The sequence below is a fragment of the Carcharhinus amblyrhynchos genome, chromosome 4 (genome assembly GCF_965287045.1).
Source record: "Carcharhinus amblyrhynchos chromosome 4, sCarAmb.v2.hapA, whole genome shotgun sequence".
In the NCBI taxonomy this organism is placed as follows: domain Eukaryota; kingdom Metazoa; phylum Chordata; class Chondrichthyes; order Carcharhiniformes; family Carcharhinidae; genus Carcharhinus; species Carcharhinus amblyrhynchos.
Genome location: NC_137327.1, coordinates 23,186,477 through 23,330,655, shown reverse-complemented (window position 1 = coordinate 23,330,655; position 144,179 = coordinate 23,186,477). Strand labels below are relative to the sequence as shown.

The following is a 144,179-nucleotide window of genomic DNA, read 5'->3' as shown; positions in this document are numbered from 1 at the left end:
CAGGAGATTTTCCGCACAGGCAGACATGGGATTTTCCAGTCCCGCCTGTAATGGGAAACATAGTTGGGGGGGGGGGGGGGAGGAGCTGGGGGGGAGTGAGTGGACACCATGCAAAGGTCCATTGACCTCAGGTGGGGTTTTCCAGTCTCGGGGTGAGCGCAGCTGGAAAATGCCACCCATGATCTCACGGGTGGCACATGCCAGGGTTATGTGCTGAGATGCTTTGGCGTGTTTACTTTGTGGTTGCAATTGCTCATTTCATCAGATGTCTGCTGGAAACTTTACATATGTCAAAATCAAAAATAACTTCCAGTGCATTTCACAACTCCTTAAGTATTGTTCTGCTGGAGCAAAACACTTGAAATATTTCTGAGCTGATACAGATGCACTCTATGTCAGTGCAAAGTACATCAGTCACGGATGCAAAACAGCTCACTGAATCAACATCTGCCAAAACTATATTCCAGTTTCACGTATAGTTCTAAAATATATATTAAGTCAAGTCCATAACTTGCATATTTCCGAAAGAAGTGTTTAACATTAACATCCGTTCAGTGGTTTAACTGAGAGAAATGGTTCTGTCAGATAATTTAGACTGGGAAGGAAAGATGGGTCCCATGGCATAATTTTCTATCACTTTTGTAAAGTCCTTGAAAGAAAAGTAATTATTTTATTACTCATATTTCAATTCCATGAAGCTTTCAGGGAAAATCATTAACAAATGAAGGGTGGCACGGTGACACTGATGTCTCACAGTATCAGGGACCCAGGTTCAACTCCGGCCTCAGGTTACAGGGAGTTTGCACATTCTCCCTGTGTCTGCATGGGTTTCCTCCGGGTACTCTGGTTTTCTCCCACAGTCCAAAGATGTGTGAGTTACGTTGATCGGCCATGGTAACTCGACTCCAGTGTTTGGGGGGGGGGGGGGGGGGGGGAGGGCGGGGGGGGGGGGGGTGCTTAGCAGTGTAAACATGCGGAGTTATAGGAATAGGGCATGGGTGGGATTGTGATTGGTGCAGACTCAATGGGCCAAATGGCCTCTTGCTGCACCGTAGAGATTCTATCATTCTAACTTGCATTGGAGTGCTCTGATTGCAGCTTATTGAACCATGGAAACCATGCATTTGATGTATCATCAACAATATGGTGTTGCATCATCATTTCAGCTTATTACACATTTTTGGCTGCCTCTTAAGCTCCTTATTCCCTAAACTATTCAGTGAAAATCAACCCCACTCACATCCTGGATGCCTCTTTTCCACTTTAGTGTTTAAACCATTCTGTGAAAATCATCCTATTACCTACAAATGATAGCAACAGTTTCAGAAGGTATAATTATGTTGGGAAATGCACAGAGCATAATCGAAAACCACTAAGTAAGGAAGAAGTGCAATAAATTAGGGAGATTGTGCATCTGTAGGCATGTAAAGGTGAGCAAATTCACTGTGACACTGAACTCCATCTGTAATGCACAATGCATCTGATTCACTCTCAGTAGTTTCCCAAGATAAATGTTATTGATTTTGAAGCAACATAATCTGTGCAGAATAGTTCAAAGTCAACGAACAAATAAAGTCAGCAAAGTAATAGTTTGCTTCACGCTGAAGGTGGTGAAATGTTCCTTGAACAGAGGACAGAAAATTTGATGGATACAATTAAAAATTTTGGCTATTAAAATTGATTGTGTCAAATTAGACGTTCAGTGCTCTAATAGTCTGTTGTGAAACTAAAATACAGTGGGCATTGGACATTCTGTGCATACATAGTTTGCGGTTTTCACATCGTCAGGCTGGGAGTAGGGGCACCTACACAGAAGGAAAGAGGTGAAATGACGCAAAACTGGATGTCAGGTGACCTGGACCAGACTGCCATTGTGCCAAATGTTTCCCAGGGAGAAAAACATGAAGAGGAGAAAAGGAGAAGGACCTAACCCAGGGAGAAGCCCCAAAAGAAAGTCTCAGGCATGGACAAAGACAGAGATTAGAAAGAGATCCCAGGAGTCAAATTGAAAGAAAGCAGGGGAGCAATGAGATCCCAGTTAAAGAGAGAGCCATATGGAATAGACTTGAAGTGAAGCAGGCTTGGGAAAAGGCATGAAGATCTGAGGAGGCAGCTGAAGGTTGGTGACTCCTTACTTTGGGCTTTTTGGAGAAGCAGTGTTCTGCTTAGCATAGCTGAAGATCTGAAATTGTACTTAGAAGGTGAAGCTTGAGTGGAATTGGAGGTCCAAGAGAATGGAATCTCAGAAGGTAAGATTGAAACCATGGAGGTGGATTCTTGTTGAAGCTGTCCAATTGGCAATGTGTCAATGCATGCATTGTTGAGAAATCCATGGAATCTATTTTGGTCATATTTGTCGTTTACTTTGGAGTGTGGTGCATCTGACCACACTTTACCTGTTGATTTACATGTACCTTATATTACCCTGAATATTAGAGTATAAGATAGATATTGTAAATTATTTTATCTTTCTGCATTTGTATGCATCTACAAAGTTGCTGCTGTGGTAAAGGGATTAGTGGTATGTTTGAATCATTTTTTTGTGTTTGTATTCAAATTTTTCCAACCTTTTTGTCCAGTGTAATAAGTTCATTTTTTCTTGATCATTAAATGTCTTATTCTTTGTGTTAAAAGTTCATCAGTGGACTCCTGAGAATTTGTTCAGTAATTTTCCTCCATGGCTTAAAACAAAATGTTAGGATTTATCAAGCTAGGTTTCACTCTGGGAACTGAAGTGCCCAGTATTAACATCAGTTGGGACTGTAACAGAACTAGAAATTCACTTTGCAACCATCTAAATTAAAATTGAAAAGTAATATTCATAAATATTTTGCATATCATATTAAGATTTCTGTTAAACTTTGCATATTTGATCACTTTTATGCATGATATTTAAAAACGCAATCTTTTTTTTATTCGTAGGACGTGGGTATTACTGGCAGCCAACATCTATTGCCCTTGCAGGGCAATTCAGAGTCAGCCACATTGCTGTGGATTTGGAGTCGCATGTGGCCAGACCTGATAAGGACAGCAGATTTCCTTCCCTAAAGGACATTAGTGAAGCAGTTGGATTTTTCTGACAATTGACAATGGTTTCATGGTCATCAGTAGATTCTTAATTCCACTTTTTTTTATTGAATTCAAATTCCACCATCTGCCGAGGCGGGATTTGAACGCAAGTCCCCAGAACACTAGCTGAGTTTCTGGATTAATAGTTGAGTGATAATACCACTGAGCCATCGTCTCCTTTAACCATCTGTTCATTTATGATAGGGTAATTTTTTTGCCATTAACTCTCCTGATGTACAGCTTCAAGTGCTGGGAAAATGATTAACAATCGAAATGTAGGCCCCTATATTCTTCTATTCAAGTTAATGTGTAGAAAATCACAGTGCTTCTGCAAACAACTTTAAAATGAGCTGTAAAATGAGTTAACAAAATATTGCAATGAGACCAACAAAGATTAAGGGTAATACAGAAAATTGTAAGGTGCTGTAAAAGCATGAGAATAAGCAGCATAAGTGCTCCATGAATTATGTGACAGTGAGAATGAATTTAAAAGACATTGCAGGAATTAAGTAGATTCACTGCTCAGAATCACTCAGCACTCCAGGATGGCAACAGCGCAAATAGAATATTAAACAAAATTGCCAAAGTAGTAGCACATTACTGTCAAGTGAAATTGTGATCAGGCTGTAGTCTGCTTTCCTTACAGCACACTGTGGACTGAATATTACCAGGGGCGTGCTCCAGTCAGCATGGAACTGGCCAGTGGCATGTCAAGCTACCCTGCAGCTGTAATGTGCTGCGGGCAGGTTAAACAGAGCCGGTGTAGGACTTTTGAGAGTGCATTGATGGAAGCTGCCAGAACTGCAACGAAGAGGCAGAAGACCCAATGGATCAAGGCAGAAAGCAGGTAGGGGGGGCCACCCCAGGATCTGCAAAGAGAAATCCCCCCTTTGGAGAATTTAAATTTTGATTTTCCCACTCCTGCCAACTGCCCATGCCAACTGCTTTATGGCATGGGTAGAGTTTTTACTGGGGGCCAATTGGCTTGATAACAAGTCTAATTGACCCGCGTGTATCTATGTAAATATGGCAAGCAGATTGCTTATTTTGGCACCAGCTGCTCAGGGGTGGATGGGAAGCTGGTGAGGTGAACATGTGACCTGTTTTACACACCCCTCCCTCCCCCCACCTACTGAAAACCCTCCTGGCAGGAGGCGCATAGAATGCAGCCGTATGAGTACTGTAATCAAGCAAGCCATTGACCAACAGCGTAAACAGCTAGAAGAGAGACTAAGACCTCAAACTGTGTGTTTTCATAAAACGTGTATGGATATGCTCATTGCTATTTCTAAAATGTTTGAACTGAGCAAAGGCCTTCAAAATGGCTGAACATATATTTGATAGTGACCTCCTAACAAAACAAGCTACTTGGCAGTTTTGGAAAACATGCATCTTGTTATCTATGAGGAGCCATTAACAACCATTGTGGACTGTACAAAGACCATCTGCATCCAGTTACCCACACTGGCCAGAAGGAGAAGAATTGTCTGCTGAGACAAATGCCCCACAATTTTCCTTTCAATTCTTAATGGCTGATGCATTTAACACTTTGGAATCTAGATGAGGGTTACATGCACTTTGCCATAGACCTGGTGGAGAGGTGAGAGTCATGTGACATGGGCCTCTAATATTGCCTTAGAACAAAGAATAAAGAACAGTACAGCACAGGAGCAGGCTCTTTGGCCCTCCAAGCATGTGCTGATCATGTTGTAGACCAATATATATCATGTTATAGACTAATCACTTATATCCTTCTATTTCCCCACCAGTTCATGTGTCTATCCAGATAAGTCTTAAATGTCACTAACATAAGTGCCTCAACCACCTCACTTGCCAGTGCATTCCAGGCCTCCCATCACCCTCGTGTAAAAAACTTCCCTCGCACATTTCCACTAGACCTTTCCCCTTTATCTTCTTACTGTGTTTACCCGGGTCCAGTGCTGACATCCCCACATCTTGGATGGAGACTGACAAAGAAGTTAATTTGGAAATTTGTTAATTTATAAGACAGACTGCAGAAGAAACTATTTCATACTGATTCTAGTTTTTGGCTTGATTTACCCATGACAGAGCACTATAATTGATTTTTGTTCATATTTTTAGCTTGTTAAGCATGTGTCTTTGTCTGTTAAGCAACACAGATAACTTCATAAAGTAATATTTCCTAATTTTAACAGAAATGTCATTATTATTGACCAGATACTTGTACTTCTTACACAAAATATAATTATATATTTATGATAAATGATTAGAATCTCTTATGAATTGATGAAAAATTCTGTGGATAATCTGTTCTTAGTGTAATCAATGTTTCATTTGAAAAATGCCATTGCACCTTTGTACTATAACAATTGCCAGGATGGTTATTGCATTTCAAAGCTATGGAATCACACTTGTCATAATTACAAAGAGAAAGATCAATATATACACACACAAGGCCCTGCCCTTTATAGACAGAAGAAGCGGGCATATACATTGCATCTTTTTCAACTAAGCGATGATGGACAGCCATTCTCTGGTTCATTCCCTGTGACAATGCCTTGACCAAAGTTGACCTGCCTGCTTTTGAATTTTAAAAGAAACTGGGCAGCTAGTGGTTCTCTGGTACATTCTCCATGGCAACACCTCTGCCAATCAGAGTCCACTTGCCAAACAATCGGCACTCTCATCTCACGCAGGATAAATTGTTGTTCCCTTTACAATTGGTATCCTTGCAAATTGTCCTGATGAGCACGGGCTGAAAAGCTTTGACAGCACGCCTCTTTTCTCAGGAATGCTAAAGACCATTTCATACAGAATGGCACCAACCTACATTGAATCATTGTGCCCTGTGCTTAAGGATGAAACAGTTTCCTGAACAGAATTTAAATTTTTGTTTTCATTGAAATTGTTCTGATCACAAAATCATGTTTATTATGAATACCAGATTCCCTACTTTGTGAAATACCTAAATTGTTCTCACAAGGTTCAATAAGATCGTGAACAAGCAGCTCAGTGACAAATACTGCACTCTTAATGTAAATGTCAGTAGGGGACAAGACATTGTATTGTAGCTAGAGAATCATTGACAATGGCAGCATGGAAATCCACAATGTTTCAGGGTAGGTGGCAGTGAAGAAAGAGGATTTTTAAAATGCATTGATACATTACAAATGAAAACTGAAATGTAGAACTGAGGAAAAAGCTCATTGGAGGTTCGCATCAGAAGTTTAAAAAATCTAATGAAATGAATTGGAATAGTGCAGGAGGAATGAAAGCCAGAAATTACATCTGAGGCTTCCTGAATTCTAAACTGGTCCTATACATTGCTGTGTTACCCTGAAATGTTCCCATCCTTCCCTTCACTTTCAAATCAGAAATCAATCTATTAAATCATTGTCATAGTTTATCACATTCTGTAATATTCAAATCCATAAATGTTAAAGGAAAGAAGAAAGATTTGCATTTATTTGGGCTTGCAGGAATAGGGCCTTGGTCGGTGCAGACTCGATGGGCCAAATGGCCTCCTTCTGCACTACAGGGATTTTATAATTCTAAGACGATTATACAGCGCTTTTCATGGCTACCTGATGTCTCAAAGCACTTTACAGTCAATGAAACACTTGTTTTGAAATGTAGTTTCTATTATGATGTGTGAAATGTGGCAGCCAATTTGCACTTAACAAGCCCTCCAAAACGGCTGTATGATAATGACCAGATAAGCTGCTTTTTGCAATATTGTTTGAAGGATTAGTATTGGCCAAGACACTGAGGAGATCTCCTTAACTCTTCCCTGAAGTGCCATGGTATATTTTGCATTAAGCTGAGCCGGCAAATGGGAGTTTAGGTTAATGTCAGGGTTGAAAGAAGGCACCTCCAGCAGGGCAGCACTCTCTCAGTACTACACCAACATGTCAGCCATGAGTTTTGTGCTCAAGCCCTGGAAAAAGATATTGGGTGCTACAAGCTGAGATAGAATTCTGGAGAAATTGAAGCTAACAACATTACCATCAGTTATATGAAGGTCTGTGACAGGGTTTGCTGAATAATCACCTGCGAGATGCCCAAGTGAACCTCTACCCACCCCACCTGGAGACTATGTTCACTGTTATGTACAGAGGTGATCTCACTCTCCCTCCTTGTGAGCCTTACATAACCCTGCTTATCTCCACCTTATTATGTCTTCCCTATTTAGAGGATACAGATGCCCCATTGACTATCACAGTTCCCTTTGCAGCTCCGTGTGGATCCTGCTACTCCCAGGGACTTCGACTGTAGTACATCACAGCATACCCAGCTGTGTGTTTTCCTGTGGAATGCACATCCTTTGCCCTTCCCTGCAGCTGGGATACATCATGCTTCCATTGATTGCTCCTGCTGCATGTCCTCTGGCTGTCTACACTGTTTCCTATCTCTGACTTCTGACTGAGGTCCACATAGCCCCTGGACTGTCTGTCATCTGTGACTGCTTTCCATTTCACAGCAGGAATATCTGACTCCTATCTGAAAGCCCTGAACTAAAAGGGAATGTTGCTATTGTTCCTCTTTCTGAAGAGGTCTATGGACAACGGTGATCCTCTCAAACCACACCACCTCTAACTTCTGATTGTTGGTGTGAACCATCCCAATTATCCATACTAGCAAGTCCCCCTCCCTTATTCTAGACTTTGTATGCTTTCCCTAACAGTGAAAAATGTGGCATGTCTTTGACTCCCTTGTTTGTCAGTGTTTCAGATACTCTTGTTGGGATCCAATTTCCTTGCCTCCTTTCATTCTTCATTCTCTTCCTCCTTGCCCATCTGCCTGCCATCCTGTCCCCTTTCCGTTCCCCCTGCCCTTACACAGCCCTTCTTCTACATTGTCCCCTTTGTGTTTGCCCTTCCCTCTGCCTATGGAAAGCCCTCCTTCCACTTTTCCCACTGCCCCTCACTTCGCACCCATCCCCAGTTCAGTACTGATCCCTCGAAGTGAAGGCTGGTGAGTCCCGCAGAGCACCGTGTTGTCCAGAGAAACAATTCTGTCAGATACCAGGTGCAGAAGACCCCAACCCGGGCGCCATAGTGATTTGAGTCAGTGAAATGGAAGAGTACATGAATCCTGCACCACAGTGCTGCCCATAAGACCAGCTTGGCAGGGATCTGGAGGGCATGAACCAGCCTGTCCCACGAGAGAGGTGTTCAGCTCAACAGGAGCACTGCAGCACTATGGCAGGTAGGTTATACATGTATCACTCACCTTGAGTAAACTGCATGCCATTCTTTTTCAGACAGGTTTGAGGTTGGGTTATTTCCTGTTGAAAGACTGGATGGCCTGACAAGATTACAGCAATCAGCTGTTTTAATGAGAATTCATGAAATGGAAATGAAAGCAAATGGCATTCACGGCACCAAGCAGTCAGAAACTGACTCCCATTAACCCTCTGGATTCTCCAGTCCTGCCCATCACCAAACACCATGGGAGAATTCCACTCTATTTCTCTAGGTTTACAATTCACCAAAGGGAAGCTGGTGAGAACAGTTATCCAACACTTATGTGTGAATGACCACCATCTACCTCTTAGCGTATATCCATGGCCTTAGCGTATATCCACAGCCATTCTGCTATAGACAGTGCCATTGAGCGTGTGACCAAAACAGGCTTTTCATACTGAGATCCTTTATTATCCCAAGACTCAGAAGAGCCCTGGGAAAACTGCAGAATACTGACACAACTTGACAACAGCAATGGAGAAAAGCTGTGCCACTTTTGCCCTTTAAGAATAATCAGTCACCATCCAGTCTGAGAACCAGACTCAGAAACTAACTACAAGTTATCAAGTAGCCAAAGTACTTAATCTGTTCCAGGTTTAAAGTTATCTGGGAACCAGCCTCCTAATTATTTGACTACAAGAAACCCCAGAAACTGCTTTACAAGATCCTCATTTCAACTTTCAATCATCAAATTCATTCAAGAAATCACAGGCCTGCTACATGGGACACCAGAAACAGTAAATCAGAGACTGATTTAACTGTAACCTGTAAAGGTGTACTATCTCTATCTGTATCCAATGTTCATGTGTGCATGTCTAAGTATATGTGTGCTTGCATGACTGTAAGTGATGTTGCATTAATTCTGGTGAATTTGTGAGAATAAATTACTTCTATTTAAATTCTTGAAAGCTTGCTGCTGAATTACTTAATTGGAAGTTACATCCTGGAAGAGTAAGAAAAGACACCCTGATTACAAGCAGCCAGTCTTGTCACGGTCGATCCAATGATCACCATTTAAGATGTGTTCTTCCAAACGGGATGTACTTAACTGCTGTTGAGAGGTGGTGTACTCAGAGTAGATACAGCAACAATCAGGGAAATGGACTGGGACTAGGAATTCTAAGGTCTGTGTCCAGTAGATGCAGACTCTCGCAATTCTTCCACTTGTCCCCTCAACTATTGACACCTTTAGGGACAATGGGTGGGGAGCTGCCCATTATGGTAACGCCGGGGGCGCGCTGTTTCCGTATATCTAGAGTTATCCTACCCAGTGAGAAGAATGTCTAATTCATGGACAAAAAGGCTGCGCGTAATGATGCTGACTTGCGTCAGGCGGAATCTCACTGGAAGAGAGCCCACTATTCCGTTGGAAAGACCGAGCAATGCAATCATTTGAAGCTACCGTCGAATAACACCGAGACATAGGTGTTCAGAGTTTTACTCTTGAACCAGGCTGCCGCGGACACCCCACCGCACCGACTACACACACAGGTAGGTGCCTAGAACCGCCCGCTTGTAGACATTGCTCACCAAGAGTCCAATATCTTTACTGATTTAGAGTCAGAAGAAGAAAATCTCCAGAATCTTTAAGAAAACGAAATAGTAAGCCAGTTAAAGGAGACTGGGGCTTAAACAAAAAAAAACCTACAAGCTTACAGCGCAGAAAGAAGTTATCGGAGCCGGTGTGTCTGTGCGGGTTCTTTTCAAAGAAGCGTCGATTTATTCTCACTCCCCTGCTCCGTCCCCTTTACGCCGTGCACATCTCACCCTGTCCAGTGCATGTAACAAAACTGAAAACAGCTTCACTCATTCTGACATTTCGATTAGAATAACAGCAGCCGGCCTATCACCTGTTTCGGCGGGCGGGGGGGCGGGGGCTGGTGGGGGCGCCGGAGAGGGGGAACTGCACTGTGAACTAGTGGAGATTGCATTGTGTATTGGGGGAGACTGCATTGGGGGAGACTGCTGTGTACTGTACAGTAAAAGCTGAGATCACCAAACAACGGCATTAGAAACTGACCATTTAATTCATTCTTTTCCATTCTGTTAGCTGTTGATCGCACACCACTGACAGTAACATGTGGTACATTCATTGAAATCATTCGTTTTAGAAGCGCTTGATAAAATAGATCCCCTCTAAATGAACAAAACACGTATCTTTTGCATGGCTCTAACAGGAAATACCTGTCACAATTGATAATTTTATTTTTTAAAAAAATATTCTCTATTTCCTACTCCAGTGTTGAGTTATCTTGTGTGTGTGTGTATATGTATGAAGCTATATAGATATGTGAGTCTGTGTGTACAGAATCACACAATCCCCACATACAGAAGGAGGCCATTCAGCCTATCGAGTCTGTACCAACTACAATCCCATCCAGTCCTGTTCCCATAACCCCATTTACCCTGCTAATCCCCCGACACTAGGTCAATTTAGCATGGCCAATCAACCTAACCTGCACACCTTTGGACTGTGGGAAGAAACCAGAGCACCTGGAAGAAACCCATGCAGACACCGGGCAACATGCAAACTCCACACAGACAGTAACCCAATGCCAGAATTGAACACAGATCCCTGGTACTGAGGCAGCAGTACTAACCACTATGCCACTGTGTGTGAGACTGTGTATGTGTGAGGCCATATGTGTATATGTGTGACTATATATGTGTAAAACTATGTATGTGTGTGACTGTATGTGTGAGACTGTGTATATGTGTGTGACTGTATACATGTGACTGTGTATGTGTGAAACTGTGTATGTGTGAGACTATATATGTGAGACTGTGTGTATGTTTGAGACTGTGTAGATGTGTGAGACTATATGTGTGAGACTGTGTGTATATATGTGTGAGACTGCAGATGTGTGAGACTGTATATGTGTAAGATTTTGTATATATATGAGATTGTGCGTATACGGGTGAGAATGTATGTGTTATTGTGTGAGACTGAGTTATATGTGTGTAACTGTATGTGATGTGAGACTATGTATATGTGTGAGTGTATGTGTGTGTGATATGTGAGCAAGTGTGTATATGTGTGAGCGAGTATGTGTATGTGAGTAAGTGTGTATGTGAGTGTGTGTACGTATATATATATATAAATGGTATGCCTGGCTTTTTAGTTGAAGTGTAATGTTAAGGTCACTAGGGCACACACTGCCTGAGTTGCTGTTATTTTGTTGGGAATCTTTAATATGGATGTAGGTGCTAACATGACCCTCTCTTATTCCTCCTCAGGTACATATGCTTCGTTCAGCAGGAGGATAGCCAGCGGGCTGCTCATCTTTGGTCTGGGAGCTCAGCTTGAAGCGAATGTGATGCCAGACTATCTGAACAACCTGACAGCGGGAGATGCGGGCTCTCCCAGCCAGGGCTGTCCCCCCGGGGCTGGGGCTGGCCTTTCGGGCTGTGTGTGTGGCTGGTGTTGCTGCAGTTTGCTGGGCCGGCTGCTGGTCATCGCCTTCATGGTGATCCTGGCCTGCGGGGTGCTGGGGGGCAACATCGTCACCGTGACAGTGTTCCTGGGCTCCCGGCAGTTCCGGACGCCGCAGGGCTACCTGAAAGTCTCCCTGGCCCTGGCGGACCTGCTGGTGGGCTTGCTGGTGGTCCCTTTCTCCGTCCACACCGAGATGGCCTTGCTGAGGAGCGGCGCGGCGCCGGCCTGGTGGCAGGGCTATTCGGCTGCGGGGGGCGGCCGCTCCTGGCAGCCCTGCAGCCTGGTGGGGGTGCTGTTCGCCGGCTGCACCTTCGTGTCCATCAGCAGCATCTTCCTGCTGTCGGTGGAGCGCAGCGTGGCCATCCTGAGGCCCCTGCACAGGGAGTCGGTGATCACCCGGAGGAGGACCCTGGGCCTGATCTCCCTGTGCTGGCTGGCCGCCTTCCTGCTGGCCGCCGCCCCGCTCCTCTTCAGCCGCAGCTTCGCCCTGCGCTACAACCACTGCAGCCGCATGTGTAACTACGCCTTCGTGCCGCAGGCCTCCCCCCGCTCCCGCTGGAACATCCTGCTGCTCTTCCCGGCTTTCGACTTCACCGTCCTGGGGGCCACCCTGGTGGTCAACGCCCTGTCCTTCCGCAGCATCCGCCGCTACTCCCGCAGGCGCAGGGCCCTGGCCGAGCCCGCCTCCCCGCGCCCCTCCTGCTCAGACATCAAAGCGGCCAAGACCATCGGCATCCTCACCCTCATCTTCACCGCCTCCTTCAGCCCCGTGGCCGCCTTCGTGCTGGGCAATGTCCTGGGCTATCGCTGGTGTAACTTCTCCTTCTTCGCCTTCTGGATCCTGGCCTCCAACAGCTGCTGCAATGTCATCATCTACAGTGTCCGGGACCACAGGTTCCGCAAGGGACTCTACCAGCTATTCCACAAGAGCCTGCACCTATTCCCAGACAAGAACTGAGCTACAGGGAACACTGCTTCCCTACAGGGAACACATTACCATTCCCAGACAGGAACTGAGCTACAGGGAGCACGGCTTCCCTACAGGGGACACATTACCATTCCCAGACAGGAACTGAGCTACAGGGAACACTGCTTCCCTACAGGGAACATATTACCATTCCCAGACAAGAACTGAGCTACAGGGAACACTGCTTCCCTACAGGGAACACATTACCATTCCCAGGCAAGAACTGAGCTACAGGGAACACTGCTTCCCTACAGGGAACACATTACCATTCCCAGGCAAGAACTGAGCTACAGGGAACACTGCTTCCCTACAGGGAACACATTACCATTCCCAGGCAAGAACTGAGCTACAGGGAACACTGCTTCCCTACAGGGAACACATTACCATTCCCAGACAGGAACTGAGCTACAGGGAACACTGCTTCCCTACAGAGGACACATCACCATTCCCAGACAGGAACTGAGCTACAGGGAACACTGCTTCCCTACAGAGGACACATCACCATTCCCAGACAAGAACTGAGCTACAGGGAACACTGCTTCCCTACAGGGGACACATCACCATTCCCAGACAGGAACTGAGCCATAGGGAACACTGCTTCCCTACAGAGGACACATCACCATTCCCAGACAGGAACTGAGCTACAGGGAACACTGCTTCCCTACAGGGAACACATTACCATTCCCAGACAGGAACTGAGCTACAGGGAACACTGCTTCCCTACAGGGGACACATCACCATTCCCAGACAAGAACTCAGCTATAGGGAACACTGCTTCCGTACAGAGGACACAGCACCATTCCCAGACAAGAACTGAGCTATAGGGAACACTGCTTCCCTACAGAGGACACATCACCATTCCCAGGCAAGAACTGAGCTATAGGGAACACTGCTTCCCTACAGAGGACACATCACCATTCCCAGACAAGAACTGAGCTATAGGGAACACTGCTTCCCTACAGAGGACACATCACCATTCCCAGACAGGAACTGAGCTATAGGGAGCACGGCTTCCCTACAGAGGACACAGCACCATTCCCAGGCAAGAACTGAGCTATAGGGAACACTGCTTCCCTACAGGGAACACATCACCATTCCCAGACAGGAACTGAGTTATAGGGAACACTGCTTCCCTACAGAGGACACAGCACCATTCCCAGACAGGAACTGAGCTATAGGGAACGCTGCTTCCCTACAGAGGACACATCACCATTCCCAGGCAAGAACTGAGCTATAGGGAACACTGCTTCCCTACAGAGGACACATCACCATTCCCAGACAAGAACTGAGTTATAGGGAACACTGCTTCCCTACAGAGGACACATCACCATTCCTAGACAAGAACTGAGCCATAGGGAACACCGATTCCCTACAGAGGACACATCACCATTCCCAGACGGGAACTGAGCTATAGGGAACACTGCTTCCCTACAGAGGACACAGCACCATTCCCAGACAAGAACTGAGCCATAGGGAACACTGCTTCCCTACAGAGGACACATCACCATTCCCAGGCAAGAACTGAGCTATAGGGAACACTGCTTCCCTACAGAGGACACATCACCATTCCCAGACAAGAACTGAGCTATAGGGAACACTGCTTCCCTACAGGGAACACATCACCATTCCCAGACAAGAACTGAGCTATAGGGAACACTGCTTCCCTACAGGGGACACAGCACCGTCCCCAGACAGGAACTGAGCTATAGGGAACACTGCTTCCCTACAGGGGACACAGCACCATTCCCAGACAAGAACTAAGCTATATGGGAACACTGCTTCCCTACAGGGAACACAGCACCATTCCCAGACAGGAACTGAGTTGTAGGGAACACTGCTTCCCTACAGGGGACACATTGTCATTCCCGGACAAGAACTGAGCCAAAGGGAACACTGCTTCCCTACAGGGGACACATCACCATTCCTGGACAAGAACTGAACTATAGGAAACTCTACTTCCCTACATCACCTTTCCCAGGCAAGAACTTCAGAGAGTTTTGCATCCCTAAAGAGAGCACATCACCACTCCCAGGCAAGAATTATGCTATAGAGAACTCTGCTTCCCTACACATTCCCATTCACAGAGAACAGAGCTTTCAACAACTGTTTCCTAGTGGGAATGCATCGCTATACTGATTGGCAGTCAGGACTATCACTTTGATCCAAAAAGTTCAGAAGTCTGACCTAGCTTGCAGCATCTTTCAAACTGATAAAATGGGCATGTTGGTTAAAGAGGGATTGCAGGACATTTACCAACTTACAGACAATTTCTTATTGTGCATTGTTTGATTTGTATGCATTTTCTACTTTGACACAGGTATCCAGTTGCTTTTTTAAAAACGCTTAGCAATCAACTTTGTTCACCCAGTATAATTATTTTGAATTTTTCAATATGATTTTGTACATCCTTCTTGGATGGAGGGTGATTTGTCTCCGATCTGGTTGGATGGGTTCTGAGGTGCTGAGAAGTCCACCGCACCATCTAGAGTCTCACATGTGGGGCAGGTGGTGTTTGAAGAGTTAGCCAGCTGACTCTCTCAAAGTGTTTGGTGTCTTCCCGGATAAACTTTCTCCGTGTTGGTTGGTCACAAGCCAGAGAGCCGACCAGGATGTTTGACAATATCCATAGAATGTTATTCATTCATTTTTATTTATTTATGGATGTTGCTGGCTGGGCCATCATTTATTGCCCATCCCTAACTGCCCTCCATTTCACAGGGCATTTCAGAGTCAACCACATTGCTGTGGATTTGGAGTCACATGTAAACAAGGATGGCCAATTTCGTTCCCTGAAGGGCATTAGTGAACCAATGGATTTTGATGACAATCGTGGTCATTAGTAGACTTTTAATTCCAGATTTTTAATGGATTCAGATTTCACCATCTGCCATGGCAGGATTTGAACCCAGGTCCTCAGACCTTGCTCTGGGTCTGTGAATTACTAGTCCACTGCACCATCACCTCCCCCCACTTGCCACAGTCCTTCTGGGAGTCTCCTGTCATGATTCAGTACTGAATAAAGAAGTTGCTTTGGGAGTCTGGTGTCAGGCATACAAACCACTGTGTTAAGCACATGAGTTCAATCCCATTACACTAAACTCATGGTCTCAGTTTATGCTACAAAGAGGGGGAGCTGAGTGCTCGGATAATTCCAGAGAAAGTCTGTGAGCTAATGCTATAAACTCGTTCATTTATTTCAGAACCACAGTGACAAATTTGAAACATGTCCAGGATTCTCCCCAAAAAGATTCTAAGTGTTGACTTTAAGTGAAAACTGGAATAAATCATGCTGGTTTTTTCAGCGGGGTTTCCAAAACGAGCCTCCCACACTCTGTGCACTGCATAGGTCACTAATGTGAATCATTCCAGAAGTCCGGGGGTGGAGCCTATTCCCACTGCAGAAGCTGAAATCAGCACACTGAGCAGGTTCCTGCACATGCGCACATCTCTAGGCGATCGCTAAATCCCAACATTGAAATTGCTGGCCTCAGCCCCCCCCCACACACATCGCTTGCCTCATTGCTGGCCTCTCACCCTTCCGTGGACATGGCTGGCCTCATTGCTGGTTTCTCACCCCACCACGTGGACACTGCTGACATGATTGCTGGCATCTCACACCCCCCTCCCCTTCCTCACACGGACATCGCTGGATTGATTGCTGGCCTCTCACACCATCCCCACCCCCCCCTCCCCAAACAGACATCACTGGTCTCCCCATCCCCCAATGACTCCCAAACATCACTGGCCTCCCTCCCTCACCCACCAATCCCTACTGCAGAGTGGCAGTGGGACCCCACCCCCCCACCCTCACTGATTGGCCTCATAAGGTCCTTCCCCCATTAGGCCCTGTCCCATTAGGCCCCACCCCCTTGGCACTGTCCGATGCCCGATTGGCAGTGCCGAGGTGCCCCCTGAGCATTGGCACTTTGCTCCTTGGGCAGTACCAGGGGACCCAGATTGGCACTTCCTAGATGCCAATTCCCAGGGGGCCACTAAGTTTAGATTTTGTTCAACCTTCATACAGTACTGACAAATCAATGATTATTTATTTTCAGTTAATTAATGAGGAATTTCATTAAGATCTACTTTGAATTCAATTTCTCATTATAAAACTTGTATGCACTTTATTAAGTCTCGCTTTCTGAATAAATGAGTGCAGTAAATAATTTGCATAATCTAGGAATTAAAATATGGGCAATGTTATGTCTTTGATGGATTAATGTATTTCAAATGCTTTGAACATCACAAGGGTGTAAGTGGTAGATGATTTTGAACAGACAGCTAAATCAACTGCAACAACTTTTATTTATGTAGCATTTTTAATGTAATAGACATCCCAAGATGCTTCACAAAATAAAGTATGAAATCAAGCCATATATTAGGTTAGTTGACCAAAATCTTTGGGCAAAAAGGTAGGTCTTAACAAATGTGTTAAAGAAGGAAAGTGAGGTAGAGAGGTGGAGATGTGTGGAGCTTAAGGAACTGTAATCATGGCTGCCAACACTGAAGTGATTAAAATTGGGGATGCACAAGAGGCCAGAACTGGATGAACACAAGGACCTTGGAAGGTTGTGGGGCTGGAGTAGATATTAGAAATAGGGAGCCATTTGAAAACAGGGATGAAAATTTTAAAATCAGGACATTGCTTGTCTGGGATTTCAATGTCAGTCAGTAGGCATATGGGAGATAGGGGAATGGGACTTGATGTCAGTTAAAATATGGGCAACAGAGTTTTGGATGACCTCAGATTTGGGAGTTGGGGATAGAATGTGGATGACCAGCTAGGAGTGCATTGAAAGAGTCAAGTCTAGAGGCAACAGGTATTGGAATGAAGGTTTCAGTAGCAGGTGAGTTGAGACAGGGTGAAGTCAGGCAATCTTGCAGAGGTGGAAATAGATGGTCTTGGGGGCGGCATGAATATGAGGTAGGAAGATCATCTTTGGATCAAACGCGACACTAAGGTTGCAAACAGAAGAAAGAACAAAGAAAATTACAACACAGGTACAAGCCCTTTGGCCCGACTGAACTAAAACCCCCTACCCTTCCAGGCACCATATCCCTCTATTCCCATCCGATTCATATATTTGTCAAGACACTCCTTAAAAGTCACTATCGTATCTGCTTCCACTATCTCCCCTGGCAGTGAGTTCCAGGTACTCACCACCCTGTGTGTAAAAAACTTGCACAGACTGGCAAACAGATTGGCATATCTTTATTCGCCAGCACTCTGGTCCCAGCACGGTTCAGACCAACCCCATCCCACCCGAACAGGTCCCACCTACCCCAATACTGATGCCAATGCCCCATAAATTCAAACCCATTCCTCCCACACCAATCCCTGAGCCACCCATTCACTTCCTTAATCCTATCTACCCTACGCCCGTCTGCACTCGGTTCAGGCAGTAGCCCAGAGATAACTACCTTGTCGGTTCTACTCTTTAATTCCATTCCCAGCTTCTCATACTCCCTCCCCAGATCCTCAGTTCGCATTTTGCCTATGTCGTTGGCACCCACATGTACTACAACGACCGGATTCTCACCCTCCCACTCCAGGTTCCTCTGCAGCCCAGATGCGACATCCTGGACCCGAGCACCAGGCAGACAACACACCCTTCTGTGCACTTTGTCATTGTGACAAAGGACAGTGTCAATACCCTTCACCCCACTATCCCCAATCACTGCTATGTTCCTTTTCTCCTTCTCCTTGCCTATGTCCTGCTGCATCACTGTACCGTGTGCAGTTTGCTCACCAACCTCACCTCCCTCGTCCTCGTCCACACTGGAAGCAAGAGCCTCAAACCTGTTATGCAGATTGAGAGGCTGAGGCCTCCTCTCCCCACCCTCTCTCTCTCCACCCTCCTTCCTCCTCTCCCCACCCTCCTTCCTCCTCTCCCCACCCTCCTTCCTCCTCTCAGCAGCCCCCTCCCTGACCCTTAGAGTTAGCCAGTCTAGGGGGGGTGGATGTCACTTGCACCCCATTGACAATGGCACCCTCTCTCCCCCTGATGAGCCTCAGTGTCTGTAGCTCAGAGGCCAGCTCATCTACCTTGAGCTGGAGCTCCTCCAGCAACCTGCACTTACTGCAGACATGGTCACTGGGAAGGACCCTGGGGTCCACCAGCTCCCACATCATACAGAAACAACACATCACATGCCCCTCCATTATTCACTGTAGTAGTATTGAAAATTTCAACACTAACTTACCTGGCCCTCTTTCTCCCCAGCCCTTTGCTCCTAAGCCCTAATAACTCACTCTGCTTCCCCCTCACTCCGCTGCCCGCTGTCTACACCAGGCCTCTTTTTAAACCTGGCGCTGATTTAAAGCTTGCTCCCCCACAACTCCCTTTTAACCACTCCCTCAGAATTCTTAAAGAGGTAAATACAAAAAGCCCGCAAAAATGCTTTTAAATGATTTAAACAGTTCTACAAGGAACAAAGTGCTTTAAACTTAAATTTAAACAGGTTTTTAACAAGTAAATTCTTATCTCTCTCTCTCTGCTCCTTCACTCCTCTGCTGCAGCAAGCAATGGTTCTGAAAGAAATGGCGGAGGTGATAGTGGATGCCTTGGTGGTTATTTTCCAGATGTCGCTGGATTCCGGGGAAGTGCCGGATGATTGGAAAGCGGCTAATGTTACGCCGTTGTTTAAGAAGGGTGGCAGGCAAAAGGCAGGGAATTATAGGCCGGTTAGTTTAACGTCTGTTGTAGGTAAAATGTTAGAATCCGTCATCAAGGAGGAAACAGCGAGGCATCTTGAGAGGAATTGCTTGATAGAGCAGACGCAGCACGGTTTCATTAAGGGGAAGTCGTGTCTAACAAATTTACTGGAGTCCTATGAGGATGTGTCTAGGGCGGTGGATAGAGGAGAGCCGGTGGATGTGGTCTTTCTGGATTTTCAGAAGGCGTTTGACAAGGTACCTCACAAGAGGTTATTGCAGAAGGTCGAGGGACATGGAGTTGGGGGAAGGGTGTTAGCGTGGATAGAGGATTGGTTGTCAAATAGGAGGCAGAGAGTGGGGGTCAATGGGTGCTATTCGGATTGGCGGATGGTGACTAGTGGAGTGCCTCAGGGGTCGGTGCTGGGGCCTCAGCTATTTACCATTTATATAGATGATCTGGAGGAGGGAACCGAGTGCAGGGTGTCGAAATTTGCTGATGACACCAAGATTGGAGGAAAGGCAAATTGTGCGGAGGGTGTGGAGAGTCTGCAGAAGGATCTAGATAGGCTGGGCGAATGGGCCAGGAAATGGCAAATGGAATTTAATGTTGGCAAGTGTGAGGTGGTCCACTTTGGTAGGAATAATGGTAGGAAGGATTATCACTTTTGTGGCGAAAAACTGCAGCAGGCGACGGTGCAGAGGGACCTCGGGGTCCTTGTGCATGAGTCGCAAAAACCCAGCTTGCAGGTGCAGCAGGTGGTCAGGAAGGCGAATGGGATGCTGGCCTTCATAGCGAGGGGGATTGAATATAAAAGTAGGGAGGTCTTGCTGCGGCTGTATAGGGCATTGGTGAGGCCGCAGCTGGAGTACTGTGTGCAGTTTTGGGCGCCGTACTTACGCAAGGATATTTTGGCCTTGGAGGGAGTGCAGAGGAGGTTTAATAGGCTGATGCCGGAGTTGAGGGGGTTGAGCTATGAGGAGAGGCTGAATAAACTAGGCTTGTACTCGTTAGAGTTTAGAAGAATGAGGGGAGATCGCATTGAGACGTATAAAATGATGAATGGGATGGATAGGATAGAGGTGGAGAGACTCTTCCCACTCAGAAAGGATAACAGGACTAGGGGACACAGCCTCAAGATAAAGGGGGGGCGGTTTAGAACGGAGTTGAGGAGGAACTTCTTCACTCAAAGGGTGGTGAATCTCTGGAATTCTCTGCCTGTTGAAGTGGTGGAGGCTACCTCGCTAAATATTTTTAAGACACGGGTTGATGGGTTTTTGATAAGAGAGGGGATTAAGGGTTATGGGGAGAGGGCGGGAAAGTGGAACTGAGCCACGACAGATCAGCCATGATCTTATTGAATGGTGGGGCAGGCTCCTGCTCCTATTTCTTATGTTCTTATGTTCTTATAATCGCAGGCCATTGGCAGGAACATGAATGGAGTCAGTAACAAAGGAACAGAGTTTGGAGTGAAGACTTAAAACAGTGGCTGCATCTTTCCACTATTTAATTGGAGAAAATGTCTACCCATCCAGTACAGGACATCGATTAAACAGTTGGTTAATAATGGAGGGGGCGAGAAAGATGCTGACAGGGTTAGAGCTGAGTGAAATGAATGTAAAACTATGCCTTTAGATGCTGAGGGGAAAATGTTGCCGAGAAGTAGGGCAGGGCTGAGGGGAGATCTTTGGGGGATATTGGAGGGAGTGGTGTGGTTGCAGAAAGAGAACCATTTCAAGTGATGCTCTGACCACGACTCAATAGATAGAAATAGAAGCAGGTGAGAGCAGTCCGAGCCAGCTGGAAGACATTGGAGAGGCACTGGAGGAGGATGATGTGGTCATCTACATCAATGTCTTCAGTCAGGCCAAGAGGGAAGAGGAGGGAAACTTTGTAACAGTCATATAGGATTTCACTTGTGATTTTGATAAGAGCTGTTTCAATATGGAGATGGGATGGAAACTTGATTGGAAGCATTCCAATTGCGTTCTGGGAAAGATGGAAATAGATTTGTGAGGTGGCAACATATTCAAGAACTTTGGAGAGGAACAGGAAGTTGGAGATGACATGGTCATTTGCAAGGGCGGTGGGGCTAAGGGTTTTTTATTTTAGGCACAATACCTGAAGAGAGAGAATAATTTACATTACTGGCTAACGTGGGGACCAGTGAGGGATGTTGGGCGGTCATCAGATTGGTGGGAATAGGATTAAGGGAACATGAGGTGGGACTCATGGACATGATAAGCTCAGAGGAAAGCTCATGGCAAAAGGTAAGAAAGAAACTAGAGAAAAATGTCAGTTTAGGGCTACGGCAGGGGGAGCATTGGAAGAGGTTTGGCCCAATGGGCTAGTGGAAGGGAGAGTTTGGCAGAGGCACCTGATCAAATGGTCTCAATTTTAGTGATAAGGAAGTCCATGAGCTCCTCATATTGATTGTTGGAAATAAAGGTAGAGGGGACAGGAGGAGGAGTTTAAGAAAATGGTTTGAAATAGATAAAAGAAGAAAGCAGTTTCCTCTGCAGCCCTGGATGACCCTGGAAGAGTAAGCAGTCATAGCAGATGAAAGTAACACCTTATAATGTTTTCAGAGGTTGGGCCAGATCTGATGACAAAAGGCTAAACTAGTTGTCCGCAATAACCTTTCAAGTCTGTGCCTCTTGGACCTAAGGGAGAGGAAATGAGGACCATACAGAAGGAATGGACTGTGGGAGGAAACTGGATCACCCAGAGGAACCCATGCAGACACAGGGAGAATATGGAAACTCAGAGAGTGAACCGAGACTGGAATTGAACCTGGGTCCCTGGCGCTGTGAGGCAGCAGTGCTAACCATTGTGCCACCCAAGGGTCTTGAGCTTGCACTCTTCCTCTGTGAGATCTCTGATGGAAAACCAGGAGGGCGACGAGGTGCTAAAACCTTGAAATCATGAATCGTGCCAGTGAGATTGCAATCTTTATTTTCACCACCCCTTGCCTCTGACATAATCAGATTCATGGCCATGGAGAAACACAGAGAAAAACCATACTTCCCCAGCAGCGTGGGAGGCTGCAGGAATAACTGGAGGCACAGAGCAGCAGACGAGGTTTCGTAGCCATTAGATCAGCTGTGGGACCTGAAACTAATGGTAAATTTTGAACAATTGCCCGAGTGAAGGCATTGGTTGATCGTGCAATTTCGATCAGATTGAATCCAGGGCACTGGTCCAAGGCTATTATAGAACAGCTTTCACTTGAAAAAGTAAAAGACACAATAAGATGATGTATCGAGTGTTTCAGTTATGCAGCTAATACAGAATAGGATTCAGAGAAGTAAATGTCAAATTCAGCCAGTTCTGCAGGGATAAATAAGCAACATCATTTGAATCACATTGCTTGCATCAACCACATTGTTACAGACAATTAATTTAAGTAGTCCTGGTTTCTTTTCTCTCCACCCATCTGTAAATGGAAAGGTGTTTTGATTTGATTCCCCCTTGCTTCCAATTTTCTACTAACGATCCCAAGACAAACTCGAGATAGGATAAATTCAAAGGGTTAGTTATTTGCATACACTCAAATGCATTAGGAGGGTAGCAATGTTGTCTCCTTTGCACTCATATAGGATAGAGAGTAAAAATGTTTATAGGACAAAGACCATAGAGAAAATAATTATTGTTTCATATAAGTCCAGAGTCCACAATCAAAATCCTGTGAGGTATTTCTTCACAGAAATCAGCAGGCTGAAAACCGATGCTGCATAATTCACTTTTCCAGTGGAGCTGACTTCACAAAAGGAGGTAGGCACACAGAGATGATCAGTCTTGTAGGCGATGGTACAAAAGTTCCAGTGATGTTTAAGTTTAAGTTTAGTTATTAGTGTCACAAGTAGGCTTACATTAACACTGCAATGAAGTTACTGTGAAAATCCCCTAGTCATCATACTCTGGCACTTGTTCAGGCACACTGACGGAGAATTTAGCATGGTCAATGCATCTAACAAGCTCGTCATTTGGACTGTGGGAGGAAACCGGAGCACCTGGAGAAAACCCATGCAGACACAAGGAGAATGTGCAGACTCAGCACAGACAGTGACCCAAACCGGGAATCAAACCCGGGTCCCTGGCGCTGTGAGACAGCAGTGCTAACCATTGTGCCAATGTGCCACCCTAAGACAGTGTAGTGGGATTAGTTATTCAATCTGGGCAGAACACCTTTTCTGTGCTGCTGTTTGTGATGACAAAATGAAAGACTAAGACAGTACAGCAAGGCAATTTTACAGGTTACACAAGCTAGAGGATTCCATGTTACATGACTCCCACCTCTTCACAGTGTCTTTGACAAACAGTGTGTATCCTCCACCTGGGTTCCAAAGATAGTTAAATGTTCCAACCATTAAGACTTGAAAAGGGAAATTATGGGGTCTTTTGTCCTAGCAGTTAAATACGCTCCAGTCAGCCAGGCCTGGCTTATAGAATGTAAATGGTCTTTGTATGGTTCTCCATGAATTTGGTCTCAGCAGCCTACAGGGGATTGTTAGCACCTCTTCAGAGGTAGCAAGATGCACATTTCTGTGATACTGTCTTGTTAGTTCATTTTGTTAAGAATCACAGACAGGCATTTTACAATGTCTTTGTCCAGTTTTTAAAAAAATTATAAATAACCATGAGGATTTTTAATGTAAAAATACCTAGTGTAAGTTCTTAATCCCTTGAAAAAAAATATTACTACAGTTCCTTTCCAAGTGGGATTTAATCAAATCACAATGAAAGAATGTAAACACAAATGACAATACTCTGTAACTTTTGTACAGGAAGAGTAATGTTTCCATTCGGTTGTGTAATTGCTCCTAATAATTTAACCTGTGACATAGATTTGAAGTAATTGGTAGATGGATTAGAGCGAAATCAAAGAGAAATATTTTCCCCCAGAACGTGGTTTGTGGACCAAAATTCACTGACTGCAGTATGGTAGAGATAGAAGCCCTCATTGTGTTTGGGAAAAAAACACTTGAATTTACATTTGAACAGTTGTGACCTTCAAGATTATGGACCAAGAGCTGGAAAGTGGAATTAGGCTGGATACTCCATTTACTGCTGGCAAAGGCATGATGGATGGAAGGATCTCTTCCTGTGCTGCAAATGATTCTAGGTATCACTTTGGTGCACTTTCTTGAAGGTCAATATATTCTTCCTAATGTGGGCTGCCCTGAATGGAACACAGTGCTCCAGGTGTGGCCTAACCAGGATTTTGCACAGTTGAAGCATGGCCATACCCTCTTGCATTATCAATGTAATGGCTAGCATTCCGGTAATCTTTTTAATTATTTTTACATTTGTTCACCATGGTTTATTGATCTATGTTCCTGTACATCCCATATATTTTTTGAATCTCCATTCAGTGTAGCTTTTCACCATTTAGGGAGTAGCCTGTTCTATTCTTTTAGGCCCAGTGTTTCACATTGTCTACAGTGAAATCCATTTGATTTGGCTATGCCCATTCAATTCATCTATAGACATCCAGCTACATTCCTCACAACATTGCCCGTGACTGTGCCACCAGCCAACTTGGATATGTGGCTTTCAATTCCATCATCTAAGGCATTATTAAATACAGTAAATAGTTGAGACCCAACAAAGATCTGTGGGATGTCACTAGTCACATCCTACCAATTTTTCCATTCCTGGTGGAATAATTTTACATTCAGAAGCATTGGGGTCCAAGAAGGTGAAGTCTCATCAAAAGCAAATTACTCAAACAACTTTACTTGGAAGAAAAAGTAAGAGGATTTCAAGGGATTGCTGCCCATTCTGGCTCCACATTCTGGTAAATAATTTAAAACTAATGTTCTGGTGGGGGCCTGCAATCAATTCCATTTTAGTCCTTGGGCATGAAGCCATCCTGATGAAAATGACAAAGGCTCTTTCTGCATTTCTTCCCAGAATTGTAACTATCTTACATAAAAAGCCTTTTGCATGTCTGTGTGTATGATAACCAGTGCTGGAATGAGAATGTGAGATTGAGCAGTCGCAACAAGGACTGAATTCAGTACAAACTCAAGTGGGCAAGAAATGAAAGAAATGAGTTCGATTTGCTTTTGAAAACATACTACAAGTACAATATTGAATCAGGCCAACTAAAAACTCCTTTATCAAGCAATGGCTACGTCTGCCAGACAGTTTTGCTGTTTGAATAGACAGCAATCTGTTAGAAATATGGTTAAAATTGGGGATGTCAAATTAGAAAAACCGCAACCCCAGCTTTTCTCTCCTCTGTATCCCAAGAAGTTCCACAATATCCTTTCCCTTTTATCTATGCAGAAATTGTCTGGGGAGCACTGTGTTGCGGGCTAGGAGTGGAATGGCAGTGATATTACAGTCTGAAGAGATGCAACCATCCAAATGAGAAAGAAGGTCCTTCTGGGACCTCCCACCTCATTTTGATGCCAATATGTTGGGAAGTTGACCATTTGAAGGAGCTCCAGTCAAATTTGAAGTCAGTGGGAATTAGAGAGCAAAGGAAGATGGTTGTGACTGTTGAGGCCCAACACACTACCCTAAAGAGCTCCTGCAGCAGAGTCTTTGACCCAACTGTAGAAGAAAGGGGTTGGGGAGTTGATGATGGAGCCTCTTTGGACACTAAACTTTCCAGATTATTGTCTATAGAACAACACCCCATGGAGATAGCACCAGCTGAGATGCTCAGGGGCACACAGGCGACTCCGCACCAGGATGAGCCTGACCTTCCCGAACCTGAGAAGAAGGATGGAAAGGCATCAAGAAGCCCAAGGCCAAGCCCACAACAACACCAGTCATGAAAGACACCTCAGCATGGCTAATAAACTATTACTAAAGAATCATGGGAAAGGCCATGTGTGATTGCAAAGCACAGTGGACTCGAGGATATGATCTCTTTCAAACAAAGCCTATGTAGGGGATGTCATCCTGAGAAAACATTTAGATCATTTGAAAGCTTTATTTCTCAGGCTGTTCAGAACAATCAATGCCCAGCACATTGGGAGCCTTGGAAAATCTTCTGGGACCTGCCAGCTTCTGCTCGCTGTCTCCAGTTGTTGGAACCTCCCAGTCCAAAATGGACATGGCACATGTAGTTGAGTTGACTCCCTTACCACCCAAAGAAGGGAGTTAACCCGTGCCTCGGCACTCTAGATGAAAGAAATGAGCACCAGTTCACTATATCCCATCCACATCGGATGCATAGCTTGAGGAACCAGACCCTGCATTTAAATACCTCTAGAGGCATTTGAGGCAAATGAAGCACTAAGGCTCCTTTGACCTAGAAGGGTCGGATACAATGACTTTAACCAGGTCCACAAAGTGAATCTCTTAGAATATGAGCTCCCAGATTAAAACAGAAAGAAATCCCACAACACCAGTTGAAATTCCAAACAGGTTTATTTGTAGCAAAAGCAGCTGTCCAGAAAGCTTGTGGCTTTTACCTCAGTCCAATGCCAACATCTCCACATCATGACTCCCGGATTAAGGCAGTAATCGCTTGTCCAATCAAGGAGCCCTGCATGACAATGTAGAGGGTCAGTGTTACTGGAACTCTGAGTTTATACTCTGAATGAGGAAGTATCTGCCCGAGTGTTGCTTCCTATGTAAATAAATTTAACTTCAGTGAAGAGACACCAACCTTGGAGGAATTATTTCAGTCTTAGAAGACTGCTAATTAGTAATATGCAGAGCTAGATTTTAAGTTTATATTTATATCATAGTGGAACTGACACAAGTCCATTGATTAATGTCTGTAAGTTGTATCAATTGTCAGCCAGATAATAATAAGAGATTAATCTTTGTGTGATGGGTGTAATAAGAACTCAACTACAGAAAAACTTTAATCCTATCAATATGACCCAGGTAAGCCCATCTCTTGTGTTGGTTAAGGAACAGTTCCCCCAATTCACCCAGGTGATGGCTGATAATGTATTTTTCAAGATTACTTATGTGCAGTTTAGTCTAGGCTTTATTAGGATATAATTACACATTTTGCTGAATAAATCACATTTTGATTCCTGAGGGGTTACTTTGAACAGGAATCAGCAGTGGAAAGAACAAGAGCATAGTGAAGGCTGAAATGAGTTTACACAATTAATTGCATTTTCCTTAGATACAGTTAGTGACCTTTAATTTTTGCTTCACAATAAAGAAATGTTTGCAATATGCTGAACACCCACATTTTACCATCATTGCAAATTGCTGACGAGTTGGCTGTGCATATTGTTTGATTTTTCAGATTGGTCTTTGATGTAATTAATCAACTCTTGTGTCATTAAAATGAGACGTTTTTTCCTGGATCCTCCCCCAACGCACACAGCTATATCTTACATCCTCGAGCCTATATTTTGGGTTTGAGGAAAATATAATCCTGTTAATTCACTGATAAATTACCACTTTGGTCCTTCAATTAAAAAAAAAAATTTCTTGAGCATGGTGAGTGACCTGTCACTAATTCGATGAAAAGATCTGCTGAGCCGATTAGCATCTTAATTAACTACATTTAAGATAGGCAAACCACCGCAGTTTATAAGCTGACCCTGCACACTGCTACACTGATGCTATGTTCTTCTGCATTGTCCTGCACTGGTGTTACACACTCCTGCAAGTGTGGCTGCATTTTCCTGCACTAATGCCATACATTCCAGCACTGCATGAGAAACATTTCTGATTTGGGTGATCTATATTCCCGCATTGATGCAACATGTCCTGCACTGGATGATATAGTTGTTGCCTGGGAAATGGGTTTTGTTCTTCACAAGGTTATATTACTGGTCCTTAAAGATCTTTGAGGATCATGTGCAATATGGTGCAGGTGTCTTAATGATCATATTGGTGCTTTGGAAAATACTCCTGCCCATTTGGGGAATATAATTACATATTTTTGAGGAAAACGTTGAACTCTTTTGCCCTGGAAAACAATTCATCAGCGATCTGCTTGATCCAATTGCACGTTGCAGATTGATTGGCGTAGCGGATCGTTTAGAATGAGTCAGGTTGACAGTTACTACCAGTAAGGCCATCCTTATTGTGGAGATTGTCCATAATTGAGTTTTGAACAGAGAATGCAATTCACAGCCTCCTTTCTGAAGTCAAGCCTACAAAGAGTTTTCAATGAAGATTCCTTGACATGCGTATATGATCTGCAGATCATATGAAGGGAGGAAAGTAGATATGGGTGTTTGGTGCAGTCAAATCCACCTCATTTTCCTCCTTTTGCTTCCCCTTCTCTCAGATTGGGTATTTTGGCTCTGACCAATGGTTTATGGTGGCACAATGGTTGGCACTGCTGTCGCACAGTGCCAGGGACCCAGGTTCAATTTCCGCTTGGGTCACTGTCAGTGCGGAGTCTGCATGTTCTCCCCATGTCTGTCTGTGTTTCCCTAAGGTGCTCCGGTTTACTTCCACAGTCTGAAAGATATGCTTTTAAGGAGCATTGGCCATGGTAAATTCTCCCTCAGTGTACCCAAACAGGCACAGGATTGTGGCGACTAGGGGATTTTCACAGTAACTTTGTTGCAGTGTGAATGTAAATCTACTTGTGACTAATAAATAAATAAACTTTTCTTGATGGAGGACAGATCTCCAAAAGCAAACCAACAAGACAAATAAAAACAGAACAATTCACCTGTCACAAATCCAGAGTTAAAGCCCACTTTCATACATATTCCTAACAAGCTGTTCCTCTTTTTAAATTCTCCTTTTTAAACGTAGGTTTGCTATCAGTCCAATACACATCCAATCCTAATTTTCATTTTGTATGATGAACTAATTTGTCTGGTGATAAAGTGGTTAAAATTGCAGATTTCCTTCTCAATACCATTGACTTCCGTTTTACAGTGAAGCTCTTACCAATCTTCTATAAGAGTATTTCAAGCAGGGATTGAATATCGCCTAAAAAATCACATACAGTTCAATGGGCAGAAACCCAGTGAAAATACAATCTTGTGGGATGAGACGGTGGCACTGTGGTTAGCACTGCTGTCTCACAGTGCCAGGGACATGGGTTCCATTCCAACCTTGAGTGTCTATCTGTGTGGAGTTTGCACATTCTCCCCGTGTCTGTGTGGGTTTGCTCTCACAGTCCAAAGATTTGCAGGGTAGGTGGATTAGCCATGCTAAATTGCCCCTTAGTGTCCCAGGATGTGTAGGTTAAGCGGATTAGCGAGGACATGCATGGAGTTATGGGGATGGGGTAGGCCTGGGTAAGATGCTGTGTCAGAGAGACAGTGCAGATGGGCCCAATGACCTCCTTCTGCACTGTAAGAATTCTATGATTCTATCATTGTGCCCTTGCATTTATCACTTGAGCCAGTCCACAACTCTGCATGGCAAGCAGAAAACAACCCAGAAGGAAGGGAAACCTGAAGATGAATTAACCAATCTTACTTTCCTTCCTATTATAAAGATCATGGCAGCTTTGAAATTTTATGCCTCAAAGAGTGACTTCTGAGTTCATCTTTTCATCCAGTGAATCTGCAATGTGCCAGTGTACAAGGCACAGGTGATGCATTCTATCAGGTGCCCCACAGAAAGCTGGCAACAGAATGGGAACATTTATTCTATGAGACAGGATTTCCCAAAGTAGTAATGCTGATGGCATTAGTAAATCTTGGGGGTCCCCATTAGATAAAGTGCAAGTCATGGTCATTTGTAGAAAGTTAGTGTTTGTTCTCTGGCAAGATTCACAACTCATTGATTTTATAATGATCCACTGTCCCTGAGGTTTGTTTTTGCAGGGGAATGCAGTTGAAACTTTGGCTACTGGGAAGCCAAGTTTAGCTTCTCCAACCCAAACCCTTAACCCTGTTTGACAGCCGCAAATACCAGATAAATGCTGATGTGATAAAACAGATGCAGTCTGCAGGATCATTATTCAATTTGGTCAGGAAGGTGTGTTTTATGCCAAATAATGATTTTTAACCCACAAGCTAGAAACCCCAATTGCACTTTTAAAACAGAAATTTCTTAAAAATGTAATGGCGGGATTTTATGGCCTCACTCATCACAAACTGTAAAATCCCACCCAAGGTCAACAGACTGTTCCATTCAAGCAGCATAAACAGTCATTTAAACCTAAGCCATCGTGACACTCGTTTTTAGTTTCTGTTTTTATATGGTGTTCAGCATTGTACATCCAAAGCAATTTGAACAATAGGACAAACAATTTCAATTAGTGATTGAACACCAGTGTCATAAAGAATAATTAAAGTATGCCTTCGATGTATTTTATAACATGTTTCTAATTTGTGGGCAAAATTGAAATATGCAAAGTTAAGAAGGATCAATTTTTATTTTCTTATTGGATGAGATTGTGCTGTTCTCTCTCGATTGAATCCTCTTTGTCCACAATATTATGAGGGGCATAGACAGGGTGAATAGTCAGAGGCTTTTTCCCATGGTGGAAGTGTCAATTACAAGGGGGCACAGGTTCAAGGTCAGAGGGGGAAAGCTTAAGGGAGATGTGTGGGGACAGTTTTTCATGCAGAGAGTGATGGGTGCCTGGAATGCACTGCCAGAGGAAGTGGTGGAAGCAGGCACATTAGCAGCATTTAAGAGACATCTGGATGGGTAGATGAATAGGGAGGGAATAAGGGGTTATGGGCTGAGTAAGGGCAGATGGTTTTTTTTTTGGTTTAGTTAGGGCATCATGTTCAGCATGGGCATGGAGGGCCGAAAGGCCTGTTCCGGTGCTGTATTTTTCTTTGTTTTGTGTTCTCTGCATCACTGCATTCTCACTGCATTGAAATTGTTCACTGCTTTGCCTCCGACCTACCTCACTCGTAACACCATAATATTTCAGCACTATATAAGGTAAGTATAAAAAATTAATTGTAGAACGTTGTTCTGAGTCAAACCACTCGCAGTGATAACGTGCTTATTATGAGGTTGACAGAAAAAGAAGCATACATTTAACATTCTGGTCACATTGCTTTGTCCTACCTGAGGAACTAAATCAAATGAGGTGCTTCAGAAGGGGAAAAAAAGGGGGGTCACTAAACTTCCTCCTGTGTTGGAGGAGATAAACATGTTTTGCTTGTTCTGAAAGACATTTCAATTACTGGGTGCAGATGGATTCTGCATCAGAGCAACAAGAGCTAGCAACAGAAAAACTCCAATATTATTCCATTGTCATTCTGTGAAGAGGCCACATTCTTTTGTGGTAATGACATGTTAACTCGCACAATTCTTATGAATAAATTGGCTAACTTGTAACTGTGAGTCATCTGTGATTTTAAAAACATAACCTTTGCTATTTTCAGATTAATTCTGGAAGACTGTTTTTTTAATTTTAATAAAACTGTGTTTTTCTGACGAGGAGATGCAATTTATTTATCATTCATAATTGCTCCAAGAAGGACCTTTTCCTTCAACCGCTGCAATCATTGTACTGAATGCACTTCTACAATATTTAATTCTTCCCTTTGCCTCTCGAATCAATATTTACTTCTGTGTATCTTTGTGTGCAGGAAGGAGTGAGTGTGGTCCATTGCGTATATTTTAACGTGGTATGAATTAATATCCTGGCGATTCTTTCATCCTGCTATGCTGATTTTTCAGCAGGGTTAGATTAGCGTGATCCACACTGGGCATCTGGCTCTGAGTGTATCTCCCAGCACTGGATTTAAGTGCGGAGCTGTATTAGGCATGCAAATAGTGATTTTAATATAATTTAAGTATAATTAGCGGTGCCGGGACTAAAGTCTTTGGACCTGCTAGCCTCTCCCACCCCTGCCAGGAGTATTTCAATTGAGCTGGCCAGCAATTGGGAGGCCAGCAGACAGGAGCCACTGCGCATGCACCGAATCTTGATCTGACAGATTAGCACATGCGCAATGGCCCACTCAGCACTGTGCTGCCGGCCTCTCCATCGGGAATAGGCGCTGCCCACAGCTTTTCAGCATGATTCCACCAGTGCACTCTGCACTGCACAGAGGGTGGGAGATTCACTTTCAAACCTCTGCTGAAGAAAACAGCAGGATTTACTTCAGTTTTCATGCAAATTCAACACTTAGAATTTTTTGGAAGAAACCCTTTCTTTTGATTTCAACTTACCTGAGAATCTGCTTCATGTTTGTTGCTGAGATCACAGCACTGAAAAGGTTTAAAACATGCCCTCTGAAACTCATGTTTCAGGAAGGGGAAAAACTATCTCACCACCTTTCCCCATCGCCAACAGTGATCCATTAGAGGTCTTCTGGATGATGAGAGGCTTTGAATGAGTAGAAACGAAAAGGAGCCTTGTTTCCTTTCACTAGCGCATTTTGGTCTGGAGGAGAAACCCACATTGCTTCCTCCTCAGGCTACAAAAGCAGGTTGGGCCTTGATCTCATCATCGGAACCCAATCTGCCTATATAAAGAGGACACTGTCAACATCAGATGTGTGTCCTTACCATCTGTGTTTTAAAATTTCAGATGGCTAGACTAGGGCAGGAGAGGAGCAGATGTATCCAATACTCCATTTTAACTCTCCTCAAAGTCCCTGTTTTTCACTTGGAGTTAAAACCAACACCTTTGCCTCTATTTAATGCGTTGGCTGGGCTCAGGAAACCTTGACTGTCACTTCTTATCACCAGTTATTTGTAAGAATGTAAAGAAATCATTCCACCACGATCACATCAGCAGTCATTCTGGATATCAGTGATGTCTTAAACTGTGCATTCTTCATGACATAGGCTTGAATTCTAGTGTGAGAATACAGAAAACTGCATCTCTGAACATTTCATGTCATCTTCTTCTTTACTTCAGTAATTCTTCAGCACAAAGTGCTGTGACACCTGACCAAATGAAGAATAACCATTCACATGCAATGAATATATTGCATACATTACTGGTACTCGCGTTAATGAGGAACTCTGAAGGGGACATTACCTCACCTTATCAGTAAAGATGGGTGTTATTATTTAAAAAAATACTGCTTTCCAGGAAAAAAATGGGAACGTTTTTCTCATTTGTTTCGAAATGTGAAACATGATGGCAAAAATCTTGCTGAACCATGTTGTTACTATGACTGCATACATGGTGGCATACAATTATTCTTACCCCAAAAACACAATAATTCAGCCAGTATCCTTTTCAAAAGTAAAAGTAGAACTGTTTGAAAAAAAGCAAAGCTCTATGTGTCCACAAATCTCCTTGACAGATTTGCTGGAAGTCTGGAAGAGCTGTTTGATAAAGAGCTAGGATCTGTATTCGCTTGACTCCACATACAGTGACTAACCAGCATGGCAATACTGCGATTGAGTAATTAATCTGTCACTGATGCCTGGACACCACATTTCTGTAAGGGACTGGGATTGATTTATGTACCTACTTGGTGCGTAACTATCTTCCTCTCAGTCAGTGCTGGAGAAATCAGCATGCTCTGATCCAAAGACAATCACTTTGTTTTAGCTACCAGTTCCATTTTCTGGAGTTGAAACTCTTTTAAAGTGACTCTGTGCTGAAGTGCGCTGTTTCAATTGATTGCAGCTGTATAGGGCATTGGTGAGGCCGCAGCTGGAGTACTGTGTGCAGTTTTGGGCGCCGCACCTGCGCAAAGATATTTTGGCCTTGGAGGGAGTGCAGAGGAGGTTTACTAGGCTGATACCGGAGTTGAGGGGGTTGAGCTATGAGGAGAGGCTGAATAAACTAGGCTTGTACTCGTTGGGGTTTAGAAGAATGAGGGGAGATCTCATTGAGACGTATAAGATGATGAATGGGATGGATAGGATAGAGGTGGAAAGACTCTTCCCGCTCAAAAAAGACAGTAGGACTAGGGGGCACAGCCTCAAGATAAAGGGGGGGCATTTTAGAACGGAGTTGAGGAGGAACTTCTTCACTCAAAGGGTGGTGAATCTCTGGAATTCTCTGCCCGTTGAAGTGGTGGAGGCTGCCTCGCTAAATATTTTTAAGACGCGGGTTGATGGGTTTTTGATAAGAGAGGGGATTAAGGGTTATGGGGAGAGGGCGGGAAAGTGGAACTGAGCCACGACAGATCAGCCATGATCTTATTGAATGGCGGGGCAGGCTCGAAGGGCTAGATGGCCTACTCCTGCTCCTATTTCTTATGTTCTTATGTTAATTGACCATGCTAGATTTCCTGTGAGTTTGGCCATGAATCCCACTCTGCCTGCAACTCATGCACTGACTCTGTTGTTGCAATAGGAGAAAATGGATTCCCCACCCCCGACGTCCTGGTAATAACTAATCATTCGACTAACATCATTAAAAAATCTATGCAAAAACTGAAAATGCGAGAAATATTCAGCAGGTCAGGCAGCATCCATGAAGAGAAATAACATCAATGTTTCAGGTCTACAACCTTTCATCAGAACTGATTAAAAGCTGATTATTAGGTTGATTGCGGCCCCTTGCTGTTAGTTGTTGCTTTTTTCTATGACAATTGCCATCCTGTATAAGTACCGAAGTGATTGGGAAGTTCTATGGAACATCCCGAGGTTGTGCTCTAATAAATACAGATTTTCCTTCCCTTCTTCCTCTGCCAAAATGTATCAATATAAAGGCTGGAATTTCCACCCAACCCTTACTATGATAACTCCAGGAGTTAGCCGTAAAAGAACAGTGCTTTATTGCACAAAATAAAGTAAAACCTCAAGCCTGTGGTGAACAAAAACAGGTTCCAACCAGGACAATATATCAATGGACCCACTCAGGGGCCTGCTTTATAAAGGGCTCAGTATACAAACTCCACCTGGTAAGGTAATTACCAATCACCAGGGAGCTTGTATTCTATGAGTCCTACAGGGAGGTCAATCAGCGATTCCCCATGCAAGTGCTAGGTATCACTCTTAAAATGTCAGTGATGTCAATGCAGAGGGGCTGGATGATGCTGTGAATCCTTATTTTCCTGGCCCATCAAATACCAGTGTATAATTTGTGTTCTGTGGGGGTTGGAGGAGGTGGGGCAGGACCACTCCATTTCACAAAGAATTAAGAAAATTACAGCACAGGAATAGGCCCTTCAGTCCTCCAAGCCTGCAACAACCATGCTGCCTGTGTGAAGTAAAACCCCTTACCCATCCAGGGACCCTATCCCTCTATTTCCATCCTATTCATGTATTCGTCCAGATTCCCCTTAAAAGTCACTATCATATCTGCTTCCACTACCTCCCCGACAGGGAGGTCCAGGCACCCACTATCCTCTGTGTAAAAAACTTGCCTCATACATTTCCTTTAAACTTTGCCCCAGCACTTTAAACCTATGTCCCCTAGCAACTGACTCTTCCACCCTGGGAAAAAGCTTCTATCCACTTTGTCCATGGATAAATGTACAATAATTAATATTGTTTATCTTATACATCGTATCTCTGGTGATACAAGCAGACAAGTAAGTTTCTCTCCCCCATTGACTGCTCAATCTCCAATGGGATAAAAGCTGGTAAACCTCAATAGTGGCACAGTGGTTAGCACTGAGGCCTTACAACGCTTAGGGACCCAGGTTCGATTCCAGCCTCGGGTCACTGTCTGTGTGGAGTTTGCACATTTTCCTTGTGTCTGCGTTGTTTCTTCCACAGACCAAAGATGTGTGGGTTGGCTTGATTGGCCATGCTAAATTGACCTTTAGTACCAGTGGAATTAGCACGGTAAATACATGTGGTAACAGGGATAGGGCCTGGGTGGGATTGTTGTCAATGTAGGCTCAATGGGCCAAATGACCTCCTTCTGTAATATAGGGATTCTATGATTCTAACAGACATAATCCCAGGTAACTGCTGGGATTGCAGTCCATGAATTTTCAAGGAGCTTATATAATATTTCACTTGTTCACTTTGAGAGACATGATCTGACAGTTTGTAAATTAAATATAATTGTATTTAAATTTATAATGACGTCAATTATTTACACTTATTCTATTAGAGTTACTTAAAAAGAAATTTGCATGGGACTTTCTAAATTTAAAATAGAAGTGTTTTTTATAATACTGATTGTAAGTTGTTACTTGTCATATAGCTGTAGCTTTGTATGATTTGATTTATTGTCACATGTATTGGTATATTGGTATAGGAAAGTATTGTTTCTTGTGCACTATACAGTCAAAGCACACTGTTCGTAGGGAAGAAAAGGAGAGAGTGCAGAATGTATTGTTACAGTCATAGCTAGGTATAAAGATCAACTTAATGCGAGATAGATCCATTCAAAAGTCTAATAGCAGCAAAGAAACTGTTCTTGATTGGTGGTACGTGACCTCAGACTGTTGTATCTTTTTCCCAAAGGAAGAAGGTGGAAGAGAGAATGTCCAGGGTACGTGGCATCCTTGATTATGCTTGCTGCCTTTCTGGGGCAGCAGGAAGTGTAGACAGAGTCAATGGATGGGAGGCTAGTTTGAGTGATGCACTGTGGTTCATTCATGACCCTTTGTAGTTTCTTGTGGTCTTGGACAGAGCAAGAGCCGTACCAAGCTGTGATACAATCAGAAAGAATGCTTTCCCTGGTGCATCTGTAGAAATTGTTGAGAGTTGTAGCTTACGTCAAATTTCCTTAGCTACCTGAGAAAGTAGAGGCGTTGATGGGCTTTCTTAAATATAGTGTTGGCATGGGGGGACCAGGACAGGTTGTTGGTGTTTTGGACACCTAAAAACTTGAAGCTGTTGACCATTTCTACTTCATCCTCATTGATGTAGACAGGGGCACGTTCTCCTTTACGCTTCCTGAAGTCGATGACAATCTCCTTCACTTTGTTGACATTGAGGGAGAGATTATTGTCGTCACACCAGCTTCATCAGATTCTTTATCTCTTTCCCATACTCCATCTCATCATTGTTTGAGATCCTAGGTGCTCGGTATTACTAGGTAGATCATTTGGTCACTGGTTTTTACCAGTGACCAAGTGTGCTCTGGATTTTAATCCTGGCACAGTTCACACAGCTTCTCATCCTCCCAAGGTGCCTCATATCAGCTTGAAGGTTTAGTACTTCTGGAGGCTAGGAGACTGCAGTCACTGTGAGCAGTTAGCATGCTGGTTTCAGGGCATTTAAAAATCACAATTGCTGTTAGGCCAATTATCATAGAATCCCTACAGTGCAGAAGAGGCCACTCAGCCCATCAAATCTGCACCAACTCTCTGACAGAATATCATACCCAGGCCCTCTCCCAATAACCACGCCCATTTCCCATGGTTTATCCATCTAACCTGCACATCTTTTGAACACTAAGGGACAATTTAGCATGGCCAGTCAACTTGACCTGCACATCTTTGGACTGTGGGAGGAAACCAGAGCACCTGGAGGAAACCCACGCAGGCACGGGGAGAACATGCAAACTCCACACAGACAATGACCCGAGGCCAGAATTGAACCCGGGTCCTTGGGACTGCGAGGCAGCAGTGCTAACCAATGTGCCACCTTTCTCCACCCCAGAAGTAAAATTGGTGTGGAGATGACCCAATCCACAGTGGCCCACCCTGTAGCCAGAACATTGTGCTGTTATGCTTACAAAAAGGCATCGATCGTAAGAGATTGGGTAAACATATCGCAGAGTCACTTATTGAGACTAGATATGTGAGAATATTTATACAAAGATAGAAAGTTCAAAGATATTAGCAGCAGCTCTGTGTGTCTGTGCTCTGCTCAAAAGCAAAAGTGAAACTGAAACTGGATGACATAGCACACTTCCCTTCCAGTGATGGCAAGCTGCTATCTGTGAAAGACATATTACAACATCCCCCTTGCTTCTTCAAGGTACTTTCTCCCTTTCAAAGATGTTGAACTATTTACAATACATGTTCATGGTTAGATACCATTACACAAGTGAATAGGACTGGTGAAGCTATGAGTCTCTAAAGTGTTGAGGTAATCTGTTGCTACGCTCAGATTTTGTAATGATAACCTTGTCTGGAGGTTTCTTTAATTCCTTACAGTGACCTGTGGGGTTGTCATTCTTGGATACTGTTCCTGGTTTGGGATCTAGCCCTGATGCAATAGGGCTGCGTGGTAATTGAGGAACTGGAATGGATTGATTTGTCCTCCATTATGCCATGACTTCATAGGACCTTGGTTCTGAAAATATCCTTGTCACCTCACCTGGTCATCAAGTACCTTCTGTGGAATCCTGGATGTGAACTTATTGTCCTGACTTTAAACTTGGCAATTCTGTACCCACATTTTTATTCTGCACATTGGTCTTCTTTGCTTAAAAATTGTGCTCTCATTTCTGAGAGAGTAGAATGAGGAAGAGTAGGTAAATTGGCATGGACAGATCTGCCGAACATGAGCTCTGCCAGTGATGGAATAATTGCACTTGTAAGTGTTGCACAGATTTAATATTGCAACCGATAGATTTTGCTTGTTCTGTCTACATTTAATAACTAGGGATTTCACCGTGTGAATCATTCCTTCAGCTAGGCTGATGGATCGAAGTAATGAGCTGAAGAAGTAGACTGATCAATATTCCACTTTTCACGCATCCTGAAATGGACTGTGAATAAGTTGCAGACCTTTATCCATAGTGGTCTCTTTAGGCACAACAGATAAACTGAAAATAACACGTGGAGTATGTGTGACAGTTCTATTTGATGTGCCGTACAGTTGTCAAATAATGGGTACTTGGTAAAGTAGTTGATGATTAAATGAAATCAGTGCCAGGGACATGAAATAGGTCAGATGTGATTCTGAACCAAGAATGGATACAAATCTCATGAGTAGTCCTTTGTACTGACTTGGCATTCACTCTTGGCATGCTTAGCACTTCTTGACAAGGACCCATATGTATATGTGTTTTTGTTGAGTCAGGCAATCTGCTAAGTGTATCCAATGTGACAATCAAGTTACCTGGCTTGTACCTAATCTCATAGTTGCAACCTTGAATCTTTCTCAAGAGATATTGCAATCTTGGTGATGCACTGGCCAATGGTTTTCACCAAATCATCTCCAGTGGCTTGTGGTCAGCCTTTACCACAAATCTTTCACCAAATTTTAGGTACGATAACGCATGATTGCAAACACTGAAGCTAATGTTTCCTGCTCAGTGTGGGAGTAGTTGGTTACAAACAGAGAATTTGAGGCAAATGCAATTGGTATGCTTTTTTTGCAGTATGCAAGTTCCCAGACCTTTCTGAGGTGCATCTCTCTCCAGCTAGTTACTTCCCTACGATTGTAAAATTGCAATTTTGACGCTTCTAATAAAAACTGTTTCAGTGCTTTGAAGAGATATTGGTGGTCTTCATGTAGCAGGGAAAAAAAATCTTCCATGCAGGGAAAGGAAGGGGATTTTTTTAAAAGTTGTTCATTGGATGTGGGCCAACATTTGTTAACCATCCCCAAACATTTAAGAGTCAACATTGCTGTGGGCCTGGAGTCACATGTAGCTCAGATTGAGTAAGGACAACAGATTTTCTTTCCCAAAGTACCAGATGGGCTCTTATAACAATGGTTTCATGGGCATCATTAGAAATTCTTTTCAATTCCAGGTTTTAAAAAATTGAATTCAAACTTCACTATCTGCCATAAACGCTGGTGAGAGTCACTGGAAGTTGATGTTCGTATTAAGCCTGGCACTGATGCTCAATCAAGGACTTCAGTGTCGAGAACACAACCCACAGACTATACGCAGCCTCCGAAATGCCCCGCAGCCTGACACAAACCCAAAAATCTATCCAACTTCCTCTGACTTTCCCTGCCTCAACTATTCCCTGTAACAAGGAATTAACAATGAAAGTTCCGTGGAGAGGGTAGCTTTGACCGTCAATTTAAAAGTGAATTACAGGATGTAGAGCTGGCACTGAGAGATGGATGGGACTCAGGAGGGTTGCTGTGGTAAGAATTTCAATCGCAATCTTTTGCTGTATTTCTCCTGACATTGATGGGCTTTTTGTCTCAGTTTCCTCTCTCTAGAATTGGATCCACATGTCTTTGATTTTTTTTTCTCATGAGTGACCCTTGCGTAATTTGATCTAAAACTCCATTTCTTCTGGCTCGGCCTGACATCAACTGTGTACCTGTGACAGAAAAAGAAATTAGATACAGAAAATACTGGATTGCAACAAGTACAGCTATGTGCATTTTATAACTCCCCTCATGCTGTCAAATCATTTCATTCAGAAATCCTGACAGCAAATTCTGGGGGTCAAACTCACTGGTTTATTTCCAATCTTTTCTTACTGCTGCCAACTTTGTATTAAAAGCGGAAGTTTCAGTCGCTCAGCAAAACATATAAAAACTTGGACTGAAAGAGTCCCGGGGGCAAATTTTCCCATTCTGCCCACCACGGGAATCAGAGCAGGTAAGGAGCAGACCATGGAAAGGCCTGTTGACCCGGGTGGAACTTTCCAGGTTTGGGGCGAGTGTGGCCGGAAAATCCTGCCTCAAGTTAAGAAGCTGGTGATGCAAGGATGTTGATCTAAGTCAGAGTTACTTAATTCTTACCAGCAGAGGAGAATGAGGGAGGACAGTGTGTTGTTGCGGGGGGTGGGGGGGCGTGTCTCATGTTACTGTACCACCCCAGGGCAGACAACTTTTATTACAGGAATTGCATGACTCATGCACAGGACAAAGCAGGATGAAAGCACTAGCCTGAAGTTACATTTGGTGGCCAGGCATTGATAAAGAAATGATCACTAGTGCCTGAGTTGTGAAATCCAACAGGCATTGGCACCACAGGTGAATATGCACCTTTGGGAGTGGCCAGGTAGGCTATGGTCAAGATGACACATAGACTTTGCAGGACCATTCATGGGAAATATATTTCTCATCTTAGTTGATGTGCATTCTAAATGGTTGGATGTCTAAGAGGTGAAGTCTACGATGGCTACAGACACAATTGACAAGGTGAGGCAGATTTTTGCCATCCAAGGCAACCCAGAGATCTTAGCGTCATCATTTACAGCAGAGGAGCTTCAGAAATCTGTTAAATCAAATGGTATTCGCAATATTAGGTCAGCATCTTCCCACCCAGCTCCGTTGGGTTAGCAGAGCAAGCTGTACATTCATTCAAATCATTGATGAAAAACAAGTTAATGGGCCATTACCTTTACATACAGCAAGTTTCTTGTTGTCATACAATACCGTGCCAAATACATCCATGGGTGTATTACTAATGGGACATTGTTTACGGATATGGTTGGATATATTCCTAGATTTGGTGAGGCCAAATAAGCCTCCCAGAAAGAATACAATAATTCTAGAAAAAGCAAAAGTTTTCCAAGTTGATGATTATTTTTCTGTTGTACACAATACAGCTTCCTAAAGGTGGCAACTCAGGTGGAGAAGGTGGTCAAGAAGGTGTATGGCATGCTGGCCTTCATCGGTCGGGGCGTTGAGTATAGGAATTGGAAAATCATGTTGCAATTGTATAAGACTTTGGTTAGGCCACATTTGGAGTATTGTGTACAATTCTGGTCACCACACTACCGGAAGGATGTTAATCCATTGGAAAGGATGCAGAAAAGATTTACCAGGATGTTGTATTGTTGTGAGGATATGGACCATGAAGGAAGGTTGAACAAACTTGGATTGTTTCCATTGGTGCATCAGAGGATTAGGAGGAACCTGATCGAGATTTACAAGATTATGACAGGCTTGGATAGAGCGGATAGTCAGTCTTTTTCCCAGGATCGAAGGGTCAATTACTTGGGGCATACATTGGAAGTGAGAGGGGGAAAGTTTAAAAGAGATGTAAGGAGCAAGTTTTTTACACAAAGGGTGGTGAATGCCTGGAACCTGCTGCCGGAAGTAGTGATGGAAGCAGATTCTACAGCAATGTTCGAAAGGTATCCGAACAGATATATGAATATGCAGGTAATAGAGAGATATGGACCATGTAGAGGCAAGAAAATATTAGAGAAGCATCTATGTCGGCACAGACTTGGTGGGCCGAAGGGCCTGTTTCCTTGCTGTACTGTTCTTTGTTTGGAACTGGACCAACATGGGTGGCTGGGTAAAATGTGGAAAGAATGGATCAGTCTCATACATTATAGGAATACCAGGTCATTGTGTAAAAAAAAATGTGGATTATTTAAGGAAAAGAGCTGGGTGTGATACAAGGGATCAACTGGTGTCTCCTGCAGTACACTCAAGTTCATCAGTGGCTGATACAGGGATCCCGGTTGCAAATGTGGAACCAAAGCAACCAGTGGTTCCTCTCGCCAAGGAGGCAGCAGCTACTGAGAAGGATCTTGACCCCCCAGATTGATGAGTTAATCTTTTGCGACGGTCCTTCCAGATTCATCACTTCCGGAAGAGCACAGAATTGAGATATTTGTCCAGAGTCTGGAAATCTCCTGACCAACTGAACTTGTGATGAGATTTTCCTGATGTCTTGTACTTTACGTGCCTATGTTTAATAATATTCCTTTTGTTTCATTCATTGGTGAACACAGGAGTTAGGGGAGAAGGTGTGTGGTAGCGTGGCCCCTTTAAGGAAGCGATCCCTGAGGGCCAAGTGATCAGGCCGGATCCTACAGAGAAGCCACATGGAAATCTGAGGCAATCGGGAGCAAGGACACACGTCCTGGGTTGGGGAAGAACCTCAGTTGGAGCCAGGGGTGGGAAGGGAGTGAACTTATGTATTGCAGTTCTGTCAAATGCTTGTTTGTGCATATATAAATATCTATAACTTGAAGGCACAATGAGTTGCCTTTGAAGCTATGACACATTCGATCCCAAAACTATACTTAACACTAATTATTGGTCTTAACACAATGTGAGTAGAGAGGAAATCAGCGTGAACCTGCAGGAGAGAGTTAAGTGCTTTATAAATAAAGCCCAGCGGTTGCAATGCAGCCTAAGTTAGCATGAGCCTATTGGAGTGTTGGGAGCTGAGGAGCGTTGCCCGAAGATTGCAGAGAGGCCTGCAGGAGAGAATTGGGATCTGAAATTTCACCATTTCAGTGCCGAGAAGCAGCAGTGAAGGAAATAGCAATATAATGTCACTGGAAACTAGTAAGTTGTTGGCTCAGTGTAAAGCACAGTATGTCTGCAAGAAGAGTATTTAGGGCCAATAGAATAAATAAGTAATCTAACAAAGGAGTTAGCTGTTTGGTGAGAATCTGGTAGGAGTGTAAGTTTTACACTTTCCCTAGGGTGCACAACTTGATGATTATTTAATAATATAAAATTATTATTGATGATGATTAATTATATAAAAAGCATCACAAATAAGTAATTTAATTATTATTTAGAACACATTAAGAATGGCAGGACAGGTGATGTATCAAGGTTACAGCATACTGGGACGCCTGGATAATGTTGTGACCCAAGGCAAACATGTCTTCAGAATGTGTCTGCAGCTTGAGGAGGTTCAGCTTTAGGAGAAATGTTAAGGGACCGTTTGGTCTGTGACATAAACAGTCTAATTATACAAAAGAAGATATTGGCCAAGACCAAAATCTCTCCAGGAAAAGCTGTAGAGCTGACTCAAGTGACTGAATGTGCAGAACAGGGTGTAAGTGAGTCACAAGACGTGCCAAGTGAGATAAGTCACTTATGGCAGCAAACAACTGTTCTGAAGGACAACCCGAATGTGGGAAGTGAAGAGTCCAATAAAAGGAATACAGCTTCGAGGGTAGAAGTTTGTTTTCAATGTGGGGGAGAAAACTCCCCAAGAAGCTTGCCGATGTAGGAATGATGTGTTTGAGGTGCAATAAAAAGGGTCATTTACAAGTGTGATGCAGAGTGAAGCTGTCAAAACAGAATGTGCAGAAAAACCACAACGGCTGGTTTAACGCCTTGACGAAACTATATAAGGAATGTGACAAAGGAGCCAAATCATTTACCATTAACCAGGTCCGACTGAATAAATACCCCCTATAGAAATAGCCTTGGTGGTAAATGGCAGGCCTCTTAAAATAGGTCGTCACAGGGGTTGGAGCTACAGGCATAGGGGGGCAGGCATTTTGTTACTTCCAGAAAAGGCCTCTAAGCATTGAGACTGAACAAGCCTGGAGCTATATTGTTTACGTATACCAGAGACTTGAGGGCAGCAACAGTCAGTGTCCTACAAGGATCAGATGGCACAGTTATCCATTTCGGTAAGGGGCATCAGCCTTGTTTACTGGAATGTGATTGGTTTAAGCAGATTATACTGATTTGTTTAGCGATATTCAATCTGCGAGATGAAGTTGTCAGGAATGGCAATGTAAATATTCCAAGGTTTTCCAAAATGAATTCAGATGTATAAGGGGAGCTAACGCTAAAATATGTCTGAATTTGGAGACAACATCAACATTATTCTGGGCTCATCATAAAGCCTGTTCAATTTTCAGAATGGGCAGCACCCATAGTCCCGATCCGAAAACTGGATTGGACTGTAAGAATTTGTGGGAGTTATAAATTAACAGTCAATAGAAGAGCTCAAATAGACTGATCTCCGATTTTAAGAATTGGGTACCTCTACACTACACTAGTTGGAGATTTAAAATACACCAAGTTAGACCTCGGTCATGCTTGGAATTGGACGAAAATTCACAGACGTTGGTAACCATTGACACTCACGAGGGTTTACACCAGTGCACACGCTTGCGTTTAGGTGTCTCATTAGCCTGTGCCATTTTCTAACGTCTAATGCAATGTGGTGGTTTATCTCAATGATGTTTTCATCACAGGACCACACCTGGAGAATGCAGGGCAAATCCGGAGGAAGTTCTAAAGAAGGAGGTGTTAGGCTGAAGTGGGAGAAATGTACTTTCCAAGCAGACAAAGTTACTTATTTAGATTTAGGGTCATATCCCTTGGAAGACAAAGTAAAAGAGGCCCCACAGCCAAGAAACATTTCCGAATTAAAATCATTGCTTGGAATGGTGAACTACTATTGTTCACTAATTGTTAAAGAAACTGCAAAGATGGAGACGACCAGGGAGAGGATTTATAAATATCACACATGGCCTGTATTTGTCAGCATTACTGGTGCACGAGGATCCAACCAAGTCATTGGTGGTAACTTGCGATGCATCACTGCATGGAGTGGGAGCAGTTCTGTCCTTCAGAATGGCTGATGGAGCAGAAAGGCCAATTGTCTTAAGAATGTTGTCAGATACGGAAAACAAATATTCCCAAATCATTAATGAAAGCTTGGTCATTGTATCTGCAGTCAGAAAGTTTCATCAGAACATTTATAGTTGGCATTTTATAATGGTTTTGGATCACAAGCCATTACTGGGCTTAGTCACAGAAATCAACACCACCAATAGTTTTGCGAGTTGCCATTTTCAGAGGTCGGCTCTCTTATTGGCTGCGTACAATCATACATTTCAGCATCAGTTAGGAGCACAGATACTAAATGCGAATGCGCTCAGCAGGTTGCCATTGCTGCAGATAGTGGCACCACTGCCAGTTCCCCAAGAGATAGTGTTGGCACTACATATGAGAGAATCCTTGTCAATCTCAGTGAAGCAAAAAGATGTGGACCCAGTATTATCGAAGGTGAAGAAAACATAAAACATGTAACATAGAACCCTACAGTGCAGAAACAGGCCCATCGAGTCTGCACCAACCACAATCCCACCCAAGCCCCATCCCCATATATTTACCCACTAATCCCTCTAACCTACACATCCCAGGACACGGAGGGACAATTTTAGCACAGCCAATCAACCTAACCCACACATCTTTGGACTGTGGCAGGAAACCAGAGCACCCGGAGGAAACCCACGAGAATGTGCAAACTCCACACAGACAGTGACCCAAGCCAGGAATCGAACCCAGGTCCCTGGAGCTGTGAAGCAGCAGTGCTAACCACTGTGCTACCATGCCGCCCCGGTTATGCAAAGAGTGCAATACGAGAAGTCAGAGCTTCTTAATCTCGATGAATAAAGAAGAATGGAAATAACATGCGAAGCTGGGGCGTTGTTGTGGGGTCTAGGGTTATAGTCCCTCCCCAAGAAAGACTCTGAATAGCAGAATGAAATCATTAACCATAAGTTGTGTGGTGGCAGGTGGACCTGGATAGAGAAATAGAGAGGATGGTTAGTCAATGTCCCAGTTGCCCAGTTCAATAGGCTTTGCCACTGTTGGTTAATGTGCATCCTTGGGAATGGCCAGGCAGACCCTGGACAAGAATACATACCGATTTTATGGGCCACATGTTTCTAACATTATTGGATGCATTCTCAAAGTGGCTGGATGTCCAGTTGATGAAATCCACGATAACTGCTAGCATTGATAAACTGAGAAAAATCTTTGCCATTCACATTCAATGCTATATAGGGCATTGGTGAGGCCGCAGCTGGAGTACTGTGTGCAGTTTTGGGCGCCGTACTTACGCAAGGATATTTTGGCCTTGGAGGGTGTGCAGAGGAGGTTTACTAGGCTGATGCCGGAGTTGAGGGGGTTGAGCTATGAGAAGAGGCTGAATAAACTAGGCTTGTACTCGTTAGAGTTTAGAAGAATGAGGGGAGATCTCATTGGGACATATAAGATGATGAATGGGATGGATAGGATAGAGGTGGAGAGACTCTTCCCGCTCAGAAAGGACAGCAGGACTAGGGGGCACAGCCTCAAGATAAAGGGGGGGCGATTTAGAACGGAGTTGAGGAAGAACTTCTTCACTCGAAGGGTGGTGAATCTCTGGAATTCTCTGCCCGTTGAAGTGGTGGAGGCTGCCTCGCTAAATATTTTTAAGACGCGGGTTGATGGGTTTTTGATAAGAGAGGGGATTAAGGGTTATGGGGAGAGGGTGGGAATGTGGAACTGAGCCACGACAGATCAGCCATGATCTTATTGAATGGCGGGGCAGGCTCGAAGGGCCAGATGGCCTACTCCTGCTCCTATTTCTTATGTTCACAGTATCCCAGAGGTCAATAGAGGAAGGTGAGGAATGGTCTGTGATACTCCTCAACTATTGATTAGTGTGCATCTGCTGTCGGTACATTGACTCCCCGGCTCCTGTTTGAGTGAGGTTCAGCCCTATGTTCTTTTGTCCCATTGCTCTGGGTGACATTAGGATCAAAGGTTTAGGGTCCCGAGTCCTATCACTGTGATTGAAACATTCACACTGAGGGGGCAGACACTGGGGCCAGTGAGAACTGCTGTGTACTAATGAGGAATGTCACGTGTGTTTATTTAGAATGGGTTCCAATGCGAGCCAAGGAAACATTACTTCACAGCTTATTGCTCCAGATGGTGGTGGGGGAGGAATGCATAATATAATGTGATTGATAGGTATACTAATTGCTTCACCTGTACAAAATGTTCACTTCCATCATCAAGGTCCCCATTTTAAGTAGACCTGTCTATTATTTTGAGTAGGGCTAATATTATCACATTCAATTACCAGAATTAATGCAGAATTCTGTTCCACACAAAATGTCACTTTTAAGTTTTAAAGTTTATTTATAAGTCAGGTAGGCTTACATTAACGCTGCAATGAAGTTACTGTGAAAATCCCCTAGTTGCCACACTCTGGCACCTGTTTGGGCACACAGAGGGAGAATTTAGCCAATTCACCTAACCACCATGTCTTTCAGACTGTGGGAGGAAACCGGAGCACCCGGAGGAAACCCACACAGACACGGGGAGAACGTGCCAAATCCACACAGTGACCCAAGCCGGGAATCAAACCCGGGTCCCTGGCACTGTGAGGCAGCAGTGCTAACCACTGTGCCACTTTTAGCAAGTCAGTCACAGGAGATTTACAAAGAATGTAGGCTTTATTACCTATTGATAAATTGCTGATGCACTATAACCTTCTTCCTGAAGAAGTGCAGATCTTTACAGTTACATGTAAAAGCTGGAAAATACTATGCATATCATTTTACCACAGCCATGTCTAATCAAAGAGGTACAGTTATTAATTGTATTGGACAAGCAACCCAGAGGCTGCAAATTTGAATCCCACTATATCACCTTGAAAAAGATTTTAATGAATTTATCAGTCCCAGAAAATGATGATGAAATTTTCTCAATGTTTATTTCCTTCTCCACTTCTGTAAGCGTGCGAGCAGTCCCAGTGGGTATAGCTCCAGGTACCTACTTACCTGTCCCCAATCCCATTCAGTCAACTGTACCATCACATAGAGAGGCCTTCCGAACAAGTCCAGCCCATAATGCAATCTGTGGGAGTCCTCCAATAAAAAAATTCCCAGGAGCCACCGTTCCGTGATTGGAATGTCAGTGCCACCTGGATTCAGCTGCTTGATAAATGAGACCAATGAATAATCATTGTGGGATGTGGTTGTGAAAGCTGGGGGAAAATCAGTGCTGACATGCATATGCACTATACAGCATATAGAACATAGAACAGTACAGTACAGGCCCTTCGGCCCTCGTTGTTGTGCCGAGCTATGTCCAAACCCAAGATCAAGCTATCCCACTCCCTATCATTCTGGTGTGCTCCACGTGCCGATCCAATAACCGCCTGAAAGTTCCGAAAGTGTCTGACTCCACTATCACAGCAGGCAGTGCATTCCACACCCCAACCACTCTCGGACATCCCCCTTACATCTCCCACCATGAACCTTATAATTATGCCCCCAGTAACAGCTCCATCCAATCAAGGAATATACATAACATTTTTACCAGATATACTCCATGCTTCTGATACTCATCATTCTATTAATAAAACAAGCATCAAAAGTGGATGAGATGGAATTTTAAATCTCTATGTTACTCAGTTAGTACAGTGTATGTTTTGAGGCAATACTATTGCAACTGTACCAGGCTCTGATCAGACTAGAACTTATAAACTAGTCAGTTCGGAACAGCAAGACACAAGACCACAATCTAGTTCCTGGGGTTGTGCAAAGAGATGCCTTGAAGTCAATCCCTGTCAGAAGACTGAGTTAACTGGATCGGCTAGAAATTGTCAGCTTTGAAAGAGGGCAGGAGGAAGTTTAGAGTCCCTAAACTCTAAACTTAACGTCCACAAGACATCACCTTGGCATAAACCTCAGGCTGTGTTTGCCAGCACCTCATAGCATTGACCCCACTGGGAACATACACAGGACTCAGCAGCACAAATAGGCCATTCGACCCTTTGAGCATGTTCTACCTTTCAATATGATTCATGATCTGGCTGTAGTCTCAGCTCCATTTTCCTGTCTGCCCGCCCCCCACCATGAACCTTGATTCCCTTATATATGAAATATACATCTAACTCAGTCTTGAATAAATGTAAAACTCAGCCTACACTACCTTCTGGGAAAGAGAATTCCACACACAAAAGCAAAACAAAAATCACTCCCCATCTGTCTAAAAAGACCTATGTCCTTAAGATTCCTCCACAAGAGGAAACAAGAGGTATTCACCAGTTTCATATTACTAGCTGGCCTTTTCTCATATTCCAGGTTGGCTCTTTATCTATTTGCTGCTTCTTAACTTCTGCCCAATTAACTGCAGGTCCCACTGAACCAGAGAGAACTGGGCAGTTTTGGGAAAGGAAATCTCTACGTTCCCCCCATCCCACAACTCCCCCACCTGTGCCACCACTTTGTGCTTTCTACAAGGCTGGGGGTTCAGATTCTTGCAAGGCTGGCACAGAAACCCTGCAAACAGTGGTGATCTGATGCCACTGCATTGCTGCTGGTCTCTGTTGGGTTATTTTGGATTCCCTGAGTTATGCCAAGAGTCCAGTTGAACTTCAGTAGATTTTCAAAGACACCGAGTCCAACAGATAAAAGAGATAAAATTGAGAAGCATTTTCAAATTAAAGCACACTCCGAGGAAGAAGGAACAAGCTGAGGACAGATTGTAAAGCAACTCATTCCTGGGGGTCTTGCAGGAACAGTCATGGATAAGCTCAGGATGCGGGAATGGGGAAGTTAAATTGAAGCAGGAATTACATCGACCATCAGCTTCTGTCATCAGCACGTGGGTTGGTAATGTGACTGTGATTTGATTTATTACTGTCATGTGTATTGGTATAGAGTGAAAAGTATTGATTCTTGCACGCTATACATACAAAGCATACCGTTCATAGAGAAGGAAAGGAGAGAGTGCAGAATGTAATGTTACAGTCATACCTAAGGTATAGGGAAAGATCAACTTAGTGCAAGGTAAATCCATTCAAAAGTCTGATGAAATGCTGTTATTGTAGTGACTGGAGTAAGAGACAAGTACAGGTTGATTAATTCAACTGTGGCACGTGAACCCAAGTATCTTTGTCCATCCTTTAGCAACTGAGAAGTATATTATTTATTCAGGCTATTTTTGAAAATCATTATTCAAAGAACACTTGTGTCCACATTTTGATCATTCCTTCACTGATAGTCAAACACACCAGGCTGTAAATTGATCACACAGCATTAATTTGTACAAAACCAGCAATTGCAGTCCTTGGATATCCCCAAGAGCTTACACTGCTGTGTAACCAGGAGGCCTCCTCGTTCTTCTTCAGTTTGAACACCCGAGGATGTCAGTAATCACCTGGCTTCATGTTCAAACCACCCCGTCGCTCCTCTTGTTCGCACGTGACTACGCAATGCCTGCTTCAATTGGAACAACAGGCCCAACTTAAACATTCTTCATTACGAGTGCTGCTAGTGGCATGTCTCAAGGCCTGTGATCAGCACCCACTGCTTCAACAACACTGGAAAATCCTTGTTCCCTTTAAAGAAAAGGAATATAATTGTTGATGGACTGAGGGATTGCCTGTAGAAACACAGAAGACTTTGCCTTCATTGCCCAAGACAAAATCATATCATGAGAATTTTATACCTGAAACCAGAAGAGCTAATTGAACTCATGGATCCATTACCATGACTTGAACAGTGTGACAAAATGACAAGATCTGATTCAGGGATTAAAACAGAAAATACTGGAAAATCTTAGCAGGTCTGACAGCCTCTGTGGAGAGAGAATAGAGACCGCATTTCCATAAGACTCAGCCCATCGAGTCTGCTCTGCCATTCAATCATGGCTGATGTTTTTTCATCCCCATTCTCCTGCCTTTCCCCCATGACCCCTGATCCCCTTATTAATCAAGAACCTATCTATTTCTGTCTTAAAGACACTCAATGGCCCGGCCTCCACAGCCTTCTGCGGCAAATAGTTCCACAGACTCACCACTCTCTGGCTGAAGAAATTCCTCCTCATCTCTGTTTTAAAGCATCGTCCCTTTAGCCTGAGGTTGTGCCCTCTAGTTCTAGATTTTCCTACGTAGAAACATCCTCTCCACATCCACTCTATCCAAGCCTTGCAAGTTCATCCTGTGAGTTTCAATAAGATCTCCCCTCTTCCTTCTAAACTCCAATGAGAACAGACCCACAGTCGTCATACGACAAACTCTTCATTTGTTTTGAGTCTGGATGACCCTTTGTCAAAGCGGAGGAGAATATTTTGAGGCTGAGGAGGCGGGAGGGGGTGGAGGGAGGTAATTGATGGCATAGACAAAAGTACCAAGGGAATGGAAATGGTGATGATAAAGGCTGAGAATGGTGCTAAGAGTGTTCATTAAGAGATTGGAATGTGTAAGTGGCAGAACAAAGCTCAGAATGTCAGAGGGCAACCTGAGGAATGTGGCATTTACCCCGAGTGGAGTGGAGTGGAGTGGGGCGGGGCGGGGGGGTGCAGTTTGGGAAACAAGACGGGAAGCGAGACTTTGGAAAAATAAATGTAAGAATATTAAGTGATAAAAATGGATGAATTAGATGAAAAGGAGAAATAAAATAAATGGAAATGGGGTAAAGGTGGAATGAGAGATCATGCTGTGATGTGGTTGAACTCAATGTTGGTTAAGGGATGCCTGCTCCGTGGAAGTAGTTAAAAGCAGGGACAGCAGAGGCCTGGAGGGCTGTACCCATTACTTGATGGTGTGTGGCACTGCCTGTGGCACCATCCAGCAATAATTAGCCAGACAGCACCAAAGGCAATCTATATCGCACCCTCCAATGTAGTGTTCAATGTCAAGTTGCTCACTTTGTGCATCAGTATGGGGTTGGTAGAATATTGATATTACTTTCATAGCAGTTACATTGGACCGTGAATAGGACTTCAATAGGCCTGAGTACAATATCACTCTGCCAGTTTCAATGGATATTCCTCTCTAACAAGTCTGCATTCTCAGGACATTGACCTTTCACAATTAGAAACATTGTACCTGTTCCAACAAACACACCATGCCAAAGTCAGGAAGTTATAAAATGTCCTGCTGCTGGTGCATTGCTTTACTGAGACAGCAATATTTTTAACAGTATAATAACATTAACAATATTTTGGTGCAAACTTACTTTAACAGTTGTTCTAGTTCACGTTTGATTTTGTTTACCACAGGGGGTCCTTCATATACCAAGGCCGTGTACAACTGGATCAAAGTGGCTCCTGCACGGATCTTCTCAAGGGCATCAGCTCCACTGCTGATTCCGCCCACTCCAATAATGGGAATCTTTCCTGTAGAAGGAAGCACAGCAACAATAAGGTACGTTGTGGATGGGGTCCACTCCGCTGCAACCCCACTGACCCCCGCACCCCCACCCACCCCCCCCCCCCCCCCCACCCCCACCACCAACCCCCCAACAGGCTGCATCCCACCACCACCATGATGGCCAGCCCCGATCGCTGTCCTCCCTCCCTCTGCTACTGATCCCGACCACAGAGTGGCAGTGGGACTCCCCCCCGACCCCCCAATCTCCTCCCCCACAGGCCTCACCCCACCAATAGGCCCCACTGCCCCTGATCTCACCTGCTTGACACTACCCGATGCCCAGTGGGCAGTGCCAAGGTGCCCTTGGACATTGCCTCTTGGGCAGTGCCAGGGGGCCAGGCTGGCATTGCTAGGCCGGCAATGCCCAAGGGCACATCCCACCCCTGATCTCCTGGGGCTGTCTTCACTCCAGCGGGATTGGGCAGCCAGCTCCCTGTTAGCGAGGAGCTATTGTAAACCCTGCTGGAGTGAAACACCGCTACTGAAATGCAAATATAGATTTAAATATTTTAATCAGCTTCAGAAAGCAGCGCAGAGCTGCTGCTGCCGGAAATCTTGGTACCAGAGCCACACGGAGACCATGGCACCCAGCTGGGAGCCCGTTAAACGGCCCCCACTTACATTTCCTGGCTCACTGGGCTGTGAGACTGGGAGAATTGCTCCCACGGTCTCTGCTGTTCCAGTAAGTGGCACATGAGCAGTCAGAGAGCTCATCCTGAGTCAGACACAGTCCCAGTGAGTAGATCTGGGAATCTGGATCAAGAAAACTAAGAGGGTATTTGATAGAGATGTTCAAAATCATGAGTGGGGCAGACCAAATAGAGAGGGAGAAGTAAATGGGGACAGGGTAGATAGGGAGAAGTAAATGGGGACAGGGTAGATAGGGAGAAGTAAATGGGGACAGAGTGAAGAGGGAGAAGTAAATAGAGGGCAGAGTAGATAAGGAGAAGTAAAGAGGGGACAGATAAGGAGAAACTCTTCCCACTGTAAAAGGGTCGAGAACAAGAGAGCACAGATTTAAAGCGATTTGCAAAAGGAGCAAATATGATGCAAGAAAACAGCGAGTGGTTTGGGTCTGGAATGCACTGCCTGGAAGTGTAACAGCGGCAACTTCAATACAGGCGATCAGAAGATAATTACTTGGAGAAACAATGTGTCAGGGTACTGGGAACAACACTTAGAAATGATGCTCACTTGGAGAGCCGGTACGACCATGATGGGCCAAATAGCCTCCTTCTGCACCTTAACATTTTTGTATGGAACACAGTGATAAACCTGCATTTAAAGTAAGTACATTTTCCACCTTTATATTCATTACGGTGTCGCTGGGGCCACTCAATGACTGGCCACTTATGCCCAATGTTGAATTTGAACTCCCAGTCACCTGACGCGATTTGTGCTGAATGATACCTTTGGTTAGTAAATAGATGTCGTTCACAGTCTGTGTTGACATTTCCTTCAGTGGCATTCCACTCAAGCCCCCAGGCTGAGTCTGCTGTGGGTCTTGAAGAGACTGTGGTCTGCTGACTGTGGTGTTTGACACGATTAGACCATCAACTCCCAGCTGCAAGTTGGAACAGGAGGATATCAGGTGGAAGGTCGCACATAGTAGCTGAATAGTCAGAACAATGCAATGACCCAACAGGCTCACAACCCCTCTCACTGCGTTACCACATTCTACAAAGCACGCAGATACAGAGAAAAGGAACAATTGCAAATCTAGCCCCGAAAGACTGAATTCTGAAATGCAAGATCATTCTCAGACACACCCTCCCGACTATGTTACACGGTAGTACAGTGGTTAGCACTGCTACCTCACACCACCGGGGATCCGGGTTCAATTCCCGGCTTGGGTCACTGTCTGTGTGGAGTTTGCACCTTTCTCACTGTGTCTGTGTGGGTTTCCTCCGGGTGCTCCAGTTTCCTCCCACATTCCAAAGACGTGCAGTTAGACTGATTAGCCATGCTGAATTGTCCCTTAGTGTTAGAGGGACTAGCAGGGTAAATATGTGGGGTTATGGGGATAGAGCCTGGGTGGGATTGTTGTTGGAGCAGGGTCAATGGGCTGAATGGCCTCCTTCTGCACTGTCGGGATTCTATGATGCTATGAATGAGAACCTTTTCTGGGTGTCTTTACCGAAACAATGAACCAAACGGAAAATTCTTTCTAACCCTATTTTCAAATGCACTGAAAATCTAAAATCCCAGGATTAAACTGGCTCATTTTCTACAAATGCAGACCTATGACCAGACTGTAGGTGGGGAAAATGAACCTGGCCTCATTTGAGGTTTAACTGCTGTAAACTGTACTGTCCTCACCTCCATTACAACATGAGCAATGTCTTTCTTATCTTCAGCTGTCAGGTCTGGAGCAATTTTTAAAAGTATAGCTGGCTTCCGGTTGACATTCAGAGCGTCGCGTTCCTTCAATACCTGTAAAAGAACCAGAAAATCCGTAACCAACGTGACGTTAATGAAAATGATAGAGGTGAAGCATTCTCACAGCACAAACAGAGCAATGATCAAAAGAAATTACTGTGCCCAAAATTCCTTTCAAAAATAAAACAATGCGACGTTTGCTCCTGACCAGTAAATACAAACCAACACTGCGCAAGGATTGAAAATTAAATAGATTCTGATAGATATCTGCTTTCATCATTCAGAAAAGAAAAAGAATTGCATTCATATAATGTCTTTTATGATTTCAGGACGTCGCAACATGTTTTACAGTCAACAGGTCAGAGTCGTAATGTAATTAAATATGTTGGATGAGTAGCCAGGGTTGTAACACGGTCAGGGTTGTAACGCGGTCAGGGTTGCAATATAATATATTGGATGAACATTGAGAATTGTAATGAAGGATATGCAGCAGCCAATAGCTGCAGCAACGTGTTAGTGATTGGATGAAGTGTTAAAGTGATGTTTGTTGAGGGATAAATATTGGCCGAGGCTCTGGGATGAACTCTTTTTCTCTTCAAAATGATTACCTGAATCTTTTATATCCATACAAGAGAGCAGATGGGAACTCAGTTTAAGTCTTACCTGAAAGGCTGCACCTCTGGCAGTGCAGCACTCCTTCTGCATTGAAATGCCAGTCCTAGTTTATGTTCTCCAGTTTTAAGAATTGGGCTCAAATCCACAAGCTTCACTGCTATCTCCGAGTTACAGAAATGGCGGGAGATGGATGGTTAGATTTTAGCTGCTTGATCGGGCAGCATAAAAGTAAGAAAGCCACTTGCTGACCTTTTCCAGCAGGTTCCGCAGCTTCTCCTTGCTCTGAAGCGCTCTTAAACCGGGAGTGTTGGGACTGGACAGATTCACAACCAGGTAGTCAGCTAATGGACCCAACTGCTGGACTCCTTCCTCATAATCAGCTGCAGCGTCCTCCGACAGCTTGTTCTTCCCGAGATTGATACCCAAAGGTTTCCCCGCTTCCAAAACACAAACAAAACATAAAGTCACGGATGGGGAATTCTCTTGTCCCACTTGCCATGGAAATCGTAGCCAGCAGGGGGCGGACAATACAAAGGTCCATTGACCTCAGGTGGGACTTTCCAGTTTTGGGATGAGCATGGCTGGAAAATCCTGCCCATAAAGTTTTACAGCACAGAAAGAAGCCCTTTGGCCCATTGTGTCTGTGCTGGCCATCAAGCACCTATCTACTGTAATCCCATTTGCCAGCACTTGGCCTTGTAAGGTATGGCGTTTCATCTAATTGCTCCTCAAACATTGTGGGGGTCGCTGCCTCGACCACCCTTTCCGGCAGTGAGATCCAGATTCCCACCACTCTCTGGGTGAAAAAAAACATTTCCTCAAATCTCATCTAAATCTCCTGCCCCTCACATTAAGTCTATGCCCCCTGGTTATTGACCCTTCTACTGAGGGGAAAAGTTTCTTCCTATCTATCCCAGTGGTTAGCATTACTACTTTACAGCACCAGGGACCCGGGTTTAATTGTGGCTTCGGTTCACTGTCTGTGTGGAGTTTGCTCATTCTCCTCGTGTCTGCATGGGTTTCCTCTGAATGCTCCAGTTCCCTCCTACAGTCCAAAGATGTGGGGGTTAGGTTGATTGGCCATGCTAAATTGCCCTCTAGTGTCAGGGGGACAAGCAAGATAAATACACAGGTCTGGGTGGGATTGTGGTCAGTGCAGATTCGATGGGCCAAAGGGCCTCCTCCTTCCTTGCAGGGTTTCTATGATTCTATATCCTTAATAATTTTGTTCACCTTAATCTGGTCCCTCCTCCGCCTTCTCTGCTCTAAGGAGAACAACCCCCGCCTAATCAGCCTTCCCTCATAACTGAAAAACTCCAGGCAACATCCTGCTGAAAACCAGCGTTGGTATATCAGGGAAATAAGCAAAATAATGCGGGTGCAGGAATTTGAGAGTAGAACAGAGGAAGCTGGAGAAACTCAGCAGGTCCGGCAGCCTCTCCAAGCAGAGAAAGCAGTGTTAATGTTTCGAATCCTTTGGCCTCTTTGTCAGAAGGAGTTGAAATGTTAACTCTGTTTACTCTCCTTACGGATGCTGCCAGACCTGCTGAGGTTCTTCAGCATCCTCTGTTCCCGTTAGTTTATCAGGTATTAGTTGTCTACAAATCAATCAATTGACACGTAAGCATCTCACTCGCTAAGACAAAAGGTTAGGCGGATAAAACACTAACTGGTACAACTAGGAGCTAAATGGCAGCAGAAATAGCAACAGGTACACTTGGTAGATGAGGTTGAGAAAGAATCAAGAATTAATGGGCTGTAACTCCCTGGGCGCGGCAGTCAGATTGTCACTCCATAACCACCATTTGTGTGAAATTTCTCCTGCACCAGTCTTGCCCCACTTTGCGACCCAGCTGAGTGAGACCCAGGTGGCGCAGCGTGCCCTCAAGGCCGAGTGTTGCAGTCCAGCAGAGCCGGACTGAAGGAGGACACCCCCTTTATTAAACAACCCTCACTGCCATCAGTTTAAAATCTCCTTCAAAGCTTACAGATCAGGAAGCAGATAAGACAATAAGATATAGGAGCAGAATTAGGCCATTCGGCCCATCGAGTCTGCTCCGCCATTCGATTGTGGCTGATATGATTCTCATCCTCATTCTCCTGCCTTCTTCCCATCACCCTTGATCCCCCTATTTCTTATTCTTAAAGACACCCAATGATCTGGCTCCCACAGCACGCTGTGGCAATGAGTTCCACAGATTCACCACCCTCTGGCTGAAGAAATACCTTTTCATCTCAGTTTTAAAGGAGCTTCCTTTCATTCTGAGGTTGTGCCCTTGAATTCTAGTCTCTCCTATGAATGGAAACATCCTCTCCACGTCCAGTCTATCTGGGCCTCTCATATACTGTAAGTTGGATAAGTATCTCAGGGAAGTGAATGGGACTTGGGGATGGGATAAGGACTGCAGGGTGGGTGGGGGATGGTGGGATAGTCCCGCGGGGGAGCCAGACTGTGTCTTTACGATAGTTACCAGAAGTCCAAAGATGTGTGGGTTAGGTTGATTGGCCATGCTTAAAAAAATTGCTCCTTAGTGTCCTGATATGCATAAATTAGAGGGATTAGCGAGTAAATGTTTAGAGATATGGGGGTAGAGCCTGGGTGGGATTGTGGTTGGTGCAGACTTGATGGGCCAAATGGCCTCTTTCTGCGCTGTAGGGCTTCTATGATTCTATGAAGTTAGAGTTTGCGTGTAATTACTTGTGTAACACAGTAGGAACCATCCCGTGTTTAAATCACATTTTCAGATGGTTCCCAGTGCAGGACAGTTGCCCAGAGGAAGTTGGCACTTTTGGGCAATTGTCCTGCAAAATTTTGAACTTTGAACAGCTGAGAGGGATTCCCCAGCCCATCTTTGGACTTCCAAATCCGAAACTGGGAAGTAACGATTTCAGATCTTCCAATTCTAATAAGTATCCGGACTTGAAACATTGATTTATTTGTTGTCCTGCACAGGATGGGGGCTGACCTGCTGAGTATTTAAAGTATTCTCAGTTTGTTGCATCAGATCATCAGTAGTTGCAGTCAAAGCTCCTTTTAGGTATTGTGTGACATGCATGAACTCTGCTACCGCCATGTGACTGGAAACTGTATTACACTCAAAGCTGCATATTCCACTCCCCACCTCCCCCCCCCGAATTGTTCAAATTTCAATATCTGCACCTCGATGTACATTTTGCAAGCTACGCACAAACTAGACAGAAAAACAAAGCTGGATAAGGGTTTGTGTCTAAACAAAACAGAATAAACTGAAGGAATACAGAATGAGAAACAAAAGCAGTGGAATACAAGTCAGTCACCATAATCAAATGCAAAACACTGCGGAAGGTGGAGATCTGAAATAGAGACAGAAAGTGCTGGAAAAGCTCATCCAGCCTGGCGGCGCCTGTGGAGAGGGAAACTGAGTTAATGTTTCAAACTCAAATGACTTTCTCAGAAGACTAAGGAAATTTAGCATGTCTGCTATGACTCTCACCAACTTTTACAGATGCACCGTAGAAAGCATTCTTTCTGGTTGTATCACAGCTTGGTATGGCTCCTGCTCTGTCCAAGACTGCAAGAAACTACAAAAGGCCGTGAATGTAGCCCAATCCATCATGCAAACTAGCCTCCCATCCATTGACTCTGTCTACACTTCCTGCTGCCTCGGCAAAGCAGCCAGCATAATTAAGGACACCACACACCCCTGACATTCTCTCTTCCACCTTCTTCTGTCGGGAAAAAGATACAAAAGTCTGAGGACATGTTCCAGCCAACTCAAGAACAGCTTCTTCCCTGGTGCTATCAGACTTTTGAATGGATTTACCTTGCATTAAGTTGATCTTTCTCTACACCCTAGCTATGACTGTAACACTACATTCTGAACCCTCTCCTTTCCTTCTCTATGAGCGGTATGCTTTGTTTGTATAGCGAGCAAGAAACAATGCTTTTTACTACATGTGACAATAATAAATCAAATCAAATCAAATCCAACTCTTACCTTTGGTAAACTGTTCCTGGATCTCTGACCGAGCTTTAAGCCTCTGTTGAACAGCAGCAAAACCGTGACTATTAAAACCATACCTGGTTTAAAAAGAAACACATTCAAAAAGGCATTTTCTAAAAAAAGGTAAAAAGACAGAGGAAAACACTAAAATCTTGGTATTGCTGCTCTCCAGTGCCTCACAGTGCCAGGGACACAGGTTTGATTCCCGGTTTGGGTCACTGTGTAGAGTTTGTACATTCTCCCCGTGTCTGCATGGGTTTCCTCCCACAGTCCGAAAGACGTGCTAATTACGTGCATTGGGCGTGCTAAATTCTCCCTGAGTGCACCCGAACAGGCGCCAGAGTGTGATGACTAGGGGATTTTCACAGTAACTTCATTGCAGTGCTAATGTAAGCCTATCTACGACACTAATTGATAAACTTTTTTAAACTTTTGCTTGTTCATTCACCGTCCCGGAGGTACACAACACCTGACCTGAACCCAGGAATACAGCTCAGGATTGTCTAATAGAGGAGATTTCCAGTCCCATTTATGGGGGAATCTTTCCACTCATCACCAGGGGCATGAGGACTGAACTTTGGGAGAGATCCCAGATATGGGGGAGTAACTCCCCACTCCCAATAATGTAAACGGGGACCATTTTCAATAAGACATACTGTGGCACAAATTGTTTGTGAGTTCCGGTCATTCCTATGGCCCTGATCTGCCACTATTAGCTCCGAGGATCAGGAATGGGATTCTGGTTGAGCCTGGCTACATCTTGCTCCCGTCTGCTTGTAGACTGAGGCTTTGGAGTTAAACACCAGCATAGATCAATTTCTTCAAAATTACACCCTAACTGAAAAAATTCCTAATGTATATACTTGGTTTTCACATTTACCCTGATCTAACTCTCACCCCTTCCCTCCCCTCCTGCACCATCACTGAACTCTTGCACAGCCGAGATCTTGTACTAGTTGAGCAGAAATTTCCTCCAACTCAATATGGGGACGGCTGAAGCTGTTGGTCTTCAGTTCCCTCTACAAACTCTGTTCTTTAGCTACCAACTCCAGCCCATTTGCTGCCAACTATTGGAGGCTGAATCAGATTCTTTACAAACTTATCTGACCCCTAGATGAACCGGTGACCACATACCTATGCCATCACTAAGACCATCTACTTCATCGGCTTGGTCCGTGTCTCAGTTTATCGGACACTGAAAGGCCTCTTTCGTGCTTTTACTACTTTAGACTTAACTATTCCAATGCAACCCTGACCAGCTTCCCATACTCTCCCGCTGTAAACCTGTGGCCATCCAAATCCTTGCTGCTTGTTCCTTCATCCGCACCAGGTTTTGCTCAGTTATCATCCCCGCGCTTGCGGCACGGTGGCACAGTGGTTAGCACTACTGCCTCACAGCGCCAGGGACCCAGGTTCGATTCCCGGCTTGGGTCACTGTCTGTGTGGAGTTTGCACATTTTCCCCGTGTCTCCGTGGGTTTCCTCTGGGTGCTCTGGTTTCCTTCCACAGTCCAAAGATGCGCGGGTTAGGTTGATTGGCTGTGATAAATTGCCCCTTAGTGTCGGGGGACTAACTTGGATAAATGCATGAGGTTATGGGGATATGGCCTGGGTGGGATTGAGTTTGGTGCAGACTCAATGGGCTGAATGGCCTCCTTCTGCACTGTCGGGGTTCTATGATTCTTACACTGATTCCATGTCAGACGACTACTTAACTTTAGAATTCTCATCCTTGTTTACAAATCCCTCCGCTGCATTCCCCTGCGCCCCCCCCCACCCCTGTCTGTAATCTCCTCTAGCCCCACAACCTTCCAAGATATCTCCCCTCATCTGACTCAGCCTCTTGAGCTTCTCCAGTTATTGGTGGCTGCACCTTTAGCTGCCTGTGCCCCAAGGTCTGAAATTCCCTCAGCTTCTCAGCTTCCCTTTAGAGAGGCGGTGATTGTTCCTTTAAGAGCAACACAGCAGAGTAAGGGTCATAGAATCCCTGTAGCGCTGAAGGAGGCCATTCAGCCCATCGAGTCTACACCAACAATCCCACCTAGGCCATATGCCCGTAATCCCAAACATTTACCCAGTAATCCCTCCAATCTACACTAAGGGGCAATTTATCATGGCCAATCAACCTATTCGGACATCTTCGGACTGTGGGAGGAACGTGGAGCACTGGAGGAAACCCACACAGATACTGTGAGAATGTGCAAACTCCACACAGATAGTGACTCAAGCCGGCAATTGAACCCAGGTCCCTGGAGCTGTGAGGCAGCAGTTCTTAACCACTATGCCACTCTTCCCTGCTGCCATCAGACTTTTGAATGGGCCTACCTTATATTAAGTTGATCATTCTCTACATCCTAGCTATATCTAAAGCACTACATTCTGCACCCTCACCTTTCCTTCTCTATGAATGGTACTCTTTGTCTGTATGGTATGTAAAAACAATACTTTTCATTGTATACAAATACATGTGACAATAATAAATCAAATTAAAAAATGAAGTCTACTTGTTTGCCAGGCTTTTGGCTATGTGACTTAGCATCAAAGTCTGTTTTACAACGCTCTGTGAACTGGCTTGGGAAGTTTTATTATGTTCAGATGTTGAGTAATTCTATGCAATAAGTGAATTGTTGATTTTGTTCAAATTTATTCTTTCACATAAAGTGGGCATTGGTGGAAAGGACAATATTTGCTGCTCTTGAATCAAGAGGCTAGTTAGGCAGCTTTTCTTCCACAAAGGACAATATTGAACAGATGAGTTTTTACAACAATCAACGGCAGTTTTGTGATCACCATTACTGAGGCTATCTTTCAATTCCAGAATTTATTTATGGCATTTAAATTCCAACAGCTGCTACGGTGAGATCTGAACCTGTGTCCCTCGAGCATTTCCCTTGGCCTCTGGGTTCTAGTCCAGTAACAATATCACTATCCCACTGTCTTCCCCATGAGATGAGGAAACAGTTTTTCTCTCAGAGTAGAGGCTTTGAAATTCTTTTCCTCAATACCTTTTAAGGCAGATGAAGGATTCCTGATAAGCTGGGGGGAGTGGAGGAGGCTATCATGTGTAGGCAGGAATGTGAAGCTAAGGTTAAAAATAGATCAGCCATGATTTTACTGATATAATTTTGATTTGATTTATTATTGCCACATATATTAAAGTACAGTGAAAAGTATTGTTTCTTGTGTGCTATATAGACAAGGCATACTATTCATAGAGGGGAGGGTGAGAATGTAGTGTTACAGTCAGAGCTAAGGTGTAGAGAAAGATTAACTTAATGCAAGATAAGTCCATTCAAAAGTCTGACAACGGCATTGAAGAAGCTATTCTTGAGTCGGTTGGTACGTGACCTCAAACTTCTCTACCTTTTTCCCAATGGAAGAAGGTGGAAGAGAGAATGTCCAGGGTGCATGGGGTCCTTGATTATGCTGGCTGCTTTGCGGAGGCAGCAGGAACTGTAGAGAGAGTCAATGGATGGGAGGCTGGTTTGTGTGATGGACTGGGCTTAATTCACAACCCTTTGTAGTTTTTTACAGTCTTAGGCAGAGCAGGAGCCACACCAGGCTGTGAAACAACAAGAAAGAATTTTTCTATGGTACATCTGTAAAAGTTGGTGAGAGTCGTAGCGGACGTGCCAAAGGCAGAGCAAGTTTGAGGGGCCAAGTGGCCTACTCCTGCTCTTAATTCGTATGTTTGTGTGTATTCATCCATGTAGCCCTGTGAAATATAACCCAGAGGTGTGACCTGCATCAATGATTTCTGGAAATTCCTTCACTTTGTGGTGAAACGAATCACTCGTGTCACTTGCACCCAGCCCACATCCCTCACAAAATATTTCTTACAAGCTATAACACAGGAAATTATACTCACAGCACCTTGGGGCCTACCTGTTGATGATGGCCCGATCAGGCTCCAGTCTGAAAAGCCTGGGCCTGGGGTTTCCTTCCTGGGGTTTTGGTGTGACGCTTCCAACCTCCACAAATCCGAACCCCATCTTGTAAAGGCCGTCCACTGCTTCGCCGTGTTTGTCGAACCCAGCCGCAATTCCCACCGGGTTCTTGAACTTTTGGCCAAACACATTCACCTCCTGAAACAGGTCAGTGATCGCTGGTGAATGAGGCAAAAACTCAAAACATTCAGCAGCCAGAGTTATTCCACCCACGCACACGGGACTGTCCACCTTCCCAGGTTGTCCTGGGCTCTCCAGAATTCATCTCCAGGACCTTGTTGCAAGTTAGCCAGGAGAAAACTCACAGGGCACTTAAAAAAGGATATTTTTTCTTTCTTTTCTTTGAACACTTTACTGATTATAAAAACTATTGCAGATAGGAGGAAAGTTGCCATCTTACTGAACATTCACGCCATGAGTGAGATTGGAGAATTTGGTACTCAGCCAAATCCCCGTTCACTGCAGCTGGATGGAAAAATCCCACCACTGTGAATGGCCGTAACATTCCAGCCTGAGATTATTTTCTAGTGCAAGGGTGGGAGGAGGAGACACTTTCAGTTATACTCCCAGAGTTGGCAACCCTACACGCAATGAAAGTTATTCTCACACGTGTTATTGTTAGGCCTAGCGTACTAAGAACTAGTGCCACTTATTGTCTCGAGTACGTTATTTTCCACTTTCCATTCCTCTCCGACAGTCACTCACCCTCAGGCGTGGCGGAACCAGAATTCCTACAGCATTTCTTTCCTGCACACCGGATATTTTAATATTCATTCATTCATGGAACATGGGCTTCGCTGGCTAGGCCAGCATTTGTTGCCCATCCCTAATTGCCCTTGAAAAGGTGCTGGTGAGCTGCCTTCTTGTCGGTGGTGGTGAGCTGGTCTTCCTATCAAGTCACTCTTCCTCAAAGGAATTTCAAAAGGAACAGGCTGCAGTTGAGAATGAAATGGTTTCGGAGCTCACAGTAGGAGCTGGCAACTCAAATCAATAATCAGAGGATAAACAGGCCAGCAGAGGACCTTTCTTACTGTAACGGTATACCATTCACTTTGCCGCAATCTGGAAAATTTGGGCTTATTTTCCAAGCGGCAGGAATATGAATTCAATGATTCCTGTGTGATTTCAGTTAAATCTATTTTCCACATTAACAATAATATTAATCTTGGGACAGCACAGTGGTTAGCAGTGCTGCCTCACAGTGCCAGAGACCCAGGTCAATTCCAGCCTTGGATGACTTGGGTGTGGAGTTTACACATTCTCCCTGTGTCTGCCTGGGTTTCCTCCGAGTGCTCTGGTTTCCTCCCACAGTCCAAAGATGTGCAGGTTAGATGGATTGGCCATGCTAAATGGGTGGAGTTATGGGTATAGGATGAGTGAGGAAGGTGTAGTGTTACAGCATTAGTTTAAAGGCAAGTTTAATTGTCCAGTGTAAAGGGGTGAGGAGGTGAATGAGTGAACAGATGGGTTGGTCGGGAACAGGTTAGGTTAGGAGCTGGGGAGATCTGGTTGAGGTGGGGGTAAGGGGTAGTCGGGGCTGGTTGGGGTGGGAGTAGGGGTCTGGAAGGGGGTGTTCAGGTCTGGATGGGGGTGGGGGTCGGGGGTGCTCGGGTCTGGATGGGGGTGGGGGTCGGGGGTAGGCAGGTGTGGATGGGGGTGCTCGGGTCTGGTTGGGGGTGGGGATCAGGGTGCTTGGTTCTGGTTGGGGGTGGGGATCGGAGGTGCTTGGTTCTGGTTGGGGGTGGGGATCGGGGGTGCTCGGTTCTGGTTGTGGGTGGGGGTCAGGGGTGGTCAGGTCTGGATGGGGTGGGGTAGGTGGGTTGGGTTGGGAGGCGTAGGTAGGGTGGCTCCTCAGGGGAAAATGGGTGGTGGGCGGGTGGGGGAGAGGTGTAAAATTACCCAGGAGTTAGACCGAGATTCTTCTCTCTAACATTGCCTGGGTATCTATTCGGGTAAATGCCACGGAACTATCCAAAGCCCTAACTCAGAGTTCGGGACTTTTGCCAAGGATCCATGGGAAGTCTAAATTTCCCAACAACTCCCACAGAGTCAGCACGTCGGGACCTCTGCGGAGTCCTACTGTGCATTATGAGTCACTGATCCAGTCTCCAATGATCTGGAGAGGGGACTATTGGGCCATCGTTGTGGATGATTCATCGGGACATTGTGCTCACTATGACAAACTGTCCTGAGATTATTCCAGCTTCCTCAGTAAGTCAACAGCAGGAGCGGGCTCAATGGAGGATTGGGTAGCGAGCAAAGAAATATTTTCAAATACATGAAGGATGGAAGTGGATGATCAGAAGTCCTGAGATTAGTGAGAACACGATGCACAGCAAACTCAAATTGCTGTTAATAAAGCTAATAAAAGGTGTGCATTCACTTCACTAATTGCTAAAATTCAACAGCCCATGGAAGTGCTCAGGATGCTTATGGTGGTGAAAGGCAGAGGGGTTTTGTATTGTATCTCATGGAGTACTTACCAGAGCAGAGGAATCTGTGCGTCTTGCCCACGGGACTAATCCCCATGAAATAAACCGGATAGCGAGGATATGCGCCATTTCCGGATCTACGATCTTCCGCAGAGTAGGCATCAGGTGCTTGGCATAAAACTTCTCATCCCCAATGGCAGTGCAATAGGTGAAAAACAGGCAAGTGCCAGCACCCAGCACTTGGACTGCCTCCCGCAAGCGTCTCTGTGTTGAGGAGAATCAAAATACTGAAATTCAATCCAAAAACTAGAGAGGATATCTTTCCCACTGTTACCCAATGTGAATACTTGCAGGAGGGCAAAGGCCGAGCGGTGTTATTGCTAGACTAAAAATCCAGAAACTCAGCTAATGTTCTGGGGACCTGAGTTCAAATCCAGCCGTGACTGATAGTGAAATTTGAATTCAACAAAAATCTCTGGAATTAAAAGTCTTATGATGACCATAAAACCACTGTTGATTGTCGGAAAAACCCATCTGGTTATGGCGGCATAGTGGCACAGTGGTTAGCACTGCTGTCTTACAGCACCAGGGACCCGGGTTTGATTCTAGCTTGGGTCACTGAGTGTGTGTGATCTGCACATTCTCCCCGTGTCTGCGTGGGTTTCTTCCGGGTGGTCCAGTTTCCTCCCATAGTCCAAAAGACGCGCTGGTTTGGTGCACTGGCCATGCTAAATTCTCCCTCAGTGTACCCGAACAGGTGCCGGAGTGTGGTGACTGGGGGATTTTCACAGCAACTTCATCGCAGTGTTAACGTAAACCTTACTTGTGACACTAAATAAACTTAATGCCCTTTAAGGAAAGAAATCCTTACCAGATCTGGCCTACATCTGACTCGAGAGCCACAACAATGTAACTGACTCACAGCTGCCCTTAGGGCAACTAGGGATGGGCAATAAATGCTGGCCCATGTCCCACAAATGAATAAAAAATAACATGGCTCCTGGAGGTCTCTTTTTGTTTTTGTGGACCACTGGCGTTTATGGAGAAGGGTAGCAGAATATTGCAGAGGTCTATACGAGGTGGAGAGATATTGCACATGAAAAGGGAGGAATCTTACAACAGTCAAAGGAAGAACGTGAGGAAGAAGACAGCAAAGTGAAGGATTTTTTGAAAGGTCATCCTCAGATGGTGCAGAGGAGACAATAACGAGTTAGGGTGAGGGGTGGGTAAACCAGAGGCAGAGTATTGGGATGTACAATTGAAGACGAAGGTGCCTCTGTTCAGCAGGCTGAAGGAGGATTTGAAAGTGGGGACTTGAGGAATTCTGAAGATTAGTCATTAGTTCATAGGGAAACTGGGAAGAATGACACTTTCAGGAAATTCCAGTGTTTGGGACTTTGGGTTTGAGAAGGAACAACATAGCCTTAGAAAATGAACATTTCATAACCACTGCGGAATTGTGTGATTGAAGAGCGACAGAAGAATGAAACTAGATCCAGGCCCATCAAACACTTGGCACAATTTTAACCCATTCAAAACCTGTCAGCTCCCCAGGGGAAACCAAGATTTTTAATCACATTCTTAGAACAATGTTTTGAACTTCTGCAAAATGTATATAAATGCAAATTTCCAACAAGAATTACAAATTCAATGAAAATTTTAAACCCATTCACATCCGTACCTGTATTAATTCATGCAATAACATTTAACTAAGTCTGGTTTCACAAAAGTATGTGGGGATTTTTATCCATGATATTGCAAGTTTGTTTACGCAAAAATAAAAGATACATTTGGTAAAGTTCACAGTGCATTCATTACTATGCTTCCTTTAGATCTGAACCATCTTACTACTACTGGGCATGTGTAAGTTCACTGCTATCAGTACCGTGCCGAAAGCGCGTGCTCACTACTATCAGTACCGTGCCGAAAGCGCGTGCCCACTACTATCAGTAACGTGCCGAAAGCGCGTGCTCACTACTATCAGTAATGTGCCGAAAGCGCGTGCTCACTACTATCGGTAACGTGCCGAAAGCGCGTGCTCACTACTATCGGTAACGTGCCGAAAGCGCGTGCTCACTACTATCGGTAACGTGCCGAAAGCGCGTGCTCACTACTATCGGTAACGTGCCGAAAGCGCGTGCTCACTACTATCGGTAACGTGCCGAAAGCGCGTGCTCACTACTATCGGTAACGTGCCGAAAGCGCGTGCTCACTGCTATCGGTAACGTGCCGAAAGCGCGTGCTCACTGCTATCGGTAACGTGCCGAAAGCGCGTGCTCACTACTATCGGTAACGTGCCGAAAGCGCGTGCTCACTACTATCGGTAACGTGCCGAAAGCGCGTGCTCACTACTATCGGTAATGTGCTGAAACTGTGCTCACTACTATCAGTAACGTGCCCAAAGTGGATGTTCACTACTATCAGTAACGTGCCGAAAGTGTGTTCACTAATATCAGTAAACTACAGAGTGTATGATTTCACTCATATCAGGGAAATACAGCGAAGTTCTAACAGGAAAGTCAGGCCAGACTGCACCTCCCGGGATACAAGGGGCTGACAGGCCGCGTTACTTTGTTACAGCATGTTTCCGCATTCTACTTTTACCTTCATTGCGCTGCTGGCCTACCGTCCTCCCCGGCAGTGTCTCGCCTTTCTGCGGATCGGGGACAGGGCCAGACAGGAAGTGTAGAAACGAGAATGATCACTCCGCAGCAGCAGCCGCCAGGCTTGGAGACAGCGCATTGAGAAGCTGCGGGTTAACTGTGTGCGGTTCCGGCTGCCGAAATATTTTGTGCGCTCGTATCCCTAAATTAAAAATTGAAACTGGAGGAACGATCATTTGTACCTTGCTGTCTGCGCCCTCAATTTTCTGCCTTTCACAGAAAAATGTTCAATTTCAAATTAGAATCCCTAAACCCGTCTGACAACCTTTAACATTGCACAGTTAAATAACATTCAAAGAAAGCATTATGAAAATTTGGTTGCTGGCCACGAAAATGCTATTCAATAAATTATTTTCAAACAAATTCTCGAATTAATTCTGATGCTACTAAAATTCTGTGAATGTTAGAAAGTAGTTGAGGTTAGGTACAGTTGGAGTTTATGAGGTGTCAGTCCCCAACCTTGGTCCTCAAAGGATTGCAGGGCTTTTTTTTAGTTTATTTGTTTGTTGCAAGTGGGCTTACATTAACACTGCAATGAAGTTACAGTGAAAATCCCCTAGTCGCCACACTCCAGCGCCTGTTCAGACTGCTTGAGGGAGAATTTAGCATGGTCAAAGCGTGTCTTCAGACTGTGGAAGAAATCATACAGGCATGTGGAGAACGTGCAAACTCTTCACAGACAGTGGCCCAAAGCTAGAATCAAACCCAGGTCCTTGGTGCTGTGAGGCAGCAGTGCTAACCAGTGTGCCACCATGCCAGCCGATCACATCATCCCATGTGGATTCTTTGCGCATCTGGATTTCCAAACTGATGGTGTCTCAAACCAAGACACGCTCTTTAAGATGAGAGCCCTAGACTGGTCTGCACTTCCTCCATACGTGGCAGTGTTTGCATCATTGCATGGTGTGAAAAATGTCCAGTCTTGACTCATAGAAACATAGAAACTAGAAGCAGGGGGAGGCCATTCAGCCCCTCAAGCCTGTCCTGCCATTCATTTTGATCATGGCTGATCATCAAATTCCCCATAACGCCATACATTTACCCTGCTAACCCCCCTGATACTAGGGTCAATTTAGTATGGCCAATCCACCTAACCCACACATCTTTGGACTGTAGGAGGAAACCGAAGCACCTGAAGGTAAGCCATGCAGACCATGAGGTTAAAGTCCAACAGGTTTATTTGGTAGACTCCACACAGACAGTGACACAAGCTGGGAATCAAACATGGGTCCCTGGCACTGTGAGGCAGCAGTGCTAATTACTGTGCCACCCGTGCTGCCTGTTTAGTGTCCATGTTACTGATCTCTAATGTGTCATAGTAACAAGTCCCCACTCCATAATCCGCATCACTTTCCAGTCATACATCCCTTCGGTCTCCTTGTTTATCTGTGTTTCAAGCAGCCTTGTCGGGGTCCAGCTTCCCTTCCCTCGGTTTTCCTCTGCCTTCCATTATTTATCTTCTTCCTCCAGCTCCTTGCCCCTCTGCCTGCCATCATGAGCCCTTGCACTTCCGCCATCTCCCTCCTTGCACAGCCCTCTTTTCATATTGCCTCCATTGTCCTCATCAGGCCAACACCCACACTGACCTTACCTCGCACTCCAACCCAGGTTGAGCTTTGGACCTTTGTTGTGGTGGTTGCACGAGTCCCACCACCCAGTGGCATCCAGATAGACACTGTTGTGTAGCACCAGGGGAAAGGATACCCTTTTGCTCCCCAACCCGGGGTGCTGTGCTGATCTGACCCAGGGGAGTCAGCAGCATGGTACTGTCCATGAAGACTAGCTTGGCATGGATCCGGTCCACCCCAGCACAGTGGTGAACAGTGCCTCAGGAGCAGTACAACACTATGGCAGCAAAGTATGGTAGAAACTCACCCTGAAGTTTCTAGTGAACTGAGGACTACTTTTCCCACACCACTCATTAGCAATCAGGTTTTCGACTGATGTAATGTCATGCTGACCTGACGCAAGACTGACAGGCCTGGCAGGATGCTACCAGGCAGCTATTTTAATTAGCATTCCTGAGATGCAATTGGCATTCATGCCACCAGTGAGTGGGATGACTGACCCAGCACGATGGCACAGTGGTTAGCACTGCTGTCTCACAGCGCCAGGGATCCAGGTTAAATGCCGGCCTCGGGCCACTGTCTGTGGAGTTTGCACGTTCTCCTTGTGTCTGTGTGGGTTTCCTCTGGGTGCTCCGGTTTCCTCCCACACTCCAAAGATGTGCAGGTTAGGTAGATTGGCCATGATAAATTGACGCTAGTATCAGGGGCTGAGCAGGGTAAATGTGTGGTGTTACGGGAATAGAGCCTGGATGGGATAGTGGTCAGTACATTGGGTGAATGGCCTCTTTCTGTACTGAAGGGATTCTATGTTTCTATGATTAACACTCCCACTGGAAGAATTGATTTTACGCATTTCTCCAAAATAGATTTTCCATTCCTGCCCACCAACAATCCACTGTGGGCAGGATGGGAGAATTCCACTCCTCCTGGTGAATGGAGCTGGGTGACTCTGAGCTTACGGAAAAGAGAAAATACAAAACCCAACATAAACTGGGAATGCTAGAAGCACATCAGATCAATTATCAAAGAACAGACTTACAGGAGACAGAGGTGGAGAGGCAAAATGGCCAGGAGAATGGATTCCAGAACTTGGGGGCAAGAAAGCTGAAGGCAAGGAAGTTCCTGGTAGCATGAGAAAAGTGGGCACTGTACAAGAGTCCAAATAACACTCAGTGACATGCATGTCAAATATTCTCACCTGACCCATTGTCAGCTCAACAGTCTTCCATCAGAAAAAGCAGCTTTATGTTTCACCAGCGAGCCTTTTACTATTGGTTGTGAGCCAATTCAGAGCAAAAAAGTACTCCAGTGATCTGATGGTTTTTGAGAGTTGCCCCTGCAGTGATGTTTGCTTTCTTTCTCAGAAGACTAAGGAAATTTGGCATGTTAGCTACGACTCTCACCAACTTTTACAGATGCACCATAGAAAGCATTCTTTCTGATTGTATCACAGCTTGGTTTGGCTGCTGCTGTGCCCAAAATTGCAAGGAAATACAAAATGTCGTGAATATAGCCCAATTTATCAGGCAAACCAGCCTCCCATCCATTGAATCTGTCTATACTTCCTGCTGCCTCGGCAAAGCAACCAGCATAATTAAGGACCCCAGGCATCCCGGACATTCTCTCTTCCACGTTCTTCCATCGGGAAGAAGATGCAAAAGTCTGAGGTCACATACCAACTAGCTCAAGAACAGCTTCTTCCCTGCTGCTGTCAGACTTTTGAATGGACTTACCTTGCACTAAGTTGATCTTTCCCTGCACTCTAGCTTACTACATAAATCTTGAAATGATGTGACACCAGTACCAGACTTGAAGTCCTTTTCTCAATGGTCGAATACTTTGTACAATTTAATTTCCTTGAGAAGTATTCCACTAGCTTCTCAATGCCAAGTCCATCTTCTTGCAACAACATAGCTCCAACACCAATGTCGCTATCCTCCACCGCTAGTTCAAACTGTTTGTTGTAAATTGGTGCTGCCAACACTGTCTTTGTCATCAGTACAGTTTTTAACTGGTCGTATGTTATTTGGCTGTCCTCCATCTAGTTAAAGAGCTTGTCCTCTTTTAGGAGCCCTATAAGTAGTGCTATCACACTACTAAAGTTTGGCACAAGCTTACAATAGAAAACATTCATGCTTAGCAATCTTAAAATCTCTTTTCTGGTTCAGGGATGTCCCAAATGGCCTGTATTTTTGCATCTCATTGTGCCATTTTGATAAATACGTTTTCTCGTGTGAATGTATTATTTGGCTATTATTTCTGTCACCACGTCTGTGAAACTGCCAGTATCTGGAAATAAAGTAAGAAGTGGAGTTGGTATAATGATAAATTTTATTTAATTATTTCTCTCTCTACTCCCCTCCAGACCCCTTCCCCCACCCACTTTGGTCCAATTACCCCACCACGCTCAACCTAGCTTGATCTGAATACAGTAACTGGTCTTAATGTCCTGAGTGCAACGCAACAGAAAATGTACCAGTAACAAAAATAATGGTTATGTGGCAGTGATTATGAAGGATGTTTACTAAATGGCTTTGCCATGGAAAGAAAAAGTGAGTTGTTTACAATGTCATCTGAAACACTTGATGAGGTTAATTATTTCTATTATTCTCTATACACCAGTTAATACCCAATATAGTCAAGTAAGTATTTCAATTGTTGATTTGGAAATTTGATCCATCATCAACTAATAAGCACACAACATAAAAGTCCCTCAGGGAGCCTCACTGTATTAGATTCAGTAAATGAGCCAAATCATGATGGAAGCCATGTTCCACTCTTGCCAGGCTTTATTCAGGATGAGTATACAACTGTTCCTTGTGACTTATTCTGCTTCTTATGTTGAGGCAACGCCTTGTTTGGAGCATCAAGAGGAATTTGAAAATTTGTGCTATGAGTTTATGGAACAGGAGCTGAAGTTTACGGCTGCACAGAAAGAGTGTGAGCGAGGAGGAGGGAATCTCGCTGTTATCCAGAATGTAGAAATGTACAAATTTCTGCAGACCCAAATACCAAGTGACAAGAAGTGGTGGATTGGCTTAGTTTCACTGGCAAATAAATCAAGTCAGGGCTCCCATGTCCCAGGTAAGAGACAGACGCATGAACAGTAGAGGATTGGTGTATAGGGAATGTCAGGACCATTAGCCTTATTTAAGATCAGATTATGGTGGAACTTCTGCAATGTGTACATAGGTTAGGCCGCCAATTGTTATGAAACAGCCGAGGGACCAAATCAAATATTGGCAACAATTCTACTTTTTTCCTCAGCATATTCTCTCAAATCTTTATCACAGCACCAGAACAAGTAAGTGAATGAGGTATACTCCACCCTGACAACTACTGTAAAGAAGTCTCACAACATCTGGTTAAAGTTAAAGTCCAACAGGTTTATTTGGAATCAGGTTATCCTTCATCATCACCTGATGAAGGAACAACGCTCCGAAAGCCTGTGATTCCAAATAAACCTGTTGGACTTTAATCTGGTGTTGTGTGACTTCTTACTGTGCTCACCTCAGTCCAAAGCCAGCATCTCTACGTCTTAACAACTAATGAGAGCTTGTGAGAATACTTTGTAAACTACTTTATAATATGAAATAAAATTGAAGTTTCTATTCATTACCTCCTCCTGACCAGTGCAATAGTAATAACTTCACTACCTTGAGATGTATTTTAAGGAAGTGTAACTGTGATTTAACTTCATTTATTCTGCTAAAGATTAATTTTCTGTACTTCAGCAGCTAGAGAATTGGAACTGTTGGTTGACTTCTGTGTGGCTAAATTAATCTGCCTTGAGGTGTTCTCATTTTTACAATAATCTGTTCATACTCTCAGTGCTGTCCTGGCTAGATGGGTCAGTGCAGTTTCCCAGCAATGGGAGTTCCGAACAAGGAGCAAGTTTATCACCCAATTGTGGCTACATTTCATGGAAGAGTAGGTACCATCAATGGGCTACAACCAGTTGTAGCAAAACATTTCCATTCATCTGTGAATTTGGTAAGAACCACTTTTAAATTCCTTCCAAAATTGAACTGTCTTAAGAAATGTATTTGTTAAGTAATCAATTTGTTCCAAGCACATTTTTCTAAAACACATTCATAACATGATTTCATTCTTTGGAAATTAAATGTACCTGGTAGTACTTTAGTAGCTTCTACTTCACAATCACTGTGTGGATGTTTTTAAATCCACAATTTAGACAGTAGGAGAGTTTCATGCAGTTTCGTTTTGACCAGGGTCACTCACTAGGCTGTACTTACTGGGCAGCTATGTGACAGTATTAGTCTGGGAATAGATCACCTATCCATCTTCTTTTTGCAAATAATCTGTTGATGCTATGGGTCAAATAGGCTTGCCAATCCCTCCAGGGGAACGCCTGACATCTCTGTAAGAATTAAAACATAACCTCCTGAAAACAGCCGTGAGCGATCTAGGGAAAACAACATTTTCATTTGTTATATAAATCTTGCACATGGGGGAATAGCATTTGAGTGGGGATATGGTTAGAGGGAAGAAATCATGTAGTGAAATCTCCATTAAGAGTTGGCAGTCTTACAAATAGAAATCAAATAGGATGTAGTAGAAAACTTTCGCATTGTAAATAAACTCTTAATGAGAATTATGCATGTTGAAATGTCAAAATTTACTTGCATAAACTTGCTATCCAAAATACTAATTAGTAATGCTATATTGAAGTTCCCAAAGTAGCAGATTTTGCTGATATATAAAATATAAACAATGCTATCGGGCAATTGTATCAACAAAGCAGGCTCAACAATGACAGACTTTTTTTCCCCCCATACGTTCTCATTATGAACGTCTGACTGAGCTCCAGGTCTCAATAATGGTCTCATCTCTGTAGGTGTTTGTGTATACAAACACAAGGAGGACTGCTGGCTTTGTTTGGCAGTTTCATGAGCTTGTAGTAAGGTTATCTTTCTTTGAGGTGTTTTCATTGCCTGCTATTTTGTTTGGACAAGATTAAGCAATGGTAATTGGATTAGAGCTATTTTTAATGGGAGTATGAATGTTTATGTTTGATTGACAGTTTTATGAATATGTGGGGAATGTTTTTTAATGGGTTTTGAAAGGCTGTTTTAATTTCATGAGTTTTTCAAAGACTTGACAGTGTTAGTACAAGGTTCATTGCTTTCATAATTAGTGAATACTGGAAGAATACCTCAAAGGATCAGAAGATGTCATGACCTTAATTCAACATGAAAATCAAACAACATAGGCACCTACATTATTAAAACTGGATATGCCTAATTAGCTCACTTTGCTCACTGTGGAATATGCCTAACTAGCTCACTTCTGGACAGTGGCCTCATGGTGAACATGTCAAAAGTTACCACCAGACCATTGATGATTACCGGTACACAGTGACACAGGAGAAAAGCATTCTGAATAAAGCTCTTTTGTATTCTCAGTTTTAAGAATGCCCTTTGTAATCAGAGCAGATGGCACAAATAAATAGGAAGGGAAGTTAGCAAAAACCATACACTGAGATGGTTAATTATTATTTGAAACATTACAAACTCAACTAGCCATCCTCAAATTGTAAATGACGTTTCTGATGCTTCTATTCATTTGGAAGAGGTACTGGGTGACTCAATTATACAATATCCATTTACTTTAGCAAATTGTGTTTATCAACTGTGAACAAGTAATCACTTAAGTACATCCCACTGCCATCATTAAATGAATGCTTGTTCATAATTAACAATAGTTGTCAGTAAATATTAATAAAATGAGTACACTTCCAGGTTCCTGAAATATGAAATGGCACCTTTGTGCTTGGTTCAATGCTGTGTCTGATTTATTCTGTTTACTTTTAGATTGCCATACCGTTTGGACAGTTTACCCAATAATAATAAGCATTCAATAATTGTTAGCTGCCGGGATAAGAAATTACATTGAAATGCTTCTCATACTTTTGGGCTGTTCTGATAGTAATGTCTTCAGTACAATACTCTATTGGTTCAGGTCTGCAGCTGTCATGGGGAGCGACCACTTCAAGACTGAACATCCTCACCATCTCAGCAGAGAAATCTTATTACATACCTTCGAAAATCAATTGCTCCGTAGACACAGGAGATGGTCATGCGATTAAAACAGAAGTTCCACAGCAGTGAGTAATCTACTTCAAAAAAAAGGCCTTTCGTTCATTAGAAATTAATTTTTAAACTCATTTGATTAAACTGCCATTTATAATTTTTTTTGTTTGTTCGTGGGATGTGAGTATCACTGACTGGGCCAGCATTTATTGCCCATCCCTGAGAGCATTTAAGAATCAACCACATTGCTGTGGCTCTGGAGTCACATGTAGGCCAGACCAGGTAAGGACAGTAGATTTCTTTCCCTAAAGAACATTAGTGAACCAGATGGGGTTTTATGACAATCAACAACGGCTTTATGGTCATCATAAGACTTTTAATCCCAGATTTATATTGAATTCAAATTCCAACATCTGCTGTGGTAGGATTCAAATCTGGGCCCCCAGAGCATTACTCTGGGTCTTCAGATTACTAATCCAGTGACAATACCACAACGCCATCACCTGTCCTTATTGAGTATAAATGTAAGTTGCATAAACACTAACAGGGGTATAAGGCATCTTGATTTTGAAAAACAATGTCTTCTTCCCTTTGCTCATTCTAAGTTATAGTCAAAAGGTAAAATCTGCCCAGTATAACCTCAGGTACGTCACTCTGTCAGGACATCTACAATCCAGCTAGGAGTCTAAGACCTTGCTTGGCTCCTGCCTAGCTTAAACACAAAACTTTCTGCCCAGCAGATAGTTCCTGGCCAATGTTCTTTCTTCAATTACCAGAAGCAGGATTAAGCGGTAATTCTACTCATTGGCAAACAGGGAAGAGAGGGTTAGAGTTAAAGTGTGATGCTCCAATTGGAGACAAGTTGGAATTCATGTGCCAGGGAGTCAGTGCAGGGTCCACTTTCCTCCTCAATATATATTGATGATTTGGACTTGGAAACTTCAAATTTTAAAATTTGCTGACAAGATAAAAATAGGGGGCTTGGCTGACAGTGACAAGAACTGTAAAAGGCTACAGGAGGCACAAAAGAAATCAGACTATGCACAGAAGAAAATGGTCCGGTAATGGGTGTGAGAGTGGTTGAGGTGAGATACATTTTAGTGTGGCCAGCATTGCTCCTTCACAGGAGGCTATGACAAAAAGCAGCTGGGCTCAACCCTGGAACTTGTCATGGGGCCAGTACCAACACTGTACATAAAACTGAAGGTAGGTTGTACTAATCTTTGTAAAGTACTTCAATCCCATTTCATACTGAAGCATGAACTGGACAGGAATGCCCGTTGCAAAGGCAGTGACGCAGGTATGGAACTGCATGAAGTTCCATAATCTCAGACCATTAAATAGCATTTAATACGCTCGGGCCAGAATTCTCTGACCGCTCACACCCTTCTGCAAGCGAGGACGGAGAATTTGGCGTTCAATCAAATCTCTGTTCACTGCAGCGGGACCAGAGAATTCCACTGGTATGACTAGCCAGGCTGGCACAGTGGCACAGTGGTTAGCACTGCTGCTTCATAGTGCCAGGGACCCAGGTGCGATCCCTGGCTTGGGTCAGTGTTTGTGTAGTGTTTCCACATTCTCCCCGTGTATGTGTGGGTTTCCTCTGGGTCCTCCAGTTTCCTTACACAGTCCAAAGATGTACTGGTTAGGGTGCATTAGACATGCTTAATTCTCCCTCAGTGTACCCAAGCAGGCGCTGGACTGTGGCGACTAGGGGATTTTCACAGTAACTTAATTGCAGTGTGACTGTACGCCTACTTGTGACTAATAAATAAACTTTAACTTTAACAGCTGGGGAACTCCCCCATGGTATTTAGCGTCGAAAACACTGATTACTTCCCAATCACAAATATGGCAGGCAAATGTGAACGCAATTAAAATGAAGTTCCCATAAGGAATAATTAACAGAGGAGTTTCCAAGGGACCGAATTTTATGGGCCCCTGTCAGGTGTGATCATGGCAAGGGGACCTGTAAAATATGATGGGTGCCAAGCCCACTGCCTTCCTACCCAGCTCCTGACTCAGTACCCATATTAAGATGGGTGGGCACGGAGAGGTTAAAGTATCCACTCAGCTACCCGCCCTCAGACCCACAGAAGACAGACTAGAATGTGCAGGCTGCTTTTGGCTAGCAGCTCTGCAATCCCAGCAGGGTTGAATGTTTAGCCATTGATGGGACCATAAGACCATAAGATATAGGAGCAGAATAAGGCCACTCAGGATGTCAGCAGCCCAGAAGGAAGAAGTGCCATGGAGCTGGAATTTCAGATCAGTCAGGAATTTTGGATGGGTCCAATATGAAAGAAATAAAGCACAGTTACATGATTAATATGATGAACACAATACAGAGGCTTACATAACTGATGTCAGTACCTGTGCACAGTGATACATACCGCTAGTGCGCATGTACGTGGCACAGTGTTGCCTGTCCTGCATTTTGTATCATTGATATAAGTTTGATCTGCGTAACCGACAAACATGTTTAGAACAGAGTTGAGGAGGAACTTCTTCTCTCAGAGGAATTCTCTGCCTATTGAAGCAGTGGAGGCTACCTCGTTAAATGTGTTTAAGTCACAGGTAGATAGATTTCTGATCAATAAGGGAATTAAGGGTTATGGGGAGCAGGCGGATAAGTGGAACTGAACCACTATCAGATCACATGATCTTATTGAATGTGGGGCAGGCTCGAGGGGCTAGATGGCCTACTCCTGCTCCTATTTCTTATGTTCTTATGTTCTCCTGCTCAGCCCCCCCAGTCCCTCCCCACCACATCTTCTACCCTACATTAAGTTGACTTCAGCCAAAATTCTGCCAATTGTATCCTAACCCCACACTCAATCACCTTCACCTGTATGCTCACCTACATTGACAGACAACACTTCATCCCTTCATGGCCTCACCCCTCCCTATCTTGGTAATCTCCTCCAGTCATACAAATTTCCAAGATCCCTGAGCCCTGCCTATTTTGGCCTATTGGGCATTCCTCATTTTATTCGCTCCACTGCTGGAGCTGGGGGCCTTACCTTCAGCTGTCTACAGTCTGCAATTCACTCTCCGAAATTTCTGCCTCTCTCTCCTCCTTCAAAACACTCCTTAAAATCTACCTCTTTGATCAAGCCTAATCATCTGTCCTAACTTCCTCTTGTGTAGCCAAGTGTCAAATTTTGTTTGATAACACTGCTGCAAAGTGCACGAGGACACTTTGCTACATTAAAGGTGCTGTATAAATGCAAGCTTTTGAATTTGAAGTGCACACAATAAAAGCAAAGGCCAATGATATTTCAGATACTGTATCAACGGGGAGATGATGGCCTAGTTGTATTATTGCTGGTATATTAATCCAGAAACTCAGTTAATGTTCTGGGGACACGGGTTCGAATCCCACCACAGCAGATGCTGGAATTTGAAGTTAATAAAAGATATCTGGAATTAAGAGTCCACTGATGACCATGAACTTATTGTTGATTGTTGGAAAAACCCATCTGGTTCATTAATGTCCTTTAGGGAAGGAAATCTGCTGTCCTTACCTGGTCTGGCCTTCATGTAATTCCAGAGCCACAGCAATGTGGTTGACTCTCAACTCCCCTCTGAAATGGCTGAGTAACCCACTCAGTTTGAGGGCAACTAGGGACGGGTAATAAATGCTGGGCAGCCAGCAATGCCCATTGCCCCATGAATGAGTATTAAAATGCAATTACCGTGTATATTTATTTTAGATCGTTCAGGATTTTGCATGCATACAGAGGATCTGGTTGCTTCCATATCCGTGTTGAATGTCAAACAAAGAATAGTTACCTGGAAGCAGAAAAAACAGTTTTTATTCAAGAGCCAACTGGCGATTTTAGTGGCAGCCAATGTTCCATCTGTGACCAATCAGTCACTCGTCCTATCTGTCAAGTTCGATATGGGTATACGTTGTTGATTAAAGTTGCATTCGGAACAGGTAATGTTTGATATTTATCATCATTTATATTTGGTCGGTTCTGACTATCTTTTATTCCAGTTTTTGTTAGCTGTTCAGTTCCTGATTCTTGAGTTGCGACCAAGTCATTTTCCACCCCTCCCCAAGTCACACTTGAGTCATTTTTAAGGTGAAAGTTAAGGATATGCCCTCCTGCTCTATTTCTTTTACTTTAGCTTATGCCGAAATTCTACCACCTCACCTGCCACAGAATCAGCACAGGCGAGAGTCCGACAACAGAAATCTGAATTGACCTCGAGCGAGAATTTTCCATCTCGCCCCAATGAGGTCGTAAAATTCCACCCAAGGCCATTGGAGAATTCCGTTCTGTGAGCTTCCCCGCCCACCCAGCTTCTGGCGGGCCTGGTGGTAAAATTCCAAGACTTGTGTCGGCAAATCTAAAATGCAAACTGGTCTATTTCTAACATGGAAGTTGAAGAAGCCTTTACTTTTGTTCAGCTTGTTGATTAAACAAATCCTAGACTGCAATTAGATGAACTTTGCTTACCTTGCAGACATAATTTCCCTGACATTAGCGACAGGTGATCGATCGTAAATTTAAGAGTAGCCTAAGTGATACAAGGAACCTCTTCCATGATGAAAGATTTTAATGTCAATGTTACAATTAACATAATAACGGAAGTCATTCAGAACTGAGTTCAGAAAAGAGCAATGTTTCTCCAAATGTCAGCACATCTTCTTAATTTGTGAGAAAACTAATGTTAAAACTTGCGTTTCGGAATGGATTTTCAGATGGTGTTTGAAATGTGATGTGCCACAGAGCAGTTCTCTTTTTGACTAAACTTTCATAACTTTTATCACCAAATTATGTGACTTTTGATGATGACATGATTGTTTTATAGCTTGTGAGAGTTTGCACAAAAAGGTTAGCAAATTAACCCCAGCATTCAATGCCTTGTACGTGTAATACATCTAACATGTCTCACTTACCAAATGCTGATGACCTGCTTCCCTGTCCCTCTCTCTTTTATCTCTCCACTCTCCATCGCTTCTCTCCATTTCTCTTCTCCTGCTCCCTTGTCCCATTTCCCATCCCTCTCTCCCTCTCACTGTCTCTCTCTCTTTGTTCTTTTCTCTCCATCCTTCTCTCTTCCCCACCTTTCTTTCTTCACCACGCCCCCCCCACCACATCACCTCCCTTTTCCCTTTCAGCTGTGAGATTTCAGTACTTATTGACATATTTTGTGGTCATATATTCAGCCCCTCAGTTGCTGGTGTGGTTTCACCTTGTTGACTCTGGCAAATTCTGGCAAACCTGGGACCCAAACCCTAGTTAATAATGCTATAATTCCATGATTAACATATTGAAATTGATAACCTGTCTCTCCCGAGGGGGTTGTTTGCACGCAGGCTAATGTGCTACAGTTAAGTACAGTATTTGACAGTCTGGAGCTGGCATCCTGATACGCTTTCATTATTTGTGCTTCTAAAACTCCAGCCACACCTAAACTTATGAGCTCCTCCTGTGAGTTGTGATTCACCTCATCACATTTACAGCACCGAAATGGGTCATTTGGCTCAGCTGATCTATGTCAGTGTTGTGCTCCAGGCAAGTCTCCTTTCACCTCTTTTAAATCTAACCCTGACAGCATTCTGCAATCTTTTATTCCCATCTCCCTCATGAGCAAATCAAATTTCCCCATCAATGTATCAATGATGTCCATATCATCTTCTTGTGCCAGCGAGTTCCATATTTTTACCACAGTTTAGATGGACAGATTTCTCCTAAATCACCTTTCGGATTATTCAGTGATTATTTGGTGTCATCTACAGAAGTTGGATGGGTACTTACAAGTTGAGAGTCTCTACTGTAATGTAAATGTTAATGTAATATTGGCAATGTTATTTATTGGCAATAGCACTGTTGCTTCACAGTGCCAGGGACACGGGTTCGATTCCAGCCTTGGGTGACTGTCTGTGTGGAGTTTGCAAGCCCTCGCCATGTCTGTATGGGTTTCCTCTGGGTGCTCTGGTTTCCTCCCACAGTCCAAACATGTGTAGGTTAGGCATGGTTAGGCCATGCTAAATTGACCCTTAGTGTCCCAAGATGTGTAAGTGGAGGACTAGCAAGATAAGTGTGTGGGGTTATGGGAGTAGGGCAGAAAATGGGCCTGGATAAGATGCTTTGTTGGAGAGTTGGTGTAGACTCGGTGGGCCAAATGGCCTCACTCTGCACTGTAGGGACTCTGATTCTATATATTTCCCAGAGAGTCATCGCACCCCTCTTCTATAAGAAATCTTAAAAGTGAAGGGTAAGGAACCAACACATTTGTTTCTCAGTGAGCACCCGCTAATTAAAAGAAAATTATTTCCTCCCCAGTCCTCTCCATTCTTTATCTGATCTTCCCCAATATCTTCTATTCATGCGCTTTTTAGATTCCTTTCAATTTTCCCCGGCTTATTCTATGTGTTCTTCTCCCTGAATTAAGGCTTCCTCCTACCAGCTTGTTTTTTCAAGTATTGATGGTCTAATTAAAAATAAATGTTTTTTTCTGAGTGCCAGTGCCTGCAGTTATGTGTAAAAGTGACACATCATGCAGAGCTAGGAAAGCCAATATCATTGAACTGAACTCCAAAGTATGTCTTCTTCTACAGGCTACTTGAGGCATTTAACTGAATATAGAAACGCTTGCAAACAATGAACTCAAAATTCATTTACACTTTTTTACAGGAGCCAATCTAATCTACCTGGCTTCAATTGGAAATATCACTCTTTATATGCCCACTGTAACACCAGGAGTTATATCTGTTGACAATGCCACTCAGCACCTTATTGGACCTGGTACACATCAAATGACCATTCACGTTTTGAATAACTTGACACTGAAACAGGCATCTCAGAACATTACCATTCATTTAATGGAACCGCTTGTTGGCTTAGAGGTCCGCTCAGGCTCCATTATTCTGGCACCACTGAATAATCTTCCCGTCAGTGTCACAATATTAGATGGGAGCCCAGTGAAGAAACAGCATGAACAATCAGCTGTCGCTGTAAATGCTGGTGCTGCAGCAAGATACTCAAAAGACAAAGAGAAAATTCTAATGAATTCTAAAGGTGAGAAGCTCTTTGAGGATTTGTATTTAGTATTGTCACAGCTTTATGCTATTATTACAAATATTAAAAGGATTAGCAAATATTTTCTACAAATACAGCTGCTAAAAGACCACAGTGGAATTATTTGTGGTAACACCTTTCAGCTGAGACAAACTGATGTAATTTATAGGTAGTCTGTTATAATAAATTAAGGATAATGAGACTGTATAAAAGTAGAGATAATAAAGTACAGACAAAATTAATTTAAAATTATAAACTTGAAGTGACAAAGCAAATAAAAATCGACAATAAAAAGCTTTACGGTCTCTTCAAAGACTGTGCAGATGTTAAGGGCGCCTCTTAATGTTAGATGTGAGGGACATTAAGGGACAATTTAGCATGGCCAATCAGCTTAACCTGCACATCTTTGGACTGTGGGAGGAAACAGGAGCAGAAGTGGGGAGAATGTGCAAACTCCACACAGACAATGACCAGAGGTCCGAATTGAACCCAGGTCCCTGGCACTGGGCAGCAATGTTAACAACTCTGCCACCTTGCCACTCTCTGTAATTCTTCTGTAGTTTTAACATCTATCATTCTATACACTGGCCAGAGTTTTCACACTATCCCTGAGTGTGCCCTGCCAAGCCAACAATTCAGACTCTCCAAAAGCAGAGGCGCACTAGTATATAATCCCAGATGCAATGTCAATGCCCAAGTATCACAGAGATTGAATTTTCATCCTATGAGTTTGTAGCACTATGTCATTACAGTTGCAAAGTTATATTTCACTTTCTGTTCAGAAGGTAATATGCAGACTAAATAAGGAAGGTTTATCTGTATTTCACCATGTTAAAAAGATTTTAGTAATAGGTTATTTCCAAATGCCCTGCATTACACTTTCAACAGATTACAGTGTGTATGTTAGGCAGGTATTTCATATATGTTTTGACTTTTCTCATTTATTTTTATAGGATCGCTCATGAGGAAACATAGATTAATGAAGGTAAGCTGTTTTAATGAATAAATTCACATCATTTTGTTTCTTATACATATCTGAAATTTTCTCCAGAAGTAATGGATGAAATTCTCCCAAAAAATGACTAAATGAGTGATCTTATCAGTTTGTCATGCTGGTCGAATGGCATGACAAGCCGGTAAGACCAAGCAAGAGGTGAAAAATCAGGTTCACACATGGTTTTTCACCTCTCGTGATGTTAGTGGCACTGATTGGCCAACTTCAATATCCAAAGCTTAATTTAAATGTAATTAGTAAATCCTGGACACTATCATCTGGATCACCTGCACTTATCTCCTCATGAGTCAAGGTCCTCACCAGTTAGAATCATGTGTGGTCCCCATCAATGTGGACCAGGTGTAATGGCCAAGCCAGTGGACCAAAGTCCTTTGAAGCCATTGGGTAGTTGGGGCAGGGTCATGCAGTTCCCTTCTTGGCACTGCCAGTCTGGTACCCTTGCACTGCCAACCAGACATTCTGGCACTGCCAGCCTGGCACCCTGACACTGTCCATTAGGCAACCTGGCACTGCTCACCAATGATCCATGGGTGATCTAGTTTGCACCATTGGAAGGGAGCTGGAATGATTGTTTGGTGCCAGGCATGAAACTGATTTTTAGGGCTGCATGTCATTCCCTGGGGTTGGTGCAATGTGCACCTGGTGCGCCAACGTTGGAGATTTGACCCCAATATCAATGCTTTACTTACAACAAAATTACTGAAGTTTTGTCCACAGTTTTACAATGTATACCAAACCTACATTGGCTGAATATCTAAATCAATTATGAGAGAAGAAAGAGGAAAGTACATTGCTGATTTGGTCCATCTACGTATGTGTTGTGATGGAGAGGATGGGGAGTAGGAGGTGTTGGAGGAGGTGGGTGTAGAATTACTGTTAACCATTCATTCCTATTTGCAACAACTTAATGAACTCCAGCAGTTACAAACCAGAGACCCTGAACTGAGAATGCAGCTTTCCTCTTGCTTTTCTAATACATTTTTAACCACTAAAATGGTGAAAAGCTTGTTACATTTTTCTGAAAATATAAAAAGATTGCATATTCGTTCTAATAAATTCTAGTTATAAGTAGCTTCACCATCCAGAGTTTTCAGGATGATCATACCACACATTAGGGGCACATACACAACAAGTATTTGATTAACTAAATTGTTAAAAATGTTACACCAGGAGGAATTTGAATATGACACTTTATTTTCAAATGATAACTAAAGTAAACCTCATAACACAATATGCATTGTTTGAAGTGCTTTGGGACACTTTTATATGTTAAATGCACTGGGCGAGATGTTCTCCGAAATTGGCAAAATCTAATGTCGGACAGGGAAAGCAGTGTTGAGCCACCGATGGCAATGGCAGCTTTAAATGCCATATAACGCATATAAAAAAATGACAGGCCAGGGTTCCACGATGTATCGCTGGCAGGCAGCCTCTGATTCACTCACCCTGCTATCAACTCGGTGCTTCAATGATCCAGGCATCATTTTTTGAGGGACTTCCCAGGACATAGCAAGCACACCAAGAAACATTCTTCACCTGGGTGTGCCCATCCCTCTGGCGCCCACTGGCACTCCTCTGTCAAATCTGGCATCAAACTGGTGTCAAACTGTTTCCCCCCCAACCCCTCCTACTGGCATCACCCTGACATCACCCTGACAAACCATGTCCCCCAGGGTGCTGCATTCATCTCTGAGCTCCTGTCACACTAGCAGGTGCACCCTCTGAGACCAATCATGCATCTCGCCATTCTAACATCACGGTGGATGTATTTTTGGATGTGGGGATACTATTTCGGTGCCTGGGCATGATATTATGCCAGTGTATCGCAATGAGGTCCCCAACATTGAACAGCGGGAAATGTGGTCTGTATCTGATGGGGGAGAAGACAATTGCTTCCTGCTTCTACATCAACATGAAACATGACTTCTTGCGATATTTTCTGCTCTTGCTGTCAAACCCACCCAACATGAACGGGAGCAAAGAATCATGGCCTCTGTATAAACACAGGTTGTTATTTTGTTGTAATTAAACTCCGACCAGTAATCTAATCTTTACTGAACACAGCGTTGAGAATTCCAATTTTAAACAGACGCATTACAATTAATTTCAAACCAATAATGAAATCCCATCTTCGCCTCAGCTATTGAATATTAGCAGGGCTTCAACTGATACATGGAATCCTTAGAATGAAGAGAAGGCCATTCGGCCCATCTGGCCTGCACCGACTCTCTAAAACAGTGTCTCACCCTCTGTCCTCAGGAAATTGAGTGATGGCAATCGGATCAATTTGACATTATGGATGAGATCAATCGGATCAATTTGACATTATGGATGAGAGTCTCAGTTTGGTTCGTGGCGGGATTCGTTGCGAGCAAGAACAGAGAATTTGGCGTTCCAGCCAAAGCTCCTTTCGGCTCCAGTGACACCGGAAAATTCCAGCCGCAAACGAGGACGAGGAATTTTGGCCTATGTGTTTGGTCACCGTATTTTGTGAAATTTGGACAAATAAGTATTTGTGTTTACTTACAGTTAAAAAGACACAGACGCGACGACAGCAGTGATGAAAAGACAAGATGGCGGCCTCGAACTGTCAAACCAGCATTTACCATAAAAAGCTTCTCTCCATCAACATTATCCGGTAAAGACTTTTCCCCAAGAAAATTCTCATCTTCAGCTAATTTGAATCAAACAGCTGCACTGACTTTAGACTAACATTCACAAAACGTCTTCAGTATAGGAATTCCTGTAGCATCCTGTGCTGTAATTTTCTTTGTTCTTTATTCATTTACTTCAGTTACAAAGGCAAAGGGTATCACTACAATATTTACTGCTGCCTCAAAGCACCCGGGTGTTTCAATGAATGACCATCCATTGGATGCTTTCATATTTTGGATGCAAACACATCCTTTTGAGGTAAGGAATCCAGCTTCATTCTTGTATCGATTGTTTCTGCTAAGGCCAGTTTTTCCCGATTCTCTATCAATTATCAGAACACAAGAATGAAGAAAAGTCATTCAACCCATCCAGCCTACTCCACCTAGATCCAAAGATAATGCTTCTATTCTTCTCAGCCTGTCTCCTGGGATCAAGGATGGCTTGCTTTCACTCCAGTTCAATAGGTTCTGAGACGTCTAATGAGCACAATGTGAGATCTTCAGACTCAATAACCTGTGGGGCAAGAGGTGCTTGAAAGGTTGAATAGCTGAGTTGTTGGGAGTTTTGTGCTTCCCTTCTGACACTTCAACTTCACCTCTGCACATTCCTGACAAAGTCTCGCAATACTTTTCCAAATTATCCTTTTCTATTTTCATTGGTCACAAGCCAGGGTCTCCTATGAGTCAGTGGGGAGAAATCATAGAATCCCTACAGTGCAGAAGGAGGCCATTCAGCCCGTCAAGTCTGCACCAATCCACTTTTTAAAAATCTTATCCAGGCTCTATCCCCATAACCCTACATATTTGCCCCACTAACCCCCCTAACCTATACATCATGGGACACTAAGGGGCAATTTAGCATGGCGAATCCAGCTAATCTGCAGATCTTTGGACTGTGAGATGAAACTGGAGCACCCGGAGGAAACCCATGCAGACGCAAGGAGAACATGCAAGCTCCACACAGATAGGCACCCAAGGCCAGAATTGAACCCGGATCCATGGTGCTGTGAAGCACCAGAGAGAATCTAAATTTCACTCCCCCCAGCACTCCACATCTCAACAATCAATGGCATGACCCTCACTGATTCCCTATCAACTTCCTGGGAGTTACCATTGACCAGAAACTGAACTGGACCAACCAGACAAATAATTTGGCTACAAAAACCGGTCAGAGGCTGGGAATTCTTCATGAGTAACTCATCTGTGGACCCGCCAAAGCCTGTTCGCCATCTACAAGGTGCAAGTCAGAGGTGTGATGGAATAGTCTCCACTTGTTTGAGTGCATAAGCCTCCAATAATACTCATGAAGCTTAACATCATCCAGGATAAGACAGTCCACTTGATCAGCACTGCAAACACCCCCTTAAACATTCACTCCCTCCACCATTGACACACAATGAAGGCAGTGTATATCATATACTAGATACACTCACCAAAAGTTCTTCAATAATACCTTCCAAACCCATAATCTCTACCACCTACAAGGATAATGGCAGCAGATGCATGGAGATACCACCATCTGTCAGTTCCCCTCTGAGTCACACACTATCGTGACTTGGAAAAATATTACTGCTCCTTCATTGATGTTGGATCAAAGACTTGGAATTCCCTCCCTAACAGCATTGTGGGTGTACCTACAGCACATGGACTGCAGCTCATCATCACCTTCTCAAGGACAATTAGGGATGGGCACCAAATGCTGCCTTAGCCAAATACACAACATTCCAGTAAATTATTGTTAAAGTTACACAGCTCCCCCTGCACAGTAATGGGTTGGAATATATGCCAACCAGAAAACAAATAGAAAAAAACAATTTAATAACAATACAATTCAATCACAAATTCACACATACACAAATCTTCATGCTGCTGGAGAATTGGTCTTGCAATGCAAATTGCATTAGAAGAATATGCACAGGAACAGTAAAAATAAATATTGTTGATGCATTGTCACATTAGTTGCATGGATGTGATCAATTCTATCTTTATAAATCAATGTTGAATTGTTTGCAGTCCCTTGGTCAAAGATACACTCACATCATATTCAGCTGCTGGTGTGCATCTCCTCCTCTGAAGGCCAATGGGATACAAATAGAACTCTACATTAAGGAGGATATCATTAAGTTTCCTCCCCTTAATGGTGGAATAGATTTTGTTAGGGATAAGGAAAAAATGTAGAAATCTGGGATAAATGATTTAATTTCTAACAAATGTGTTTACTTCTTTCCTGAAATAATTTGGATCTTGACAAGGTGACGGAAGAATTGATGGCAAACTTCTCCAATGCAGTAAAAAGCGTAGGTGATTTGATAAAATTAGAACAAGCATCAACATTTCTGGACCATCTGACCAGTAACTACAGTAATATGATATTTGCAGTTCAGGTAAGCAGCATTCGGCATGTTCGGTTATTGTAAAATGCGAAATTTAATGGGAATTTATTAAGTCAATAAGTTCAAGATATATAGCTGTCCCTTGTCTCCAGTAAAGTCATTTCTCAAGTAAAGGTTTTACCAAGCAAGAAAAGATTGGATAGGATTAACAAAAGTGGTTGCATATGTGCATTCACTGCAAAGTTGTATGAACTGTGCGGTGAAGTAAGGAAACAGAATTAATTTTTAACCTGGCCCAGGCTGAGTGGATGAAGAGTCCTCAGTGAATGGTTCCATACACAGTGAGTTTGGATAGTCCCAATCTAGTCCTCAGTGAACATGCTGCAGGACAAAAACCACTGCTATCAGCAATCATTGGTACTCATGGTCTAATATTCCTCATTTCTCTACTAAAAATTAAATAAATGCCTGTTTGTCTGTGAAATTAATGAGTCTTTAATAACACAACTCAGTCATATGATGCTGAAATGTACAGTTTTTAAGCTATTAAGACTCTATTAAAATGGTAACCAATCATGGCAACCTGCAAAGATAGCCTGCCCTTGAACAACAAACATGGCATTTAACTACTTGCCATTTATACTGGTTCATTTAAACAAGTGTGTTTGGTGGAAATGACTGAAGGACAAATGAGAAAGAACTAATTTAGCAATAAATGTTTGCAATGGAAGATTGCACGGATAGTGTTGGTGCGTAGGCATAACCTCTAATTATTGAGTTGGGATTCTTGTTGAAGTTGTACAACACATCAGTAAGTCCACACTTGGAATACTGTACAGTTCTGGTCACCCTATTATGGAAAGGATAATATTAAACTAGAAAGTGTGCAGAAAAGATTTACTAGGATGCTACCGGGACTTGGTGGTTTGAGTTATAATGAGAGGCTGGGTAGGCTGGGACTTTTTTCCCTGGAGTGTAGAAGGCTTAGGGGTGATCTTATAGAGGTCTATAAAATAATGAGGGGCTTAGATAAAGTCGATAATCAACATCTTTTCCCAAAGGTACGGGAGTTTGAAAGCATAGGTTTAAGTGAGAGGGGAGAGATACAAAAGGGCCCAAAGGAGCAATTTTTTCATTCAGAGGGTGGCAAGTGTCTGGAACGAGCCACCAGAGACAGTAGTAGAGGCTGGTACAATTTTGTCTTTTAAAAAGCATTTAGACAGTTACATGGGTAAGATGGATATAGAAGGATACGGGTCAAATGCAGGCAATTGGGACTAGTTTAACAGTTAAAAAGAGGGCTGCATGAACAAGTTGGGCTGAAGGGCCTGTTTCCATGCTATAAACCTCTATGACTCTATGCAAAGAGGTGTTAAGTATTCAAACAAGGCAATATATGACTGATCCAGTCAATACTGGGCTGAATTTTCAGGAAAGTTGGCAATAGGGTAATGGGTGCCAGTGGGTTAGATGCTTTGATGGACCAGCCAAAGGCCCGTTGACTTCGGACAGTAATTTTTGGTTTTGTGGTGAGCAGGATTGGAAAGCTCTGGCCTCTGTTTCAGTAGCAAAAATTCAATCTAATATCTTATGGCTCAAGGGACCTGGCTCAAAGGTTGGAGAAAACCGTGTGATATTTGGAGGAAAAAGGATTAGTTAGTGACAGGCAGCATGGCTTTGGATGAAGGTCATGTCCCACCAACGATTGAGTTTTTTGAAGAGGTGTCGAAGATAATTGATGAGAGAAGGGCTTTGGATGTAGTTTATATGGACTTAATAAGGCAAGGTCCCACATTAAGAAGCCTCACAACACCAGATTAAAGTCCAACAGATTTATTTAGTAGCACAAGCCACAAGATTTCGGAGCGCTGCCCCTTCATCAGGTGAGTGGAGTTCTGTTCACAAACAGAGCATATAAAGACACCAGTCCAATGCCGGTTTCTCCACATCACAGGTACCACATGGCTGACTGGTACAAAAACTAAAATCACATAGGATTCAGAGTGGGCTGGCTAGATGGATACAGAACTTGGCTTGGCCATAGAAAGAAGTCTCACAACACCAGGTTAAAGCCCAACAGGTTTATTTGGTAGTAAACACCACTAGCTTTCGGAGCGCTGCTCCTTCGTCAGGTGAGTGGGGAGTTCTGATCACAAACAGGACATATAAAGGCACACACAGTTTACAGAATACTGATTAGAATGTGAGTCTTTACACCTAATCAAGTCTTAAAGGGCTGAAGGGCCTGTTTCCTGTGCTGTACTTTTCTTTGTCTTTATAAAAAGAAGAGCAACAAGACTAAGTTCACTCAAAATGTCAGCATAGCTCTTTTCCAGCAGATTCTGTGTCACTATTTGGGATGATCTTTACAGTTCTCTTAACAGCAAAACGTGAATGAAGTTCCAGTATCTCCACAGTTAATCTAGAGAATAAAAAGGAAAGGACAACAGGATCTAAATATTTGTTCAGCATGGTTTTTCTCATTTCTTTTTACTTATTTGGACTCTTCAACTTTCTGTGCAGGTCAAAGTCAGTGAAGTGCTTCTGACACTGTGTGCACAGTTGTTGTATCTCCAAAATAACGGCGATAACTCCACAGAAAAAGCTGCCACAACTGCTGAGTCTCTGTTTCATACAGCTGATCATTTGTTAGAAATGATGGAGTCAAAACCTGGAGCCGCTGAAATGGTAAAATATGTGCACGAGCTCTGTTCACACTGTGTGTAACAACGGACAGAGGTGGAAAATATACAGAGAAATACAAACCCATAAATGGAAATGAATTCATACGGTTGGTCCATCCACCATGCAGAAACGCCGCAAAATGCCTCTCACAATGATCTATTTTTGAAATGCATGGATTGATGTGCAATATACATTAATATGAATTTATCTTTCCTTCTGTTAGACAGTTTTAATTTAAACACCTCCAAGCATTCCAGTTTAAAGAGAGAAACAAGGATAGTAATTCAATTATTTCTTTATTTAACACTTCTTCTGTTAACTCAAACATAAACTGTTGCAACTCATTAACTCTTTACTGAACTTTAACTGTAACTGAACATCAACTTTCAACTGAACTTTAACTCTTAAACTGCACTTTAACTTTAACTGAACATCAACTTTAACAATTTAACTGAAGTAGATACTACCGAGTTTAGGAAAACCTTGGCCAAGAAATATCCTCGGTGTAGAATCTATCTTCTTCTTCTCTGAAACAGCTTTCAGGGAACAGGTCTTCTTGCGATGGTTGGTCTTTTTGAGTTATCGCTGCCAAACAAAGGATCACACGCCTCTTCATCCACAATTCTCCACTTATTTCTAGAAGTTTCTCTTTCATATAGCCAACTGTGTAACCAGAAACATGGTTTGAACATCCAATGAAATTACTTTTGAATGACGTCATTATGTTTTGTTCACTTTGTTCACATGTACCATACATAGCAGCCACATAGATCAGAGATGCACTGTCTGGGTTAATGTTCATAACTTCCCTTATCTGAGAAGCTTCAGGTCACAGCTCCCACACCAGGGCAACTTTGTGATTTGCATCTGGTTTTAATCTATAAACTGACCAAAAATCCAGCATGCTTAGCTGTCAGCCAGAATAGTCATTTTAAAGCCATTATTGCCATTATTGTTGTTAAATCATTGTTGTAGCTGTTCTTTCTCCATCCACACCTTCTCCTTTAGTATACCAACAAATACGAGATTCAAAGAGAACATTTTAAAATACTGCATTTTTGAGTATCTTAAGTAACAGCTAGAAGATAAAAGTGTGATTCACTCAATAGTCAAAGTTTAAATTTAACAATCTGATTTTGTTTTGTGCCATGCATCATGTCACTCAGCCAAAGACCCACCTAAGGGTTTCAATAAAACCATAATGTAACACCAATCCGTCACTCACTCAATCACCTTTCACCCAGCACCAACCCATCATTCACTCAGTCACCTTTGACCCAGTAGCAAATACAGATTGTGAATGCCAAATTCTAGCAATGATTCTGCCTGGCTGGCTTATTGATTGAACTGCTCAGCCTTTGTGACCATACAATTTGCAAGAACAAATTTCCAGCCTTTTTGATGATCTGAACTGCTCGGGAGGGACCCCCCAGTAAATAGGAAATTTTATAAACGCCATCACATTACAACAGATTAATTACATACTTCAATAAAATTATATTTTCAGATTATTTTACATGTATTGTTTTTCGACTCATTTCAAGACTTATAAAAGCAGAAAATAAATTCTTGAACCTTCCAAAATAATGCATCAACCAATCATGAATTCAGCATTCAGATCTATTAGAAATTTCCTGAATTCACTTCATTCAAGCCTATATGGTTTGAACAGCCAGGCTATCTGAGTTACTTCCCATAATTTCATCTATTTAACCTCTCCATTATTTTCTGTAGATAAAAGTCGATGAAGTGCTCTGTTTCTGAGTAGTTTGTTATTTTTATACGATTGAGGTGATAGCCTTGTTATCAAGAGCCTAAAATTTCCTCACAATGTACAACTGAAAGATTAGAAAGAATAATTCAAACTTAATTGGAAGTTAAAGTAAAAATATTATTTATTAGTCACAAGTCAGGCTTACATTATCACTGCTATGAAGTTACTGTGAAATTCCCCTAGTCGCCACACTCTGACGCTTGTTTGGGCTGATGCACCTAACTTGCACATCTTTCAGACCGTGGAGGAAACTGGAGCTTCCGGAGGAAATCCACACATTGTCATTGGATTAAGACAATGGGAAGAACTTGCAGACTCCACACAGACAGTTACCGAAGCCAGGATTCGGGTCCCTGACACTATGAGGCAGAGTTCATCTGCAGATCTGACAACTGTGCTGAAAGATTTTAAGGCATGGCTGATGGTAAATGCCGAGTGTCCCAAATCCCAAAGGGAAACTTGAACTAATTGCCAAAATGGTTTTTGCAATTTGTATGTTATGAGGAGGTTTTCTGAAATCAGGAAATTACTTCTGTCACCAATTGTGATTGTGATGATTTTATATTGAAGTAAACATTTATTTAAAAAAAACACAAACACAAAAATAGCTTCACGCAGTTAACACTACTTTAAAAGAGTTCCAAAATATCTTATTTATACTACACACAGAGCTAACCTTCCCTTTTGTGCTTGGCAGCAATCCTTGTAGATTTTAAAATCTTTGGAATTCTAGTAATTTTACCATGCAATGCACTTCTGCTTCTAAAGTGTCCTCTGAGGTTGCCAGCAACTGGTTCTCCAGGTAAGGCCTTGTTCACTTCTGCGAGATCTGACCAGTTACCACACTGTGTTCTGGGAGATTTAAACAGCTATCCCTCACACAGATTTTCTAAACATGTTCCTTCCCTTTGATATCTTTATCCTCTACTGTTTCATCCAGGCTCTGAGAAGAGCCCTCTTCTCAGAACTGATCAAATTCCTTGCTTTGCTTCAGCTTCTGTCTTTTGAGAAGTAAACTGACTCTATCTTTGCCTCATGTATTTACATTTTTTCTACAACTTCTGTATGTTCCCCTTTGAACTTCAAAACTACTTATTTTATTGCCGTGTGTAAATTCACATTGAAGTTCCTCTAGGTTCATTAATATATCAAACCCATTTCTTACTTTTTTTCAGACTCTTGCAGTTACTGTGGGTGGGATTTTCTGGCCTCACTCTCCCCAAGACTGGAAAATCCTAACCGAGGTCAACGGACTTTTGCATGGCCCTGTTCCACCTGCTATGATTCCCGTGATGGGCAGGATGGCAAAATTCCACCCTCTGTGTCTTAATCCAATGACAACAATCACACCCACATCAGCCTGTTTCCCAGTGCATGAGTAAAATGATAGCGATATCACTAAAAGAAACATATCATTCCTTGTTTTTCTGACAAAGTACACCGCAAATTTAGAAAGAAGAATCTTTCTCATTTCATTAAAAGGACAAGACTCCATTATCCTTGTCCATGAAAGAACAGGTGCTAAAGTTTGGATCTAAATTGTTTCCGAAATTTTCTAATGTACGTTATCACGATTAAAGAGTCATGGCACCTTTGCTAGAATTGCATTTAATTTAGCTGGTCAGCAGCAGATAGAGTAAAACAAAGTGGATTCCTGACAATTTTTAATGCCAACTAACATTATTTACATCAGGAACTATCTGTTAGAGAAGTGCACATTCCTCTCACCAGATCTTCTCGACTGTGTGATTGAGATAAGATGAGGAAAAAAGTCTTTGGAAATGCTCGAAGAAATAATAATTATTGTCAACATTTTTTATTAGATGATGAGAATAACGAACAGTTTGATACCATCTCTGGAGAAAATACAAACTGTGCTTTTGACCATGATAAAGGAAGGGGACAAACCAATCATTAAGCGAGGATTGAAAGTTAGCATGTACTTGAGCAGGTAATTTATTGCTACTGTGAGTGAAAATCTTAAACAAAATCTGAGTGCTTACCACAAACTGAAATTTTGGGGATAATTTGTGATGTTCCTTATTTGGAAGCTGTTGTTTGTTTTTTTATGGTTGGAATAGTGGACGGAGGTTTAGAAGATATGACATTCTTCTGCATGCCATGCTGGCAGGAGGAAAAACTGGTCTGTGCAACTGGAGAGTTACACACTGAACCTGACATTTTGCCAAGTTCTGGTAACATCACCCCACAATGCCCAGATCATGCATGGTTGATTAAAAACTACATATGACTTCTCCAACTTAGTCTCATTGGTTGCCTTTTAACAGGTTGTTACAGTTGTTGTTAACAGTTGTTGTCAACAATGTTACAACTGTACAAAACTCTGGTGCGGCCGCACTTGGAGTATTGTGTACAGTTCTGGTCACTGCATTATAAGAAAGATGTGGAAGCATTGGAAAGGGTGCAGAGGAGGTTTACCAGGATGTTGCCTGGTATGGTGGGAAGGTCTTATGAGGAAAGGCTGAGGGATTTGAGGTTATTTTCATTAGAGAGGAGAAGGTTACGAGGTGACCTAATTGAGGCATACAAGATAATCAAAGGATTGAATAGGGTGGACAGTGAGAGGCTTTTAACCTCGGATGGTGATGGCTAACACGAGGGGACATAGCTTTAAATTAAGGGGTGGTAATTATAGGACGATGTCAGAGGTAGGTCCTTTACTCAGAGGGTAGTAAGGTCGTGGAATGCCCTGCCTGCAGCAATTGTGGACTCGCCAACTTTAAGGGCATTCAAATAGTCAGTGGATAGGCATATGGATAACATTGGAATAGTTTAGGTTGGAGGGTCATTAGATTGGTTCCACTGGTCGGCGCAACATCGAGGGCCGAAGGGCCTGTACTACGCTGTAATGTTCTGTGTTCTATGTTCTAGGTGGCTGATGTTGGGATATGGTTCTATTGCTACAGGCAACTTACAGGCAGCTTATACAAATGATCATTCTGGATATCGTAAGAAGCCTCACAACACTAGGCACTAGGCAAAAAATGGTTCGACACAGACAAGAAGGGCCAAAAGGCCTGTTTCGGAGCTGTAATTTTCTATGGTTCTATGGTAACATCGGGTTAAAGTCCAACAGGTTTATTTGGATTCATGAGCTTTTGGAGCACTACTCCTTCCTCACCTTGAGGAAGGAGCAGCACTCCGAAAGCTCGTGATTCCAAATAAATCTGCTGGACTTTAACCTGATATTATGAAACTTCTTACTGTTGTGAAACTTCTTACTGTGCCCAGCCCAGTCCAACGCCGGCATCTCCACATAATTCTGAATATCCGTATTGCTGAGCAACTTGACTGGGAGAGATCTAATGGGCTATATTTTAGAAAGGATGGAAATATCTCCATGAAGAAAGCAAACTTCTATTAAAGTAATGCTTTTGATGACATTAGATTATTCCAAATCTCACAACTTATTCATTGCTTTTGAAGTCTCGTCAATGTTACTTTTGAAGAAAACCAGTTCACCAAATTACCCACAGCAAGGCCCAAAACCAACAATGTGAGAACTGACAAATTTATCTAATTTTGATGGTATTGGCTAGGACAGCAACAGAAGCTTGTTCAGGTGATCCTATGGGATCTTTTATATTCACCTGACCAGACAGAATGGGCCTTGCTTTGAACTCTCATTTAATGACTGCACTTGTGACACAGCAGCAACCCCTGCAACACTGCAATGCAGTTCTGGTCTAGATCATGTGCTGAAGTCCTGAAGTGGGGATTGAACTTGTAGAACATAGAACATTACAGCGCAGTACAGGCCCTTTGGCCCTCGATGTTGCGCCGACCAGTGGAACCAATCTAATGACCCTCTAACCTAAACTATTCTAATGTTATCCATATGCCTATCCACTGACCATTTGAACGCCCTTAAAGTTGGCGAGTCCACAACTGCTGCAGGCAGGGCATTGTGGAATGGAACTTTCAAGTATTACCTGAAGCAACTGCTAAATTGGTGGAACGACCACTTATTTGGTACCATTTGTGTAATTTGTGCCATATTGAGCCAGTGGCAAGTTGTTGTAACTGGTCAGTACTGAGAGGCTGCTCATACTCCTTGTGGACCCACCACAGAAAACATTCAACTTCCTTAAGCCATTTTGTGATCCTTTTCCAGTGGTCCCTGAAGAGCTTCTGATTAAACTGCCCAGCCGCTGGTTTAACTGTGCAGAACACACACTGATCCATTTTATGTGAAAATTGCAATAGGGGTCCTGTTGTGACGCCTCAACTTGCGTATTTAACAGGTCTCCCACCTATTTCAGGCAGCTGGGTTGCTGATTCCTTTAGAGGTGTATCTTAAAATTGAATTATATGATGTGGAGATGCCGGCGTTGGATTGGGATGGACACAGTAGGAAGTCTCACAACACCTGATTAAAGTTCAACAGGGTTATTTGGAAGTACGAGCTTTTAGGGTGCTGCCCCTTCATCAGGTACATCTTGAATTATATGGGCCTCAATAGGGTAGCCAAGGTACACATGCACTCCTTCCCCAACCACTTGCCCCTGATTTTCAATTTTTGACCTCCCACTTTTCAGACATTTTTGAAGTTCAGTGACATTACCTTCACTGAATATCCCATTATCAGTATTCTGGAGATAACCAGGTAAGCTCGATGGGCTGAATGGCCTCCTTCCACACTGCAGGGGTTCTATCATCGACTGGAAGCTGACCTGGACTAGCCTCTACTGTGGCTACAAGAGTGGGTCAGAGATTCAGAATCTTACAGAAAAAAACTTCCTGATTCCCCAAAACCTGTCCACCATTTAAAAGGCAAAAGTTAGAAGTGTGATGAAATACTGTCCTGGATAAGTGTAGCTGCAACAACATTCAAGAAGCTCAACATCAGCCAGGACAAGCAGCCTGCTTGATGGGCAGCTCTATCATCTACAAGATGCATTGTAAGAATTCATCAAAGATGCTTAGACAGTACCTTCCCAACTCATGACCATTATCATCTAGAAGGACAAGGGCAGCAGTTACATGGGAATACCACCTGGAAGTTGCCTTCCAAGTCACTCACCATCCTGATTTGGAAATATATTGCTATTACTTCACTATTGCTAGGTCAAAATTCTGGAACTCCCTGTGGGTGTACGTACACCACATGACTGCAATAGTTCATGAAGGCTACTCACCATCACCTTCTCAAGGGTGACTAAGGGTGGACATTGAATGCTGACCTGTCCAATGGCCTGTCTCTTAAATAAGTGAGAAGGAAACGGCCTAACAGCTGAAAATGACAGACCAAAAGGCAAGATGGCCAGAACTGAAGCAGACACAACTCATAAATTATTGAGCCATTTGTAGTTATGTAACCTACATGTTGTATGATGTGTAACTGATAGATTAGCACTGTATAATTTGCAAGATAACCTATGTTTTTATCACAGGATCAGATCAAGTGACTTACCAGAAGGCACAGTTTCCCCAGGACATGGCCATGCTGGTTTTACCTTCCCCTCTAACAATGCTTTAAAGCACATCACAGATCAGGACAAAGTGATTCAAATAAAAGTGAGTTCCAAAATACTCTTCCTAGCATGACACTGAATTAATTAATCCAGATAATTGTTAGCTGTATTGAGTTACAACACAGGTTGCAAACACATTGGTTGCTCTTTTGTAGTTTTTGGAAGTCATTTGAGGAGCGATTAGTCGAGGTGTTGCCAGAACCTGGATTCTGCTGACTTATTCTCAAAACTGTTTTTTTAAACCTTTCAAATTAAGATTGTATTGACAAAAACAATCCAATGATGCAATGGGAAAACAGAACAGTTGGAATTCTCTGGCCAATAATGCCGGCGGGATTCCCTGGCCCTGACGGCAGTGTAGCCCCACCTGTGGGTTTTCCGTCGGCGTGAAGTGATGTCAATGGGAATTCCCATCGATGGCAGTGGGCCCAGGGAATCCCACCACTAGCAAACGACACACCACCCCCACCCATCCTGGCAGGAAACACATGACTTAGAGGCTGGAGAATCCCAGCTCATATTTGGAACTATAATTAATGAAGTCACTGAGGTGAAGGTTTTTGTAGGATTTAAGGCTTCTAAGTGAAAGTGTAAACATGATAAGCAGCTTAACATGTGGCACAAAGGGTAAAGACTGTGTCCCTGAGCCAGAAGCTCCGAGTTTAAGTTTCACACCAGGACTTGACGACCATGGAAAGTGTGTTCTTAACGCAGTCAGTCTGATTTGAATATCGATCCTTCTAACATCCCAGTGGCAAACAGTAAGAGTGAGGGAGATTTCTGGTCAGCTTTGTGATGGAAAGGAATTGGAGCCTCTTCCATCACTATCCATAGCTCTAGGCTACAACATGTGTATGTTGCACAGCGACTAGGACTCCCTGGGTGTGCATGGGTGGCTGGACAGCCAGTGTAGAACAGATTGGTACCATCAGCTTGGGATTGAATCCCTGCCAAGTCTGGGGTGGGTGCGGGATCTTGCTGTACCTGTGGTGGAGATCGTGATGTTGTGGAGCGGGCCTGCCTTCAGGCAGAGAAATCTAGAAGAAGCTTAACATAAGTAAAAAGCACAAGAAAACTTGTGAATTCAAGCTTAGGAACCAGCAAATACATCCACTGAAAACATTTTCATTGGTGCCCTTTGTTAAAGATTTGTACCTTACATATCATCCCAAAGCATGTGGATCACTTTCACTGTCTCAGTGCTTGCCTTCTATATTGCAGCACAGCCCAACATTGCACTGAGAGCTTTGGCTGCATCAGCCTGGCGTAACACAAAAACAAAAATAAATGGTCAATTTAAACAGATTTGTCCCTTTTCCAAGGAGATTCAGACAGATTCACAGTTCACTCCTTCAAACCCCAAGGAAATTGACCGCAAGTTGCTGACACACAGGCAATCCACATTCTTCATAAATCCCATGGCAGCTGTGAAAAATGGAACTGTTACTGTGTTCCTTGATTGTGTGATTGCTCCTGTCTGTGTTTCAGATGCTGAGTTTTGAATTCAATCCATTTGCATCACCTGAAGGAAGAGCTATCCAGGGGAATGTAGGTGGTTTGTCTTTGCAGTTCTCCAACAACACTGAAGTGGCAGTCCACAATTTATCAGAGAATATAGAGGTAATCCTCGTTATTGTTTGGGCTGTTTTCCAACATTGTTATCTTGTGTTCACAACAAAACATACGATTTTCAAAGACACGTTGAAGTTCCCACGAAGTAGATCTGCAACTGCACATTTTGGGAGTGACATCTGATTTGATTTGATTTATTATTATCACATGTAGTATTATACAGTCTGACATTTATGCTTTACAATGCACAAGAAACCATGTGGGACCCTCACTCTGTTAGGCCAAAGGGTAGTGAATAGCATTCCATCATCTTGTCATTCTGGCTAAAACTGATAATAGGATTTATCTGAAAGATAATTATGTAGAAGTTGAAGAAAATATACTAAGCTGAAGCCCATTAATTCTCTGTCCTTCTGGAACACTCCTACCATAAGTTGAACAGGAGGGCAGTTAGACTTGAGAATTAGGACAGGACCCTATACTCTAGAAAAATACCCAAAATATTGCAAATACTGGAAATCTGAAATAAAAACAGAAAATGCTGGAAAATACTCAGCAGGCCTGGCAGCATCTGTGGAGAGAGAAACAAGAGTTAATGTTTCATAGAATGGAACAGAACACATACAGTGCAGAAGGAGACCATTCAGCCCATTGAGCCTACACTGTCAACAATCCCACCCAGCTCTATTCCCGTGACCTCACGTTTTTACCCTGCTAGTCCCTTGATGCTAAGGGGCAATTTAGCATTTGGCAATCAACCTAACCTGTACATCCTGGGACTGTGAGAGGAAACCAGAGCATCTGGAGGAAACCCACACAGACACGGGGAGAATGTGCAGACTTCACACAGGCAGTGACCCAAGCTGGGAATCGAACTCAGGTCCCTGACGCTGTGAATCAGCCGTGCTAACCACCATGCTACCATGCCACCCAAATACAGTGAAAAGTATTGTTTCTTGCAAGTTGTTACAACAAAAATATACTGTTCATAGAGTACATATAGGAGAAGGAAAGGATAGGGTGCAGAGTAATAGACATTTGCAAAATTATGAGAGGTTTTGATAGAATTTGGGTTCGATTTAATAGAACTAAAGTGGGGATAATATTTCAAACCCCAAACTTTAGAAGCAGTCGGTCCTTAAAACCTCATAAATTATGACAAATCATTCTAATTCTCATTTTTCTTTTTTAGATTAAGCTTTTCAGGGGTAATAGAAGCAAGGTGCTCATGAAAGAATACAAGACACCTGGAAATCGCTTGAACGTGGATCTCAATGTTACTTCAGATGAGGATACTGTGGTAATTCATATAAATCCACAAGAGAACTGCTCACTAGAGCTGTTCCTTGGCTTCCAATACGTACCCAGTGAGGCAATGTTTCAGCTTCACACAGTGCTTCCCATTCGGAATACCAATGGAGGTAAACTAATTTGCTGCTATCCTGTTTATTGCTGCTCTTATAAAACCTGACATTCTTTACTCTTGGGAATTTTGTCTTCCAGCAAACAGCAGCTACAGGTTCTTATGACACCTCATTATTTGTTAAATGATAATTTATCACAGAATCAGAGAATTATTTACCGCACAGCAAGAGGACACAACTGTTTTTATGTACAAAGTCCTGCACAGATTTCAATTTGCAAACAACTTTGAATTTCAGAATGATTAAACGTAGAACACAGAAACAATGCTTATTACCCAGGCCTCCTTTCACAATGGTGTATGTAACAAATGTCTTCTTATTTCATTAGATCGCATATATACCTGGGTTCTGACTCCCAGCATGCTAAAACATGGAGAGGGAGTTTACTACCTGATGGTCACACCATCAGAATCATCAAGGGCAGAGATTATAAGTTACAATGTCAGTGCCTTTACAACACAATGTTTGTTCTGGACAGGATATAAATGGTCTCCCGATCAATGTCATGTAAGTGTTTTGTTTCATGGTGTATCTAATATTAAGAGCCTCTCCATGAAGTGTGCAAAGGGTGATAGTGTAACTGTAGCAGATTGAAGGAAAGCAGATAGGAATTTTGCAGCAAGGCTTTAACAAAGTGTCATATTTCACGTTCAATCCTCCATCACTGAGTTGATTTCATACTGAGTGGTCATAGGAGACATTCTGGTGAATTGAAACCATTAATGCCTTCACATAGAACCCCTACAGTACAGAAGGGGACCATTTGGCCCATTGAGTCTATACCAACCACAATCCCACCCAGGCCCTATTCCCGCAACACCATGCATTTAACCCTAGCTAGTTCCCCTGACATTAAGCTCAATTTAACATGGTCAATCCACCTAACCTGCACAGTGCTAACCACTGTGCCACCATTCGCTGTTCTGCAAATAAACATGCACACTTGTGCTTGACACCAATCCAAAGACAGGGTTTGACAAAATTCAATACCAGCCAAATACATCAGTCATCAGACCCATCCCAGTAAAGGAATAACATATCCAACATTGGAAGGGAGTTGTAAATTCCAAATATTTTCCCACTTACTCTGTTCTAATCCCTATCCCGATCAAAATACTTTTATACTCAAAAAAAAATCAATTCAGGCCAGAGAAACAATTACCACCTAAAAGCTGGCACAGTGTATCACTACTACCTCACAGCACCAGAATCCCAGGTTTAATTCCAGCCACAGGTCATTGACTGTGTGGAGTTTGCATATTCTCCCCGTGTCTGCATGGGTTTCCTCCGGGTGCTCCGGTTTCTTCCCACAGTACGAAAGACGTGCTGGATAGGTGGATTTGTTGTGCCAAATTCTCCCTCAGTATATCTGAACAGGCAATAGAGTGTGGCAACTAGGGGTTTTCACAGTAATTTTACTGCAGTGTTAATGTACGTCTACTTGTGTCATTAATAAATAAACTTAAAACTTAATTTTTGTTGGAACTACTTGTTGTGTGTTGCCAAAGATATCAGTGTTTAACTTCCTAGTGGGTGCATGGAGATGCAGGAAGTTTTTTTTTAGTTACTTTTAAATGTACCTTCACACATTTTCTTTTTTCCTGTGGGGAGCATAGGGGAAGTGCTGGGAGGATTTGCAGGCTAATTGTCAGCCCAAGTATTGATTCTTGTGATATACCACTAGTTTCAGCCTGCCAATCTTAAATAACCCCTTCATTCTTACTCTCTAGTTCTCTGTCTATTAACCAAGCCACAATCCATGCTAACCCCAAGCCCACGAGTCCCTATTTTATGTCATGACTTCATATGGAATACTTTATCGAATGCTTTTTAAAAATCCGCATACACTCTGGCACAGATGAGGACGTGGCGACAAATTCCTGCCAGAAGCCAAAAGCAAAGTTCTCGCTGGCAAGATTGCCCCCAGCTCCTGTCATTGATGTAATATGATTCCTGCCCAGGAAGGTTGGGAACCTCATTAAAATACAAATAAATGTTATTAGTGTGCCTTCCTGCTGTATCATTCCCCACCCCCACTCCCCATGTTAGGATGTCCCTCCTTGCCGACATGTTGTGACATTGGCAAGGTTTGTCACAGGTTTTTGAAAATGTGAACTAGGCTAAGGGATGCCAGGGAGAGGTGCCAATGGGCAGTGCCGGGGTAAGTGCCAATGGGCAGTGCTGGGGGTCCGCAATGGGGCGGGGGAGGGCTACATGGGGGGGCGGGGGCGGTGGCCTGCCTGTTTGGGGAGGGTCGTTGGAGGGCAGCTTTCCTTATGCATGGGCTGGTTCCCATGGCGTGCTTTGCCCTTGTGGGTGTGGCGAGCTCTCTGTCTGTGTGTGTTGGGGAGGGGGGATTGCTTGTTTGAATGTGGTGGGGGGGGGTCTCCACGTGTGTGGGGGAGTTTCCTCTTTTTTTAACCCTGAGTTACTCATTTATTAAAATAAACATATTGCAATTTACAGATTCCAAAATAAGAGACAAAAGGAAAAGGCTCAGCAAGCTACCAGAATTATATAAAAAAATCAGAATCTCCTTAACCCCCGAATCAAATTCCCTCTTGCAGCAAGTCCTTGACTTTAGTTCTCTGTTAATGAAACACATTGTCCTGTGATCACTCTGTGTTCTGTCCTAGAACATCTAGTTACGTTTTTGTTCATTGTCTAACCAGAGGGAACATTTTTATACAGAACCTATTGAGTCCTTCCATCTATCTTCTTCAATTCTTTCCCTGCTGAAATAATGGAGCATTTATCTGCTTTGCATCATAAACCTTATATTAGATGCTGAATTGCTGGCTGATCAGTTATAAAATGTATTTCAATATTTTCTTTACTTTTACATAAAGTAACATTTAACCAATGAGAACTTAGACAAAGTGTTGTACTCACAATATGTCACAACTTGTACAAATACTTTTAAGAGGCGTCTGGACAAATACATGAAAAGGATGGCAATAGAGAGGATATGGTCCCCAGAAGCGTAGGAGGTTTTAGTTCAGCCGGGCAGCATGGTCGGTGCAGGCTTGGAGGACCGAAGGGCCTGTTCCTATGCTATAATTTTCTTTGTTCTTTATTTATACATAAGGTGACAGAAACTAGTTATCTGCAGCATTGACTGTTTGAAGTCTGAAGTTTCTATGACTTCCCCTCCTGAGTGTGACCCACTGTACCTTTATTTTGTTGGTAGGTTGGATTGCAATCGACTTCTGACCAAAGCCATTGTCTTTGTAACCACCTGACCTATTTTGGCAGCACCTTTGTAGTCATGCCCAATAAATTGGATTTGACACAGATACCGGAACTGTTTGCTCAAACCAGTCAAAACCCTGTGGTAGTCTCATTAGTGGCTGCTATCTTCGGTGTTTACATTATTGTTCTAGTTTGGGCTCGAATGAAAGATAGAAGTGACTTAATCAAGGTGAGGATGTGGTTTACTGATTGCTTTTTTTACTGTCTGAGCAAATTTCTGTTATTTCAGTTTATGTTTTTCCAAAGAATTAACCAACAAGGATAACATCACTTTTAAAACCACATGACCCATTGTATGAGCCTGTTGAAGTATTGTTAAAACAGAGCTATTCAATATCTTTACGAATGGAAATTGCAGGAAGAGACAAGCAAAGGACTTGTCGCAGGAAACAGCTAGCTGAATTTACATTTGTAGCAGAGATATGAACGCTGATTTTAGGAGGTCATGTTTGTCTTCACAAACTGGGAGTAAAATCTGCAAAATCAAATGCCTGAAGTGTCATTTTTCTCAATGGGTTGGATTTTGCAGTGAAGAAGAAAGAGCAATATTGGGCATTGTCAACCTCATCACATGTTTATGGATAGGAATCCCATCTGGGATGTTGCAGCTTTCTGACTTGCAGTCCTGCATGACAATTTGTACCAGTGTGTGACTGGTCTTAACTTAAGATCATTTTATTTGATGTAAATTTATTTTTTCTTTTACTCCCCCTGCATGTTTATTGTTACGGTCAGTTCTTTTGCTGTTGTATTGATTGTTTGAATTTTATCTAATTCTTTCATCCACCTTTCTTTCCAGCTGCTGTTTCATTTGCAACAGGCAAAATGACCCGGACTTATTTTTTAGCATTATCACGGGGAAGGAGTCAGAACAGCTATTGAGGGGGCAGAAAGTACAAACTAAACCTCACATTCGAACATACCTTTGATAATCTGTATATCTGAGGCATGTCTTTAGTAACCCTGCTTCACTAAAGGGATGTTGCAGTGATTTGCCATCTCCTGGAGGTCAATCTGTAGACAACCTAAATGACAATAATAGCTTTTCACTCCCCACCTTTGCAACCTGACTACCAAAGTCTTCCCTGAGACCTAGCAGGTGAACCCTTGTGCGTTCTCACCTTCTGGTCCCCTGCCCTGACTAAAGGCCACCAATGCCCAGTATCTCACCATGTGTAGATCCAGTACCTAAGAGTTACATTACACACAATGCCAGTATCTGAGCTTATGGCTTAGTGTGACAGTGAGTGACGGGGTTTCGTCCTCATCTTTCTGGCTTCCTCACTTGCTTTTCTACCTGACCAGAGTATTTTAAAGGAGAAAGGTACTAGGGTAAAATTATGGTGATGGCAAGTGATAATTGTCAAACTGTCAAACTTTGCAGAAAATTGGTCACCACTGAGTCTCCATAAAGTGGAATCTGTAAATTCCTTTTCTTATTTATTTGCTTCACATTCCCTAACGCTGTTTTCATTTATTTTTCTCAAGGTGAAGTTGACAATTTTACCTGATAATGACCCTTTTGCACAATATCGTTACCTGATAACAATTCAGACGGGCCACCGCAAAGGGGCAGCTACCACAGCTAAGGTTTGATGATATGTTTGAAATTGCCTTGTAGAATGAGAAAGTGTGGGCTGGATTCTCCAACCCTCCCCTGGGCTGGGATTCTCCAGTCCCGCTGCAGTGAATGGAGATTTGGCTGAGTGCGGGCAGCAGTGAGCGGGCATGAACGGCTGGAGAATTCTGGAAATTGTTTCTATTTTCCTTCCTTCTGTTTAGTTAATCGGAATTTAAGCCATCAATGAAATGATAAAGGAAGAAAACCAAAGTCCTTTTTTTGCTCATGTGAGGAACCTTAGGATGTTTTATTACATCAGAGGTTTTGCAAGATGTTCAAATTATAACATTCCTTTGACCAATCATTAAATCTAAAGGTTCTGGCCAAACCAGCCTTTCCTGATCTCTCCTTAGCTTTTATCATTTCTCCTTACCTCGAGCAGCCTTATAGCTTTATGAATGAAAATGGCGTAACATCTACTCCATTTGAATTCTGTTTTGATCATGGTGGCACAATGGTTAGCACTGCTGCCAGACAGCACCAGGGACCTGGGACCGATTCCCGGCCTTGGGTCACTGCCTGTGTGGATTTTGCATATTCTCCCTGCGTCTGCGTAGGTTTCCTCTGGGTGCTCTGGTTTCCACCCACTGTGCAAAAGACATGCTGGTTAGGTACATTGGCCGTGTTAAATTCTCCCTCAGTGTACCCAAACAGGCGCCAGAGTGGCGACTAGGGGATTTTCACAGTAACTTCATTGCAGTCTTAATGTAAACCTACTTGTGACATTAATAAATAAACACTTTAGTTAGACTCTCACTGCTCGCACTGCCATCATTAGCGTCATTATTTCATTTGTAATCTTCAGTTTTCTTTGTTAGTAGTTTTAACTTTGTGATTATCAATGTGAAAACAGAATTTTTAGGTTGCTTTGGTGCTTAAAGGGACTTGCTAAGTAACAGATTTGCTGAAAGCTTTCTAAACGGTACCCTGCAAATTGACAGTTTTAATTTTCCAGCTGCACTGATATCCTAGAAAATAACAAACTGGGTATAGAATGTATTTTCAGTTTATGACTGAGGTTCATTTGTAGAGGCTAAGGATTGGCCAAATGCTGTTGTAGCCTCTCGGAACCTTTCTTGTTAATCTACTGTTCAATTAAGATTCACAATTCTTGTTGGTTCAAATTGTGCACAGTCACGTACATTAATCCAGTAACAATTTTGTGAAATATTGAATGAATTTTATGGTTTGTCGAGGAAGGCTGGGGCTGGAAAACGCAGCGAGCCATTCACTGGGCGGTACGGTAGCACAGTGGTTAGCACTGCTGCTTCACAGCTCCCAGGACCTAGGTTCAATTCCCGGCTCGGGTCACTGTCTATGTGGAGTTCGCACATTCTCTTCGTGTCTGTGTGGATTTCCTTCAGGTGCTCCGGTTTCCTCCCACAGTCCAAAGATGTGCAGGGGTCAGGTTGATTGGCCCTTAGTGTCCTAAGATATGTAGGTTAGAGGGATTAGCAGGTAAAATATGGGGTAGGACCTGGGTGGGATTGTAGTTGGTGCAGACTCAGTGGGCCAAAATGGCCTCTTCCTGCACTGTAGGGTTCTATGATTCTATGATTCTACATTCAAAAGTCCATTGACTTCAGCCGGAACAGGAAATCCCACTGGCGGAAAATTCTACCCATTTCATAAAACATATATAAATAGGCTGGCACTAAAGTGAGAGAGTCTGCAGTGTTGAAGGTGCCATCTGTCAGTAAACCAAACCCATGGTGCCCTCACATGGGCATCAAAAAGTCCTTGGCACTAGTTAGCGCTGATTCTCTGGGTGTCCCGATCATCATTTATTCCTTACGTCTTCTTGTTATCAATGGGAGCTTGCTGTGCACAAATTGGCCGCTGGGGGGGGCAACCTTACCAGAATTTGGCAGACTGTCGGTTCTGCTGAGAAAACTGGAGTGAATCCTGCCGATGGCTCCGGTGTAATTTCTAATCGGATCTTGAGCATCAGGAAGCACTGTCAGCATCACTCTATGGGTTGCAAGGCCGACTGGAAGGGTCTTGTCACCTGTCTGAGGAGATAATGCCATCACTTCAGCGCTCTGGGGCAATACCGCGAAGGTTGACATCTGCAGTGGAGACCTTGATGCAGGGTGTGCACTCCATGGCTGGGGATGTCCACACCATGGTTCACCTCCATGTCTGAGGGCATAAACTCCATGGTGTAGAACTTGGACTGCATGGGAATCCATGAGTGTCTGTGCTCAAAGACAGTGGGTCCTGGACCTCACTCCAACTTCCCCTCCATCCCATGGAGGACCACCAGATTCATCCAGAGGGATGAGGATCATCTGGTTCACAGCACGGGGTCTTCCACCCAGGAGACGCTGGGGGTGTCACGCCTATCTAAGTCCCCCCTTACTGTGGTTGACATTCCACCAGCCCCATAATGCCATAAGACATCAGAGCAGAATTAGGCCACTTGGCCCATTGAATCTGCTCCTCCATTCAATATTTTTCTCATCCCCATTCTCCTGCTTCTTCCCCATAACCCCGATCCCCTTATTAATCAAGAACCTATCTATTTCTGTCTTAAAGACGTTCAATGACCTGGCCTCTTCAGCCTTCTGCAGCAAAGATTTCCACACATTCACCACTCTCTGGCTGAAGAAATTCCTCCTCATCTCTATTCTAAAGGATCGTCCTTTTAGCCTGAGGTTGTGCCCTCTGGTTCTAGTTTTTCCTACTTGAGGAAACATCCTCTTTGCACCCACTCTATCCAGGCATTGCAGTATCCTGTAAGTTTCAATAAAATCCTTCTAAACTCCAACGAGTACAGACCCAGAGTCCTGAAACATTCCTCACATGACAAGGTAACATTCCAGGAGTCATTCTTGTGAACCTCCTCTGGACCCTTTCCTAGGCCAGTACTTCCTTCCTTAGATAGAGGCCCCAAAACTGCTCACAATACTCCAGATGGGATCTGACCAGAGCCTTACACAGCCTCAGAAGTACATCCCTGCTCTTATATTCTAGCCCTCTCGACATGAATGCTAAATGCTAAAGGCGCGATATAATGCAACAACTTGCTGTACAAGTTGTTAATATTTAGTATTGTGTTAACTTCTGATTTCTCTTTGGTGAACCAGGTTGTAATTATGCTCAATGGCTCTGAGGGAAATAGTGACCCTCATTTCCTGACTGACTTGGAAAAACCTGTCTTGGAGAGAGGAGCAGTTGATGATTTCCTCCTTACGACATTCTTCTCACTGGGGGATCTGCAATCCATAAGGTTATGGCATGACAATTCAGGATGCAGCCCCTCTTGGTGAGCGCTCATTGTCATAATTACTTATTCCTAACTGGAGTAATTTAAACTTCACAAGATATTTTGCAGGCTGCGTTTAGCAAATCTACATGTCAGCGGTTGGAAAAGGGGAAGTGCTGGCCATTGTGAAAAGAAAACATGAACTGAAGAGTGTTAAAAAAGACGGAATTGAACAATTGACATACAGGTCACCAAAAGGAATTAGCACAGAACAATTAAAACTGAGACAAGGCGATAAGCTCCTTATTATTTGAGATCAAACACTATTGAAGTGCTGTGAATTGGAGAGGTGTAGCATAAAGTGTCAATATTGGATCACAAATTGGACTAAATGATTTGTAAAGATACACAGCATATAAATTTGTTTTATGACACAGATCAGTTGACAGGTAACATTTCTCTTACTGTTGATTAAGGTTCTGTTGAGCCTGTGTATGGTTTGCTTCATTTATGCAAAGACTTCATTTTAAGACATTTCTGTCAATGTAATTACATTTAAATGCTAAGTTTAAAAAATCAACTAACTCTGCTTGACTACATTTTAAAACTCAGAAGGCATGCTGGGTTAACTAGAAAATTGACTGCATTTTTGAAAACCAATGCCAGCAAAAACTGCTTTTTATAAGCCAAACAAAGCTGTTCATAAACAATATCTGTGAGGCAAGTTTCTCCAAGTTAGAGACAGCATGTGCCAAACAATTTCCATAACACGATAACGGATCACATATATTGTAGTTTTAGCTCTATGTTTTGAGTTCAATGTGTGATTGAACTGGCAGGGCTGGCAGGAAAAGCCAGTCTCTCTCTTTCTTTTTTCTCCTTCTGTTCACTTTTGTAATGATTTAATTTTAAGTTTTGTTCAATAAAAGAAATTCATCATATCAATGCCGTCCTCGTCTATTCAAAGGAATGAATGAACCTTACAGTTTCTATGACTGTTTTCCATTTTGTTCAATGTGCTGAGAATCAGGATTCTGGAGACCAGATTTAAAGTTTAAAAAAAATCACCATCCATATCAATGCTGTAGATAGTGTCCTCTCTATATCAATAGAAATAATTTTGATATTTCCTTAAAACGGGTAAAGTTACATTCTTTAACCCAGAAATGATGCAGTAGTTATTGTGGTACAAATGTTCTATGTGTTTGTATCAAATTCCTCTAATGTTCTATGTGTTTGTATCAAATATTCTATGTATTTATATCAAATTCCTCTGGTTTTAAGTGTTTTTATAGGATTGCCTATTTCAGTAGGTTATGCATTTCTCTGGGTTCCATTGCATTGATAAAAACATCCAATTGAAATGTACAACATGCAGTCTTCAGTTTTTATAACTGTTTTCTTCTCTTCTCCATCTTTCAGTTCGTGATTCTCACCTCTATTTTAATCTGCAGGTTTGTCAATCGCGTGACTGTTCTGGACGTTGAAACAAGCCAGCGTTGGCACTTCATCTGCAATTCATGGTTGGCAATCGACTTGGATGAAAACATAGCAGACAAAACCTTCTTTGCAGCCTGTGATGAGGAGCTGAAGAGTTTCAAGTAATAAACAAAAGTTATGAGATTAGATTTTCCCTTGCTCCTCATTATCTGTGATTTATTGGTCTCTCATCTTTCATTGCATTGACAAAGTGGTTGGGCAGGTAAAAGCCATTAACAAGACAGGTTAAATTTTGGAGTCTGTTGCAAGAAACATAAAGGTTTGAATAAAATGATAGATCACATCTGGAGTGTAGACAACTTAGCTCAAACCTATCTGTGAATCCACAACAGAATTAAACTTTTATGCAAATACTCCCTCTTAGCGACAAGTGGGGATATGGACCAGACCAACTGGTTTGTTGTTTGTAACTTTATCCATAAGATATAGAAGAATTATTCAGCCCATTGAGTCTGCTCTGCCATTCAATCATGGCTGATAAGTTTCTCAACCTCATTCTCCCACCTTTTCCCCATAACCTTCTATACTTTTACCAATCAAGAACCTACCTATCTCTATCTTAAAAACACTCAGTGGCCTGGACTCCACAGTCCTCTGTGGCAATGAATTCCACAGCTTCATCACCTTCTGGTTGGAGAAATTCCTCCTCATCTTTGTCCTAATGATTACCAAGTAAATGACAGATGCCATCTTTGCAAACAGCAGAACCTTTATTACTTTCCTTGTCAAAAAGAGGCAACAATTTGATTAAACACAGATACTTTACCAGATGGTATAGTTCTTGGGATTACAGGTATTTGTAGATGGCACCAAGTGACCTCCCTCTTTGGGTGACCCCATTATAATATGACATGTATGGTGTGCCGATGTGTATTTGTATGTTTATGTGTGTGCTTGCTTGCGTGTGTGTGTGTGTAGTTAGTTGCTAGTTTTGGATGCACCAATTGTCGTTAAGTATATCAATTAAAATTTTTATTTTGCAATGCACAAACACTATAATTCCGACTCTCATTCTCTTAACACAAAAATTTAAATCCGAAAACATTCATTAAACAACAGTGCTAAATAATGTTACGTTGTCCTCGAGGAGCAATAAATAATTAAGTTGATATCAACTCATCGCTGTTCATATATTTCAGAAATTTGTTCTTCATGAAGACAGCTGAAAGTTTCACGGATGGACATATCTGGTTTTCAGTGGTTGAACGTCCCCCTAGAAGTTTCTTCACCCGCGTTCAGCGGGTTTCCTGCTGCTTTTCCCTGCTGCTTGGCTCAATGCTGACCAACATCATGTTCTGGGGCACCTCGCCTGACGATTCCACTCAGCACACACAGGGTAACAGTGATGCTGTAAATTGATTATGGTTATTGACTGTGCTTTTATACTTTGTGAACCATTAGATTTCTGAATGAAAACCAAACCTAGAAACCAGAAACTCAAAAATATGATTAATACTTAATGTCAGATTGGGTCTTTTCACGTTTAAAGGAGGTCTGCCATAATGGAAATATCACAATGTCAAAGCATTTGCAGAATGTGCAAGTCCAGGTTGGTTTCATTGGGCTTAACTTGAACATTGCAAAACTGGAGGAACAGCACCTCATCTTTCCACTGGGCATTTTATGTTGTACCAAACATGACAAATTAACTGAAGCAATGGGCTTCACGGCCTTTTGGCTAAGATCAAGTGTAGTATCGACATGCTGCACTTGGTTGGAGTCATTAGGTTACATTTCAGCTTCATTTGAAGCAATTTTTTAAAGTGGCATCTCGGCCTTTTGGCTAAGATGCAAATGAGATCAAGTCTTGGAGGAGGAGCTACACCTATTCCAATCAGCTTGGATCATGTAGATCAAGCCCAAGACAGGAGGTGAGAGCCCCGTCTTGTCAGCTTGGATCGGGAATGTCCCAACTTGTTAAGACTCTGAATTGGATTTAATTTGACTTGATTGGATTGGAATAAAGTAAACAAAAAAAAATTTTTATAGCTTTCCGGACTGAACATTGAGTTCAACAACTTCAGATCACAAACTCTTCCCTGAACCTTCACCCCATTTATTTTATTTCATTTCCTCTTTTCATCTTATTCATCCATTTTTATTACTTTTCATTCTTATTTTTATTTTCCCACTTCTGAAAAAATCTCGTTTTCCATCTTGTCAATAGTAGCGAGGCACCAAGCGTGAGGAAAATATTCAGAGTAAACCCAAAAATTTAACAGGCTTTTTTAACAGTGTAATGGTGGTGTAGTGGTAAAACACTGGATTAGTAATATAGAGGTCTAGTCAAATACTCTGAAGACATGGGTTCAAATCCCGCCACGGCAGCTGGTGGAATTTAAATTCAGTCGTTTGAGAAAAATCTGGAATTGAAAGCTAGTTTCAGGAACCATGAAGCTATTGTTGATTGTCATAATTACCCATCTGGTTCACTATGGCCCTTCAGGGGATGGAAAATGCCGTCCTTAACCTGGTATTGACTCCAGACCCACAGTGATGTGGGTTAACCATCCTCTGAAGTGGTCTGATAAGCTACTCAACTCAAGGGTAATTAGAAATGGGCAACACATACTGGCCTTGCCATGATGTCTATTCCCCTGGAAAAAAATAAAGAAAAATGCCAGAGGAGGAATGTTCCACGAAAATGCCTAATGAGGCAGATGTTTCATGCTTTGAAAAAAAATCTCCAGGAGCTGTCATATGTTATGGTTGCGAGGGACAACATCTCCATAACATTTCCTGTGGAAAGAGCCATTGGACAGAACACAATGCGTCTCTTGAGAGTGGAGGAATGGGCGTTATTAATTGAGTGCAAGGTGTTAAGGATAACTTTGCCTGTTAGCTTTTTGAAAAAATGGAGCTTTATTTAAAAAGTAAAGTTAATTTATTGGTCACAAGTAGGCTTACATTCACACTGCAATGAAGTTACTGTGAAAATCCCCATGTTGCCATAGTTCGGCTACACTGAGGAGGAATTTAGCATGGCCAATGCATCTAACGAGCGCATCTTTGGACTGTGGGAGGAAATCGGAGCACACAGAAGAAACTCACACAGACACAGGGAGAATGTGCAAACTCTGCACAGACAGAGACCCAAGTCGGGAATCGAACTCAGATCTGTGGCACTGTGATGCAGCAGTGCTAACCACTGTGCCACCCCAATAAAATAATAAATTAAATAATATTTAAATTTACATCATAAATTATTTCTTCATTGGTACAGATTCCAATTTATTCCTGGGAGCTGATTTAATTCTTCTATTTCTGCAGGAGATTTTGGTTCCTTTTTCAAGGAGCTCATGATTGGGATCGAAAGTGCTTTCATCATGTTTCCCATCAATCTGGGAATTGTGCAGATATTCAGGACCGTTCGCCCCAGACCAAATCACTCAAAGACACTGGTTGCTAGAAGTGTTACGAGGTCTTTGTCCACTAGCGTCCATACACATCCCACTCCGGAGTCTCTACTGCAGGTCAGCACTTGTCTTCTCACCTCCCTGAGAAACAGTATTGTACTTGTTCTAGAAATAAAGCACTGTCTCAAATGTATATGTTTGATGGAGAATGGAAAATCATTAACGTGTAATTAATACATTGATTGCACAGTTAGTATGTCACATTGTGAACCAACATAAGCTTGAATTTTCACTCCCAGGTCAGGAATACAGCTCCGCGAATCCAACCCATGAGAAAGAGTTTTGTTCCAGGGTGGCTAGGTTTTATGGGAGTTGGTCGGGTGAAGCTGGAATGAGTGCAGAGGCTGGAGTGTGGAGAGGTGGACTGGGCAGAAAGCCTGCCTTGTGCTCCAGCACTGTGTCAAGAGTTTTTTAAAAAAAAACAATAAAACAAAGCCCTGATCCCTCGCAACCGCACATCCCTTTTGAAGTTGCCAGGTCACTTTAATCTCCATAACTCCTGGTCACCTGGCAGGATCCTAAACCATAGCAGCACCCATTCTGCAGCAGGGATTTCCCTTTCTCTTGATCAGAAACTGCAGGTGTGAGCAGACTCCTTTGAAATTCTCGGACAGAAAGAAGATATCAATTTCACTTGGCAGGGTGGGGGGGAGGGTGCGAAAGGGGGGGGGGTTCCATTCTGCACAGCTGTGCACTCATCCTCAATGTATGCATGCACCTTTTATTTGAGGTCTCCAAACTTTCCTAGAAAGATGAAGGAGGGAAAATTCCTGTCCCACCCACCGCAGGGGGATGAACCATGAAAAGGTCTGTTGACCTTGGGTGGGATTTGCCCGTTTTAGGTGAGCATGGCCGGAGAATCCCACCAGAGAAACCTTTGAAGTTCTCTCTTTTCCAACAAAAACATCTGATCTCTTTCAATTTCATAGTGCAGTGCTTTAAAATAAGCTTTCATTGACAATTTATTGGATTTTACTCAGCCTCCAGTCAGCTGTGTTTATTTAGCTTTCCCTTCACACTTGAATGCATCTCCATTGTTCCTAACCATAATATTTACAAAGACACTAAGTCTGACTGACAGCTGTGGTTTCTTCAAAGGGAAGTGAAACCACTTAACCCCTTTGAAGAAACCACAGCTGTCAATCAGGCTTTGATTTCTTGTTTTTACTCCACCCTGGCAACTGTCAATGTTGAAGTACAGAAGGGAAATTTCCATTAATATGTTTGACCAAATTATGCTTTGTTCCTTATCTTACAACCAGTATATTAAGAAGATCATCACCCTGATCCCCAGGACGCAAATGGATGTATCTGCATTGGAAGAGGAGGTCAATAATACCAATGATATCAATCAACTTTTAGTTATATTGACCAATATTGTTCAAAGTAACATGGGGCAACTCAGTATGAGTGAGACTGGAGATACAACTGGTAAAGACAATCATTTCTTTTGAAAATATTATCTCACTGAAATTTAGTACATAGAGCTATTTGATATTCTAATAATGCGACCAGATAATCTCATCTGAAAATCAATGCACATTTGTCTGAATTTGTAAGCTGGGATGGATTTATCAGCATTGAATATCACACAGCTATTTCCAGCGATGAGACAGATATTCTCTTGCCAGTGCATTTTCCAAACCACAGAACAGATTTATAATGATCGTCATTCACTGCCTTCTGGTGAAAAAGCATATTTACCTCGTGGTCAGCCAATAAATGGTTGCTACTGAACAGATTAAAAATGGAGCATGTTGGAAACATAAAGCATGTTGGCCAATTCTGAGGGGGCTTCGGCTAATGCTTGAGTCAATTCTTTCAGCTGTTGAGCAAACTAGGCTTTTCGGAATTTATTTCAGATTTTTGCCATTCCTGATTTTCTTTTCGTCTCTTATTGATGACTGGCTGGAGGATAATTAACCCCACACACCATGGAGAAGTCACATACAAACATAGGAAATTGAAGCAGGAAAAGGCCATTCGGCCCTTCAAGCCCATTCCACTATTTATTATGATCACAGCAGAGCATCCAACTCTATAGCCTGATCCCGCCTTCTGCCCATATTCTTTTAATCCACTCACCTCAAGTGCTATGTCTAATTACTTCTTGAAAACATTCAATGTTTTGGCCTCAACTACTTTCTGTAGTAGCGAATTCCTTAGGCAGACCAGCCTCTGGGTGAAGAAATTTCTCCTCATCTCTGTCCAAAATGTCTACCCTGTGTCCCCAGACTGTGACCCCTGGTACTGGACACCCCCACAATAGGGAACATCCTTCTTGTATCTCCCCTGTCTAATCCTATTAGAATTTTGTAGGTTTCTATGAGATTGCCCCTCATTCTTCTAAAATTGAGTCAATATAATCCTAACTGACTCAATCTCTCCTCATACATCAGTCCTGCCATTCCAGGAATCAGTTTGGTAAAACTTCTCTGCGTTTCCTCTAGTTCAAGAGTATCCTTCCTCAGATAAGGGACCAAAAACAGAATGGCACAGTGGCACAGTGGTTAGCACTGCTGCCTCACAGCGCCAGAGATCCAACTTCAATTCTGGCCTCGGGTGGCTGTCTGTGTTTTTTTTTCACATTGTCCTTGTGTCTATGTGAGTTTCCTCTGGGTGCTCCTGTTTCCTCCCACAGTCCAAAAATGTGCACATTAGGTATATAGACTGTGCAAAATTGCCCCTTAACGTCAGAGGGATTAGCAGGTACATACATGGAGTTACAGGGATAGGGCCCAGGTGGGATTGTTGTCAGTGCAGACTCGATGGACTGAATGGTCTCCTTCTGCACTGTAGGGATTCCACGTTTCTACGAATAATCCAAGTGTGGCCTCACCAAGGCCCTGTATAATTGCATCAAGATATCCCTGCTCCTGTGCTCAAATCCTCTTGCTATGAAGGCCAACATGCCAATCTCTTAGCCTTGCAGTTATTTTGCCAATGTCAAGCTAAGTAATCAATGCGCTGCCAGATATTCCAAACCATTTGACCAATGTCTTAACTTTGGCATTGTCACTAAAGATTGAATGGTCAAGTTGCGATTGTTTCAAGTAGTCATTTGGTGATACAGAACGTAAAAAAAAATTCAAAGCTTTTATATTTTTCCAGGGGTAGTAAAGCAATACCTTGCTTTGTTGATATACTTTATTTACTCATTGAAGTTTAAAAAGACACTTAAAAAGAAGTTTAAAATAGTGAATGTCTGGTGCCTGATTGGACAGCATTTAGTCTCCTTGTCAATGACAATGTCAGATCAAAATAGTAAATATAACAAAAAACTGGGTTTTACATTTACACTTCCAGAAAATCCCATGGCTGATTTGAGGAATCAGAGACTTGAAAAGCAGCAGTGCTGTCTGTACACATTACTGAAACAAATGGAGGAGAATTTAAACCAGATGGGCACGAGCAAATTCCAGAATCCTTACAGTCAAATACACGCCGTTGACCAAGTGCAGAAAATGATGCGTTTCCTGCAAAACTTCCCTCAGTTCAAGGATACAATTTATGAAAGGTATTTGCATAATAGTAACTTAAAGCCTGGCAGCCTGCCATAACTGATCTCACAATCGAAAATGTCTGACTTTGAAATAAATGTGTACATCTTCACATTCTGAGACCTTGTGTGTAGAGATGCTTCAGGAAAACTGTGTGCCATTAATTCATATTGGATATATGTAAGGTGTAATGGACATATTTAATATAATAGATAATCTTTCCTCATAGAAAACACCTTACTATAATGTTTCTGCAGCATTACTTGGTAGGCACTTTATATATATTGCATTAAAGTTAATAGACAGAAAATCACTAATGGGGAGGCAATGGCCTAGTTGGTATTATTGCTAGCCTATTAATCCAGAAACTCTGCTAATGTTCTGAGGACCCGGGTTCAAATCCCAACAATGGCAGATGGTGGAATTTGAATTCAATAAAAATACCTGGAATTAAAAATCTACTGATGATCATGTAACCTATTATCGATTGCTGGAAAAACCCATCTAGTTCACTACTGTTCTTTGGGGAAGGAAATCTGCCATCCCTACCTGCTCTGACCTACAGGTGTCTCCAGAACCACAGCAATGAGGTTGATTCTCAACTGCCGTCCAAGGACAATGAGGGATGGGCAATAAATGCTGGCCAGCCAGCGACCCCTATGTCCCACATATAAGAAAATCGTTAACAAAGCAAATGCAATTAATTGATACTCTATTGGTATGCACCGAAGAGCAATATAGTCGATATTTTACTTCTCAAAGCCCCCCAATTCAGTTTCTGGTCCAGTTCAGTTTCTGATCAGTGGTAACCTCCAGGATGTTGATAGTATAGTATATAAAGTGTAATATAATATGACATTTTTTTTTCCTTTGCAATGTCTTAATTACTGAACAAAGTAAAAAACTGCAATGTAATTTTTATTAAAATATTTTTTGGGCAGAAATACCTCAGACGTTTCCCAGGGATTGAACAGAGTGTCTGATCACCCTAACAGCCAGCAGGACAAGACGTCACAGCGGTGTTTTAATGGGCTGCCTTGGTGGTTTGTGTACATTGCCTGGTTTCTGGTGATTGTAACAAGTGCTGCATCTGCCTTTTTCACCATATTGTATGGACTATCGTACGGTAAAGACAAGTCTATCAAGTGGCTGATCTCCATGGTGACAACATTGTTTCAAAGTGTGTTTATTTTGCAGCCAGTAAAGGTAATGTATGGACCAGTGCGACTGAACTCTCTTCCATCAGCTCAGCAGTGGTGATGGGAGTCAAAACATATGGACCACCAGTATTGAATTATTTAATTATAATTAATAAGATATACTGCATCTCAGATACAGATTTGTTGAAACAGCAGTCTGATGTGTGCCATAACTTAGGGCCAGGTTTTTAGTGTTCCACACTTTCCAAACCTCCGATGCATTATTGTAAAGATGTCAACGGAAAATAGACATTGTAGGTTACTGTTCTGTGGCCGTGTGGCGGGGGGGACCTCATACAGCATCATTAGCAGGGGGAACACATTAGAGACTCTTCAAGTATCAAAGTCATTGGGTGGGATCTTGAGTCTGTGTTTGCCACCATGGGTTTGGCAGCAGGGACTCAATATGCGGAAAAACCCAGAAATCGCAAACCGTGCCGGCAAGATCGCTATCTTTGATTCTCACCACCCCTCACTGGCGATGCCTTTTAAATACGTTTAAATACATTTTAATATAATTAACCCCCCCCCATCGCATATTAACACCATGTCAACATGACGTCATGTTGGCGCGATTTGCGACAGGTTCACCTACATGTGAACCTGTCATGGGCTGAGGGGTTTAAAACAAAGGGTGTACGGACAAGTTGGGCCAAAGGGCCTGTTTCCATGCCTCTATGACTCTATGTCTCTATGTCCCCAGGACCGTGAAGTCCAGTATAGCCCCTGGGGGAGATGGACATGGCCAGGCAGTGGCCCCCTGGCACTGATCCTTGGCACAGGTTCACACTGCCACATTGGCATGAGCATGAGAAGTGCCGACTTTGATCAGGAAGCCCCTGAGATCTCTATAGTGGGTTGGGGGTGGAGGTTTACTGATGTTCTAATCAGGCCACCCTTTATAGATGGCACCCTGATCTCAGTATGGCTGAGTTTTGCTGGCGTGTGCATCTTGTAAATGGTGCACACTGCTGCTACTGCACATCAGTGGTGGAGGGAGTGAATGTTTGTAGATGTGATGCCAATCAAGTGGGTTGCTTTGTCTTGGATGATGACAAGTGAGGAATATTCCATCTCACTCCTGACTTGTGCCTTGTTGGGGAGTCAGGAGGTGAGTTACTAATATAATGTATATATTCCTGGTATAATGTGTATGTTTCAAGTTATTCATTCGATTTTTGTGATGCTGTGAAAAGAAGTCCAAAGATGTGTAAATTAGGTGGATTAGTCATGGTAAATGCGTGGGTTTACTAGGTAGAGCAGAGGAGAGGGCCTGGTTGGGATGCTTTTTCAGAGATTCAGTGTAGGCTTAAAGAGCCAAATGGCCCTTTGAAAAAAAACATTTGAGAAACATGTAGAATGGCCTTCATTTAGAAAATTTGTAATGATTAGTTTCAAAATGAAAATTCTAAATTAATTAAGCAACTGAAAATATGTAAATATGTGTTCTGAAACAAATAGAAATGTATTTCCTTGATATCGATCTCATTCCATCTGCCACACCTTTTGTTTTGAAGGTTTTATGTGTTGCTGCCTTTATCGCTTTGTTTGTGAGGAAAGTTGACCATCAGGATGTTAACGAAGAGACTTTCCACTTGGCATCAGGTAGATATGCAGTTTTTCAGAATTATCAAGGAATAACTCACGTGGGCAGCAAGGAGGTGAATCCATGTTGGCGATTGTTGGTGCTTAGGATTTTTGCTTTAGTTATTATCTTGATTACCAGACTCTCCCACATGCAATCTGAGCACTTTACATTTATAAGCTTGATTGTTCTGTGTAATATCTAACCCAAGGCTGTAATAATAAAATCTCCCTCTAGAACAAAGAACAGTATAACATAGGAAAAGGCCTGTCAGCCCTTCAAGTCTGCGCCGATCATATTTACTTATCTAAACCAACCGCTATATCCCTCTATTCCCTGTTTGTTCAAATGCCTATCAAGAATAAGTCTTAACAGTGGTTAGTGTAACCACCTCAACTATCTCACTCGGCTGTGCATTCCAGGCCCGACCACCTTCCGCATATCTCCACTGAACCTTTCCCCCCTTATCTTGAACTTGTGCCCCCTTGTAACTGTCATTTTCACTCTGGGAAAAATCTTCCAACTGTTCACCTTATCTATACCCTATTTCATAATTTTATAAACTTCCATTAGGTCACCCCTCGGCCTGTCTTTCCAAGGAGAACAATCCCATTTTGTTCAATGTCTCCTCATAGTTAATGCCCTCCATACCAGGCAACATCCTGGTAAACCTTTTCTGCACTCACTCCAAAGCCTCCACATCCTTCTGGTCATGTGGTGACCAGAATTAGACATGGAATTCCAAATGTGGCCTAACCAATATCTTATACAACCGATCTGACCTGGATTCTTCTCTTTTTCCCATGTGAGCTCCATTTTAATTTATATGAAGGCCGATTAAGAAAGCATTGGATAAGAAATATGCAGAAATCAGCCTTTAATCTGCTTCTTTCACAATGAATACAAGTACAAGGGAATTATCAGTGCATTCATCCTGTTAAATCAGTAAACTTCTCATGTACAAATTCCAGAGAATAGATATGTTCTCTGGAAAGAGATATTCCTGAAGTGTTAAATTGGCAAAAAAATGATCAATCGAACTTGGTGCCAGCAATCAATTCTTGAATATTTTTCTTAAATATATAACTGTAAATTATTGAATGAGAAAAGGTTGGGAGGTGATGCGTGAGATTTTCTGGCAGCGCTCGCCCCAAGACCAGAAAATCGTGTCTGAGGTCAATGCACCTTTGTTAGATGGTTAGATGGGAAAATTCCAACTGATGAGGAGCAGAGGGATTTGGTGGTGGTAGTGATTGGGGGGGGGGGGGGGGGGCACGTGGTCAGTGAGGGGGTGCTGATGGAGGAGCGGGATGGGGTGGGGGGGCGGGGTCAGTGAGGGGCTGCTGGTGGAGGAGCGGGATGGGGTGGGGGGGCGGGGTCAGTGAGGGGGTGCTGGTGGAGGAGCGGGATGGGGTGGGGGGGGTGGGGTCAGTGAGGGGGTGCTGGTGGAGGAGCGGGATGGGGTGGGGGGTGGGGTCAGTGAGGGGGTGCTGATGGAGGAGCAGGATGGGGTGGGGGGCGGGGTCAGTGAGGGGCTGCTGGTGGAGGAGCAGGATGGGGTGGGGGGGGTGGGGTCAGTGAGGGGGTGCTGGTGGAGGAGCGGGATGGGGTGGGGGGTGGGGTCAGTGAGGGGGTGCTGGTGGAGGAGCGGGATGGGGTGGGGGGCGGGGTCAGTGAGGGGGTGCTGGTGGAGGAGCAGGAGTGGGGTGGGGGGGTGGGGTCAGTGAGGGGGTGCTGGTGGAGGAGCAGGAGTGGGGTGGGGGGGTGGGGTCAGTGAGGGGGTGCTGGTGGAGGAGCGGGATGGGGTGGGGGGGGGCGGGGTCAGTGAGGGGGTGCTGATGGAGGAGCGGGATGGGGTGGGGGGGTGGGGTCAGTGAGGGGGTGCTGGTGGAGGAGCAGGATGGGGTGGGGGGGGCGGGGTCAGTGAGGGGGTGCTGGTGGAGGAGCGGGATGGGGTGGGGGGGTGGGGTCAGTGAGGGGGTGCTGGTGGAGGAGCGGGATGGGGTGGGGGGGTGGGGTCAGTGAGGGGGTGCTGATGGAGGAGCGGGATGGGGTGGGGGGGGCGGGGTCAGTGAGGGGGTGCTGGTGGAGGAGCGGGATGGGGTGGGGGGGGTGGGGTCAGTGAGGGGCTGCTGGTGGAGGAGCGGGATGGGGTGGGGGGGGGCGGGGTCAGTGAGGGGCTGCTGGTGGAGGAGCGGGATGGGGTGGGGGGCGATGATAGTCAGATTTACAGGACATTAAAAGCAATATTTCCTGTCTGTGAGACCATATAAAATTTATGGAGCACGCTGGTGAGCCCAGGAATTTTGTGCTCATCCAATTCTGGATTCTTTTGCAACCCTGAAATCCTTAGCCTTCCCTGTGGAAGTTTTGCTTTGGAGGCATCTAGGTCTAACCCTCTGGAATTCCTTGCCGAAGCGCCTCTACCTGACCACTTCTCCCCCTTTAAGATGTCCCTCGACCAAACTCTTAGTCTCCTATCCTAATAGCTCTTTAAGTGACTCACTGTCAAAATTGACCAGATCATGCTCTAGTGGAACACCTTGGGACATTTACACATTTAAGATGCTTTACAAGTACAAATTTTTACTGTTGTTGGTTCCTGCAGCGAGAGGTTAAGAACATAAAAATCAATTTAGCGTTCTAAATAAAACCTAAGTGAGAGCACATTTGAGAATACAGTGTGACTTTGAGCTGCTTAGTGTACGAAGGACGTTGAGGCAGTGAGGAGGATCCATCACAAGTTGACTACATAGTGTGAGAAAATAAAAATATAAAGGAACATTTAATTTGAGCCAAGGAGATCAGAAGTGGACTTGAAAGAGGCATTTTAAAATTATGAAAGGAAGTGAAAGAGGTCATAACTTTCTAAAGGATCTAGAACTAAGGAATGTAGGTATAAGATTAAATACAGACAATCTAGGGCAGGCAGCAAGAGAAACCTGTTTACCTAGATGGTTCTGAGGTTGGGAAATACACTATCAAACTTAACGATTGAAGCAAATGAGGAAAGAAGAATTATATGGGAACTGAATGGCTATATGGGATTGGGGTGGTTTTCTTGCACGGAAGTTAAATACCACATGACCACCATGAATGGGCAATGTCCATGTTATCATTTCTGTGTAATTCTCACATCATTCACATCACATCGATTCCCAGCTTGAGTCACTGTCTGTGCGGGGTCTGCACATTCTCCCCATGTCTGTGTCACTTTCCTACAGGTGCTCCGGTTTCCTCCCCCGCTCCAAAGATGCATTGGCCATGCCAAATTATCACTTAGTCACCCGGGATGTGTAGGTTAGAGGGATTAACGCGGTAAATATGTGGGGTTACGAGGATAGGGCCTGGGTAGGATTGTTGTTGGTGCAGACTTGATGGGTTGAATGGCCTCTTTCTACACTGTAGGGATTCTATGATTCAATCAGTCATCTTCTTTAAAAGTAACAAAGATTATCTCTGCTGTCTGCCCAGATTGTCCATAGTGGTGCTATACTGAATATTATCTTGTACCTTCTCAATACCAGATTAGTTTACTTGTTACACTTAAAAATCTGTGAGAGCGCGAATGGGGCATAATTTTTGAAAAGAATATGGATTTGATGTCAACTGTCCATTTTTTATTTTGGTCCATTTTCAATCTTTGTACATCATTGTATTCCTGGTATCCACAGGGGAACCTAACAATGCTTCACAGATAGATCGAAATAGTAAAATTTATCAACCACCAACGGCTCAATTTGTGGAACAGCTAAAAGAGATGAAAAGAAAAGAGAAGAAAATGTATGCTATGATCCAGAAGATTCTGGGTATATAAATATCTGATATTATTTCCTTACTTTTAGCTTTAATACAATCCTAACTATTGATTTGGACATTGTCTCTAATACTCTCACAATTTAAGCTGATTAGGTGTTTTCATGACAGAGTAACAATGCTAAAATAAACTTTGACCTTTTCATATTCTGATGTGCTTTTTTCTCTCTCTTTTAGTCCATTTGGCATTCCTCTCCTTGTTGCTAACCATTGCTTATGGAGAGCAAAATCCCAATTCATTCTATCTTAACAGAGCCATTAACCTGACATTCACCCCTTCCTTCAGTCATATCCGAAGCACTAATGACTTCTACACCTGGGCCAGCAAGCTATTACTACCTAACCTATATGGAAGTTATAAAGGTAAACAGAAGTAAAATGACAGTCTCATTCTACCTTGATAACTGATTTGTGAATTAAACAATTACAATGAATTAGAAACCAGCAGATCTTCTGTGGTGATGTTCACAATTAGAAAGTTTTGTAAGTACATGGACATTGTGTGTGGCACTACTACCAGAGGCATTAACTTATCGGCACGTGGGGCAACCCTGGGATCCAATGGTTTTAGGATGGTGTTGTAGGGTCTAGGAACGTTTTGAGGTAGGTTCTTAGGTTGAGAGCACTCCAGGTGATTGAAGAATTCCAGAAACACTTGAGAAGAATTTTTTTGGAATGATCTCCTAGAAGTGATTTTAAAGCTTCTAGCATTTTCTGGGTAACCATTGCTGCAACACAGTCAGAACCATTCCAAGTTTGTAACTTAAGTCACATTATTGGACGTGTCCTTGTGCAGGGTTGGGGTTTCCCAGTGCATCCTTGCCCTGGGGCTTGGAGGTTACAGCCCTCTAATGTTTATAAAGAATGTCATAGTTATATCACATAATTGGACCCTCAAAATGCTGCTCCAGGTGCAATACAGATGGTATTGTTAGGCACTTGCCATTTTAAGTTATTTATAGCTTAGTAAACAATTTAAACAACAGTTTGCATGTTGCGTGATACTATATCCAAGTTCAAAGAATTGCAGATTAAGTGGATTGGGTCGTGGTAAATCTATATGGTTAAGGGGATAGTGAGGGGAGCTTGGGTTAGGAGCTTTGATGGAAAGTTGGTACAGACTCAATGGGCTGAATAGACTCCTTCTACATTGTAGGAATTCTGTCACACCATGCACACAATAGGACTTCCTTTTTAAAGGATTTTTTCACTTAATTTTTCTGCGGTCCCTCATGCAATGACTAGAAGTACAGACAAATAAGGTGATTTCAGATGACTAGCTGCAGCATGAGAGCAGTCTGGTGTGATCATCCTTCAGTTTTCTCTTCCTCCCAGTAACAAACTTGTGGTCTCAGCTTGCATGTTTGAGACATTCAACTGTTTAATTGTTGGAGCTCGATATGACCGATAGTTAGGAAGGATTGAAGGAGGATACAAACTAAGTGGTTCAGCCCCAAATTGTCATAGGTACAGATTGTCTTTTTTTAAGTGATATTTATCTTTATGGAAACCTTTCTGAAGATCACAGGCAAACCATTAGAGTCATAATAAGTGTGACTTTGTCATTAGGATTCATTACCGATGGGTACTCCAAGCTACTTGGAAGCCCCCGCGTTCGACAACTAAGAGTAAAAAGGTGTGATTGTCCCGCAAAGAAGATAATAAAAAACATTGTTGAAAAATGTGAAGCCCCCTATTCCTTTGATGAGGAGGATATGTCAAACTATGGAGAGCAATGGACAACCAACGTATCTGTACAGGCCTCAAATCTCAGTTACATCTGGCAGTACCAAGAAAGATTACAGGACTACCCATGTTGGAGAGTTCTTGCTTTATACAGAGGAAGTGGCTACATGGCTGAGCTGACTACAGAAAAAGATAATGCATCCAGGTAAATCCGTTATTCTGTCAGTATCACATGGTTTCCACGAGTCTGTTCCTTTGTGTTTCATTCTGAAAATAGGATGAAGTACACTCAGATTGACTTTATATTCCTACATTCTGATTGACAGGATTATTCAATATTTAGCTGAAAGCAATTGGATAGACAGTCACACCAGAGCAGTCTTTGTGGAGTTCACAGTCTATAACGCAAATGTAAATCTATTCTGTGTCACTACACTGACACTGGAGACAAATGGTTTAGGTAAGACCTTACCTATGTTAGATTACTTTCCCTATGGTCAGGACCTGAAAAGTAGGACGATACGAGAGTCTGAATTACCTTTGCTTATTTTTATTTTCTAAATGCATTTGCAGCTTTGGCTATGGTGAGCTAGATTAGTAACAGGTCAAAAATAATGTTAAATAAAAATTGATTTGATTTATTTTGTCGCATGTATTAGTATACAGTGAAAAGTATTGTTTCTTGCACTATACAGGCAAGTGCAGAATGTAGTGTTCCAGTCAGAGCTAGGGTGTAGAGAAAGATCAACTTAATGCAAGGTAGCTGCATTCAAAAGTCTGATGGCAGCAGACAAGAAGCTGTTTTTGAATCGGGTGGTATATGACCTCAGACTTTTTTACCTTTTTCCTGATGGAAGAAGGTGGAAGAGAGAATGCCTAGGGTGCGTGGGGTCCTAAATTATGCTGGCTGCTCTACCGAGACAGCAGTAAAACCAGCAAATGTTGGAATAACTCAGAAAGCCTGGCAGCACCTGTGGAGAGGAAGACAGAACTCTGTAGTAGAGTCATAAGGTCTTGAAACGTTAACTCTGTTTCTCTCTCCATCAGCAGGGCTCCAATGGCTGCAGTTTTTATAAAATGCACTGCAGCAAGTTGCAAAGTTTCTTCAAAAGCACCTCTCAAATCTAGAAACTTCACCCCTGGATGGGAACATCATCACCTCCAAATGCCCCTCAGAGTTACACACAGCTGGAATTTTCTGGCTGTTCACACCCCGTTGCTGCTGTAAGTGAGAATTTGACATTCAGCCAAACCTCTGTTCACCGCAGTGGGACCAGAAAATCCCACTGGCGTGAAAGGTCAGAAAATTCCAACCATCATCTTGACTTTGACAAATATTCGCCATTGCTGCTGAGCCACAATCTTGTCACTCCCCAGCAAAGATATTTAGAGAATAGTTAAAATGATCATATTTTGGGTATGGAAATTTGACAGTGGAATATCTGTCTTTTTTCCATCAAATCTCCATTCATTTCAACCGAATGAACTACAGTTGATTGCACAAAGCTAGACCACTGTATCATTGATTCATAGAATCTTACAATGCAGAAGGAGGCCATCTGGCCCATCGAGTCTGCACTGACCACAATCCCACCAAGTCCTATCCCCATAACCCCATGCATTTACCTAGCTAGTCCCTCTGATGCTAAGGGGCTATTTAGCACGGCTGATCCCCCTAACCCACACATCTTTGGACTGTGAGAGGAAACCAGAGCACCCAAACGAAAGCCACACAGACATGGGGAGAACACACTAACTCCACACAGACAATGACCCAAGCTGGGAATTGAACCCAGGTTCCTGGCACTGGGAGGCAGCAGTGCTAACCATTGTGCCACCGTGCCGCCCTGAAGTTAAATATCAGTTAAATTTAAGATCAGAAATTTTTCAGATTAACTTTGAACTTCATTGTGAATGCTAAACAACCTTAATTATCTAACCCTCATTCTGATTATATATATTTATGTTAATTTAATTCTACAGGAGCTTTCATTACCTCTACAGAATTGGAAAGTATGCAACTGGCCCAGAACAGAGATGTTACAATTCTGTTTGCTACATTAGAGATAGCGTATATGCTCTTTGTTGTTTATTATATGGTGCTACAGGTACGTGCAGAACCTTTATAATCTACAACAAGACTGCCTGAAATAATTGGCCTCAGTGTGTCAGATCAGCCTGCATTTATATAGGCATTAATGGCATACATAGGTTACAAATTGAAAGTGCCAAGTTGTCTTACACAGGGAAATAGTCACATTTTAGTGATCCAAAATATCCCGTATTAATACACTTCACTCTTTGTCATAATCCCAGGACTTAAATGGGAGCTTTCCAATTAGACTCACAGAACATGAGTTAAGAACATAAGAACATAAGAAATAGGAGCAGGAGTAGGCCATCTAGCCCTTCGAGCCTGCCCCGCCATTCAATAAGATCATGCTGATCTGTCGCTGCTCAGTTCCACTTTCCCGCCCTCTCCCCATAACCCTTAATCCCCTCTCTTATCAAAAACCCATCAACCCGCGTCTTAAAAATATTTAGCGAGGCAGCCTCCACCACTTCAACGGGCAGAGAATTCCAGAGATTCACCACCCTTTGAGTGAAGAAGTTCCTCCTCAACTCCGTTCTAAACCGCCCCCCTTTTATCTTGAGGCTGTGCCCCCTAGTCCTACTGTCTTTTTTGAGCGGGAAGAGTCTCTCCACTTCTATCCTATCCATCCCATTCATCATCTTATACGTCTCAATGAGATCTCCCCTCATTCTTCTAAACTCTAACGAGTACAAGCCCAGTTTATTCAGCCTCTCCTCATAGCTCAACCCCCTCAACTCTGGTATCAGCCTAGTAAACCTCCTCTGCACTCCCTCCAAGGCCAAAATATCTTTGCGCAGGTGCGGCGCCCAAAACTGCACACAGTACTCCAGCTGCGGCCTCACCAATGCCCTATACAGCTGCAGCAAGACCTCCCTACTTTTATATTCAATCCCCCTCGCTATGAAGGCCAGCATCCCATTCGCCTTCCTAACCACCTGCTGCACCTGCAAGCTGGGTTTTTGCGACTCATGCACAAGGACCCCGAGGTCCCTCTGCACCGTCGCCTGCTGCAGTTTTTCGCCCCGTAAGTAATAGTCCTTCCTACCATTCTTCCTACCAAAGTGGACCACCTCACACTTGCCAACATTAAATTCCATTTGCCATTTCCTGGCCCATTCACCCAGCCTATCTAGATCCTTCTGCAGACTCTCCACACCCTCCGCACAATTTGCTGTTCCCCCAATCTTGGTGTCATCAGCAAATTTCGACACCCTACACTCGGTTCCCTCCTCCAGATCATCTATATAAATGGTAAAAAGCTGAGGCCCCAGCACCGACCCCTGGGGCACTCCACTAGTCACCATCCGCCAATCCGAATAGCACCCGTTGACCCCCACTCTCTGCCTCCTATTTGACAACCAATCCTCCCCGGTGATTGGTAATTACCTAACCATGTGGAACTCAGACCCTGAGCTCTTTATAAAGCAGGCCCCTGAGTGGGTCCATTATTGTAATGTTCCAGTTGGAACCTGTATGTGTTCACCACAGCCTTGTGGTTTTGCTTTACTTTTGCTGTGTGCAATAAAGCACCGTTCCTTTACAGTTGATTCCTGAGTTAATACACTCTTTTGTTTAAAGAAAAACAGTTACAAAAAAAACTGGATGATTTCTCAGGACAGCTCTTTAATAACATCTTCACAAATAAAGTTTAAAGTTTATTTATTAGTGTCACAACTAGGCTTACATTAACACTGCAATGAAGTTACTGTGAAAACCCCAAAGTTACCACACACCGGCACCTGTTCAGGTACACTGTTTAGCATGGCTAATGCACCTAACCTGCACATCTTTCAGACTGTGGGAGTAAACTAGAGCACTTGGAGGAAACGCACTCAGACATAGGGAGAACACGCAAAATCCACGCAGACAATGACCCAAGCTAGGAATCAAATCCGGGATCCTGGCACTGTAAGTCAGCAATGCTAACCATTGTGTCGCCCAAATAAAGGTTTATCTTAAATTTCCGTCATGTTACAGTGGCAGCAATAATGGATATAAAGTTATCTACTTTTTTAACATGTGCCACATTTGAACATGGTTATTTGTGACTACTATTTAATTTAAATTATTAACCAGAGGAAATGGACCAAGATGTTTTCGCTATAATTCAGACACATATGAAATCTTACTTTGGATATTTTTCAAATGTTCCAAGAATACTAATTGTGCTTCCTTTTCCAGGGAAAGCTCCTCAAAGAGCAGAGCTGGAAATATTTCCGGGATCAGCGTAATCTGATAGAAATATCCATTATCCTCTTCAGCTGGAGTGCCTTTGCACTGTTTCTGAAACGATTAGCATTGGAAAAGGCAACTCTGGATTATTACTTCAAAAATCCTGAAAGGTGCTTCTGCAATATGAGAAAGATTACATTGCTCAGATATTTTTTGTGACGGAACCCAGAAACTTTGTGTCTTAATGTTTTCCCGATTGATGATATTTTTACATTTAATTCTTGCAAGTCTCTCTGAGGTCATATTTCACACATTTCTTTTGGTTCCTAAGTTTCAGTGTGAGAGAACAGGACACTTTGCTCATTTGCCTCTCCCCTAAACCACCACCCATCCGCTACTCACTTTCCCAGTGCATTTGAAAGCAGAACTCAATCATAGAATCCCTACAGTGCATTTGGCCCCTCCAGTCTGCACCAACAACAATCCCACCCAGGCTCAATCGCCATACTCCATCATATTTACCCTGCTAATCCCCCTGACACTAAGGGTCAATTTAGTGTGACTAATCCGCCTAACCCGCACATCTTTTGGACCATGGGATGAAACTGGAGTACCTGGAGGAAACCCACATAGATACAGGGAGAACATGAAAATTCCACACAGGCAGTCGCCCAAGGCTGGAATTGAACCTGGCTCCCTGGCACTGTGAGGCAGCAGTTGATGCCTAAATCCACCTTTCTTATGGATGCTGCCTACATGCATTTATCACAAAGCGATCTTGTGGTGTAATGGGTAATGATCCTGGCTGAGTGCCAGAAGCTCTGCGTTTGGGTCCCACCCCTGGAATGGTGAAGGAAGGTTCAATAAGTAAACTGATTGAGCAGCAACCCACAAACCCTTGCTCATACACCAATGGCAGGTGGTAAGTGTGAGAGAGATTCCTGGTCAGCCATGTGATGGAAAGAATATTGGATCCTCTGCCATCACTATTCATCAAGAACTCACATGTTAAAACTGCAATTCACCATAGTAACATGTTGTCACGGTGGTTAGTACTGCTGCCTCACAACGCCAGGGACCCAGGTTCAATTCCACTGTGTGGGCTTTGCACATTCTCCTCATGTCTGCACGGGGTTTCCATCAGGTGCTCCAGTGTCCTCCCATAATTCAAAGATGTGCAGATTAGGTGGATTAGCCAATCCAGATGTGCTGTACTTTTCTTTGCTCTTTAAATTGCCCTTAATGTTTAAAGTTTATTTATTATTGTCACAAGTAGATTTACGTTAACGCTGCAATGAAGTTACTGTGAAAATCTCCTAGTTGCCACACTCTAGCGCCTGTTTGGGTACACTGAGGGAGAATTTAGCAAGGCCAATGAATGTAACCAAGACAGCTTTCAGACTGTGAGAGGAAACCAGAGCACTGGAGGAAACCTCCAGTTTGGAAGCTTAGAAGGATGAGGGGGGATCTTATAGAGACGTATAAGATAATGAAGGGGCTAGATAAGGTAGAGGTGGAGAGATTCTTCCCGCTTAGAAAGGATAGCAGGACTAGAGGGCACAGCCTCAAAATAACGGGGGGGGGGGCAGAGTTTAGATCGGAGTTGAGGAGGAACTTCTTCACTCGAAGGGTGGTGAATCTCTGGAATTCTCTGCCCGTTGAAGTGGTGGAAGCTACCTCACTGAATATATTTAAGTCACGGGTAGATAGGTTTCTGATAGACAGGGGAATTAAGGGTTATGGGGAGAAAGCGGGAAAGTGGAACTGATCCACTTCAGATCAGCCATGATCTTATTGAGTGGCGGGGCAGGCTTGAAGGATTAGATGGCCTACTCCTGCTCCTATTCCTTATGTTCTTATGTAAACCCACACAGACACAGGGAGAACGTGCAGACTCTGCACAGTCAGTGACCAAAGCCAGGAATCAAACTGGCACTGTGAGGCAGCAGTGCTAATCACTATGCCACCGTGCTGCCTTGTACCAAGATGTGTAGATTAGTGGAATAAGTGGGATAAATACGTAGGGTTGGGGAAATAGGGAGGGGGATGGGTTTGGGTAAGGTGTGCTGTTGGAGAATCATTCGATGAGCTGGAAGGTCTTTTTTTGCAAAGTAGGGATTGTCCTAAGTCTGGCTGCCTGAGTGAACTGTAAAACACTGCCACCAAGTTTCTCACAAGATGGCCCAGAAATCTACAGCCTCCTGACAGTAGGATGGCAGGTGAGGGGGGGTCATAACAACAGGTATCATGTCAGTGGTGCCATCTGCTCCACCTGCCCACTACCCATTGTGGTTTTATCATCAACGCTGTGGGGGAGGGGAAAAGCTGCCACCAAATACAGCCCAGCAGGTGAAATCTAGCATTCTGGTCACCAGGTAAAGGGGAGAGTCTCCTTTCCAGGCCCAATGTCATAGAACCCTTGAATCCTACAGTGGTGGGCATATGGCCCATCCAGTCTGCACTGATCACAATCCCACCCAGGCCCTATGTTCATAACCCCATGCATTCACCCTGCTAATCTCCCCGACACTGAGGGGTAATTTAGCATGGCCAATCCATCTAACCTACACATCTTTGGCGCATGGGAGGAAACTGGAGCACCCGGAGGAGACCCACGCAGACACAGGGAGAACTTACAAAGTCCGCACATTTAGTGACCCAAGCTGGGAATCGAACCCGGGTCCCTGATGCTTTGAGGCAGCAGTGCTAACCATTGTGCCACCATGCCATCCCCGTCGGTAGCCCCAGCCCCAGGTCATTTACACCTGAATTTCCCCTCCTTTTATGCAGGGGGGAGGGGGAGCAGGAGGAAGATAAAATTCAGCTCAATAATTGCAAAATCTGAACCTAGACTGGGCTCATAATGATAGCTTTTGGAAATGAGTAATTTTGAATGGGCAGTAGGTAGAAACTTGATAGATAATTAAAACGGTCCATGATAGCAGTGCACCAAGCTCCCACTCTAATCTCACCATTTCTGATTTTAACCTGGTCTCCTGAGATGGCTGGGGGGTGGGGGGGGGGGGGGTGGTGGAATTTCTGACAAAATCCTCCCTTGAATCCTCCTGATTGAACTCCAACGATATCCTCAAAACCTGTCTGTTAATTTACAGTGGAGAGCTGTGTGGACAATCCATTGTGATTGCTTAGCCAGACCAGCTAAATGGGAGGAGGAGTCCAGCTCAGAAACTACTAACAAGATAAATTGTTTTACTCTCCTCATGCTGAAGCAGGAGTGGTTGGCCTCCTCTGCTCTGAGTCTGGCTCTCTCTCCAGATCGCGAGGTCCTTTCCGAATCTCCACATGGCGACTTACCCAAGTGCTGGGGGAACCATTCTTTCAGTCCCAGCCAGCCAACTGCCGCACAACTGGAGAGAAAATGATAGAAACTTTCCAGTGTCAGTCATTCAGCTTTCAGCTATGTTGTTATCTCCACAGATTTGTTAGTTTCCATGGGTTGACAAGCATCAATTCTGCTCTCCATTATGTCATTGCTGTACTGGTGGCACTTACCACAGTAAAACTCTGGCATCTGCTGCATCTGAACCCGAAGCTGCACCTGTTCACATCTGCAATGCAGAGAGCCTGGGCAGAACTCAGAGGTTTATTTGTTATCCTAGTGGTACTGCTCCTGGCCTACTCCAGTGTGGTAAGGAGAAACAATCTTCCAAATGCATGTTATTCAATTTAGAACATAGTGATTTGTGAATTGAATGTCTCACATCAGTTGATAACCAGAAAGATAGTGTGAATGTTGTGTTTAATGAGTTATAGAGGTTTACAACATGGAGACAGCACCTTCAGCCCAACTTGTCTATGCCGCCCTTTTTTTAAACCACTAAGATAATCCCAATTGTCTGCACTTGGCCTATATCCCTCTATACACATCATATCCCTGTAACTGTCGAAATGCTTTTTAAAAGAAAAATTGTACTATTATTACCTCTGGCAGCTTGCTTCATACACTCACCACCCTCTGTATGAAAGAATTGTCCCTCTGGACCCTTTGGATCTCTCCTCTCTCACCTTAAACCTACGACCTCTAGTTTTAGACTCCCCTACCTTTGAGAACTGTCTAGCTGAACTGTGCCCCTCATTATTTTATAGACTTCTATAACGTCACCCCTTAGCCTCCTATGCTCCAGAGAAAAAAGTTCCAGTCTATCCAGCCTCTCCTTATAACTCAAACCATCAAGTCTGGTAGCATTCTAATAAATCTTTTCTGCACCCTTTCTGGTTTAATAATAGGGTGACCAGGACTGTACACAGTATTCCAAGTTGTGGTTTAACAATGGAGAAACTGTCAGTTTTCACCGTCATTGAAAGTGACAGTGACTCTTGGCATTCACACTTATAAATGTTAAATATGGAAATCCAGATGTCGCTGTAAGTGATTTCACGCTCCTCCAACATAGCGTGCTATTGAAATCCTCATAGATTAAATTTAATTCTGAAACATTGATATTTGCTGTAAACTTTCACTCAGTTCAATCACCTTCAGCTGCTTCATTAGTGACTTTCCTTCCATAATAAGCTTCATTGATGATTGCACAAAGTTCAGCACCGTTCGCGACTCCTCAGATACTGAAGCAATCAGTGTCCGTATGCAGCAGAACATGAACAATATTCAAGCTTGGACTGATGAGTGGCAAATAACACTCATTCAACACCATTGCCAAGCAATGATCACCTCCATCAAGAAAGAATCTAATCATTTCCTCTTGACATTCAATGTCAAGGGATGGGCAATAAATAGCGGCCAACCAGTGATACCCATACCCCATGAATGAATTAAAAAAAAGGCATTACCATCTCTGAATCCCCCATTATCAACATACTGGAAGTTACCAAAAACCGGCCATATAAATACAATGGCTACAAGAGCAGGTCAGAGGCTGGGAATCTTGCAGTAGGTAATTCATCTCCTGACTCCCCAAGATCTGCCACCATCTACACGCCACAAGGAGTATGATGGAATACTGTCCACTTGCCTGAATTGGTGCAGCTCTGACAACACGCAAGAAGCTCGACACCATCCAAGTCAAAGCAGCCCGTTTGATTGGAACCCCATCCACCACCTTCAGTATTTACTTTGTCCACCACTCAGTTGTAGCAGTATGTACCATCTACAAGGTACACTGCGGAAACGATCTCAGGATCCTTTAGAAGAACTTTCCAAGAACTTGACCTCTACCACCTAGAAGAAGGCCAGCATTTCCATTTCAACAAGCACTTTGTCCTACAACACATGGACAGCAGCAGTTTAAGAAGGCAGCCCACCACCACCTTCTCAAGAACAATTAAGGATGGGCAATAAATGCTGGCCTATCCAGTGATGCCCATGTCTCATGAATGAATCTAAAAAAGCGAATGCATGGGCACACCAACACTTGCAAATACCTCTCCGAGTCACTATCCTGACTTGGAGCTGGATAGCTGCTGCTGGGTCAAAATCTTGGCACCGCCCCCCCCCCCTAAGAGCTCACCACCATTGCTGAAGGGAAATTAGGGATGGGCTATAAATGCTGGCTCAATCAGCAACGCCCATATTCCGTGAAAGATTTTTAAAAACTATTACCACGTAAAAATCCATGAGAAAGTTACGTTTGTTGAATGAGCTGCAAATGGGTTTTGTAATGGTAATCAAGGCATTTAGTATGATCGGGGTGGAGCTACATCAGCTTGTCCCTTGATCACGGTTTTCTTGATACCTCATCATGGAGAGACTCCTACGGAATTACCCACATCCGCCGCTGGTCCCCGCCGCTGCCAAAAACGGGAGTAGAAAATGCCCCCGCTATATTTAAATGTCATGATCTGTAATTTCTGTATGTTGCAGTCCTATGTGATGATGGGCTCGAACATATCCTCGTACAGTACATTCTTCAAGGCCGTTGCAACAATGCTGCATCTTCAGCTGGGACACTTCAATTATAATGAGGTACAGGAACGGAAAAGCATTTCTCTGCGAATGAGGTTTGGGGATTATTTCTCATTGAAAGTATTTGACTAGCATGAAGCAATTTAATAATCTGTCTCAAATGTGAAACAGAGCCGGAGGACCCCCTAGCCCCCCGCAACCCCGCTGGGGCTATTCGGTACAGAGTGCACATCTCCACGCAACCCTGTGATATTGGCTACCGTGCCCCCTTTAATCCCATGAAATGGGCACAATGATGTTAATTTCAGATCACTCAGACCACTGGGACTGGAGTGTTAATCCCCACGTTCCAGCATATCACCAATACATGGATATCGGTTATTGTACATAGTTTATGAGGCATTATTTCAAAATTTGCAGGCGATACGCATGGAAATATAGTAAATAAAGAGGAACCTTTCAAACTTCAGGAGGACACAGTGGTAAAGTGAGCAAACATCCAGTGGATAATTTAACGCCACAAAGTGTGCGCAATGTATTTTGGTGAGAAGAAAGAGGAGGGACAATACAAAGTAAATTGTACAATTTTAAGGGGATGCAGGAACAGAGATTTTAAACGTAATTGGAGAAGTTGGGAAGGTCTTTAAGAAAATATGTGGGATCTGAAATAAAAAAAACAGAAAATGCCAGAAAAACTCAGCAGGTCTGGCAGCTCACGTGGGGAGAGAAACTGAGTTAACGTTTTGAGTTCAATATGACAAATTCCATCCGAGATCAACAAACCTCTGTATGGTCTATCCCATTCCCCCTTTTTTGTAAACTAGGTTCCAAATGTTGTGGCTGGGGACAAAATAATCCAGGTCTGTACACTTCAAACAGTTAAAGAATTGGAGTGGCATGGTGGCACAATGGTTAGCACTGCTGCCTCACAGTGTCAGGGACCCATGGTTCAATTCCTGGCTCGGGTCACTGTCTGTGGGGAGTTTGCGCGTTCTCCCTGTGTCTGTGTGAGTTTCCTCTGGGTGCTCCGGTTCCCTCCCACAGTCCAATGATGTGCAGGTTCGGTGGATTGGCTATGCTAATTTGCCCCTAAGTGTCAGGGGGACTAGCAGGGTAAATGCATGCTGTTATGGGGATAAGCCTGGGTGGGATTGTGGTTGGTGCAGACTCGGTGGGCCAAATGGCCTCTTTCTGCACTGAATGACTCTATGATTAATTTATTTGGTCAAATGCTGGGAGAGATCGATCCTGACTCCTTTCCCAAGGATCTCTCAATAACATAATGTCTGTGTCACAATTTATAGCTCTTGGTACTCAGATTTCATGAAACTGTTTGGTACAATCCTCAATTATTGATTACCTTAGCACAAGCATCACATAACCTAATCAATGAACAGGACAATGCATGATCACTGCTGTGCCCTGTTCTCTCAGCTTTTGGGCTTGGGAGATTTGTTGATGTCTGGAATCTGATAACCCCTCATCTGTTTCCTTATCTCCTTGTTTATCCAAATGATAAAAGCCATTAAATGTTATGACTTGCATTCTTATCTAGATTCCCACAGTGTTAGCCACATGTACCATTGTGCCCAGAGATAACTCCCAGAACTACATTGTCTAATCTATGGCTACTAAACATTTTAAGATCAGACATCATGAAATTATCCCAATTGTCTCACTTCTTCTCAAAGAGGAGTCATATTGGACTCAAAATGTTGGGTGGGATTCTCTGGCCTCTCCGTGACTTGTCAAAGCCAGGATCATCTGCCCCTGCCACTGTGAACGGGATTTCCCATTGATTCCATCCCACCCACTGGAACCTGTCATGGGGGTGCGCTGTTAGTGGGACTAGAAAATCCTTCTGGTGTGAACAGCCAGAAAATTCCAACAGTTAACTCTGTTTCTCTCTCCACATATGCTGCCAGACCTGCTGAGATTTTCTGGCATGTTCTGCCTTTTTCCTCCTATTTCCAGCAGTAGTTTTCAGGGAAGGATGTATGCCTCATTGGTTCAGTTAATTCGGAATCTCAGAACAAGTCTTATTCGCCTTGTTACACTGGTTCATGTGGACAGAAGAAATGTAGAAATCTCCTGCTTTTCTAATTGTGCATTCATGTGATTTTTTGCACCCAGGTATTAAAGCATTATCCTACTGCTGGTGCAATTATTATTGCTACGTCCACCATCTGTATGGCGTTTGTGGTCTTAAACCTCTTTCTGTCAGCAATTCTGGTAACCTTCACAGAGGAACGCCATTCTTCAATTGTACGTATGTCTTTCTTCAGAGAAAGTAAACTTTCTTTAACCAATTAATGTATTAGCAAACTATTAGCCTTGAAATGTTATTTGGATGCTCCCATAATGGTTCATTAGTTAAAGAAACAAAGAATTGGGAGTGGGATAAGTATTGGTTTATGTCTGAAACAGTCACAATGTCAATTGACCTAAGAGAGTAAATGAGGCAACTATTTTATTCATAGAATCATAGAATTCCTATAGCATCTTACAGACCACAAAGGTTCTGATTTCACACCAGAATCCACACTGAGCTAGGTAATTTTTAGGTGGTAGTGAGGGAGTTACAGTCTCTTTTAAGTCTCTTTAAAAACTCACAGGATTTATCCCAGGATCCATCTGTTGCTGACCTTTCAGGTTGATGTTACCTTAAAGCGGATGGGTGTCTAACCGCTAGAGCAGAATTTAAACTTCCTTCAGAGGGGGAACCCAGTCTGGGGATTGCTAGAAACCCTTTATAAAGGAACCAACAAATTATATAAAACTGTTCGTTGGATACATTACAAGTCAGGCCTGGACTCTTGGGGCTTCATCATACCCATCAGTAGGTTCCAATTGGTATACTACTAGTCCCTGCTATTTCTACAGGTCGGTTTAGAGAAACTGAGATGCTTGGATACCTTTGCGTGGGGGAGACAGAGGCCCATACACAATTGACTGCGAATTGGCACGTCCGGGAACTAGCTTAACATCTGGTCCTTCCCACCAGGCCTACTGTATGGAGTGTGCTTAAACATCCAGATAGTTTCAGTGCTTACATATTTTTCTGGCAACAAGGCCAGGGTAGTGATGAAGATGTTTTGGTCACTTTATGCAGTTGCTTGTAACGATTGTAAATGTGGTGTATCCAGGGGAAAATAGTGATTTATCCCCAGTCAACTGATATGCACATTGTAGAATGAAGATCGAGGAAGACATAGCAGAGAAAAGCAGTGGCAGACGCCAGCTAGCGCACAGCTCTGTCAACATAATAGGAAGATCTTCTATTATTCATCATTGAAATTTGCCCAGTTTATGCTTCTGGGAAATAATTACTCATATTACATATGTATATTTAATACTTCATGTTAAACTCTGATTGTCATTATTCTAAATATCTTTTTTTGCCACAGCCATCTGAAGATCAGGAAATAATAGACTTGCTGCTGAAGAAACTGTGTGGCTTCTTTGGAATTCAAGAAAATGTGGAATACTCTCAACAGGAAAAAGCAGACTGAAATCTCAGAGAACAAGAAGTGGTTGTTTGAACGATCAGACTTGCTCATTTTGTAATCTAACTCTCTGCTCCATATGTTGAATCCCCTGAGGAAACTTCTTCAGAAATACTGCTTGCTCCAGAGAGGAGACAAATGAAAATTGCAAAAATTCTCACAACACTTTCATTAAGTCCTGCCGGCTGCAATTTTTCTCCTGAACTTCCACCCACAGGGAGGGATTCTCCAGCCTCAGCAGACGGCCCGCAGGGATCCTAATGTCCCACAGAATGGAGTGTCAGGAAAAAATTGGTTGGGTGAACCCCAATTGTCTTGACGTCCATTGGGAATCCCAATTTTTGCCTGACACTCCATTCTGTGGGACTGCCAGCCCCGATCGGGTTCCTGCCCACAGTGGGTAGCAACCCAATAATTACACAAATCCACTAATTTCAATGTCATTATCGGGCTTGATGGCTCATTCACTAGACCCCATATCATTCACTCAGCAACCCCCACCCAGGTGAGTTTTACTGGTGCTAACCACAAGTGGGGACATGGCGTGCTAAACCCAAGGGTCCAGGGCTGCCTGCAATCATTATGCCAGGGGTGATCTTCAGGTCTGCCAGGGCTGGAAGGGCCAGTCCAGTCGTGACACCCCCATCTCAGGACCTAACCCCAGGACCCTCGAGGGATCTTCCTCTGCAATCTAGCAGTGACAGAAAGGCAAATAGCCACTGCACCTACCTTCTTGACTAACCCCCCCATCCCCCTGCCCCCACTCTTCAGGGTCCAAGCTGCCAGGCCAGGGTGTTAGTTCCAATAGTGCAGCGTTGGCAATGCTAGGGCATGTGACCTGAACAGTGTCCTGAGTGGGGGGTCTGAGGGAATGGAGGGTTGTGGGGATCTGAGGGGGAAGGGTGCCCGAGGGGGTGGTATGAGGGGGAAGAGGGACTGAGTGCCTGAGGGGGGGGTTGGAGGCTGAACTGGTGGGGGGGGTGGTTTCTGAGGGTGTAGGGGTGCTGAGTTGGGGGTTCTGAGGAAGAAGTGAGACTGAGGAGGAGGGGGACTGAGGAGGAAGACTGAGAGGGTCTGGGGGAGGAGTTAGACTGTGAGTGTTTGAGGTGGGGGGGGTTGGACGCTGAACTGGGGGGAGTGCCTGAGGGAGAAGGGGGACTGAGGGAGAAGGGGGACTGAGGAGGACGGGGACTGAAGATGAGGGGGTCTGAGAGAGGAGTTAGATGGGGATGGTTGAGTCAGGTTACACCCTTGCCATGTGTGGGGAGGGTTATCGTGTTATTTGTGGATGGGGGGAAGTAAGGAGCTGGTGGTCCTCCCTGTCAGTAGGGAGTAGCATTGCTGAGTGCCATATGTAGATATATAGATTAAATTAGTGTTTGTTATATGATTGCACAGTGCTTTCTATGTAAAAAAAACTTCCAGTTCCAAATCGTTTTTATGTTAAAAAGCACTGTACGATAGTGTAACAAATATTAATTAATTCCATGTATCTACACATAGTACACAGCAAATGCTATCTACAGGGTAAGTCAAACAGTTCAGAGACACATTCTTGTTTCCCAGTTGGGTGGCACAGTGGCACAGTGGTTAGTACTGTTGCCACACAGCTCCAGGGACCTGGGTTTGATTCTGAGCTTGGGTCACTGTCTGTGCAGAGTTTGCACATTTGCTCTGTGCCTGTGTGGGTTTCCTCCGGGTGTTCCAGTTTCCTCTCACAGTCCAAAAGACATGCTGGTTAGGTGCATTGGCCATGGTAAATTCTCCCTCAGTTAACCCAAACAGGTGCCAGAGTGTGGCGACTAGGGGATTTTCACTGTAACTTCATTGCAGTGTTAATGTGGGCCTACTTGTGACTAATAATCTTTAACTTTTTTACTATTTTTCATCAATACAGCTTGACAAAAGTTCAGTATCATGAGCTGATAGAATTAGAAAACCCTTCACCCAGATCTCTCAGCATCTTGTTTAATGTTTATTCAGTTACACTGTCAGTGGAGAGGTTACCAGTTTGGATTTAACCTGTGGTTTCCCAGTACTTTAAAACCACAAGTCCTGTAGAAAATCCCATTCCAATTCACTCCATCGATTAATGTTTATATTGACTGACCTGAACTCTCTTGTTGGGAAATAGGGATGAACTCCTTACCTGAATCATGCATTTTTATTTAGCATCAGTAAAACTATACAGATGTAGCAGTAGCAACCTAAAACCTAACCCAGCCAAAAATGTATGTTTAATATGCAGCAAAGATTTCTGTGTAAAAAATAAGGTTGATAAAGATTGTCAGTTGCATATTTATTTAAGATTATAGTTCACAAGTCTGGAATTACATTAAGTACAGTGCAGTACAAGGGTGGCTAAAGAAACAAGCCATTCACCAAAATAACTAGAAGAGAAAGCACAGTGAGAACACCAATCTCAAACCATTATCAGTCTTCCCACACTTATACCTTCTTCCATTTGCTCTGATGCATATTTCCTGGATTTGTAATTTCCTTAACTTTTTTTTAGATCCTTAGCCTGTTGCTCAGTCCATCTCTTTGCAAAGCACACTTTTATCACCCTGTGACATTATGTGACCCCTGAACTGGTTCAATATCAAGCAATTTGGCTTTGTATTACTTTGCATTATTGTAATAAAATAGTGACTGAAATCTAATTTTAACAACGTGAAATATTTTCTTTGAATTGATACCTCATGTCATTGAGCAATATCATTCACTTGAACCTTGCATTGGTTTCTTGTCATAAAGGGCTCATATATAACATTACTACAAACTCATTCTCTATGCAATAATTTATTTAAACATCACTCACTCATTTCAGATAATGTAACACTTCAACCTTTCACTTTTTTTTGACACTGATCGCAATCTCCTGGCTCTTCTTGCCAGCGGGATCTTCTGGTCCTGCTGAAGGCACATCCCCACCGCGTGTTTCCCGGCAGCAAGAGATGGAATTAGTGGGGAATCTCACTGACCACGGCCGGACAGGAAGATCCCAGAAGATGTCCGGCCACCTCCTGCTGCTGGGAGAAACACCATGGGGAGGCCCAGCGAATCCCAGTGATTCTGTTTAATTTTGATTTTGAATTATTTGGGAATATTTGTCAAAATGGAAGATTAATCTCCTGTGTGGTGCTGTGTGCAACCCTGGAGAAAGATCATCGGGATGTTCAAAAATAAGGCCATAAGACATAGGGGCAGAATTAGGCCACTCGACCCATCGAATCTGCTCTGCCATTCAACCATGGCTGATATTTTTCTCATCTCCATTCTCCTGCCTTTTCCCCATGACCCCTGATTCCCTTGTGAATCAAGAACCTATCTATATCTGTCTTAAAGACCTGGCCTCCACAGCCTTCTGTGGCAAAGAGTTCCACAGATTCACCACTCTCTGGCTGAAGAAATTCCTCCTCACCTCTGTTTTAAAGGATCATCCCTTTAGCCTGAGGTTGTGTGCTCTGGTTCGAGT

General features: G+C 43.3%; 3 protein-coding genes and 3 long non-coding RNA genes across 6 annotated transcripts; 5 read left to right on the top strand and 1 right to left on the bottom strand.

Annotated features, from left to right (window-relative positions):
* The first annotated feature begins 10,340 nt into the window (after positions 1–10,340).
* Positions 10,341–12,776, top strand: LOC145342528 (trace amine-associated receptor 7d). Its single transcript, XM_080188085.1, has one exon. It carries the CDS (start codon positions 11,492–11,494, stop codon positions 12,689–12,691), a length of 1,200 nt encoding a protein of 399 aa, XP_080044211.1. The 5' UTR covers positions 10,341–11,491; the 3' UTR covers positions 12,692–12,776.
* A 37,615-nt stretch (positions 12,777–50,391) lies between these two features.
* On the bottom strand, positions 50,392–68,727 carry dhodh (dihydroorotate dehydrogenase). The gene is made up of 9 exons (XM_080186820.1): positions 68,596–68,727; positions 66,043–66,255; positions 63,498–63,697; positions 59,608–59,690; positions 55,880–56,067; positions 54,956–55,069; positions 54,047–54,200; positions 52,443–52,602; positions 50,392–50,821 (listed from the first exon to the last, which is right to left on the bottom strand). Exons 1-9 carry the CDS (start codon positions 68,599–68,601, stop codon positions 50,767–50,769), a joined length of 1,173 nt encoding a protein of 390 aa, XP_080042946.1. The 5' UTR covers positions 68,602–68,727; the 3' UTR covers positions 50,392–50,766.
* An 8,416-nt stretch (positions 68,728–77,143) lies between these two features.
* On the top strand, positions 77,144–84,301 carry LOC145342527 (uncharacterized). The gene is made up of 3 exons (XR_013886556.1): positions 77,144–77,481; positions 82,929–83,312; positions 84,266–84,301. It is a non-coding gene; the product is annotated as an uncharacterized LOC145342527 (long non-coding RNA).
* A 2,578-nt stretch (positions 84,302–86,879) lies between these two features.
* LOC145342525 (uncharacterized) lies at positions 86,880–89,353 on the top strand. Its single transcript, XR_013886554.1, has 3 exons — positions 86,880–86,965; positions 87,122–87,240; positions 89,234–89,353. It is a non-coding gene; the product is annotated as an uncharacterized LOC145342525 (long non-coding RNA).
* A 2,479-nt stretch (positions 89,354–91,832) lies between these two features.
* LOC145342526 (uncharacterized) lies at positions 91,833–99,290 on the top strand. The gene is made up of 3 exons (XR_013886555.1): positions 91,833–92,002; positions 95,597–95,724; positions 99,188–99,290. It is a non-coding gene; the product is annotated as an uncharacterized LOC145342526 (long non-coding RNA).
* Positions 99,291–99,864: 574 nt separating this feature from the next.
* On the top strand, positions 99,865–140,945 carry LOC145341882 (polycystin-1-like protein 2). Its single transcript, XM_080186899.1, has 24 exons — positions 99,865–99,981; positions 100,757–100,888; positions 102,033–102,261; positions 102,593–102,771; positions 105,455–105,685; positions 107,005–107,106; positions 110,227–110,405; positions 111,800–111,946; positions 112,985–113,181; positions 115,116–115,318; positions 116,524–116,692; positions 118,568–118,778; positions 119,703–119,967; positions 121,478–121,565; positions 125,220–125,354; positions 125,539–125,724; positions 126,931–127,252; positions 127,374–127,507; positions 129,031–129,155; positions 131,324–131,484; positions 134,753–134,963; positions 137,154–137,255; positions 139,329–139,460; positions 140,603–140,945. Exons 1-24 carry the CDS (start codon positions 99,865–99,867, stop codon positions 140,705–140,707), a joined length of 4,062 nt encoding a protein of 1,353 aa, XP_080043025.1. The 3' UTR covers positions 140,708–140,945.
* The last annotated feature ends 3,234 nt before the right edge of the window (positions 140,946–144,179 follow it).

Coding starts and splice junctions, on each gene's coding strand:
- LOC145342528 (XM_080188085.1), top strand. CDS start 11,492: ATGGATGTAGGTGCTAACATGACCCTCTCTTATTCCTCCTCAGGTACA.
- dhodh (XM_080186820.1), bottom strand. Junction 56,068..59,607: donor CCAGGAACAGTTTACCAAAG/GTAAGAGTTGGA, acceptor GTGTTTTGGAAG/CGGGGAAACCTTTGGGTATC. Junction 50,822..52,442: donor GAACTAGAACAACTGTTAAA/GTAAGTTTGCAC, acceptor TTTTCTTTAAAG/GGAACAAGGATTTTCCAGTG.
- LOC145341882 (XM_080186899.1), top strand. CDS start 99,865: ATGATAAGCAGCTTAACATGTGGCACAAAGGGTAAAGACTGTGTCCCT. Junction 113,182..115,115: donor TTCCACTCAGCACACACAGG/GTAACAGTGATG, acceptor CTATTTCTGCAG/GAGATTTTGGTTCCTTTTTC. Junction 137,256..139,328: donor GACACTTCAATTATAATGAG/GTACAGGAACGG, acceptor TTTTGCACCCAG/GTATTAAAGCATTATCCTAC.